Raw genomic sequence first — 126,113 nt, 5'->3', positions numbered from 1 at the left:
GGTTTATCAAATGGCAGCAGAATTAGATCATTTCTCAGTTATAGGTCTTCATCTGTGGGTGGCATATTACAAGACTTTTGGCCTCCATAAACAGAAAGGCCAGTTCCCATAATAAATTTCTATCTATCTAATCTATCTATCTATCTATCTATCTATCTATCTATCATCTATCTATCATCTATCTATCTATCTATCTATAGATACATCTACTGCGCTATTAGTAATAGAGCATGGAATGTGGAGCTGCCATGATAAGTTGGAAAGGTAAAAAGAAAAGGCATAAATGAGCCTTTGAAGACAAGTAGAAAATAAAATTGGGTCTGGTAGGACAGGGTAGTAAAGCAGGCAGGAGATAGACAATGTGATAGCAGCAATTGGAGTAAAAGGAGAATTCAGACAAATAGTTGCTTGAAAAAGATAGTAAAGCCCTTCAAAGCTCTCATGAGACATTGTGGGAAGTTCTCTTCCCTTTTTTTCTGCTGCTGTTGTGATTTTCTCTCTCAGACCTGCTTTAGGTAACAGTTTCACTTATTTAAAGCCAAGTTCTATTCAGGCTGAAGTTGTAACACTAAAATGCAAATAGTAGGAGCATGTATAGTTAGTTTTGAGAACAAATGAATGAGGTGATTTTTATTCACTTATCACCTTCAATTATTCTTTATGTTTAGGATCTTCTCTCTTTTCCTTGTCCTTTGTTATCATCAGAATGATGAAAGGGATTCCTATCATATCCTATCATAGCTGTTGACAACAAGCAAACCTTCAGCTTCAGAAAAGAAAGTTCCAGTCTGAAGAGAGACAAATGTTTGCAAAAGCAGCATAGATATCACACTGATAGAACAGTCCAATGCTCTGGAGCCTGCATTCAGAACATTTGATATAAAGAATGGCTTCCATTCTAATTTCAAAGATAACATTAATTATTTTATTTATTTGTTGTTGTTGTTGTTGTTGTTGTTGTTGTTGTTGTTTCTGCATTGTATCTAGTGCTACAGGACAAACCTGGCTCCCTTAATTGGATCTCAGAGACAGAAAGCGTCCACTCCTGATCTGAATTGTTTCCCTTGGTGATATTATTAGGTTTCATTTTAGCAACCTGGAGGTGAAAATCATCAACCAATCAGTGAGTTCACAAGCATCCCTCCTATGAGGCCTGCTTTGTCTCAAAGCCCGCTAGGAAGCTACAATTGAATCAAGGAGGCAAAAATGGCACATATGGAATGGTAGGAGAATAATAAGGGCCAAAAGGAGTCAAACTGCCTCTCAGTACAATAGAGAAAGGACAGATCAGTGTGCGCTAAATAGCCAAAGGTTTTTAAATTATTATTATCAACTACTATCATTATAAAACAATGGCTAGCCACTATTGAGTGTTAAGTGCTCACTGCATGCATGGTACTGTGCAAAGCCTTCTCTGTCTTAATCCTCATAATAACCCTCTTATTATTTCTACTTATAAAGAAAAAACAGCATACTTTTATTATCCCCATTTTGTAACTGAAGACATTGAGTCTTAGCAGCAAGCAAAGCTAAAATTCATACTATAAGTTTGTCAAAACATAAATAACCACACATAGACACATATGTGTGCCTATGAAAAGCGCAGATATTTATACACAAGCACACATTATCATTTCTTTGGCTCTGTAGGAGGTTGTAATATGTGGAAATAGTCTTTAAAATGTATGTAAATCCAATAGGCAGGAGAAAAGGGGAGGGTATTTCAAGAAGAAAAACAACATATCCATACACCTGGAAGAGGGAAAAAACATGACATGGTAAAGAAGTAATTGGAAAAGACCTGTGAAGAGCAGGGAGTTTGTGCCTTGAAGGAGTGTACAGACTGGATAGGTCCACTTTGGGTAGATTCAGTAGCTGTAAGCTGTGAATCTGCACAAATCACCATGGGTCAGGAAGCTGAATTAGATATGTAATATATAATATGGGGTACTATTCAAGAATTTAAAATCATATTAGGCAGCAAAAACTTTGCATTGCATTAAGTGGCTAAGAGTCTGAGGGACACATAAGTCAGAGTAATGAAATAAGACTAGGCAGGGTAGATCCTGTGTTCACTCATGCCCTCCCTTCATTCATTCATGGTGATATTTTTGAGAATATACTACATTCAAAACAATACACCAGGAGTTGTGGGAATTAAAAAAAAACTACAGAATTTCTTTCCTTAAGCAATCTGCAGTATAGGCAGTGGTGACTTAAGCTGGGGTTGTTAGAATATATGAGAATTGAAAAAAAGATGTAAAAAGAGAATTCTTTGAACACATATTCTTAGTGGACTGGAAGATCAAGAACATAATTTCTTTATTTATCGATTTAATAACTATTTTTTGAACCCATATATTGTGTTGAGTGTTGAGGGAAAATGAAGATTGCTTATTCAAGCTTAGATGTGAGTGAATGACAGACCGTAATAAGACAAATGAATTGAGATTGTGGAATCAATAGAAATTAATCAGATATAAAAGTAAGGGATTCTCATTACAAATAAAAAGCATATGTGGATGTTGTGCTTGGGGTGAAAGCAAGGTACCTATAAAAACCTGCACCACTGAAGCACATGGACTGACAGGGACCATGACATGTGAGGAGGTTGGAGAAGGGATTGGGGAAAAAAACCTAGCAAACACTTGAAGGTTGTTACACAGCTGCATCTTAACATTACAGGTGAATGTAAGCCGGTGTGTTCCTTGCCCCGACTTCACTAAGAAGTCTAGTAGGGGCCTCAAGTTCTCTCAAGTAGGGATCCATTTTTGAAAATGTACTATTTAAGACTCTAATAAAAGTTATATTCTATCTTCTTGAGAAAAAGCATATGCCACACAATTATGAATTTAAAAGGTTTGCAGGGCCCTATCTTAAAATATAAAAAAATTCCTATTTTCATAAGAAAGAGTACACCCCTAAAATTGAACTTTTTTGTACTTTTTCCAAAAGCTCCCAATGTTAAAAGCAGTGTAGTTCTTGACAGATGATTTTTAGGGGAAATTTCACATTACTAATTTTTCCCCCAGGCACTATCTTGTTCTGCTGCTTTACATTTAGTGCTAAAAAGAAAACATGATGATTATTCTACTGACATATGTTTGCCTGTTTTTTGTAAAACTCTTACATGTGTCAGCTTCAATTCATAATAGCTCTCAATCCAATTAGTGTCTTTCAACCAAAGACTTGTGGGAAAGCTCTCTATATGTTATATTATCCAAGAGGGAAAAAAACACCATGGATTTTGTCAATAATATATAAGTATAAAATATTTTTCTCCATAGAAAATTCTTTGGTGTAATTGTTGGAAATCATGGTCTTCATTAAGGCATTGCCTTATCACCTCTATCTGAGGGAAAATTGTCTGCTATTGACATGCTCAAACATTCATCTAGCCAGTCATTTGAAAACATTTTGTAAAAGTTCACCAACATGTCCAGTTCTATCCAGAGGACTGGATAAAGAATTTTAAAAAAGGTCTTTCTCTTAAAAAGTTGAATCCCCTGGCAGAGAGAGACCTGTAAATGATGTTGAAGAAATAGTATATATAATTAGTGGTTCTTAACCCTGGATCTATAATAAAATAACCAGAGAGATTGTTTTTAAGGTATTATATTCTGGGGTACAACCAAGAGATTATAGTTTATTTGTCCTGCTATAGTTCTCGTATTTCTTATTTTCTTTTTCCCCCTTTCCATTTCCTATTTATTTATTTATTTATTTATTTATTTATTATTCATTTTTGGTACTGGAGATTGAACCCAGTAGCATTCCACTTTTGAGCTACACCTCAGCATTTTATCTTTTATCTGAAACAGGGTCTTACTAAGTTGCTGAGGGCCTTGCTAAGTTGCTGAGGCTGGCTGAGAACCTTTGATCCTCTTGTTTCAGCCTCCCAAGTACTGGGATTACATGTGTGCACCACTAGGCTCAGGTTAAAGTTCTGATATTTCTTAACCAAACCCAGGTAAGTCTGGGTAGCCTTTGTAGTGGAGGAAAGTACAAGACACTTTGAGGGCATTTAGCAGTTACCAAGGAAGTAGAATGAATGTCTAGTGGAAGTGAAGCAGAGATAAGGTTCTTTCAAATGCCATTAGTATGTGCAAAAATAGAAAATATAAGAAAAATATGATTTCTTTACTTCACAAATACCTATCGAATGACTTATCTATCCCAGGCACTTTCTAAAGACCTATGAGCTAGATAGTAATCAGACAAAAATCACTGCTGCTCTTGTAGAAATTATAATAGTAAATATTGACACTACACCACTGATTGTAGAAATGGTTGTTAAATTGCAGTTCTAAAAACTGCGATAAAGCAGAAGTACCAGAACTATGAGAGTTGACTTGGATCAGACCCAACTCATGCTGCTGAGTTGGAAGGGTTTTCTCAAAGAACTGCTATTTGTCCTGAAATTTGAAAGATTCATAGAATGTGGTCAGCAGAAGTGGGAATTGAATGCAGAGAGTTGCTGGCAAAGGTAACAGTCTTGTGAAGCCTTGGTGTGGAGCAAATAGTCAGTGGCAGCCATAACATGGTGAGAGGAGGTAAGGGTATTTCCTTAAGGTAGAAAGTTTACCTAGAACTTTGGAGGCTGGCTGGGCCTGAGCATGTCACATCCCTTCTATTTTGTGTGATATCTATGACACATTTGTCTGTACACCTCTTGGAAGTTGAAACATTATTTCTGCAAATATCTCAATGCCCTTAGTACTATCCTGTCTTCTAGATAATGTTCAACAGTGCTGACTCACTCCATTCAGAGTTTAAAATAAATCTACAGAGTGAAGGTTGGAACTCAAGATTAATGACTTCTCTTTCCATTGCATCACAGCTACTATTTTTGCTCATTAGATTACATGAAGCATATGCAGTTAAATAAAGATTGTTCTGATAAAACTAGAGTCACTCCTCTGTTTTATGACAGTACAAAGATGTCTGGAGCGGTTTATGGTTTTTCATTTGTTTTCATAAGAGTGACATAATCAAAAGCTGAAGGGCAGATTTTAAGGCCATATATCACCAGCTAGACAGACCTGTTTAAATGAAAGGAATCTACTAAGATGAATCTTAGTAGATTCTTCTGAGCTGGAAGAACTTTATTTACTCAGCAACTGCTTCAGAGGATACAAATATCTACACTCCCTAGACCCAACTGTAAAGAAAAGAAAGGCTCTTCATTGCCCATATTCCACTGACAACAGAGTTTGTTCGCATCCAACTAAAGTCCTATGAAACCTTTGAGAGATTTGTGGAGGTAGCCATCAAATAGGAGTATCTTTATAGTGCTCCAGGGCCTTGCTCCATCAGTGTATCTGACCAGGAGAAGAATAGACCTGCCAATCAAAGCTGAAGGTATGTTTAGTGGTCAGATTTCTGGTGCAGACATTATCATTCCCACAATGTGCCCCTTTGACATCTTCAAGAAATTTATATAGTACCTGCCTACATGGGAAAGAGTCAAGATAGAGATGGGATGAATAGAAATTCATTTTTATTGTAATTTTTAGCATGCAGTTCAGATTGGTGTAATTCTAGTAGCTTGCACCATAAAACAATACAGAGAAAAATGTTCCCTATAGATACTACACAGGAACACAAACTATGTATTTAAATAAGTAAGCCATTAACTATTCAGTCAATCATTCCCTAGATATACCTAACTGCCAGGAGAAGTAACAGCTGATGGCTTGTTGAAAATGTCAATTCTTTAATATTTTTCTCTATGTTTAAAATAAATCCGAGCAGCTATAATGCATATCCATTTCAAAGACTAGCAATCAAGTTTGGAGTTTCAGTGAACATCTCAATTCCTTGAACACAATTGAGGACTTTATAAATGCATGATTATTTTACTCATTTTGTGTTTTTAAAAGACAAACTATCACTGGGCGTGGTGGCGCACGCTTGTAATCCCCGCACTTGGGAGGCAGAGACAGGAGGATCGCGCAGGTTCGAAGCCAGCTACACGCACTGGCTTAGGAGACCCTATTTCCAAATAAAAATGTAAAAATAGGTCTGGGAGTGTAGCCCGGAGGTAGAAGGGCTTCGAGAAACCCCAGTACCACCAATAAAATAAAATAAAATAAAATAAAATAAAATAAAATAAAAGACAAACTATCCAAGAAGCAAATTTCTAGACCACTGAAAGCAACTCTTTAAAAGAATGTCAAAATGTGTATTTCCCCATTATCTATTGTCCTCCTTTAATATAATCACTTCTTTTTACCATGTTCAGGTAAGATCAGCATTCTCCCAGTCCCTCAAGATGGATCCCATGATCCCATTTTCTGACAAGAATTCTTACCAGTCATGTCTTCTGTTTCATAGATTGCACCTCCTGAACGTTCACGTTTGGTTTTTATTTCTCTTTTCCATTCCATTGCTGGCATTAAAGTTCACATATCACCTGAACTATTGAGAATGTTTTGAATTCTTCTTTGCTTGTTTCCAACTTACCATTAGCTCTGTTGCTAGGTGAGGTGGAGATCTGCCGTGACAACCCAGCACCTTTGGACCATGCTTACTAATGTTTGGGGAAATACCATTACAGACTCTGCCCTTCTAGGATAGAACCCAGAAATCTACCTTTTCTGGCTTCTCAGTAACAAGGATTAATGCATGAGATCTGGGCTCTGTTGGTGAGGTTTCCTTGTGTGACATTTAGACTTAAAAGAGAGCAGGTGGCAGAAACAGGCTCTCTGTGGATTGCATTTTGCTGGTGAGCGTTGTGGAAGGGTTCTGGTGACAGTCATTGCAGCATTCCAGTGGCAAAAACATCTCAGTTGGTCATCATTTTGCAGCCAGCTCTTAGTGGGAATTTGGGCATCATTTCTCCACTTAGTTTTGAGTCCAGGGGAGGAGGTTCATGGATCACTCAGTAACTTTTATGGAAAGTTAGCTGTGATTTCTTGAAAATAATAGCCCAAGAGTAGTCTTCATGGAAGATGAAATGGTTATCTCACTCCTTCAGTATTCCCTATTGCCTGTCTGCCTCTCTGCCCATTTGCCTTTGGAATAAATTTTACTCTTTTTTTTTCTTTCATTCTTTCTTTATTCTTTTCTTTTCCTTTGTGGTAATGAAGGATTAAACCCAGAGACATCCTACTTCTAAACTGTACTCTCAGCCCTATTTTATTGATTGATTGATTGATTGATTGATTTTAAAATGGAGCTCAGTAAGTAGCTGAGGCTGGCTTTGAAACTGTGATCGTCTGTCTCAGCCTCCCAAATGCTAGGATTACAATGTGCTGTCATGCCTGACTGAAAAGTACATCATTTCACAATATGACATGTATGGTCTTTCATAATTTAGGTTTCATCAATTTTGACAGTCTCTGGCCTCACTATTTATACATAAATATTAAGATCCAAACACAAAGAACAACATGTGAGACTTGTATATGTTTATTTTTAAACTGGCAATAAAACCTAAGGGCATTCTACCTCTGAGCTACACCCTCACCACTATTTTATTTTTATTTTGAAACATGGTCTTGCTAAGTTGCTAAAGGTCTCACTAATTTGCCAAAGCTGGCCTTGAATCTATACTCCTGTCTCAGCCTTCCAAGTACTCAGGTATGCAACACTGTGCCTAGATCTGTATCTATTATATTTTAGTGTTGTGTCTTTTGCCTGGATTACCTCTATCTCTACTTGTAACTACTTCTTCACATATTAGCTTATGTCTGAACTTTATTCTCTCATGCCCCTTGATAGAGTTATGCATTTTTTTTCCTGTGAGTTACCACAATCTTTCCTGCAAATCTTTATTTTATTACCCATTGCATTGCAGAAATTACTGGTTTATACTAGATTTACCTACTAGGTTGTGAATTTCTTAAAAGTAAGAACTATGTGCTCTTCACTATTGTAGCCCCATTTCTAACCTCAAATACTTTATGTAAACTTTATACATCATAAACAGATGGCTTTACCTCTTTCTTACAATTCATCCAGCCTCATTTTGTTCAGAGTTTTCCAGAAACACACCACCTGTCTCCCACATTCTATTTAGACAAAAAATACCCCCCAAAAGAGACTGGCTTGAGAAATAACTCCAGCCCTTCTGACTTTTTTCTTAATTGGAGCCTGAACTTTGTGTCTTCCTCACTAGTTGGCACCCAGTTATGGTGTTCATGTGAAGTCAGTGCTAGCTGTGGAGTCCAACAGATCTGATGCTTACTTGAGTGAATGAGCTCAAGCAAGTACTTAACTTCCAACTCCCTCATACATAACAATGACATTGTTGGCATAAAACACTGATATGATAGGTGCAAAATGCTGACCATTAGTAATTTGAATTTTCCCTCCTTAACTCTTTATAACTTCAGATGATGTTTCTTTCTGCTGAGAAAGGAGGTCAGAGTTCAGTTCACTTGCTCAGGCTTTGTCCCATTCCAGACTCTCTCTCTCTCTTACTCGGTGGCTGCTACTAAGACTACTGAGTGGCTTTTTCTGAGTCTTCCCAGGCCATTCCATTAATGTTGTAGGAGAAGAGAACAAAGAGTGGCCAAGAAGGATATATATATATATATATATATATATATATATATATATATATATATATATTTCCAGTACTTCTTTTTTTCTTTCTTTCTTTTTTTGGTGGTATTGTGGTGCCTGAAAACCCTTCTACCTGCAGAATACACTCCCTGACTTATTCTTATATGTTTTATTTTGGAAACAGGGTCTCTTAAGCCAGCACAGATAGCTTTGAACCTCCACGATCCTCCATGCCTGGTCAGTACTTATTTTTTCTTTTATTAGTTCATTGTAATCATGCATTATGATAAAATTGAGGGTGATAGAGGCATACATGCAAACATTACTCATTGAGTCCTCCCCCAATTTCCAACTCACTTCCTCTCCCTCCCTACCTCTGGTGCTCAACACATTGATTAGCTTTGACAAGTTCCCATATGTAAATCATGTTCACTGAGGTATTTCCTTCTTTATGTATTTCTTCCACTCCCTTCTCCCTTAGTTAAGTCCCTTTCATTAGTTATTACATGGGATGAGTAGGTCTTTCTTTGATATGGTCTTAATGGTGTTCTGAATGTCTCCTGTATATGGATATTTGAGTCTTTTTCAATGTTTGGAAAATTCTCTGCAGTTATGTCTCTGAAGAGGTTTCTAATACCCTTGGTTTGTGCTTCTAGACCTTCCTCAATGTTTTTCATCCATAAGTTAGGATGTTTCATATTGCTTCATATTTCTTGGATATGAATGTTGTGTTATTGTATTGTCTTCTGTATATTGTTGACTATGTTTTCAGTTTTGAATGAACTATTTTCCAAGAGTGATACCTTGTTTTTCATGTGGTATAGCCTGCCAGAGTTGGTTTCTATTGTGATCTTTAATTCATTTATTGACTTCTTCATTTCATTCAGAAGCTTTTTGGTTTTTTCTTAGAGCCTCGTTTTTTCCCTTCATTTTATGTACACTTTCTTTGAGACTTTTCATCATAATGAAGGTCAAAATTCAAAATTTCCTTCATTTTCTGCAAATCAGTATTGGTGATCTCCCTTGTTGAGTTCGGGAGTTTATTGTTTTCTTGCTGTTCCTCATTATCATATTCTCAGAGTTCTCAGGTTTGCATTTCTGTTGTCTTGGAATCTTCTCTTCCCTGTATATTAAGGTCTATGCTGGGGGTATATATTTGCCTCTACCAATCTGAATAAGTTGAAGTTTGTACCCCAGAGCCTCGTTAACTAGATAAAATTCTTAGTGCAGACAAACAGGAGTCTCCGATTAGCTGCAGGCCACAGTGCTCTCCAGGCCCAAACTCTGCAGAACCAGAGTCTGGCAGTCTGATGGTAGGGATTTAGTATCCCATAGACAACACCACTGCTCTGCTGATTGGGAGCCTGTGATACTGCAGAATGCTGACCTTTGGCCTTTGTGGCCAGTGGGCTTAGGCTCAGCAAGGCCAGAAATTGCTTTGCTTCATGCTGTGGCCTGGCACACTGAGCCTTGAAGGCCTCTGGGACACCACCCCTGATCCACTTGCTATGATCACGTGGAGTACTGTCATGCACTAGCATAAATGCCTGCCAGGCACAAACCATGCTGGCAAAGAGAGTGTTGAGTTCCAAGCCTGTAGCTTTGATCAGGCAAAAAACTTCTGGGCCCCTGGCCTGCTGGCCTCCAGGTACAGTCTGGTCATGATGGCACCATTGCCACTTCCACTCTCCACTCAAGGCCCAAGCTTTGGCAGGGAGAATTGTACAGTTCTCAATCTGAGGCTTCAGTGGCTCAGTTATTTCGCCCTAGGAACATCATGACTTTTCTGGGCAGCTGCAATCATGTGAACCCTTTTTGGCCTCTGGTGTGGGTGCTTGTATCTCCCAAACACAGCCAGATATAAGTTTACTGCCTTCCAATCCTGAATCTTGGCAGGCTAGATTATTTCTTCCCACAGAAGACCATGATTGGGTGTCCTGTGGTGATCCCCGAAGATCCTACAGGGGCTTGGAGAACTGTAAACTGTAGGGACCTCCCACCTGAATATATCTAGGTGCTGTCTGCTAATTTACATTCTGTTGTGTCCAACAGTAGCCCCCACCCTCAACTCCACAGAGGTGATTTGCAAAATCTCAGACCCTGCCAGTCTATTTGCTTGCTACACAAGTCCCTGTGTCTGTGCAGGGCAGTCTCTCAATGAGATGGCTTGTTAATCTATAGTGTTGGTGAGCACTTCTCCAGGTTTCTGCAGGAAGAGATGGGTTCAGCTGCAGCCTTAGGATCCACCTGGGTCATTTAGGTAGCTGAGTTTTTGTCAAGTATGGAGAGAAATGTTTTTGATGATGTTTTGTAATTGATAGCTTCACAATACTCAATTGCTTCTTTCCTGGAGAGCTCTGGGAGCCATGGTGCTAGCAGCATTCAGGCCCAGCATAGCCTGGCCAAGATTGTACCACAATTGCTGATCTCCATTCACTAGGTGAGATGCAGAGAGCTCTTTATAGCCCCCTGCTCTCTTTTCTGATTCTGATTCCACTGCTTTTCAACTTTTATTGTTTTGTTGATTTTTTTTTTTTTGCTCCTTTTCTTCCCTTTCCAAGAAGCAGTCTTCCCAGTGGTTGAGTTCTGAGTTTCAGAGTGGCTGAAACATGCTCTTCCTCTATGTTGCCAGCTTGGATTCTCCCTGTAGGTCTACTCCATTACTCCATCACTTTATTAAGGATTCTCATTACTTCTAAGGCCACACTAATTCTGCATGTTTTTCTGGGTATCTGTTTATAAAATTACACATGGGCACTCACATGCATATAATATGGGTAACATTTTCTTTCTCAAAATATGAATACTTTGTAATTTTTAAATATTTATTAGATGACCGTCTCTTTTGGGAAATCAATGATATAACAAGGACAATTACTATTTTATTTAGGCAAATGTATATTTCAAAGTATGGGAAAAAAAACTTAATTGGTAAAACCAAATATAACGTATACCATAGAGGGATAAAATAACTCGGTAGGTCCATTTTACATTTTGATGAATGACAGAAATCTTGGCAATTAAAATATGTGAACAAACCTAAGAAGGTAAAAATAAGAGAAGATTTGCTAGTTCTATGAAAAATTACAGATTACTTAGGTGAGGGACATAGAGAAAATGTCAAATGTTTATTTGAGAGTAAGCTAAAAGTGTTTCCTCAATGTAGGCAGAAATGTAAAAAGGTTGTGCAATTTAGCCTGCTTTGCTAGTAGAGCCACATCCAGAGCCTGGGGATGAGTCTAGTCCTTTCCTCACTGACAAACAGAATTGAAAATAGTACGGTTGACTAAAGAACCAGGCTGGAGAAGTAGAAACACAAGTGTATGTTCTTCAGAGATGAGTACTCAGGATAGTGAAGAGACTCAAAATCTGAGAAATTAGGAGTAATTAAAGCAAATGGATAAGGGAAGATTTGATGCATCTATTGATTTTGTACTAAAGACTAAACCTAGGGGCATTCTACTGCTGAGCTATAACCTCAGTCTTATTTTATTTTTTATTTTTAAACAGGGTCTTGGTAGGTTGCTGAAACTCTTGCTATGTTGCTGAGGCTGGCCTTGAAACTGTGATCCTTTCTTTTTTTTTTTTTTTTTTTTTTTTTGGTGATACTGGGGTTGGAACCCAGAGGTTTTCTACCTCTGGGCTATACTCCCAGGCCTATTTTATATTTTTATATTTGGAAACAGGGTCTCACTAAGTTGCTGAGAGCCTCACTAAGTAGCTGAGACTGGCTTTGAACCTGTGTGATCCTCCTGTCTCAGCCTCCCAAGCGCGGGGATTACAAGTGTGTGCCACCATGCCTGATGAAACTGTGATCCTTTCAAGTACTGATATTCCAATCATGCACCACCATGTCCAGCAGAGAAGACTAAGACTTCTGTCACATGGAAGAAGAGCTCAGGTCTTTTCCCCCAGTCATCCTAAGAATCAGAATTAAAACAGGAGATAAAGGTATTGGAAGGCAAATTTGTCCCAGTGTTAGGAGAAATGTATGTCTACAGAGAGGAGAGGAGATGTTTTAATCTGCAAGAAGGAATGAGTCATTACCATTAATGGTTTTCAAGAATGGTCTGGGTAAAAGAAGAGTCTCTTTGGCATGGATATTTCACAGGGGCCTAGACCAGTTGTCCAAGCCATAGGTACAAAAAGAAAACAAAAAGAAGAAAACTATATTATAAGACTCTTGTCATGAGAATTTATAATTAATTGCTTTGGACACTATAAAAATAAAGATTTTTATGCAAAACATCATAGCAGTCAGAATTAATTGCCTTTTTATAATAACACTTGTCTTATGCTCTTACCAAGGTGCTCAGAGTTCTTTGTCATGAACAGCCTGTCTTCTCTTGTGAAGGCACAGTGTATTCATGTTCATTCACTCATGAAAATAACTCTTATTTGTGTCTGTTTTATTGCCCCCTGTCTTAGATTGTTTTCTACTCCTGTAACAAAATACCTATAGCTGGGTACTTTATTTTTAAAAAGAGGTTTGCTGGGCGTGGTGGCGCATGCTTGTAATCCCCGCGCTTGGGAGGCAGAGACAGGAGGATCGCGCCGGTTCGAAGCCAGCTGCGCACGCTGGCTTAGGAGACCCTGTTTCCAAATAAAAATGTAAAAATAGGTCTGGGAGTGTAGCCCGGAGGTAGAAGGGCTTCCAGGAACCCCAGTACCACCAAAAAAAAAAAAATAATAATAATAAAAAATAAAATAAAATAAAAAGTGGTTTGATTCATGGTTTTGAAGGTGGGAAACCTTAAGCATGTTGCTGGCATCTGCTGGGTTTCTGATGAAGCTCTCATGGTGGAAGAATAGCAGACATGTACAGAATAAAAGTCACATGGCAAGAGAGGAACAGGGGAGGCTGATCTGCTTGATAACAGAGCACTCTTATGTAACTAAGCCTTTACTCAGATATCTAACCCCCAAAAGACCTAATGCAGTCTCAAGAGTAGTAACCTAGTCTTTTGAAGAAGACTGTTAATCCATTTAAAAGAGTAGGGCTCCCGACTTAATCATCTTACACTAGCCAATGTCCTGCCTCTCAAAACTTTGTGATAGGGACTTAGTTTGCAGCACTTGGACTTTTCAAAGACAAACTATGTCTAAGCCACAAAAGGCTCATTTTTCTTAAAACTTTATGAGTTCAGACTACTCACCATTATCATCTGTTCATCTAGGCCCAAAGTATAAATTAATTTATGCCCTCACAAGCTGTGAATTAATGTGGGTTTGGCTGTATGAAGATACAGTAGAGAAGAAAATATTGTTCTGAAAATATACCTCTGTGCATCCATGATAAAGAAAGTGGAATTTGCCATCAATCTCAATAATAAAAGAAGCCAAGTAGTGGAAAGCAGAAAATGCTGTAGCTATGCCAACAGAAAATTATTGTGAGAGGGCAGCCTGGCTGACTCCCTGTATTCATGCTAATGACACACTGTGAAATATTCTACTCTTAGGTAAAAAATAATTTCTGAAGGAGATAGGTCAGCTTGACAGTACCCTGGATTGTGTCAATACCGGCTACTACACTTAAAATAAAATCACCATCCACAGCTCTGTTGGCATACTACTTCTTCATTGTTATCAGAGCAGGGGTGTTTTTTGGGTGATAAAATATGGTGGAAGAAATACCAAGGCTATTTCTCCTCACTCCCTTCCATTGAAATAAAAAAGGGACACATTTGGCTGTGAGCAACAATGACTTTATAGACAACCTGAGGCCATCAGACAAAAGTGTGGACCTAACAGTTTCTTAATACTAGTCTCTCTATCTGTACTCAAAAGCCATTTCTGATTAACTAAATTTAACTACATATAGAAACATTTCAACTTTCCAGGAGGAGTGAAATTGGGATCAGCTGGAATTATGTGATTCTTCCCTGGACACCTTGCTATGAGTCCTTGATTAAATTCCTGAGATTCTTGGAATCACAGTTATTAGAGCACCTAATCTCAGTCCACTTTCATACCCAGGTGCTGAACTTACTTAATAAATGCTACATCAGTCCGGGCTATGCATCTTAATTCCCTAAAAGCATCCACAAGGACTACAATACTTCTGCATGTATTAAGACTGCTGGACTCTGACTATCGTGCATGGTGGCCCTGCACAAAAAGGGAGGCCAAGAAGTAAAAAGGCAGTAGTAATCAGTGCTCCAGATATTTAGGGTACCTTACTCAACGTACTTTTACTTTCTTTTCTTTCTTTTTTAAATTCTTTTTATATTCTCTCTCTCTCTCTCTCTCTCTCTCTCTCTCTCTCTCTCTCTCTCTCTCTCTCCACTATGGACCTCTTTTATTTACTCATTACTCATTAATTTATCTGTTCATTCATTCACTCATATGCCAAATGTTTATTTAACTCTTCACTATATAAAAACTACAACTCAAAAGTGTTCACAGGAAATTTTCCCCACATCCTTTCCCACAAAAAGCAAATTAAACTGCGTAATAAAAAATTCGCAAAAAGCCAATTGAAAAACACGAAGTAGATAAGTGTTTTCTATATTAGTAAATAGATACAAGTACACCACAAACTATTCTTTCTCAGATTTATAAAAAAAATTAATATTTATTATAATAGAGATCATTTGACCTCATAGTATATACTTTTACTTTAGAAGAAAATGGCCTTTTGTAACCTAAATACATTAGTGAATAAATGGCACCTTCTGCTTTATGTCATTTCAGTTCTATAGGCGGCATTAATTCTTCAAAGATTAAATACGACCCATTGGCATTATTAACTAGCCATACTACAGACTCATTTACTTAGGTACGTAATAGTTAATTATGTTCATCAGCAAGTCCTAATACCAGAGACCTTGGAGAAAAAAGTCCTCTATAAATTATGCATAGATTTAATTTTACCTAATCTTTAATTCAATGAGCCTATTAACTAGCATAGTATTTATTCCCCCCTTCTAACAGCATGCTAGTGTTTCAGAATGACTTGTCTCCTCTTACTTTCCTCCCCACATTTCTACTTTCTTCTTCCCATCCCTGAATAATTTCTCCCTTCCATCTTCCAGAGAACCAAAGGTAAATGTGTGATAATATTTGGCCCAAAGGAAACTCTCTTCCCCACGCTGTTGACAAGTAGTGTCTTGATTCAATCGCTGAGATGGTCTGGCAGGCTGTTTTCACTAGAGCTAGACCCTCCTCTTTTGGAATTTGCTTTGCTTCTCGGTCCACAGATCGGGTACTCACATCTCAGGACACAGTTCAATCTTTATCTATTCAGTCACTCATTTACTTTATGACACGGGAGGAATGATTATTGAAGCTGTGGTTAATAAATGCCATTTAAGTATTTGGGGACTTGTGTCTGAATCTAGTCTCTAGGGTAGATTATCCTACGCTAAATACTCATTTTAGTATATGAAAATAAAAACTGACAGCTAATTGACGTGGGCCTGAAAATTCCACAACACATATTATCTGTAAGTTTTGGCTTTGTCATGAAGGTCTATCATCTTTGTGAATAGAGAAACGAGCATGAAGACACTAAAAATTTACAAAGTGTCAGAACCTATTTCAAAAATAAAGAATCTAAAATAGGGCTGGGATGTAGCTCGGCAGTAGAATGCTCCAGTACCGAAAAACAAACAAACAAACAAACAAACAAACAAACAAACAAGAAACAGACAACTGAAGCCAATCTATTGTATTTTAATATACCAATGCACCTTACGGTTTCTATGCAAAAGAATTTGACTTGTTTTTTTAACCTAGCAAAAGGGTAAACTGAGTACACACAATTTTTTCATCTAAGTATATATGGAGATACTTACAACAAAACAAATATTCCCCATTAAAAAGCCAGATCTCTTTACAAATCTAAACTCTATTTTTTTTTTTTTTTTGCAGTACTGGGAATGGAACCCAGGGGCATTCTACCTTTCAGCTATACCCCCAGTCATATTTTTTTTATTATTTATTTTAAATAGAGTCTCACTCAGTTGCAAAGAGCCTCACTAAGTAGCTGAAGCTGTCCACAAACCTCGATCCTCCTGTTTCAGCCTTCCAAATGCTGAGATTACAAGCATGAGCCACCACGCCTGGCTTCCTAAATTCTATTGATATCTTGCTCTTGTAGAACATACTATATAAACAATACAGCTAATTGGTTTTCACCTATTTATAATCATAGGCAAACTTAAAAGAAATTGTCCACCAACTGTTTACTTTCACCCAACATATTGCTAGGGACAAAGGAAGGCAAAAGAAGTAAATGAATGGCCTGCTACTCAAAGAATTAACAAACTTATTAAGGATAGAAGATTTACATTGGCCATAAAAATAGTAAATAATGTTGTCATTCTGCTTCCAGGCAAAAGTGTATCTTACAGAAACTAAGTAAATAATTCTCAAAGTTAGTATGTACATAAATTATGTAGGGAGCCAATTAAACCTGAAGATTCTCCAGGCTGATTTACCTCCTACTGGGCAGGGTATCTGCACTTTTGTCATTGCCCCTGGTTACTGGAATACAGTTGGCACAAGGAGCCCTGTGGCTCAATTGCAAGGTCAGGGATCAGGGGTCAGGAACTTGAGCAATGTCTGGAATTGTCAAGATGTACTTACAGAGAGCAGAAGATTTGAGATGAATCTGGAAATTCAAACTTCAAGGATGGATGGGATTTAAAGAGAAGAGTAGCATATTTTTGGAAGGTGGAAATGCTTGAAAAGGACAGATTTGGGAGTAAATATGGCATAAGAAAGGGACAACCAAAAACAACTTTGTAAAAATTGAACTCGACGGAGGATGTGGGATGATTGCTGAAAAACTAGCTTACCTGGCCCTTGTGTTGATTTTCTGTACAGCTCAAATATCTTGGACAATTGGACTTCTCTAATAGAGATAAGAGACCCATTTTATCCTCTGCACTTTTGCCTGATTTTCACATGGTTCATGCCTTTTCATAAAGCTCAATGGCAAACTCCAGAGCTACCATTCCTACAGTTATCAAACCTGGTGCCTACATTAGAATTCTAGATTTGATGATTAGTGTTTATGTCAGATGAATAGTAGTTATTGTAGACACTTTACACAGTACAAAAAAAAAACATTGCCTTAGAAAGAATTGGATTCAAATTATTGTTATGCCCTTTTTATTACCTAGAATATTTTACCTGGCCTCTATGAGTTTTAGTCCCTAAATTTACATATTACAAATGGACTAATACATGTGATGTGATTAAATTTTGATTAAACATAACATAATTATGCTATACTAAGAGAGATTCACATTTTTTTGTATAAAAAGGGTTTACAACTGTAGCTGGTTGGCCTTTGGACTGCAGGGGACAGTTTAAGGAGGGCATGAAGACAAGAGCCCTAGGAGCCCAAAGCCTCCTAAGACTTTGTTTAGTGATAACTGTTGTGGAGATATTTATCAGTCATGTTTAATGGTAATTATTTTGTTAGATCTTTTCTCTGTGACAGCAGAGAGAAAACTACTGAAGAAGAGAGAATGGCTAGACATAGAGAAGGTAGATCATCTTCTAACTATGGACACGCATGGAAGACTGAGCTGGCTTCAGCCTCAGCCACAACAGGAGGGTCCTGGGAGCCTTCCTCTGGTGAGATAAGGGCACAGGAAGAGAGAAGACAGGACCAGCAAAGAAGCGCTGACAAATGTCAAGTGCCTTTCCTCTAGTTCTGTCCAGCATAAGTGCCACGGTTCCCTGTATGCATGTATAGCCCCTCGTTTCCCTTAAATGTCACACAAATGTCTTTTCATTTCTTGGTGTCATCTCACAAAGTAAAATCCTCTAAGATGAGAGAGTGAGATTCAAAGGGTCTCACCAGCTGGGCGTGGTGGCGCACGCTTGTAATCCCCGCGCTTGGGAGGCAGAGACAGGAGGATCGCGCAGGTTCGAAGCCAGCCACGTGCGCTGGCTTAGGAGACCCTGTTTCCAAGTAAAAATGTAAAAATAGGTATGGGAGTGTAGCCCGGAGGTAGAAGGGCTTCCAGGAACCCCAGTACCACCAAAAAAAAAAAAAAAAAAAATGGTCTCACCAGGTGGCTTAAGGAAGTCAGAGAAGAGAAATGGTTTCCTCAAAAATAGGAAAAAAATCATTCAGTGAATTGTACAGAGTGCGAATGGAAAAAATAAGTGTCGCAACTCATTTTGAAGGACTCAGTTTTTTTCACGTGCTTTAACACTACCATTGTTACTCATTACTGCTGCTTGCTATTACTAGTAATTACTTATTGCTCACTATTATTACTAGTGATTCTTTCATCTGAGAATTTTGTGATATGCTTTTCTGATTTGGACATTTTTTCTAAATAATATATTTAGAAAATTGATTATTAAATTATTAAAGTTATTATTAAATTATTAAAATTATAGTTAAATTATTATTAAAAATTGATAAATATGATTCTCCTGAATCACTGTATGTAATTTTTTAGAATTTTTTATTTTTAAGAGGATAAACTGCTTTCTTCTTTATAATTGGTGAATGAATTTTTTCCTTAACAGAAAGGAAATCAAGTTACATTGGTATAAAATTAGAACGAGGTCTAGCGGTGTGAGGAGGGGGGAGAAAGAAATATAGCCTAAATGTTAACCACATATTACATAAGAGTAAGGTTATTTGTGTCAAGAGAAATTGACTATGAATTATAGGAGGGCACAGTCTTTGCTTATTTGAAGTTTATTGGGTAATTAATTCACAACACAAAGAAAAACAAACCAACGAGTTCCTAGCTCTGACAAGTTTCAAAATACATTCTCTATATCTCTGTAGGAATGGCTCCCATCTTTACTCATGTTTGTATGCTCACAGATATGCATCATATGTACACCCCCCCCCCACACACACACACACACCTTGGGTGGTCCTAGTGACTTCTTTTGCAGATTTCCTGGTAATTTGTAGTTAGTGCCAGCCCAATAGTATCAACTTAAACGTGCAAATATCTTAAAGAAAAGGGTCTATATAAAGCTATAGACTTACTTTTCGTTTTCTATGAAAATTGACAATGGGGTCTAAGAGGTACATAGAACTTTGCTTTATACCTATTGGGAAAAAATTTGCCATCCACTTTTTATCAATCCATATTAATTATACATAATAGTAGATTTCATTGTGTCATATTTGTTTATGCATTTAACATAGTTTGAGAATTTCTGTCCTCCACTAGGCTACCCACCTTTATCCTCCCCTCCTCCTGCCCCCTTCCTTTTCGCATATCTACCCAATGGAGCAGTGACCTACCATCTTTTTGGCAAAAAATACGTCAGCATACCATCTGAGAAGCTGTTGAAAAATACATCAGCACCAAAAACTTTCTTTTTTCCCATGGACACACACTAAAATCCCTATTCTTGGGGTTTCTATTTCAGTTTAGACACTGCTGGGAGATTTCCTTAGGAAGGACACTGGAGACAAGCATGTGGGGATATGCTCCATGTGCTACTACCATGTTGTGACAACTCCAGTTAGGGGAAGCCAGAGGACCTCCGAAGGGGCCGAGTGGACGCTGCGTGGGCAAACCCAACCAACATCACTATCTGACTGTCTCCTAGACTTTCCAATCTATAGTCCAATTACTGTGTACAAAGAAAGGAACAGTTTTACTTTTCAAAAACCACATGAGCAAATGGTCTTTGATTTCTTGCAAACACGCTTGGGCTTATCTCTCTATTTTAATTGTGATGGTAAAACAATAAAAACGAGATTTAATTTTAACTAATGCTGGTCTGTCTAGGGCAGCGAGTGAAGATGAGGTGCTGGGAAAATATTAATCTGGGTTGGTTATTTAACATCGGCCTTATTTTGAGGAAGACACTATTGAAGACACCTGCTTTGGACAATGACGCTCCTCAGTTACATATTGGTCTACCGCCGATTTCTCCTGGTAGTTTTCAGTTTGTTGTTTTTATTGCCTCTTCCTCTCATCTTCCACACTAAGGTAGGTGACCCTGGAGAAGAAATTGGTGGATTTCCTGATCTCTTTTAATTGTCCGTTATTACTGCTGTTTAATTTTCTGGCTTAGGACTGAATGGGAGTGATACTTTGTGCTTCAAGTCAAGATGGTTGTACATTATGTTTGTCTGTTTTCCTCCTTCTTTAATCATTAATGATGGTTGATTCTAAGTATAGTTAACTAGAATAATCAAATGCTATGGTCGAGCAGAATTATCCTCTCATGTTAATTAGATGAAAGGAATAACAAAAGAATCAAGACATTGAGATCTTGTGAATCCAGTCATCAATCTTTGGGGAACATCTTGAGTTAGCACACTCCCTTCTGGTGAGAAATAGCAGCAATGGGGCTCAGAAATAAAGAGCTGGAGGAAGAATCAGGAGTCTGAGAGTTCAGCCTGGACTCATTTACTTGTCAGCTGTGTGACTTGGAGTAGGTCACAGAACTTTCTGGAAATTTAGTTTCCTTGTGAGATAAGGCCATATTGAGAGCATAAAGTAGTGTTCTTTGGTTAAACTGAAGTCTAATGAATCATCGCGCCATGTTAAGATTATTTCAGATTTTATTTCATTGGACCTGATATTGTTTTAGTGGACTTGTAAGCATTTTTCTGTTGACTTTTACAAGTAGTCAGCCTATTAAGTCCAAAATAATAAACTTGGTGTGTTTTTAATCTCTTGGGGAAATGACTTGAATCCGCAGTGAGCAGCTTCTCAGTGCCAGCCACAGTGTCACTTGATAGTTAGAAAACAGGTGATGGAGCCAGCCTTTCTGCTTCAGGTCTCAGGTTTAGCATATCAGGTACTGGGCAGCCTGGATAAGTTATGTAACTTATCTGTCCTTCTGTTTTCTTATATGTAAGATAGTGACGGTAGCAGGCTGTTGTGAGAATTGAATGAGTAAGCACTCATCCGGCACTTACCCAGAGTATGCCTGGCATGTGGTACATGTAGCAGAGCAGGTGTCCCAGGCAGACTCCACCAATGTACCTCCTAGCAGCCATGGTGCACAACTCCTTCTTTTAGTGAGAGAGAACCTTGCTCATGTTCTTCTCTGACAAATATTACTCCAGGTTAATAAAATAGAATCACACTAATTCTAGTAGGATGGGCTCTCCCATCTCCCACCTCCCTCTGGAGTCTTTGCAACTTACCTGAGAATCTCTAAAATAAATTCATGTGAAGTGATAGAAAAATATTTTGGACTCTGCCAAGGTCTACGCCATCTGCAATGCTGGCAAAGGCACGGGGTTCTGCTGGTGCCACCTTCCAGCTGCTGCATCACAGGGTAGATTCCTTCCCTGGGAGTAGGCGGCAGTGTGATACTAGCAGCCAGGTCAGATGACAGAATCAAGTAGCAGATATGAGGTTCTAATCTGAGTCCCCACTTCATCTCACTCGGAGGGCTTGTTCCTCCATCTGTTGTACACCATGATCCCCCTCATTCTACCCTGATTGGCCCCACTGGCTCTGGCTGAATTCTATCATGAGCACATCTTGGATCATACCTGGAGCCCTGACACATTTTAATATTTCTGCATTGTTCTCAGCATAGATTTCTTTACTTATGGAAGAGAAAACAGGAAATTAAACAAGCTGAGGCCAATTTAGGCCAGGACTACCAATCATCTGTACTGTTCTTTTGCCATATGAATGCATGACACTCTAATTACTCCCATAATTTTCAAAGAAAATGAATCCAAAGTATTTTAAAAGGAAAACAAGTAAATAAATAAAAAGTGATGTTTCAGCGAATGATCTGTTAACTGAAGAGTACATTATTGCTAAGAAATAGCCACTGATTTCTTTCTTTTTTCAAGATGCTATGACAAAAATACATTGGGTCTGTGCAAAACCAGGAGCCTGGTGTCAGGTTGCAATGATGAATGTATTCCTATTTTCTTTCCTTCTAATCAACTCATTTGTTAAAAACTCAATCAATGTTAATGGGAGAAATTTTTCCTAGTACAATAACACGATTTCTCTTTTGGACCACTTTAAATACATATTTAATCATTCAATCAACTGCTCATTAAACTTAAAAATTACTTTAACTCTTACTTACAATGAAAGCAGGACTTCTTTTGCAGAGTATAAGGGGCTTTGGAAGGTATAAATTTTAACTAGAGGCTCACTGTGACATGGTTGCAAATCAATTTACTGTTAACTTCTAGGTTACTTAACTGGAGAACCCCAGTGCTTGTGAGACACGGTAACAAGTTAACTAAGGAATCTACACAAAACAAAAAGCCAAGGTTTTCTTCTTAAAAACATGCTAAATATACATGACACAGGGCCAACAAATAATAAATTGTTTGTTGACTGATATTTCCATTTTCCTATTGATTAATGAACTATTTTCATAGACTTTAACTCCTATCTAAAGTCCACCTCGAGGCAAAACAAAAACAAAACAAAACAAAAAATATCTTCGATAAAGAGAGTCAGTGGAGTGTTTTCAAAGTGATTAAAAGGAGAAAGGATGCCGGGCGTGGTGGCGCACGCTTGTAATCCCCGTGCTTGGGAGGCAGAGACAGGAGGATCACACAGGTTTGAAGCCAGCTGCGCTGGCTTAAGAGACCCTGTTTCCAAATCAAAAGTATAAAATAGGTCTGGGAGTGTAGCCTGGAGGTAGAAGGGTTTCCAGGAACCCCGGTACCACCACCACCACCAAAAAAGAAGAAGAAGAAGAAGAAGAAGAAGAAGAAGAAGAAGAAGAAGAAGAAGAAGAAGAAGAAGAAGAAGAAGAAGAAGAAGAAGAAGAAGAAAGGACTGGCTTTGCTTAGCCCCCTTCTGTTTTAATTGTTCTGTCAATCACTTAATCACTTTGGCCAGATTATTTTATTTAACCTATTTTTTTTTTTAACAAACTAACAGGGATTTACCTATGAGTGATCATTCCCATTTTACATTTGAAGGAGCCGATGCTCAGGCTGGATTTGTAAGTAGATCACAAGGGTGATCTAGATGTATCTGTAGAAACTTGTTTTGACCTTGGATTTTGTCAGAACTCAGAATTTATGTTTTAATAGTGGTTGCATTTTAGGCTCTTCTGTGTTTAGATTTTTGAAGCTTTACTTTCTGTGGCTTGGTAATCAATCACTTGTCAGCAAGTCAGGTCGTTTCCCTTCACAAAAATGCTTTAGACAGGTCAAACAGCAGAAGAGGTCTACCTCAGCCATTTCCACCACTGCCGTTACACTACTCAGAGTCTTTATGGTGGAAAATGTGATGATTTTAAACTCTGGAGATAGGTCTTTGAGAACCGATGGACTATTCTGAAGTGTGCCATTTGCTGCGTCCCCAAGTCCCAGCGTGTGCAAGCTGGTCATGTCAGCTTCACAGGATACCAGCCCCTTACCTACATGCCTGTGTCCAAGTGCTTGCCAGGAATCATGACATTAGGCTGGTATCTTAATGCTTTCTAGTGGGAAGAGGCCTGGGAACTGTTTTAAAATGTCTTCATGGGAGTGATATTTTCTAGCAAAGGAGAATAGGACTCTCATTGGAAGCTTATGGGCATACGTCAAATAAAAACCCAAATTCAATTTCTATGAGCTGGCTATTTTTTATTATTGTTGTTGTTGTTGTTGTTGTTTTTCAAATTTTCCTGATTTGAAATAGAGACAAAAACAAGGAGTTTGCCAAAATCTGGCTATGCAGATGTTTCCAACTGACATCTGTCTGACTGGAGCTGGTGATCCTAATACAACTAAATCTGTGTCTTAGCTCACATGGTGGTAATAGTGACACTCCTACTATATTGGTGTGGATGTCCCTTTGCTAAGAAAACAATGTTTTCTTATTGATACATTTACAAATCCTTTTAAATTCTAAATTAAACATAAAGGTACTTTTAACTCTCCCAAATTTCATGAGCAATAATAAACAAACAAGCTTATAACATAACTGCTACTTACCAAAATGAAATGATTACACTGAACTCTTCTCATTTGAAGAGGAAATTCCTTAGATATTTCACAAAAACTTGTGAAAACTAGCTTTGGCCTCCAGCCACGGTTCCAGTGGTAAGTGTCTTCTCCTAGAACTGTACTACCATTTTGTTAATTTTTGCTCTTTTCCGCACATAATCAGTACTATTTCCCTTATCTATTTTTTCCGGGGCTTGGCTTTTCTTGGTATAGCTCTTTCTGAAGCAAAAAGATGAAAAGAAGGACAGGTTTGTGTGGTAAGTGGTCAGAGAAAAGAACTGAACTTCACGTTGTATTTGTAGACTGCATTTCTCCCAATCATGCCTTGCTCTGGCTAGTTTAATCATCAATTAGGACTCTTTTCCACAAACCACACAGATACTGAGCAGCATTCTCCTGTTGTTGGGTTATGGATTATCATACTCAGATCGGAGTTTAGTTTTTCTCTCAGGTCTTTCTTTCTTTCCTTTCTTTTTTGTTCTAGGAACTGAATTCAGGGGCATTTTATCTGTGAGCTACACCTCTACCCCTTTTTATATTTTGTTTTGAAGCTAGGCTGCTGACAGTCTCGCTGACGCTGTCCTTAGACCTGCAGTCCTCTTGCCGCAGCCCCCCAAGTACTGGGATGATAAACATTAGGGCACCCCCACGTACTGGGATGATAAACATTAGGGCACCATGCCTAGTTCTTTGGGCTTTCTGCAGAAAACATTTTGCACCAAGAGAGACTCAAAAGAAGAAGAGGGTGGGAGGGTTGAGACATAAGAACACCCGTGTGCTGGGACAGTATGAGTTAGGGAGGAGGAAGAAGCTGAAAGGGCCAGCTCTGCTTCTCTGGCCACTGTGCACTGTTCGTGTATCTATCTCTCGCCATTGTCACTTGAAGCGCTATGAGTTTCCAATTTAGAAGTGAAAGTAGAATTAAAATTAATAATGCATAGCAAGAGAGTTATAGCGCTAAATTAAAAATAATAGGGGAGAAATATAATGATTGCAGGGAAATATAAACTTTTAAGAGAAAAGGATCTGCTATCAGGGGGAAGGCAGTAGGTTGAGAAGTCTGCCAAAGCAAATCAAAATGAGTGGGAGTGAAGTTCAAAAAGACTGTAAGGGAAAGAAGAGAGAAGGGAAAAATTCCAAGAAATCTATGAACAACTTTTAAAGGGCTTAATTAAATAGCAAAACATATGAAAAGAAACAACTGATGTTGTTTTATTATTTATTTATTTATTTAATTTATTTGGTGGTACTGGGGTTCCTGGAAGCCCTTTTACCTTCAGGCTACACTCCCAGACCTACTTTAAACTTTTTTATTTTTGGAAACAGGGTCTCCTAAGCCAGCGCGGCTGGCTTCAAACCTACGCGATTCTCCTGTCTCCGCCTCCCAAGCGCGGGGATTACAAGCGTGTGCCACCAAGCCCGGCAACTGATGTTGTTTTAAATGTCCATGTAAAAATATTATAGGGATGTAAGATAAAAGAGGATATAGCTGGGCATGGTGTCACATATTTGTAATCCTAGTACTTGGGAAGCGGAGTCAGAAGGATCACAGGTTCAGGGACAGCCTCAGCAACTTAGTGAACATTTAGCCACCAATTTGTGTAGAAATGATGGAGAGCAAGAAAAGGGAGGGGGCTGGAAATCATGCAAATAATTATGTGGTAGATGAACAAAACCAGACAATCTAAATTTGAAATATATTTAATTCATAAAATATTTGATAAAAACTTTGAGCCCAAACCTTGGGTCAGGGAATTGTGTGATGTAAGCAAAATTTAAGTTAATATTCCTGCCTTCAAGTAAGTAGCTTGCAGAATGCAGAAAAATCAATTTATTTGATGATAGACATTACTCACAAAATAGGGTTGTATGTAAATACATGCCAAATGATTAAACCTAATCATCATGTATAATTAAAAGGTGAGACTAAGGCACTAAGAGCTCCCCATCCCTCACCCCTCCCTCAACCACACACATCTCAGCTGGGCTTTTTACCTGCTATTCTTCCTGTTTTCTTTTCCTTCTTTCTTCTCTCTCTCTCTCTCTCTCTCTCTCTCTCTCTCTCTCTCTCTCTCTCTGTGTGTGTGTGTGTGTGTGTGTGTGTGTGTGTTACTGAGGATTTAACCCAGGGGTATTCTACCTCTGAACTATACCCCTAACCTTTTATTTATTTATTTATTTATTTATTTATTTGTTTATTTACTGAAACATGGTCTTTCTGGGTTGCTGAGAGGCTCACTAAGCTTCTGAGACTGGGCTTTAACAGGTGATCCTTTTGTCTGGGCCTCCAAGTGCAGGGATTACAGGCATGCACCCCCATACCTGGCTTCCTGTTATTATTATTATTATTATTATTATTATTATTAATCTCAGAGAAGGCTCTTCACCTTATCCACAAGCCTAAAACCTGTGTTTCATCTTAGATGCTTCCATATCCATCAGCTGTGTTTTATCTCTTGCATCTAAATCCTCCCTTCTCCACCCCATCTGAATCCCCTTCTACATTCTGACTGACCTTGCCTTTCTTGGGGCTATTTTCATGCAGATCTTCCTGCCAGGGTACTATTTTATTTTATTTTATTTTATTTTATTTATTTTTTTTATTTTTTTAACAATTTTTTTTATTGAACATAAATAGTATACATTTACACTATATTTGGTGCCCTCTCCCCCCCGCCCCCGTTTTCTCCCCCCCCCACCAATGGTTGGCCAGGTTAACCATGTCATATTCATAATTTTACACATGTTCAGGTGAAGATGCTCCTTAATCAAGATCGGCCTTTCTCCTCTCCTATCTTTCCATTAAAACTTAGCTAGTATTTCCCCTCTAATATCTGGGGTCCTACTGGTATCCTTTGTGTTTTCTAGTTTGGGCATATTAGAGGAAACATGTGTATCTTCTCCTGTGCTTGGCTGATCTCACTTAACATGATGCTTTCCAGGGCTTTCCATCTTCTTGCAAATGATATAATTTTGTTCTTCTTTATGGCTGAATAGAATTCCATTGTGTGTATTTCCCACAGTTTTGCTATCCATTCATCTGTTGATGGTGATCTGGGTTGGATCCATATTTTGGCTATTACAAATTGTGCTGCTATGAACATAGGTATGCATATGTTGCTGTATTCTCTGAATTCAACCCTTTTGGAAAGATACCCAGGAGTGGTATAGCTGGATCATATGGTGGATCTATTCCCACCTTTCTTAGGAATCTCCACACAGATCTCCATAGTGGCTGAACTAGTTTGCACTCCCACCAACAGTGTAAAAGAGTTCCTCTTTCCCCACATCCTCGCCAGCATTTGTTGTTGTTTGATTTCTTTATGCTTGCTACTCTCACTGGGGTTAGATGGAATCTCAGTGTAGTTTTGATTTGCATCTCCCTGATGGCCAGTGATGAAGAACATCTTTTCATGTATCTATTAGCCCTTTGTATCTCTTCTTTTGTGAAGTGTCTATTTAGTTCATTTGCCCATTTCTTGATTGGGTTGTTTGTTTTGTTGGTGTAGAGCCTTTTGAGCTCTTTGTATACTCTGGATATTAGCCCCCTATCAGAATGGTGGCTGGTAAAGATCCTTTCCCATTCTGTAGGCTTCCTCTTTAGGTTATTGATAGTTTCCTTTGATGAGAAGAAACTTTTTAGTTTAATGTTATCCCACTTGTTTATTCTTGCTTTAATTTCCTGAGCTTTGGAGGTTTTGTTGAGAAAGTTACTGCCTGTGCCAATATGTTGTAGTGTTGAACCTATGTTCTCCTCTACTAACTTCACCGTCTCAGGTCTAATTTCTAAGTCTTTGATCCATCTTGAGTTGATTCCTGTGTTAGGTGAGATATAGGGGTTTAGATTCATCTTTTTACAAATGGTTAGCCAGTTCTCCCAGCACCACTTGTTGAAAAGGCTGTCTTTTCTCCAGCGTATGTGTTTGGCCCCTTTGTCAAAGATTAATTGACTAAAGATGTGTGGGTTTGTTTCTGTATCTTCTATTCTAATCCACTGGTCAGTATATCTGTTTTTGTGCCAGTACCATGCTGTTTTTACTACTATTGCTCTATAGTATAGTTTGAAGTCTGGGATTGTAATGCCTCCTGCGTGTTTCTTGTTATTGAGAATTGCTTTGGCTATTCTAGGTCTTTTCTTTCTCCATATGAAGTTCATGATTGATTTTTCTAGGTCTCTGAAGAATGTCACTGGTATTTTAATGGGAATTGCATTGAACCTATAGATCAGTTTTGGCAGAATGGCCATTTTGATGATATTTATTCTGCCTATCCATGAGCACGGGAGATCTTTCCATCTTCCAAGGTCTTCTTCTATTTCTTTCTTTAATGTTTTATAGTTTTTGTTGTAGAGGTCTTTTACATCTTGGGTTAGGTTTATTCCTAGGTATTTTATTGGTTTTGAGGTTATAGTGAATGGAATTGTTGTTTTTGTTTCCTTCATTGTGGATTCGTTGTTGGCATAAAGAAAGGCCACTGATTTCTTTAGGTTGATTTTGTAACCTGCGACTTTGCCGAATTTGTCGATCAGCTCCAGAAGTCTTTTGGTTGAGTTCTTTGGGTCTTAGAGATAAAGAATCATGTCATCTGCGAATAAGGATAATTTCACTTCCTCTCTTCCTATGTGGATTCCTTTGATTTCCTTCTCTTGTCTGATTGCTGCAGCAAGAGTCTCAAGGACTATATTGAAAAGGAGAGGTGAAAGTGGGCATCCTTGTCTTGTTCCTGACTGTAGCGGAAATTCTTGCAGTTTTTCCCCATTCAATATAATGTTGGCTTTGGGTTTGCAGTATATTGCCTTGATGATGTTGAAGTACTTTCCTTCTATCCCAATTTTTTGCAGTGTTTTTAACATAAATGGGTGTTGGATTTTGTCGAATGCTTTTTCAGCATCTATTGCTATGATGATGTGATTTTTGTTCTTGGTTCTATTTATGTGGTGAATAACATGTATTGATTTGCGTATGTTGAACCAGCCTTGTTTTTCTGGGATGAAACCGACTTGGTCGTGATGAATTATTCTCTTGATATAGTTTTGAATGCGTATAGCTAGTATTTTGTTTAGAATTTTTGCATCTATGTTCATTAAGGATATTGGTCTGTAGTTTTCCTTTCTTGAGGTATCTTTATTTGGTTTGGGGATTAATGTGATACTGGCCTCATAGAAGGAATTTGGAAGAGTTCCATCTCTTTCAATTTCCCGGAACGTGTTATGAAGTATTGGTATTAGTTGTTCACTGAAGGTTTTGTAGAATTCAGCTGGGAACCCATCTGGGCCTGGGTTTTTCTTTGGTGGAAGAATTTTTATTGCCGTTTCTATTTCTTTGGTTGTTATTGGTTGGTTTAGGCTTGCTATGTCCTCTTGGTTGAGTGTAGGAAGGTTAACTGTGTTTAGAAATCTGTCAATTTCATCCAGGTTTTCAAATCTATTGGAGTATAAATTTTTAAAGTAGTTTCTGATAATGTTTTGAATTTCTTCACTATCAGTGGTGATATCTCCTTTTTCATTTCTAATTTTGGTAATTTGAGTTGATTCTCTTTTTCTTTTGGTTAGGTTGGCCAGGGGTTTATCAATTCTATTAATCTTTTCAAAGAACCAACTTTTTGTTTTATTGATTCTTTGAATTGTTTTTTTGTTCTCTATTTCATTTATTTCTGCTCTAATTTTGATGATTTCTCGTCTTCTGCTGGCTTTGGGAATGGATTGTTGCAGAATTTCTAGATCCTTGAGTTGTGTCATTAGGTTCTTTACTTGGTGGTTCTCCATCCTTTTTATGTGGGCACTCAATGCGATAAACTTTCCTCTTAGTACTGCCTTCATGGTGTCCCATAGGTTTTGGTAGGTTGTGTCTCTGTTTTCGTTTGTTTCCATAAATTTCTTTATTTCTTCCCTAATTTCTGCTCTTACCCATTCGTCATTTAGTAGTGTATCATTCATTCTCCATGAATTTGAATACTTTCTTTCGAGTTTCCTGTTGTTGATTTCTACTTTTATTCCATTGTGGTCTGAAAAGATGCATGGGATTATATTACATTTTTTGAATTTGCTGGTATTTTCTTTGTGTCCCAGGATGTGATCTATTTTGGAGAAGGTTCCATGGGCTGCTGAGAAGAAAGTGTATTCTGTAGTTCCTGGTTGAAATACTCTGAAAACGTCTATTAGGTCCATTTGGTTTATGGTTTCCTTTAGTTCTAAAGCATCTTTACTCATCTTTTGCCTCGAAGATCGATCCAGTGGTGTGAGAGGCGTATTAAAGTCTCCCAGAATTATTGTATTTGGGTCTACTTGGGATCTTATGTCCAGAAGGGTTTGTTTTACGAATGTGGTTGCAACCACATTTGGGGCATAAATATTTACTATCATTATATCTTCTTGGTGTATTATTCCTTTTAATAAAAGGAAGTGCCCTGATTTGTCTCTTTTGATGTGTTTTATTTTAAAGTCTGTTTTGTTGGATATCAGGGTTGCTACCCCTGCTCTTTTTCGGTCACTGGTGGCATGGTATATCTTTTTCCATCCTTTCACCTTCAGCCTGTGAATGTCTTTGGCTGTGAGGTGAGTTTCTTGCAGACAGCTTATGTTTGGATTATGTTTCCTAATCCACATTGCCAGTCTATGTCTTTTGATTGGTGAGTTAAGTCCTTTGACATTAAGTGATATTATTGAAATATGCTTTTTGTTTTCTGCCATTTTGTGTTCTGTCTACTCTTGGGTGTTGTGATCTTTCTTCTTTACTTAAATGGCCCACTTATTAACTTCCTCTCTTCTCTGATTCTGGAGTCTGCTTCTTTTTTCTTCCTTATGATTTATTTCTTTAAGAATTTTCTCTAGTGTTGGCTTTGAATTCATGAATTTTTTGAGATTCTGTTTATCCTGAAAGACTTTGACTTCCCCATTGATCTTGAATAGTAGTTTTGCTGGATAGATTAATTTGGGCTGGAAGTTATGTTCTTCCAGGGTCTGAATCACGTCGTACCAGTCTCTCCTAGAATTCCTGACCTGGGTTGTATAGTCTGGGGTGATTCTTATTGTTTTGCCTCTATATGTCACCTGTCCTTTTGTTCTCACTGCTTTTAAGATTCCTTCCTTGGCCTCTATGCTGGTCAATTTGGTTATTATGTGGCGTGGAGTGGTTTTTCTTTGGTCCTGTCTCAGTGGAGTTCTGTATGCCTCCTGTACTTGAAGATTCAAGTCTCTTTCCATATTTGGAAAATTCTCTGAGATTATTTCCTTGAAGATATTACAGATGCCCTTGGTCTGTACCTCTATCCCTTCCTCAATGCCTATTATCCGTAAATTAGGGCGCTTCATATTATCCCATAATTGCTGGATGTTTAGGTTTTGTTGCTGTAAAGATTTCTGTATATCACTGACTGTGTTTTCGGTTTGGGATGTACTGTCTTCTAATATTGATATTCTGTTTTCCATTTCATCTAATCTTCCAGAGTTTCTTTCTATTGCTGTCTTCATTTCACTTATTGCCTCTTTCATTTCATTCCAGACCTCTTTCTGATTCTTTTTTAGTGTTTCTATTTCACCTTTAACCTCCTCTATACTTGTTTTAAAACCTTTCATCATATTGAACAACAAGATTCTGAACTCCCCTTCTTGCATTTCTAGTAGGTCAGTATTCGTGATTTCTGCTGTCTCTTCATAACTCCTGGTTCTCATATTTATAGTGTTCTCTGTCCTGTTTTTCTGATTTCTACCCATCGTTCGTGAGTAATGTGTTTAGTCAAATCTTAATATTAGGAGTTTAGGGGTATCGGCAAGTCAGCAGAGCCTTTCCAGTGTTGAGGGTGGGTGATGTGGGAGGAGCTGGGGTGATGGGTCAGATTAGGTGGAGGATATGTTAGGTTGAGAAGGACTTTAAGTATGATAAGGTAATAACTTGCTAGGAATGAGAGAGAGTTAACTACTAGGACTCTTGTTGTTAGTAGAGTAGTTATGGATATAAAAAATACTTTGAGTTTTAAACCATGAGGTATATTATGGGGAAAAGTTTTGGGGGAGAAATGTATGTAGGTTAGTGTGGGAAGGTTTGTAAATAGGGATGCTGGTAGGAGCAGACAGACATAAAAAAAAAAAAAAAAAAAGAATCCCCACAAGATACCAAGACTATTATGTAATCCAAGAAAAAGGAAGGTAAACCAATCAAAGGAGGAGAATGAAAGAAAAGGAAGGAAAGAGGAAGAAAGAGGAAAAAGGAAGAGGAATAAAATAAAAGGAACTAGCAGCCGTGTGAAATAAAAAAATAAGGCAAACTATCCAATGTATATATATATATATATATAAAACAACAAGTTAAAGTAAGAGAAGTTTGGATTAAAAGAAGAAAAAAAAATAAAAAAAATAAAACAGCAATAACCATACTAAAACAAAAGCACTTTAAAAGCAAAATAAAACATAACATCCACATTAAAAGTAAAACAAACAGTCCTCCTTATTTACGCATATGGGGTCAGGTCCATATAATATGTGCGTATCTGATTGCTTGGTAGCTTTCAGGATACCATCCAATGTCTCTTAGTTTTCTTTGTACTCTCTTTTTATCTTCTTAAGTCACTCTGGGTGTTTGGACACCTTTTTCTCCTTTAGCTGCTTTAGGTTTATGTGTCCGGGTGTCTGGTTTCACTGTTATTTGATTCTGTACAGTTCACAGATTCTGCGAAATTCTAACCTGTGGTCAGCACATCTGCACTCACCACCCTCGCCTTCAGCCTGTGCTTCCCTACAGCAGGGGTGGAGAGTGACTAAAGTGTAATTGGAACTTCCCCCTGAGGTCCTGAGCAGATTTTGTGGCCCGATGGATTTTCTTGTGTCTCTGGAAATTCCAGCTGGGCTAGCCGGTGTGGTCCCAAGATGTGCCCTGGGCAAATGAATGCTGGTTCCTGGGTGGCCACACTTACTGCCAGAGCTCTGCCTATTCCAAGAGTGCAGGCTGGATGCACTGTTAATACTGGACCCTAGTGAGAGTGGGTGCAGCTATCTATTGCTGCTGGTATGTTCTTCCAAGGTGTATTGAGCTGTGTTCTCACTTAGAACTAAGCATCTGGCTACCAGGAGGTTGGGAATACCCAGTGGTGGGCCAGGGGTGCAGGGTAGGTGCTCAAGGGTCCAGTGTGCAGTGTCCAGCAATGGTCTCTGCCTCCCGCGGGACGTAGAGGCTGGGGGTGCCCCAAGGAGATTTCTGGGTCTCCCAGTGCTTTTGCAGCCTGGAGGGTAGGCTCTGGCAAGGTGGCAGGGGTTAGCCACAGAAGCAGGCTCCAATTTAGGGGGGCAGTGTACAGTCACTGATTACTAGTAGGGGACAGGCAGGATGTGCGAGGAGAGTGCTCTGAGGCTTGAGCCCGTGGTGGGGGGTTGAGACTGCGCACACGCTAGGACCCCAGTTTACTAGGGCGCCCTCAGGTACCTGTCTTGGTGCAGGAATCCGTGTGAGTCTCTGTGCCGATGTGATCCGGTCGCTGGTGGGCAGACAGAGTTCTGGTGGGTGCTGCTCGCTGCTTAGGATGCGGTCCTAAGTCCGTTTTTATTCCCGGATTATCTTGCCGTGGTAATATCGGGCAGGCAGCTCCTTGGACAGCTGCTAAAGCAGCCCGCGGCTCAGCGTTCCGATCCGCGGTCAGATTGTATCTGCAGCAGGTCCCGTGTCCGATCTTTGTTCTTCTTGTTCAAGTTCAGGGTTCCGCCGAGGTACCAGGATGTGTTTTGGTTCCTGGTATGTATTTATTTTGTTGATTTAGACACTGCTTTCTCAGTATTTAAACTTTATTTACTTCAGCTACTGAGAGGTGCTGTGTCCCTCAGTCGCCATTTTGAAAAAAAAAAAAAAAGGGTACTATTTTAAATATGCCAATCTGGTCCTTTTGTGACCCTAGTGTTCTTCAGTGACTCTTTTTTTTCCCAGAGAAGGAAAACTGTCTACAGAAAACGCTTTCACACTGATAGGTATTTAGAGTTTTGTCATTTGTTTTACCTGCTCTCCCAAAGCCCCATATCCATCTCCCACATTCCCATTGTCTGCCTCAGTAACACTTCACTATTTGTGATTCCCAGCATTCCTCTGGCCACCCCTACCCTCTGCATTTGCTCCTGCTGTGATCTCTTCCCAGGATCCAATCTTCTTTTCCTCAGCCTTCCTGGGAAAGGAGGCTTATGCTGTGATTGTGCCTAGTTTGCCCTACTCTGTATTTCCTGCATGGTAATCACAGAAGCATGTTGTGTTGAAGCCTCTAGTTTGGATTACAGAGTAATCTTAACCCATGATGGACAAATAGTGTGTCCAGAAATAAACCTTGGTTGTTTATAGCTGCTGAGATTTGGGGAATCTTGCTGCTGCACAGCCTAGCTCATCTTGACTTATCCACCGTATTTTGAAAAATTTCCCAAGTGTTTCTAATACATTATCCCTCACCCATTTCCTTGTCCTTAAAATGAATAAAATAATCCAGGCGTGGTGGCGCACACTTGTAATCCCCACGCTTGGGAGGCTGAGACAGGAGGATCGCACAGATTCAAAGCCAGCCTCAGCTACATAGGGAGGCTCTCAGCAACTTAGTAAGACCCTATTTCCAAATAACGTATAAAATAGGTCTGGGAGTATATAGCCTGGAGGTAGAAAGCCCCTGGGTCCACCCCCCAGTACCACACACACAACAAAAGAATAAGATTTTTTATCAGTACATTGTAATATGCAGGTTAGTGAGATTCAAAGTAACACAAACACACACTCACACAGCACTCGGTGTATTTTCTTTCACATCCCCATATATTTTAGTGCAATTGGTAGGGGTGCCTTCATATATAGCCATAGCATTATTTGAACTGTATCCTTCATCAATCTCCTTTTTCCCTACATGCCTTCCTTCTCTACCCTTTCAACTATTCTACTGGCCTCTCTGCTTTTTTATCTGATGTTTCCTATTTTCTCTCTAGTTTTCACATGTGAGAGAAAACATTTGACCCTTGACTTGAGACTGGTTGATCTCACCTGGCATAACAGTCTCTCATTCCATCCATTTTCCTGCAAATGACACGATTTTGTTCTTTTTTACGGCCGAGTAAAATTCCATGATGTGCATTTACCACATAATTTTACATTAGTTTCAAATGGTTTCTGTAGTTCAGCTACCCCAGACTTACCCGAAGTGTGTGTGTAAAATCCTTCCTTTGGGCCGGGAAGCCCAGGTGGAGGCTGCTTAGCTGAGCCGTCAGGTGATTTGGAAGTTACTTCATGGGCTGCCTTTGGGTTACACCCGAATGCATATTCAGGTTGGAGAGCTAGATGGTATTTCTAGTTATTTCTAGTTCCACTGGGTGAGGGGGTGTCAACACCATACATCTCAGGTGTTGGTTACTGTAAGGGTTTGGGGAGATTACGAAGGAGACAAACAGCCAGCGAGGTACCAGAATCTGCTTGTAATCAGCACCTCAGCACCGTCGGGTTCCGTCGGGTTCAGGTGAGGTGCGGGTTGGAGGACTGATGAGCCACTCGCCTGGAGAGTGCAGTGTAGTCCGGATTGGCCTGCTGAGTCGCCCACAAGGCAGGCCAGAAGTAGTCCTGCTTTTAAGCTGGTATTTTGGGGGGTTGGACTAAACCTGGGAAGCTGATTCTCTCCTTACATCTGTAGTCTGGCGATGTTTGGAGTCTCAAGGCACCTGGACTCAGAATATCTCCTCTGCTTCCAGGGTTCCGTCTCCTGTTTCCATCATGGTCACTTCCATAGGACCCGACTAATCAGTTAGGTGCAGAGATAAAATGCAAAACAGGAGTTAAAGAAATTGGTAATTGTCGTTCCTTGGGCCACCCATTGCCTTTTTATGCTCCACATTTTGTCTAAACATACAATGCAAAATATTTTCCTTGACTTTGTAGCAGAGCTCTTTTAGATCCTTTATCTTCTGAGATGAAGACATTTTAAAATATTTTAAGCCTTGCAATTAATATGGATTGAATCTTGAGAAATCGCTAAGCACAGTAGGGGCAGGTATATCACCAACCATGCAAAGCCTTTTACAGGCTCTGCCAGATAATAATAGTGTTTTCTTGTAGCACACAGACTTAGAATGCATGATTTTCTTATTTCTTAATTGCTTTGTGTTCCTTTTGAAAAATCATTGCAATGAGAAGACCTGGGATTGGTCCTGCTTTTCTCTCACTGTGTTGAGAAGAGATCAGACCCACATACCTACCAATTCATAGCCAAATAGCTCCTTAACACCAGTCAGGGCATTATTAAAAACAGGGGGAAAGGATTTAAAAACTATATTTTAAAACAAAATTTATATTTCAATTCCATCTGGAGCTATAATTTAAAAGAGAATCAAGGTGGTTTTTAAATATAATCAGCCACAGTTCCCAAGATAATTTGACAGTCAGAATTTTGTGAGAGGGGAGAAAAAAAAGTAATTGCACAAATTGCCTAGTCCTATAGCTCTATTTACCTTTTCTATGTCTTCAGTCCTGGTTGTACTTAACTGACGTGGTTAAGACAAGATGCGACTACAGTACAGTTCACTGGAAGCTGGGGAAGTGGGAGAACTTCCGGTATGGGGATTTCGACTCTGCAGGTGACCATTCCAACTGTGTTTGCTGGCAAGAGAGATGAGGGCCCTGGCATAAATGTAAAGACATTCACCTACCAGGTGAGGGTCAAGATAGCTGTTGCCAGGCAAGTAGGAGAGAGAAAAAGAAGGAATGAAGGAAAAAGGATGAGGTTTCTTGTGCAGAGGATGGAGGCTGAGTGTTTTATAGGCGGATCAAGATATACAGAAGAGCACAGATGCCAAAGTGGGAACCTGTGCTATAAAGTTTTCTTGAGTCATTCTGGAGTCAAAACTGGTTCAGTGTCAGAAACTAGAGGCCAGAGAATGGTTTTCTGAAAGTCAAAATGAGCTAGACTAACCACTGCCTACTGTAGTCTATAGGAAACACATAGCTCAGCCTTCTAGCCAGGAAGGATGACCCAGCCAGATGACCATGCCTGGGGGGTTTTGGCAGGAATAGAACCCAGTTGCCAAGGTAACACTCCACCTGAACTGAGAACTAAGGACTAGCTGGAGGCAACTGTAAATCTGTTAGGTGAGGAAGAATGTTTGTAGAAAGAAAAAGCCCCCAAATCAAACAACTATCACGTGGGGTACACCTGTAAATAAAATATTAAAATACAATAGGACAATTAAGAAAGACTGAGATAGTCAATACAGACAAAAATACATCCAATTGGAATGAAAATAATAGGAGAATCAGCGAGTGAGGAAAGGGAAAAAGCTATAAAAATATTATTTATAAAACAGAAACGTAAAACAAGAATGGGTCTATATAAAAAAAAACCATTTAAAAATAAAAAAGATAATCATGAAGTTAAAAAAAAAAACCCTGAAGTGCTGTGTTTGGGGTTTTGGGTGGTCCTAGTTAACCAACTTCTCCAGGGGTGATTTTTTTTTCCTTTGGTTCAGTTCTCATCAAAGATGAGTCTTAGCCAGGTGCACTAGTTCATACTTTTAATCCCAGTATTTGGAAGACTGAGACAGGAGAATTATAGGCTTGAGGCAAGCCTCAGCAACTTAGTGAGACCCCACTTCAAAATAAAACATGAAAACAGCTGGAGTTATAGCTCAGAAGTTGAATGCCCTTGAGTTCAATGCCTAGTCTGGGGAGAAAAAAAATTCAACCAATGTTCATGCAGTTTATTCTGACAGAATTCATGTATAAGCAAGATGAATAACAGGAGCAAGCCAGATGACCACTAGACAGAATGGATTGCCCAGACCATCCTGAGTCTGGGCAGTGCTTCTCTCTCCTCATATTCAGCCTGGTTGTTTCTTTCATAAGGGAAGTTTAAGTCATTCTTATATGGATAAGCATTATTCTACTCTGTGCTGAGATGGCCTTGTCTCCTGAAAATCTCCAGGTTAAGTCCAGTGGTTTCTGGGCCAGGCTGTATCACTCTGCTGTGTAACACTTAATATCAGCTCTGGAAGATGCTTGAGTTGGCTTTATGTTTACCATTAATTGTGGTGATGATATGTTACATTCAATACCCTGATCCCAAAGTGGTCAATAATCTAGAGACTTTCAGAGCTGAAAGTGCACACCATGGTCAAATATTAAGAAGTAGATGTTCTGGAGGAGGAGGATGATAAGGAGGAATTGCATCAAAAACAATGTTAGAGGGGATCCCAAGCACCAGAGTACTAAGTGTCCTAAAGCTTTTGGGGGCTGAGCAGGAGAATAATCAAAGGAGCACAGAGGCATTTCTTGGATGTGAGTAATAATCTGAGTGATATTGGTCTAGGTTTTTGTTTGATTTCTACTTTTATTGGTACAGTGTAACTATACATCATAGTAAAGTTCAAAAGAATACAAACACACTTGCTGTTTTTCTCTCAGCATCCCACCCTGCTCTCCCATTTCCATCCAGGCAAGTAAGATTGGTAGTTATGCCTTCATATACAGACATAGCATTATTTCAGCCATTTCCTTCCTTGATCCTCCTTTTCATCCTTCCCACCTCCTTCTCCCTCCTCCTACTATTTGACTTGCCTCTCTTTCATGTTTTTCTGAAGTCCCTTTAATCTCCTATATTCTCTCTAGCTTCCACATTTGAGGAAAAACATATGACCCTTGACTTCCTGAGACTTTCTTATCTCACTTAGCACATGGGTTTGTTTGATGTCACAGACTACCTGAGATATCTGCTGCATATCATCTACCCATCAATAGTAGGAGGCATCAGACAAGGAACAAACTCTTCCTTGGGAAGTCAAAAGAGATTTGAAAGCAATTTAATTGTGTAATACCTTTTCCCCAACAGCCAATGAGAGGCAAAAGGCCTAAAGACCCTTTGGGTCTGAATTGAAGCGGATTTCCTTGGCCATGGCTAGTTGGGCTTCCTATAGCTATTGTTGGCTTTTTCTGAAATAAGAAAGAGCTAAAGATTATAATATCCAAAATATTATAGTGTCCAAAATGGCTGCTACAATTGCCCAATCCCACACTTGTGACATTGAGAGAAGGGGGACGGAATCTGAAAGATCTATGGGATTCTTAGCCACACTAAAGAGCTTGTAAAGTGATCAAAGAAGGAGTTTGGTAAAAGGGGATTGCTAGAACAGGCTCCCCGGGAGTAGTCAGGTAAGAGGTGTCTAGTCCAGATGCTCCAGACAGCAATAAGTTATTTTTAAGAAGGACACATTCAAGACAGTGGTATAGGAATTGGTGCCATCCTCAGAACAAACTTGGGGGAATTGAGCTATGTGGTAAGCAGAGTGGGTCCAGTAGGTCTGCTGTACAGCCAAGCAATTTTGGGAGATGAAGAGAGTGCACCTCAGCTGTGGATCTATGTAAGACCCACCTATTTTGAGGGAAGATTGGCTAACAGGTAGTATCCAGTGTTATGATTTGGATATGCTTTGAATGAGTCCCCCAGGGATCATGTGTTGGAGGTTTGGTCCTCAGTGTGATGAAAACTTTAAGAGATGGGACTTAGTAAGAGGTAATTAGGTCATTGGAGATGTTGTCATCTGAAAGGATTAATGTATTATTGTGAGATTCCAGTTAATTCTCATGAGAGTGGGTTGTTATAAAAAGAGCAAGATCGGCCCCTCCCTAACCTTTGGCTGCCTGTTTGCGCAAACCCTTCTTGCTCAAACTCCCATATTATGAAGCCACCCACCATGAAGTCCTAACTAGAAGTGAAACAAAAGTGCCTATTCGATCTTGAGCTTTCAGTCTTTAAAACTGTGGGGGTTTTGAGGTTTTCTTTTCTTTTAATTTTTTTCTTTTCTTTTTGAATGGGGATCGAACCCAGGGTGGTGCACTTGCCAGGAAAGCGCTTTGCCACTGAGCTACATCCCAGCCTGAAAACTGGGTTATTATAACTGTTCTTCATATGTCACCAGCCTCAGGTATTTTATTATAGCAGTGTAAATTAGATTAATACATGAACTTGACTGTAAGAAGTGGACCAGTGATAGAATGTCAAGAAAGTACTCCCAGCCCAAAATTTTGATTCTAAGTTTTTTATTTTTTATTACTTAATATAATATTGTATTGTTTATTTATTTATTTATTTATTTATTTATTTATTTATTTTGGTGGTACTGGGGTTCCTGGAAGCCCTTCTACCTCTGGGCTACACTCCCAGACCTATTTTTTTTTTATTGGTGCATTGTAATCATATATCACATTGGAATACAAGACTTGAGAGGATATATAAGCACACATCATCCAATTAGCCCTCATCCAGTCTCCATCCCATTCCCTCACCCTCCCTCCATCCCATGCTTGTTTGGTGATGAACTTTGATACATTTGTTTATGTACCTCCTGCGTTTTAAAGAGGCTCCATCCTCCCCTATTCCATACCCTCTGATTGGTCACCTTAGTTGCTTCAATATAGGGCCCTTTCTCTAGCTGGACCTCTTCCTGTTGCCCCTTTCCTCCTAGTTTTTGCTGATTAGGGGAAGCATCTGATTTTTATTTTCTGTGATATTTCTCTGTGCATGCCACATTGCAAGTACTGATCCCATTCTTGACGGCCCCAGTAGTGGCCTGGCTACCCGGTGGACTGATCCAGACCTCACTGGCCTTGCCTCATGGGAGGCCCCGATTCTGGTTTCGCTGGCCCCGACACCAGTCTAACCCCTCAGCTGGCTCCGATCCCAGCCTTGGAGGCCCCAGTAGTGGCCTTGCCTCATGGCAGGCTCCGATGCCGGCCATTGGCCCTGGCACCGGCCTAATCCCTCGGCAGGCTCTGATCCTGGCCTCGGAGGCCACAGCACTGGCCTAGCCTCATGGCAGGTTCCGATCCCAGCCTCAAAGGCCCCAGTATTGGCCTTGCTTCCTGTCAGGCTCCAATGCCGGCCGTTGGCCCCGGCATCTACCTAACCCCTCGGCAGGCTCCAATCCCAGCCTCAGAGGCTCCAGCACTGGCCTTGCCTCACAGCAGGCTCCAATCCCAGCTTTTCTGTGTCCGTCGCCAGCCTTACCACCTCTGCAGGCTCCAATCTGAGCACCCTCTTCATCCAACCAATTGTCCCACGTTCTTGAGGGTGCATGGTGGTAGCGTTCTGCCTCTTGAGTTATTATTTCAAAGGTTCCAGGTGTAATGCATCAGATCTCTGCCTCCCCTGAGTACTGTCCACTTCCATTGCCACTGCCTCCACCATTTCAAATCTTTCCCAAGCTCTTTTCCACTCTGAATGTTGTCCAGTGTTCCTAAGCATGCGTGACAGTAGCATTCGACATTTGGTGTAATTTCTCCAAAAAACAACGTTGGTAGGATCTGATTTCTGCTTCTCCTGAATACAAGTTTCCACCGCCATCGCAGAGACTGCTTTCAACATCGCCTTTCTCCTTGGTCTCCGCTAAACTCTCTCCTTACAGGTGTTGTCCAAGATTCTTAACAATGTAGAGAAACAGCAGTCCTCCTTTATGGGGAATTTTTCCATAAGTTCCAGTGCATTTGGATAAGTTTTGTCTGCATCTCCAGTATACTGGCATCTGCCACGGCCTTCTTAACCCCTCTCCAATATTTTTCTTTTTTCTTTTTCTTTTCCTTTTTTTAAATTTTTCAGTAAGAGAAGACAGTATGTGTGGTTTGAGGAGGTAGTGGGATCAGGCACTCAGTAGCACTGTGACCCGGCTGAGACAGAATTGCAGATTAAAACCAGCCTCAGCAACTTAGTAAGACCCAAAAGGACTGGGTATCCATTTAGTAAGTAGAATGTCCCTGGGTTTCTTCCTAGTACCAAAAAAAATGGAAAGAAAAAAGAAATGAAAAATTTGGGAACAGTGGCAAAATTAGTTATCAGTGGAAACATGGACAAATAAATGCTAGTGTATGAATAAGAAGCAATACTATACTTAATGTAAACTGACTATAGTTATGCATTTATCAACATGAATGCATTTGAATTATATAAAATATTGAATTAAAAGTTTTAACATTATACATAGAGAGAACCTCATTTATTTTTAGGAACACGTGTTGTTTATTATATGGTATTAATGTCTACAAGTATCAAAATTAAAAAAATATGGCTGGAAAGGTTATAAACCACATTCTAGACCATTATTAATTTTGAAGGCAAACACAGGGAAAGATTATAAGGGGCAGGAAGCATCAATCTTTCACTGAAAAGTTTTATTTATTTAAGAAATTCAAGCTGGATGCAGTGGTGTATACCTGTAATATTAGTACTTGTAAGGCTGAGACAAGAGGATTGCAGGTTCAAAGTTAGCTTCAGCATTTAGTGAGACCCTATTACAAAATTAAAAAATATAAACTTCAAATATAGCAAAATGCCAATATTTGTTAAATATAAGTACACACATATGTATTATGTCATTTTATGTCCTTAATGTTTTATAATTTTTTTGCATGTGTATGAGGATTGAACCTAGGGTCATTCTATCTCTTATCTATATACCCAGTCCTATTTTATTTTGACTTGAAACAACGTCTCACTAAGTTGAAGGCAGCTTTGCTAAGTTGTTGAGGCTGGCTGTGAACCTGCTATCTTCTTGTCTTAACCTCCAAAATACTGGGATTACATGTATTTGTCACCATACCTGGCTAATGTTTCATAATTTTGAAATCTCTTGTAACATATATATGCTAAAAAGCCTTTAATGCTTTGATTTTTTTTAATGTAAAGGAACAGAATATTTCCATAGTATTATCCGCATTATTCAGTTGGTATGAGAGAAGCTTCTTGCAGTAGGAAGGATGGAGCTGTCTGTGACAAAGAGGGACATGCAGGTTGATGGGAGTCCTGCCCGCAGTCAGTTGTGTGGGGCTGAACAGGAAGGTAGAGCACTGACGGCTCGAACACACACACACGAGCCGGGAGTCAAGTCAAGCAAGATCTCGTTTATTTCTCTCCAAGCAATCATATATATAGCACAAAACCACGAGGGGAATTCCCATGGGAAACAGCCAAGCCTATCAGAATAAAGATCAATAGCATGTAGTTCACAGCCAATCCCAGGCCAGTATATGAGCCATTCATGTGTGCAGAGGCTCCTTTAAAGGTAAAAACTGCTCAGTCTCCCCACCCATAATGAATGGGGAAACCATGCCTTCATAGCTTCCTCCAGGCGCCACCTTAGCCCCTTTTTTGCTGAATCATTTTACTGTGTAAATTCTTAAACTTTAAAGTTTTGCCTTAGGCTGCAGGCCACTCAGGCTGAGGGAGGCTGTATCTCATTAGGCGCTGTATGGACACACCCCATCAGCAGGTCACACACACAGAGCAGGCATTGGGAGTTAAGTGACATCGCAACTCCTTAATCTAACAAAATTCATGACGTCTCTATTCATGACATGTGCCTCTGCCTGGCTGAAGGTGGTTTGTTTGCTGAACCTCTTGATGTAAAATTTCGGAAGAGGTAAGGAGTACAAAGATTTTGAGCAACCAGAAAATGGGTATTTCTATTTTTCAAGAATTTTTTCAGTCACAAAAAGTAAAAAATCAGACATTCTTCCTAATATGTGGATGCTAGGGGAAAAAAAGGATCATAGGAGGAACTCTAGACAAAGAAGGAAAAACCATAGAGGAGCAAATAAGGCGACTTAACTGAGGAAAAGTGGAGAGAGAAAGAGGGAAATTCCCTAATGTACATGATGTACATTCACAGACACATCAAAGTCAAGCCAAACATGAGGTGGAGGGAAGGGTGAGGGAATGGGAGGGAATTGTGAAAAGGCTAAATGAATGATGTGTGCATGTATGCCTCTACCATCTTGTATCACATTAAGATGTATGACTACAATGCATCAATTTAAAAAAAAGATTTTAAAGCTTTTTCCTCTTTCTTCTTTTCCTTTTGTTCTCCTTCCTCCTCCTTCTCCTTATTTCACGTATAGTATTTTGAAAAGGAATCATGAGTTTTAAGAGTTTGGTGTAAGATCTGTGTTAGTCATAATTTCAAGTCATTTTTTCTTTCTGCGTCTTCCTTCACAATAGATAAACAAGTTAAAAATAAACATCACTTGTTTCTTTAATTCAAGAATTTACAATACTAAAGTACTTCACTGTCTCTGGAACAGAATTTGATTACGTTGTGTACTTGCTTTGGCTGTGAAGTTAGTTGTGATAATGATATCACATATATCTGTGACTACTCCCAGATCTGAGGGCTGTGTTGAGAGGGGGCATTGCCCTACTTGGCAGTTGGCCGCCTAATGGTGCTGTTGTGGTTTTGTAATTATTCTCCTGGGGTAGTTGTGCTGCTGTTTCTGCACAATGGTGGTGAGTAAGGGGACTCTTAACAAAGGTAGAGAAAGAGAGACAACTTTATTTTTTTTTAACAAAAATGGCAGTGAGATATTACTTCACTCTTACTAGATTAGCTACTATCAAAAAGAGAAAAAATAGCCAGGCATGGTGGCACATGCTTGTAATCCCCACGCTTGGGAGGCTGAGGCAGGAGGATCACACAGGTTCAAAGCCAGCCTCAGCTGCTTAGTGAAGCTCTCAGTAACTTAGTGAGACTCTGTTTCCAAATAAAATATAAAATAGGTCTAGGAGTATAGCCTGGAAGTAGAAAGCCCCTGGGTTCTACCCTCAGTACTACCAGAGAGAGATAGAGAGAGAGAGAGAGAGAGAGAGAGAGAGAGAGAGAGAGAATGAATAAGGGGGGGGGTGGCATACTCCTGTAACTGTACTACTTGGGAGGTTGAGAAAGGAGGATTGCAGTTTCAGTCAGCCTCTGCAATTTCATGAGGCCCTCTACAACTTAGTGAAGGCTTGTTTCAAAATAAACAAATATGGCTAGGGGGTAGCTGGGAGATGTAATGACCCTGGGCTCAAATCCCTAGTACCACATAAATAAGTAAATAAATAAATAAATAAATAAATAAATAAATAAATAAATAAATAAAAGATAATAAGTACTGGTGAGGATGAGGAGAAAAGGGAGCCTTGGTGAAAATGTAAATTACTATAGCTAATATGGGAAACAGTAGGCAGGCTACTCAAAAAATTATAAATACAATTACAACGTGATCCAGCAATCTCATGACTGGATATATACAAACAAAATGAAATTATTTTGTAGACAAGATATCTGCATTCCCAAATTTATTGCAATGCAGATCACAATAGCCAAGATATGGAATCAACCTAAGTGTCCTCGGTGGAGGAAATGATACTGTGTGTGTGTGTGTGTGTGTGTGTGTGTGTGTGTGTGTGTATAAACAGAGTACTTTTCTGAGTGTGTATAAAACAGAATCGTCTCATCCAGAGAAAGGATGAAATCTCATTTGTGACAGTAGAGATGAACCTAGAGGACATTATGTTAAGTGAACTGAGTCAGGTGCAAAAAGACAAACACTATAGGATCTCATTCTTTTGCGAACTTAACAAGTTGATATCATGGAAGTTGAAAGTAGACTAGTGCTTACCAGAAGCTGGATAGTTCGGTTTTGGGGGTTGGGGAGATATTGTTCAAAAGATTGAAGTACTGCGTTCAAGAGATCTATCATACAATATGGTGACTTCAGTTAAAAATAAGTTGCAGTTTTTGAAAACTGCCATGGCAGTGCATGCAAAGTGTTCCTACTGCAAAACTTGTATAATGTGAGGTAATGAAAATGTTAATTGGCTCTATTTAGCCATTCTAATTTGTATATTTTAAAATATGTTGTGCTACTTTATATATGGTACTTTATGTGTTCATTTAATATTTTAAAGTAAAAAATAAAAAACACTCATAGGTATCTCTGTTGCCAACATTTTTATTTTTTATTTATTTATTTTTATTTATTTTTGTAATCATACATCACTTTGGAATATAAGACTTGTGAGGATATACAAGCAGATATCATCCAACAAGCCCTCATCCAATCCCTATCCCATTCCCTCCCCCTCCTCCGATCCCATGCTTAATCGGTGATTATCTTTGATATAATTGTTTATGCACCTCATGAGTTTTAAAGAGATTCCATCCTCCCCCATCACTTCCCCACTGATTGGTCACCTTAATTGCTTTTCAATAAGGCCTTTTCTACTACTCGACCTCCTCCTGTTACCCCTTTCCTCTTACTTCTTTCTAATTAGGGGAAGCATCTGGATTTTATTTTCTGTGCTATTTCTCTGTGCATGCCGCATTGCAAGTTTCGATCCCATTCTTGACGGCCCCAGTAGTGGCCTGGCCACCCAGAGGACTCTGATCCCGACCTTGATGGCTCTAGCACTGGCCTTGCCTCATGGGAGGCCCTGATCCTGGCCTTGCTGGCTCCTGCACTGAACTAAAACCCTCGGCTGGCTCCTCTCCTGGCCTCAGAGGACCCAGTACTGGCCTAGCCTCACTACAAGCTCCGATCCCGGCCTTGCTGACCCTGGCACCAGCCTAACCCCTCAGCAGGCTCCTATCCTGGTCTCGTAAGTCCCAGCTCCATCCTTGCCTCACAGCAGTTTCCAATCCCAGCCTCACTGGCCCCGGCACTGGCCTTACCCCTCGGCAGAGTCTGATCCCAGCCTCGTAGGTCCCAGTATCAGTCTTGCCTCATGGTAGGCTCCAATCCCAACCTTGCTTGCCCCTGCATCAGCCTAACCCCTCGGCTGGCGCTGATCCCTGCCTCAGAGGCCTCAGTAGCGGCCTTGCCTCACGGCAGCCTCCGATCCCAGCCTCGTTGGCCCCGGCACTGACCTCACCCCTCAGCAGGCTTCGATTCCAGCCTTGGAGGCCCCAGCACTGGCCATACCTCAAGGCAGGCTCTGATCTCAGCCTCGCTGGCCCCAGCACTGGCCTAACCCCTTGGCAGACTCCTATCCAGGCCTTGGAGGCCCCAGCACAAGCCTTGCCTCACAGCAGGCTCCGTTCCCGGCCTCGTTGGCCCAAGCCCTGGCCTAACCCCTCGGCAGGCTCCAATCCTGGCCTCGGAGGCCCCAGCATCAGCCTTGTCTCATGGCAGGCTTCAATCCCAGCCTCGCTGGCCCCAGCACTGGCCTCACCCCTTGGCAGGTTCCGATCCGAGCACCCTCTTCACCCAGAAGGTTGTCCCACTTTCCCAAGGGTGCGTTGTGGTAGTATTCTGCCTCTGAGGTAATTTCTTCGAAAGTTCCAGATGTATTACATCAGATCTCTGCCTCCCCTGAGTACTTGGCACTGCCAATGCGACTGCCTCCACCATTTCAAATCTTTCCCAAGCTTTTTTCCCATACCACATAATGTCCAGTGTTCCTAAGCATGTGCAACAATAGCATTCGACCTTTGGGGTAATTTCTTCAGAGGATCAGGGTGGGTTGGATCAGATGTCTGCCTCTCCCAAATCCAAGTCTCCACCGCCATCTTGGCCACTGCTGCCACCACTGCCTTCCTCTTAGGTCTCCACTAGACTCTCTTCTTACAGGTGATGTCCTGGATTCTTAATGATGTAGAGAAGCAGCAGTCCTCCTTCGCAGGAAATTTTTCCAAAAGTTCCAGTTCAGATAGATATGTTTTGTCTGAATCTCCAATATTCTAGCTGCCGCTGGGGCCATCTTAACCCCTCTCAAATATTTTTCTTTTTTCGTTTCCCTTTAAAAAAAATAATAATAATAAGAGAAGAGACTATGTGTGGTTTGGGGAGGATGTGGCCAGGTAGTGATAAAATTGTTTTTTTATTTCCGGGTGTGGGGGGTCATCTAAGGGTGCCCAACACGTGCCCGCCCACCTTCCCGGGGTTGGGGCCATGTGGCTCAGACCTCCAGGGTCTTCCGTGTGGGGGGTTCGCGTAAGGGTGCCCAACACGTGTCCGCCCACCCTCCCAGGGTCGGGACCAAGCGGCCCTAACCTCCGGGGCCTTCTGGATGGGGGGGGGGTTACCTAAGGGTTCCCCGCTGTGCCTGCCCATTGTCCCGGGGTTGGGGCCAAATGGCCCGGACCTTGGAGGCCTTCCGGGTGTGTGTGGGGGTCGTCTAAGGATGCCCCCGCCAACATTTTTAGATCTTTGTTTTCTTCTAAAATGGATTAATTCTCACAATTCTTGGAAATTAGCTATCATGGATGATGCAGGGATGGTGCTTTAGTATAATCCCTTGGAACTGATATGCAAAAAAAAATGTATATCTGAGCTGCACATGGTGGCCCAAACCTGTAAAATCCAGTACTTGGGAGGCTGAGAAAGAAAGACTGTAGGTTCAAAGCCAGTCACAGCATCTTAGCAAGACCCTGTTTAAAAAATTAAAAAGGCAGGGGGTATAACTCAGAAGTAGAATGCCCTAGGTTCAATCCCCAATGCCAAAGAAAAAAGCAAACAAATGAAATGCACACCTGTGTTAAAGGGGAGTTCTACGGGCATGACATAAACCTGAACTGCACATTGGAAGATGGACAAGATTTCAAACTCTGTTATAAATTCAGGGACCCGGTTTGAACAGAAGGCTACTACCTGGAAGATTCTTGACCTAGAGTTAAAAATGAGAGGGATGATCTTGATAATCATGTAGCACAGTGCTTCTCAAACTCTCACACAGATGAGAATTAGTCAGGGAGCTTGAAAATGCTGATCCTGATTCAGTGTGTCTAGAGTATGACCTGAGAAGCTGCATTTCTCAAAGCTCCTGGATCCTGGGGATGTTGACGGTCCATAAAACACAGACATAGATAGACCCAGTGAACATTAGTGTCTATTATGGGATGGCAAAGCCAGGTTAAAAGGCAGCAGGTAAAATAACAAATGTTGGCAAAGATGTGGGGAAATTGGAACTCTTCTGCATGGTTGGCGGGATTGTGAATTAGTTTAGCTGTTATAGAGATCATTATGGAGATTCCTCAGCTGGGAATGGATCCACCATGTAATCCAGCTATACCACTCCTGGGTATCTTTCCAAAGGGGCTGAAATCAGAGAACTACAGTAATATATGCATACCCATGTTCATAGCAGCACAATTCACAATAACCAAAGTATGGAACCAACCTAGATGTCCATAAACATATGAATGAATTACAAAATTATGGAACATACACACAATGAAATTCTACTCAGCAATAAGGAAGAGCAAATTATGTCATTTGCAAGAAAATGGAAGGACACGGAGAACATTATTGTAAGTAAGATTAGACATCACAAAAAGTGAAGGATCATACATTTTCTCTAATATGTGCAAATTAGGGAGTAATTGAGATACTAGAGGAATTACAGATAATGGAGGGAAAACCTCAGTGGAGCCAAAGAGGTAGTTTAAGGGACGGGGGGCTGAGACTGAAACTCATTAATGGAAATACTATCATGGACTATGTATGTGTAAATATGTGAGTATACCAACAGCAATCTCAGTACTCTGTATTGGGAGAGAGGGAAATGGGGAGGTAGGAGGGGCCAGCTACTGCTTGTCATCGTCAACATGATTTACATTATGATGCAAGACTATAATGCACCAATAAAAGGCATATTAAAAATAAACAATAGGCAGCATTTTGTCACCAGAGACTTCACTCAAATGATAACAAAAGCCAAAAAAGTAAGAGAAGAGTGAAGGGGTGTGGAGCTGCTCTGTAGAACTGGGTAGTATGTATCTATGTCTAAGGAGTAAGCTCTTCTCCAGTTTGGAGAATTGTTGCCATGAGGAAAAAGATCTCAATGGTACCAAATCTCTCAGTTTTTAAACAGAAGCCAGAAAATCACTTAGTGTTCTAATATGAAATTTACTGGTTTAAAATATACACATAGTGTGCAATAAAACATTGTGAGTCTAACAAATCAAATTTTCTTGTTATCTGAGACTACTTCATGTAAATAATTAAATAAGGTCAAGGGGTTCACAGTATGGGCATAAACAGGCAGAAACTAGTACTTAACGGAATTAAGAGGTTTTCTGGCATACCACCTGGCTGAAAGTTTAAAGTGGAGTTCAGTAAAAGAGTATAGGACAAGGATCAGGGATCAGAACTCAAATATAAATCAGGTGTGTACAAAAGACTCTCTGGAAATAGTTGATTCTCTCTGTTGGGAAGTATTGATGGACGTCTTATTACAATAAGTATCTGAATGCAAGAAGGGAATTTAAAAAACCAAATGAAAGCGACTGCTTCTTAAATGATTTAAGTCAGGGCTGGCCTGGTTTGAGAACAACTTTGCCAGTAGTACAGAAGTTCGGTGCAGGAGGAGGGGCAGATTTGAGGGATAACATGGCAAGGCAATAAACAGGACCAGCAGACGGTTGATGTAAATGAAAAGCAAGATAGTAAAGGTGACCATTTTATCTTTGAAACATATGTTCTTTCAATATAATAGGAAGCAAAAAGTTGTAAGAAAAAAATGTTGGATTATTGATAAGTTCTCATTACAAGAAAATACGCAGCCTTTCTTTTACACTGGCATTTTAAATTAAACTAGTTTTCACAAATTCTCTCTAGAGCAGTTTAGAAAGACACAGTCAAGGATCAGCTTTGTTTTGCTGTTTTATTGTTTGTCAAGACTATAGAAGCAGACTCTGTAAAAATCTGTCAACATCAAAACACCTTTATTCATTTTCCTTTAAAAAGATAACACAATAAAGATATGACACAATTCTGGCTCATTAAGGATCTCTTAGAAACCCAGTGGAATTGTAGGGATGCTGGGGGAGTAAGCACCAAGCCCAGAAGACAGATGGAGGTAGGTGAATCAGAGGGCATCAGAGCTAGAAATTGCAGAAGGCCTTATTGTGCCAAGGAGTAGCTTGTGTAAATTTTACAAAGGCAATTCAGTATTCAAGAGATTAATCATTGTGTGAGCAAACAAAGGTATATAATAGTTGCCAGCTTTTATTGGTCACTTAGTACATTCCAAGTGATTGCATATATAAAAAGTATGTAAATCAAACATGATGGTGAATTTTAACCACTTCTAATCAGTGTTCTAAATAAGAAACAACTAGTTTTATACTAAGGAGAGAGCAAAAGATCCAATTAAAGGCCACATTTTTGCTGAGTCTCCCTGTGTCTTTCTAGTCACCCAGCTGTCTTTGTTAAGAAGCAAGGTAGATAGCTCTTTACCTATAAGTCCAGGTCACTTAGAAGCTGATTTCAGGCTGATCCATACTACCAAACTTATCATTGTCCTTCCTCTGAGGTAAAGCATAACACAAATCTTTCCCTCGGTTGCTTTTCCCTTTTAGCTAGAAAGAGAGGACGGTAGGTATAGAAAGAAAGGAAGGCTGGACCCACCCACACAAGCAAGCACCAAGGAATGCAATTAAAAGCAGGTATCCTACCTGGGAGGAAATGCTCAACCAGGCTATTTCTACAGTCCAGTACATTGTAGAGGTCAAATTCAGGTAGATACAAACACCCCTGTGAATAAATACCCAATATGAACACAGATTTGTCTCCTATTTTTAAGGAAATATGAGGATATTTTTCTGTCTTTGAGTTTCATGTTTACTAAATGTTGACTCTTGTAACCCCTAAAGGTTATTTTCTGGCAATTTAAAGATGCAGAGATCTTCAGAGCTTCTTACCTTTTCTGTGTGATATGGCTCCATTCAGGAAATGCGGTTGTGATTTGAATGATGATCCTCTCCAGTCTTGTTACTTCACTTTCTGTTTCACCTTTATTCTTCCAGGAAGCAGAATGCGCCTATGTACTCTTTGTTGTAGCCATATTTTGGATCACAGAAGCTCTGCCTCTGTCGGTGACAGCTCTGCTGCCTGGTTTAATGTTCCCCATGTTTGGGATCATGCCTTCCACTCAGGTAAGTTCTCCTCAAATGTCATCACCCTTCAATTATTTCTTTTGTCCTGTGATTTCCTTCAAGAAATGTTCTTTTTTTTAAAAAATATTTTATTGGTGCATTGTAATCTCATTTCATTATGTAGTTCAGAGAGATAGGGGCAAATAAAAGTCCCTTTTAAAGGAAACAGTACTCCTGTTGATACGGCTTCCACATAAACCTCCCAAAGTTCTGGTTGTCCCTTCTCTATGGGATTATGTGTGCGTATGTCCATCTGCAAGGAACACACTCAAGTAGCACCTCGCATGTACCTATAGGAAAAATGTACGTCCCATATACTCTTACTGACATCTATGGCTGGAGCCTCCCTCTCCCCCAATGGAGCAGTTCCTTCACATCAACATAAGCTTTTTCAGTTCACTAGAATTCAGTTTTTTAATGTTGGGAATAAAGACTTTGTTTTTAATGAAGAAAAAGTTTCCCTGTTTTCCAGATACCTGCCATTTCAGAAGATAAAGCCAAATTAACTTTCATGTGTATTTTTCTATTTTGTTCTTGCTGAGAGTAGCTTACTCACGCCGAGAGCTGTTTCTTAACTTTATACAATCTAAGGGTGCCCATCTGAAGAAAATGGATTCAGTTTCCCGTTAAAAACATGACATGCACCGAAACCAGAATATCTCTCTCCATGCCATCTTCAGCCACCCAGCAGACAACAGCTGCCTGAGCCACAGGTGAACCATTCTCAGGAAAGATGTCAAGTTCAAGCTGCCAGTCAGCACAACTGATCATCTTTGGGCTTCTGTCTTGTGTCCGGGTCCCATACTGCTCTGTTGAGACTCGCCCATCTTTAATGCGAGTGGAGATAATGTTCTTTTTAAGTAATTTTTGATTACAGTTTTTTTCTGAGGAGAGCTGTTCCCTTCTTCGTTGTTATGTTGTTCTTTCCCATTTTGGTCCCCACATCTTTCTCCATATTTGATCTTCCCTACTCCTATTTTCTTACTGCATTTCTCCCTCCCTCATAGTCAGAACTCTTTTCTTTCCACTTACCATACAACAGGCAGAGAGCATGACAGGAATGTACTTCAGTTCCTCTCACCCCAGGATGACATTCTACTGCCATGACATTTGACTAAAAAGCAAAGTCTCTTAAATGCTCCAACAGACTGCCTTTTTGTGACATGTGGGGGCTTGACTAGAAGCAGCAAATCTATAGGTATCAATAACAGTTATATCAAAGGTGTCTGGAGATGCATGCCCAAGAATCCTCTGTCCCCTAAGGAACCAGCCTCGTACTAATTTAACAGTCACAGAATCTTGGAATTAGAAAAAGTTCTTCTGGGTCAGTTCTCACCTGTGGCCTGGATGCCATCCACCATTTCTCTTACAGATCATTCAGTATTTAAAGGCTTAACTCATAAGAAAAGAAAATTACACCATTTTTTAATAGTGTTAACTTGTAAGTGATTGAGCTCTATTAGGCCTAAATTAAAAATTTAGTCACTTTCATCCATTAAATTTTTATCTAGCATCTCAGAGTCTACAAATAAACCTTATCTTTCTTTTGCATGCTCGTGCTGCTTGGATTTTAAAATTAATATAATTTCCTGCTCATGTCTTCCCACCTCCTGTTTTTGTGATTTCTGGGCCTCAGTTCCCATCTTCAGACCCACCACGTACAACTCCATCACCACCCCCTTTATTTTCTCTTCCCAGAACTAATCCTTGTTTGTTAACAATACTTGAGAATTTAGTTCACTAATAAACATGATGTCTGTTACATAGTTACATAGTATGCACTCAATATATGTTAGTTTGCATTATTAGCAGTTGTGTTTTGATAACAGTGAATAAATTACTCCCCAAACAACAGTGTTGCAAAGGTAAATTAATCTACAATCTCCACTCTGGTATTTCAGCCTAAATGCCTTAAACTTTATGTGACTTTCTTCATCCTGAAAGTTTAGCTGAAAAGCAAAGAACTTAAGATTTCTAGTGGAGAAGGCTGTCCTTCAATCTGTGATCCTTTTTCTAGTCAGGGCAATTGAGCTTTAACTCTTTAATAGCAGACCAAAGTTACAGGGTATGATGGAAAAAGCTAGAGATTTTGTCAGAAAGCCAGAGCTTAAAACTTGATATTTACTCTAAGTATTTGTGCAATCTTTAGCATGTCACTTATTAACTCCTTTCTTACCATCTATAAGTGTGACATGATAAAGCTACGCAAGTCCAGGATTGTAACACTAAAACTAAATAATGAATCTGAAACAAGATATAGACAATGCTGCAAGTATTCTATTTTTTTTTTGTTGTTGTTGTTGTACTGAGGGTGAAACCCAGGGGCTTTTACCTCCAGGCTATAGTCCCAGACCTATTTTTTACTTTATTTGGAAATAGGGTCTTAAGTAAGTTGCTGAGAGCCTCACTAAATTAGCTGAGGCTGGCTTCAAACCTGTGCGATCCTCCTGTCTCAGTCTCCCAATCTCTGGGATTACAAGCGTTTGCCACCATGCCTGGCTTCCAAGCATTCTTATGAGTTTTAATAGTCACAGTTCGGAGAGTATTCAATTACTGTTCCACCCTACTGCAACACCTTTGAATACCAAATTTGTCATTGAGTAGGACAGTGTGTCATTAATGTCCTCATCTAAGTTCACAGCCCTAAACACTTCTCTCTTGGGCTACCATAGTTCTAATTTTACTTTACATATTTAGTAAGCCAAAGCTAAATACCTATATCTTGCTGAACATATTACTGAACTTGAATAATATTAACAAGTATTGAACTTTTTTTCATATCTGTTGGATTAAACTTAAAGTGTTAAAGATTTAGAGTGTACCCAGTTTAATATTACACAACAGGTATCATAACTCTAATTATTATTGTTATTGAAAATATGTTTGCATATATTATATATACATATTAACACTACATATTTACTCAATTATTCAATACATATTTATGTAATAGAGTCTTCTAGGCACTTAACAAAACATCAGTGAAAGAAATAGACAAAATCTGGTTTTCCTAGGGAAAAGAGAAAGAAAGCAATATATCTAATAAACAGATGAATTAAATAGTGAATTATAAAGGTAATTAGTGTTATAGAAAAATGAAAAAGGTTACTGGGGATGAGAGAGGAAACAGTTTTAACTATGTTGGCCAGGGTAGACCTCGTTGACATGATGACACTGAACCAAGATTTACTGGAGATGAGAAAGTTAGCCACCTGCTATGACCACTGCAGAAGGAGACACCCAGAGAAAAGGCTTTACTGAAGCAGAGTTAGTAAAGGGGAGAATGACAGCAGATAATGTCAGGAAGTTATGTGAGGAGGGACTGAACCATAAGGGTCCAAAGAGGCCATTGTTAAGTTCTGACCCTTGATGAAGAGGAACTTGGAGAGTTTGGAGCAGAAGAGTGTCATGATTGATTTGACTTTGATTTTGAAAGGATAGCTTGAGCTTCTGTATTGAGAAGAGAGGTGGAAAGAACAGACAGGTAGTAGACCACTGCTATCCAGGTGAGAGTCTAGAGTAGTAGACAGGAGTAGTATAGACAGGAGTAGTAAAAATATCATTGATAATTTTTGAAGGTAAAACCAACAAACTTTTTTGAGTGATTGGATATGGTATCTGATTAAAAGAAGAGATTCGAGGATATTTCCTAGGTTTTTGGCTTGCTAACTAGAAAAATGGAGTTGTACTAATTGAGTTAGAAAGGATTATGGGCAGAACAGGATTACTTCTGGAAAAGGGCTGGATCCTGGAGTTCAGTGCAGTACTTTTAAATTTGAATAACTATTGGACACCTACGTGAAGATGTTGGGTAGGCTGGTATATATAGTTTATCAACAGTCCAGAGTCCGTGAAAGATAACTGACCTATAGATATTACATTTGACAGTCATTCACATGTAGAAGGTATTTAAAGCCCTAAGACTTGAGGTCACTTAGGGAGTGAACACAGATATAAAAGCAATGAGGAAAAAGCACAGAACTCTGTATAATTGCAACATTATGAAGTAGTGATAGAGAAAGTACTAGCCAAGGAAGAGGAAAACCAGAAAGATGTGAGGCCCTAGAATCCCAGTGAAGTAAATGTTTTCAGGATAAAGCATGATTTTGCCTGTGAAAAGCATTGAGAAGTTGGTTAATGTGAAAACTAGAAATCTGATCATTGGATTTAGCAAAGCAACGTGAGTAAATACTTTCAAAAAATCTTTATAACCCTGTGCATTATAACTAAGCACCTTTAAAGAAACATTATCTTAATTCACAAACTTGATGTGAGTTACTATTTGATTTTCACAACTTATTGATTTGTACAAAGGTTTCTCCACTGGAAAATTGTATTATTAAGAGAGAACCCAGGGGCTCTGATTTCAAAGTTCCTATTTTTTTTTTATGAAACCTTTGGTATAGAAATAAAACTACCTTGATCTTGCAAATGGATTTCAAATTTCATTACATATTTTACTGGTCATATTAGTTTTTCCTAGAAAGTAGTTTTATTTATCAATGTCATTTAGAAACCAATAGCACCTTCTTCTATTACCTTCTGGACAAAGAGGTTGTCAACAAACACATCTGCCCAAGGCTAATGTTCTTCCTCAAACAGCTTCTCTCTGATGAAAATTAAAGAATGGGCAATACAATAGAAATAAAAAACTGTAAACTTTCTTAAGTTTAACCACTAATTTCACTTAGACCAAAGAATATAGTTTGTACAGTGTATTAAGCAGTTGGCAAATATATATGCCTGAGGGGAAATTCATCCTGCTGCCTACATTTTACAATAAAGTTTTATTGACATTTTTCATTTATTTATTTATTTTATTTGTGCCACAATGACAGCGTTATTGCAGTACAGATCATATGGCACTCAGAGTCTAGAATATTTACTATCAGGTCTTTTAATGAAGTCTGATAATCCTTGTATTAACTAAGTACATTACAACAGAAAAAGCGTGTCATCCTGCATTTATTTCTGTATCTAATCACCTCCTGAAAGTTTTCACTTTTCTATGTAGGATACACTCCAAGATTCCCAGTAAATGTCTGAAACTGCAGAAAGTGCTGAACTCTAACTGAACTATATTTTTTCCATTGTGCCCTGCAATGTTGCCTTATAGATAGATCCAGAATTAATCTGTATTTCCATATTTCATGCCCGGGTGCCTTCAGTACCCTTGTCCTTTGGGGCAATACTAGAATAAAACAAGGATTATTGGACACAAGGACTGTGACACAATAGCTGATCTTACAACTGAGAAAGCTTAATGGCAAAGTGCAGGTGTTATATATAACATGAATACACCGGACAAAAAAATGATCCACATCCCAGGCTAAACAGAGTGGGCCAGAGTGTGATTGAATCACATATCTCAGAGTGGCATGCACCTTTAAAAATATGAATTAATTTTTGAGATTCTCCATTTAATACGTCTGGGCTACAGTTGTCTGTGAGTAACTAAAACTATAGAAAGTGAAACTGTGGTCCAAGAGGGACTACTGTGTTGGCTTGCTTCTAAACGTTTCTTGAATTTTTAAAGTAAATTTGTCTTTCTTTTCTCATTTAGTTATCAGACTGTCAAATAAGGTCAGTCAGTGTCTTAGTCCATTCAGACAGATTAAATAAAATGCCTTAAACTGAGTAATTTATAAACAATAAAAATGTACTGCTCATAGTTCTTGAGGCTGAGAAGTCCAAGAATAAGATACCACTAGGTTTGGTGTCTAGTAAGATTTTTTTCTGTTCCCTCGTTGTACATTCTCATGTGAGAAAAAAAAAAAAAGAAAGAAAAGAAAACCAAGCAAGTTCCCTCAAGCTTAGAAGAAAGTAGAGCCAATAGGCTACAGCATATAAATCTTAGGGCACACTAATAAAAAATATTCAGAATATAGCAGTCAGTGAGACTTATTTTTATGAGTAAAATTGCAAAAGAGATAAAGGAAGAGAAAAAAATCAAATATCTGTTCATTTTTCTTTCTGTGTGTGTGTGCATGTGTGTGTGTGTGGTACTGGGGATGGAACCCAAGGGCTTTCTACCTCTGGGCTACACTCCCAGACCTATTTTATATTTTATTTGGAAACAGGGTCTTTTAAGCCAGCTGAGGCTAGTTTCGAACCTGCGCGATCCTCCTGTCTCAGCCTCCCAAGCACGGGGATTACAAGCGTGTGCCACCATGCCTGATTCATCTGTTCATTTTTCAAAAGTCAACTTGAGTATCAGATCTTATAAAAAGACTTTCTAATTCCCTAGGACAAGATGGTCACTTACTCCACTTACTCTTTGAACCTCAACTATGCCTCCCAGCGTTACCTCTCATGCACCAGTGGTACTTTATTATCATGTTCATTAACTTAAATTTCCTTTCTGATAACTTGAAAGCATTGTATGTCTAGGGACTTATTAATGAAACATCTATTGAGTGACAGCAAGGGCTAAGCATGTGCTAGGTCCACAAGTACAGTGATCAATAAGACTCTTCCTGCCTTTGAAACACACCTAGTTTAATAAAGGAGATAGTTAAGTGAAGAAATCACTATATAGATTAAGGTGTGCTATAAAAAAGAGAAATGTCATGTATCCCAGGTTAGAGTCTCCAGGTTAGAGTTTTAGAAGAAATGACACCTGATTTTAATCTATGAAGGAAGATTAGAAGTAGCCACAGCAGGGGAAAAGGAAATTCCAGGTTAAATTAAAAAAAGATGGTAAGCCATTTCTGTGTTTGGAGGACTACAGACAAGAAGAGGAATAGCATGGTAAGGGTCTAAGCAGAAGAAAGAAAATAGGACCAGATTTTTATGGGTTTATATGACATGTTGAGAATATTAGACTTGGTAAGAAAAAGGTTGGGCTTCATTGTAGGAATGTAATGAAGTCGATCACATCATTATATTTACACTCTAAAAGAGTGGCTATGGAAAATGGGTGCTTAAAACATCTGAACACTTTGTTAATCTCTGAATGATATAAACTTTCAGTGGCCTAAGTGTTGGCCTTCATGTAAGCATATTTGTTTTATAATAGATGATTTGAAGATAAAAAGTTTTACAGCTAGAAGAAAGGAAATTCAGTTATGGCTTAATAGATGGGAATAAAAATGTCTGCAGTTTGGTAGTGATAAAGGTATTGGCAGGTTGAAGCTTGATTCAGGACTTCCCCAAATCTCAGTCATTGCCACTTCACCATATTGGGGCATAAAAAGTTTACCCAAGTTTATAGTTAGAGAAAATAAAGAATAGGAGCCTGACTTGAAGTGATTGTGATATTTAAACATACAGTAACCAGAGTACTGTTTATTTTTTTCTGTATACATTTTTAACAGTACTATTTCTAGGTAAGACTATAGAACATATTTATATTTGTGTTCAAACATATGTACTTGTCTCTCAACAAAATAGAAGAATATGGAGTCAAAGTTAGGTGCCATCCAACAATGTCTTTCTTGTGTAAAGTTATCCTCCCCCCAACAATTTGAATAAGCATGGGTTCAATTGTAATTTCAGGTGGCATCTGCTTATTTCAGAGATTTTCACCTGCTGCTAATTGGAGTCATATGCTTAGCAACATCCATAGAAAAATGGAATTTGCACAAGAGGATTGCTCTGAGGATGGTGATGATGGTGGGTGTGAACCCAGCATGGTACGTGCTATGTCTATTGTGGTCTATGTTTTCAATAGACCTTTATAGTGCAGAGCAAATAACCAGATATGTAATGCACATCCTGAGCATTGCTTGTATAGCAGTATAATTCATGACTTTTTTTCTTTGCCTCTGCAAATGTGAAAGTGATTTAAGCGTGCTTGAATTGTAGGAGGGAAAAAACAACTTTCCTCTCACTGCAGGTCTAATTACAGAGAGATTAGAATAAGTGCATACAGCCCTCTCACCTGTAATGCACCACTGGAGTCAAAGATGAGAGAAGTCTTGAACCTCGACAAACAAGATTGATAGACTTCAGAGTAGATTTTATTTCTATCTTCTTTATTTGGCTGATTACACATTCAACATTTGTTTAAGAGCATCCTTTATCAACAGGGAGGATGTTATGAACCAAAGACAAAGACATTTCTGACAAAGTACTAATGTGTGCTGAAAAATTCCAAGGTGAACATTCTTCTTTTTAAATCGAGATGCAAAGTAAAACAATTTTTATCTGTAGAATATAAAATCACTCATTTGACTGATTTTCCCCTCACTGAAATGAATGTTTTTTTTTCATTAAATTAATTGGCTATTTTGGTTTTATTCCACCTCTTGTTAAGAACATAAATATAAGCTAAAGAAAATTTCCAGTGTCATCATCATTTGCATAATGATATCTTGCTTTAAAACCCTAGGTGCTTTTTCCTTCTCATCTTTCTTTGAAAAATAAGAACATTTTATTGACTTCTGCTGCATAATTCCTTCTAGAGCATAACTGCATCTGTGTTTATAATTTACAGAGCATTTTTTGGCTAAATACCATATACATGTACATTTGTGTGCATATATACACACATATACATAATATATGTATATGTACACATATGTGTATACATATATGACTCTTACCAGAAAAATTTTGAAAAAAGTTATAACATACATGCATATCATGTACTCACTCTTAAAATGGTGCTCCATGCCCTTTGTGCTATAGAATTTGATCTTTTCCTTAACATGTGTTCATTGCCCCAGACGAAGGATAATGTAATGCACAGTAGGGAGGAGTCCTTTCCATTTTGCCACTAAGTGGCTTTTCATTTTAAGGCACTGTCACCAAACAGCAGATTATACCTGTTCCTGGCCCTTTTTAATAGGAAGATTTCACATCTTACAGACACTATAAGTTAATATAGTTTTGAGTTTTCATCTTATTAAGAACCATTTCCTGTTCAAGCAGATTCTTAAGAAGTTTATTTTGCCTTGTGCATAGAAAATATTCACCATATCTGAGTCCCAAATATGGTGTGAAATATTTATAGACCTATTTTAAAAGAGTCAGAAGCAGAGGGAGGGAGTGGAATCTTCAGGGAAACGCACCAAGTGCTGTGTGCATGCATGTTCCTATCACTGTATGGCTCACTATGATGTGTAATTACAATGCATCAATAAAAGTCTATTAAGAAAAGAGAGAGCTGGGCGTGGTGGCGCACACTTGTAATCCCAGCATTTGAGAGGCTGATACTGGAGGATTGCGGTCATGGACAGCCACAGCTACTTAGTGAGGGCCTTTGCAACTCAGTGAGACCCGGTTTCAAAATGAATAATAAATTAAAAAAAATAGGGAAGGGGGTGTAGCTTGGTGGTCAAAGGCCCCTGGGTTTCATCCCCAGACCTGGAAGAGAGAGAGGGGGGGGGAGGGAGGGAGGGAGGGAGGGAGAATGAAAATGAATCAGGGAGTTTTACAAATGACTTCAGAATGATCTTCTAAGGCTTTGTATTCAAAAGGGATCATGCTTTACCCTGAGTTTAATTTTGAAAGTTTATTGACATGTTTAAAAATCTGAAGTCATAGGTATATTATTTTTAAGGATGAACTACTCCATAAGAGAAGACAATGGAACAAATAGAGTCCTTGACAAGAGAAAGGAATTTCAGATTCAGGAGAGCATAAATGATAGAATCTATTCAAATTCCAAAACCTTATTTTTATATGCTTTGGTGCAGTATAGTCTCACATCATAATATAGGTCATATTGACAGTGACAAACATGTACACAGCATCACAAGCAATTTTAACCATTTTCTCCATCCACCATACACTGAACCAGAAGAGGGAACAAGTAAAACGATTACAACTATTAACTTCTCTTCTTGAATGTCTCCCTTAGCCCATATACCAACCAACCAACAAACAAACAGAAATATGCCCCAAAGATAAAATAAAAAGTAAGGGACCCTAAATTCAAAAGTGGGTTGCACTTTCTTGTCACTTGGATCTGTAGGTAGGCATCATGAGTGAAGAGTATTCAAGCATTCGTGTAATGTTACAAGCTGTTATGCATATACAAATTTCAGTTTGCATATCATGTCTATCAAGTTTAGTCATGCTTTCTGCTTTTGGAGAGAAGGTTCTTATGGTTCCCTAGGAGATAAATCCCTGATGAATCTCACGCATACATGTGTGGCTTTTGGTATCTACTTGGCTATAGCTGTACCTAGAGTGCACATTCTGGGAGGAACCATAACTTTTAATGTCTTGAAAAATTTAATTCTCAACTGAAAAACAATATCCTTTTTAAAATATATTTTTATTGGTGCTTTATAGTCAAAATCACAATGGAATACAATACTTCTTAGGATATCCAAGTACACATCGTCCAATCAACCTTTATCCAATCCCCATCCCACTCCCTCTCCCTCCCTCAATACCATGCTTGATTTAGTGTTTAACACTGATATATTTATTTACGTACATCATGTGCTTTAAAGAGATTCCATCATCCTCCATCCTATCCCCTCAGATTGGTCTCCTTAATTGCTCCTCCATAGGGCCCCTTCTTCCATTAGATTCCCTCTTATTACCCATTTCTTCCTAGTTTTGCATATTAGGAAGAGCTTCCGATTTTTTTTGTTTTTTGTTTTTTGTGATTTTTTTTTTGTGTGTGTATGCCACTTTGCAAGTTCCAATCCCACTCTTGAAGGCCCCAGCACTGGCCTGGCCACCCGGTAGATCTGCTCCCGGCCTCGCTGGCTCCAGTACCAGCCTTGTCTTTAGGCTAGCTCTTATCTCAGCCTCGCTGACTCCAGCTACAGCCTCACCAAATAAATGGCAGACACTGGTTCCAGCCTCACTAACCCTGCCACCAACCTCACCCCTCGGCAGGCTCTGATCTTTGCCTCTGAGGCCCCAGCAAAGGTCCTGCCTCACGGCAGGGTCTGATCCCGGCCTTGCTGGCCCCAACACCAGCCTCACCCCTCTGCAGGCTCCAATCTCTGCCTCCTAGGCCCCAGCAATGGTCCTGGCCTGTTCCTGGCCTCACTGGCCCCGACACTGGCCTCATCCCTTGGCAGGCTCCTATCCTGGCCTCAGAGGCCGCAGCACTGGCCTTACAGTTAACTAGCACAGCACTATTTAAGACAGAGAACTCGGCTCCACATTAAAGCCTCTCTTCTTGCAGGCTGACACTGGGGTTCATGAGCAGCACTGCCTTCTTATCCATGTGGCTTAGCAACACCTCTACCGCCGCCATGGTCATGCCCATTGTGGAGGCTGTCGCGCAGCAGATCATCAGTGCTGAAGCAGAGGCCGAGGCCACACAGATGACTTATTTTAATGAATCTTCCAACCACGGACTGGAAGTTGATGGTATCATGTGTTGATATGTCCACAGTGGGGTAGAGTCATTTGGGCCACTGGGATAACCTTAAGAATTATGAGTTATAGCTGGGCATGGTGGCACATGCTTGTAATCCCCATGCTTGGGAGGCGGAGACAGGAGGATTGCGCAGGTTCGAAGCCAGCCATGCTGGTTTAAGAAACCCTGTTTTCAAATTAAAAAAAAAAAAAAAAGTCTGGGAGTATGTCCTGGAGGTAGAAGAGCTTCCAGGAACCCCAGTACCACCAAAACCAAAAAAAAAAAAAAAAGAATTATGAGTTATATATTGAATTACTTTTCCATGCCTGTATGAGATGAATTTGATCTGCCTCTCTGTAATCCCCAGTGGTCATTAAAGGAACTTAGATGGTACAAATATCTTTCTTTAAATTGCTTGCTGAATTTATATTCTTTGGCAAAAGGAGGAAGCATGTCTTTTCTACCTTTCAGTCAATCAGATGGAACTCTCAGTCATGTTTATCAGTAGACCTCCACGTTACATTTTTCTGTCCTAAAATGACTTTTTTTGTTTAATACTGGGAATCTTTAATTCTTACATTCTGTTTGGATACAGTATCAAATTTCACTGTGGTTATTTCTGACTATTGTTTTTTTTGTGTGTGGGCCTGGGAATGGAACCCAGGGACATTCTACCTCTGAGCTACACCCCCTGCCTTTTTTTTTTTTTTGAAACAAAGTCTTACTAAGTTGTGGAGGGCCTCACTAAGTAGCTGAGGCTGTCCACGAACTGCAATCCTCCAGTCTCAGCCTCCCGAATGCTGGGATTACAAGTGTGTGCCACAACGCCCAGCTTATTTCTGAATTTGATTAACTGCTCTGGTGCAATTTAAAAAAAGTGTAGGGAGGATATTTTTGTTTATAAAATACTTTGTTGAGATGAATGCTATGTTTACAAAGTGAATTTATTTATTTTTACTCTCTAGTAATTCTTCTATATTCTAATAATTACATATACATACACATGCAGACCCAATAGTAACCCCTTATTTAAGTTGTTTTTCTTTTATTTAATGTTTCACAGAAACTGCTACTGGACAAGAAAATAAGATAGAGAAAATGAAGCCAGTTCCAAGGTAAAGATATTTTGATTACAATTTTCCAAATTGCATTTTAATAAAAATATAAATGAGGTCAAATTATTTTTCAGACACAGTAATGATGCAGAGAAAATTTCAAGCAAGATGGAGATGGAAAAGGTATATTAAATTTGATTTTTCTAAATAATTATACATGAAATTACATTAGAGTCACACAGTTGGTAACATATGCAGTTTAAATGTGTTACTTGCTTTCTTTTCTAAAAATTACTTTGCTTCACTAACTCAAAGCATGGTCTGATGTTTTGATAAGCCTTAGTGGATAGACTGAAACCAACATCCAGATAAGAATCATATGAGGCTCTGAAAAATAGAACTCTTCTTTTCTTATTTCACTAGGATTGTGGTGATAGCATTTGGCCAATGTAGTTTAAAGAAATATAATTCTGAACTCAGAATACTGATTCACTTTATTATTAAAATCTTGCTGACTTAATGGCCTGATTTTCTGTAGGAGCATCCTCCTTTCTTTCAGGTTATGGACTTAGAACAACTTCTATTCATATAATTAGATCCTGTAATTTTAGTGTTTTTATTGCCACTAAAACAAAAAGAAATTTAATACAGAACTCATGATTTGTTTCTGCCAAATACAGGTGAAGGAATTGCAGCCATGATAAATATTAAAGGAAAGAAGGGGATCTTTGTAAACTATTTCATATAATTCATTTCCTCAGAATAAATCAATATAAATATTATGCTAGGTTGTACTGGGATCAATATATCTTTAGATCACTGAAAAATAATCCTGCATAGAAATGGTCCTACAGTAACCATGGCAGTAAGAACAGGCGAATGGGGTATGTGTTCCTTCCTCAGGCTGTAATGCATTAGCATGAAACTCGATGGGAGGGGAAAAACACTCTGGATGTTTACAGAAATCTTCAAGGAAAGAGCAATTCAGAGAAAATAAATACAAAGACAAGTTTTAAGCCATTAGCTACATACACATGAAGGATTTTTAAGGAGAAATTGAATATATATTCATGAAAACACTGTTATGTTTAGGGATGGGGTAATATTCTTAAAATATTAATAAGCAACAGTGAGCCAAGTATGTTACAGAATAATGCATTAGAAATGAATTTTCTAAACTGTTCTGAAAATTGGCAAGCCTAAACAGAAAGTACATTCATGTACTCAGTAACTTTCTTGTGGCTGTCTTCAGAAAGCTAGTTTTCTGGCACAATGCCTAAGTTTTGAGTCAAGGCCTTTCAAATTAATTTGATATCTAATTCTGTCATAGTGTTGGAAGGGCTATGGATGGTAAGGCCTGCTCTTTATATAAGTAACACAGAGTCTACTGGCAAACATGGGCTTACTGAAAAAGTAAGCCTGACATAAATGCCACAGGAAAGGCATGCAGAGTCAAGCCTTTCAGAGGCAGGAACAACTGGGCATCCTAGGAACTAAACACACTTTAGTTTGGAAAGGTGGTCACATGTGCAAGCAGAGAAGTGCAAATCCCATGAGTACAGGGATGTGGCTCCTTTGCACTGTTTAGACCCTAGCACATTGCATTGCCGGATGTAGACAAGGTATTCAATAGACATTTAGCAATTAATCGATGAGCAAATGAATGCAAAGAGTGAAAAATGAAATAAACATTATAGTTTGAGAGTACGACTCATTCAAAAACCCAGTTCTAAATACCAAGGTTTCAGCCAGGCATGGTGACACATGTTTGTAATCCCAGTGCTTGGGAGGCTGAGACAGGAGGACCACACAGGTTCAAAGCCAGCCTTAGCTACTTAGTGAGGCTCTCAGCAACTTAGTGGGATCCTGTTCCAAATAAAATATAAAATAGGTCTGTGAGTATAGCCGGGAGGTAATGTAATAAATACATACATACATACATACATACATACATACATACATACATACATAACAAGGGTTTCAGGAATCCCCTTCAGGGCAGGTGAGCTTCCATGGTAAGTGAAATGGTTACATATATTAAACCAAGTTAGGGACAGCTCTTCATGCAATGCAAAGGCCTTTGCAGCTTATTTTATAGGAAATAGGAATCCTTGAAGCTGATGGGCAGCATAGTGACTTCTGCCTTCAGGAAGGTATCCCAGGTAACAATGTAAAGGGCAAAGAGATATGGACCTACATGAGCTTTTTGATTAATCAGATATTGAGGAGGAATGGACAGAAAAGTTTAGGAGATGCCTCCATTGCTCTGACCTAGGTGAAGGCAGGTGGGTATGGAGGAGATTGGGATACAGAATGCAGTGGGGAGAATAACTTTTTAATGGAGAAAAGTGAGGTCATCTGGGTCCATCTTAGGTAATAAGAATTAATATCTGTGTCTAAGAAAGGAGACCAAGACTTCAAATGCTTATTGTATGGTCTTTTCTAGAGCCCAATGCTCAAAACTTCAGCTTTTTATATAGAACTTGAAGAACATCTTTTTGGGATTAAAAGTGTTTTTATAAGGCTGCACAAAGCATTATTTTATATATTGTGCATTTAAGATATGTTTTGACTTTTATCAGTGATAGCACTCTCTTCAGAAATAAATATATGTGGTATATATTGTAATTAAAATGAACTGTGCCTGTTCCTTGACAGGCTTACACTAGATAAATTTAACAATAACTCGTTAGAAGGAGGAATGTATACCTCATTTAGCTATAAAACATAAGGTCGCCGGGCGTGGTGGCGCACACTTGTAATCCCCACGCTTGGGAGGCTGAGACAGGAGGATCGCGCAGGTTCGAAGCCAGCCGCGCGCGCTGGCTTAGGAGACCCTGTTTCCAAATAAAAATGTAAAAATAGGTCTGGGAGTGTAGCCCGGAGGTAGAAGGGCTTCCAGGAACCCCAGTACCACCACAAACAAACAAACAAACAAACAAACAAACAAACAAAAAATAAGGTCTATTTGATTCATGTCTTTGGTGTTCTGTCTTCTTCTTGAAGTAAGCAAAGTATTGTATTGAATTAAATCCTGTGCAGTTTTATTTTGAATTCAGGTAAAATATGATCAAATTAAGAGAGAATGATTTAAAGTAAATTTCAAATATTAGAAACAAAATGAAGGACTTGGATTTTTTAATAACTTCTATCATTTTACCATGTTCTTGCAAAAATAATTAATTTGATTTCTCCTAAAAATTACTGCAATTATTCATTGAATCAGCATTTTTTTAGTACAAAATTAAGGATTTTCTTAAATCTAATTAAAATTCCTGTACTAATACTATCAAATCAACCCTAGATGATCAATAATCTTATTTCATATTTTAGAGTTTTATTTCCTGCCAAGGGCAATAATAAGCACCCTGATCCACGTTAAGTTCATTGTGTAGTAAGCAGAAAGTTCTCAATAGGTAGAAGAAAATCACAAACTTGTCACCCCAAAATCAATAATAACAATATTATATGAGTTATATAATAATTATATGTTAATAACAAATGTACAATAATCTTAAGTAATTAATATACATTTAACATTTACTCACATACTGTCTTGGCAATGCGCCTGCCCTAATGTCCCTGTTACTTTGCAGTCACCATGTCCCGTGTCCCTCCTCCTAATCCTTACTCTGCCCTACTTTTTCTAAAGCAGAGTTTGCCTTCTTATAAACTATATAATTTACTTAATTCTCATTTACTTTATTGTTTTTTTTTTCACTAACATGTCAGGCCTATAAGGGCAGAGATTTTTATTCATTTCTTATTTATCTTGAATCTGGAGCAGCGCCTGCCTCTAACAAGCATCTATATATGTGCTAAGTGAATCAATAATTTTAGATATTTTCTCAATTAAAATTAGATTTAAATAATTTCAATATATACAAACTATAAGAAAAAAGCAAATAAGCAAAGGATTAAAGACAAAGCTATTGGTCCGATTAATTTCATTTTGGGTGGAAAGATAAAAAATGGTTTGGAGCTAAAATTAGACAACTATAAAATTATTGATAATAGAACTTGAAAAGTTCTCTTATAGATAATAAGAATGATCCTTTCTTGCTTTTGCTGCTGCTGAAGGTAATAATGGTCATATATTAGAGTTAAAGATGATGAATATTAAGCTGGGCATGGTGGCTCACGTTTGTAATCCCAGCATTTGGGAGGCTGAGACAAGAGGATCATGGTTCACGCATCAGTTACCTAGTGAGGCCCTCTGTAACTCAGTGAGACCCTGTTTCAAAATAAAGAATAAAAAATAGGGCTGAGGGTATAGCTCAGAGGTAGAATGCCCCTGGGTTCAATCCCCAGTACCCCCCCCCCAAAAGATGAATATGCAGTAATTTTTCAGATTAAGGAGTATTTATATCTAAGAAAAATATTATGCTTAGTAACGAGAGAGAGAGAGAGATAGAGAAAGAGAGAGAGAGAGAGAGAGAGAGAGAGAGAGAGAGAGAGAGAGAGAAGAAGAAGAAGAAGAAGAAGAAGAAGGAGGAGGAGGAGGAGGAGGAGGAGGAGGAGGAGGAAGAAGAAGAAGAAGAAGAAGAAGAAGAAGAAGAAGAAGAAGAAGAAGAAGAAGAAGAAGAAAAAGGGAGAGGAGAGGAGAGGAGAGGAGAGGAGAGGAGAGAAGAGAAGAGAAGAGAAGAGAAGAGAAGAGAAGAGAAGAGAAGAGAAGAGAAGAGAAGAGAGACCAGGACTCAACATGACTGAATAAGTTCTCCTCTTACTAAAAGGCATTGCCTTTCTAGGGCTCTCCACTGGTACCTAGAAAAAAAGTGGTGTGTAGATACATAGCCCATCAATCCTATGCTACTGTATAAACATCGCTGAATTGTTATTAGAAAAGAAGAACTGGGAAAGGAAAGGATGACCCTAAGAAAAATCACTGACAGCACATGGGGGAATATATTTGTCAAGTTCCAATAAGGCGACTAGGAGACCAATCATCATTCATATAGTACCATGACAAATGAGTTCTAGATATTCATAAATCAAGTTTTAGAAACCAAAGGAAAACACCAAGTTGCTAGTTCTTTCCTTTCCCTATAAGCATTGGTATTATTCAAAGAGACACCCCAGAATTTTTTTTTATTAGTTCAATGTTTAAACCTCCGGGCATCTTCAAATGAAAGAAACGAGAAAATCAGTATTCTTTTAATGAAAAATCTGAGATAAGTATTTTTCATTTATCTAATATAATTTGTTGTTCCTCAAAGGGAAAAGTTAAAAGAAAAAATACCCTTGAACAAATTGTACCTAGTTTTTAATTGATGTTGTTTATTCAGGGGATAAAATTTCTTATTGTTGAAAATCTGATTGTCTAAGACAACACTTTTTAATAATCTCGAAGAATTCAAAGTGCCTGGTAAGTATAGTCGTAAACATGGCTCTTAATATTAGGAACTAGGAGGATAACTTCTATCAAATAAGGAGATAGAAATTCTAGAACCCTGGCCCCTAGACCAAATATGCAAAAGTATATTTAGCCTGGCCCATAGCAAAAATTTCTTGTCCTTTATTACTCGTTCCTTTTCTTATATTGGGTGAAATTTGATGACAAAATCAATCTTAGTGCTACTCAGTCTTCAATTAATACAGCTTAAATATCTCCTTTTACCCATCTAAATCTAGTCATTTAGAGATGACTCTCACAGCAGGGAGTGGGAGAGAGAGAACTATACTCAATATACCCACATACCACCCAAGAATCCCAGCAGCAACCCAGGAATGAGACCTCACTTCCAATTTGATTTTGATTTCCATTGAAGTCAAAGTTCTAGCCTCACTGATTGTAGTGCTTCTTTGTGTTTTCCACAAATATTTTTATTAGAGAAATTACTGACTATTGATAATGGCTTTCCTCCCATATATCTTTCATTTTTAATTGTGAAAGTGTTCTTCACATTCTATGCTATTAAAATATCATCTACAACATAGCATAAGCTCACCCATGTTGGAAGCATCCATACATTAATCAGACTATACAATCACTTCCCATTCTTTATAACTTATTTAAATATTATATTTTGTTATTGAAAACTCAGCAATGGTTTTCTTTGCATGTTTCAGTGGCATTTCCCAAAAATGAAATGCATTTATATTATTCTCCAATTTTTAATATATTTTGATCATAAAATATTTTATACAGATACATATTTCAAAATGTAACTGAACATTTTAAAGGATAACAAAATAAATAAATGGTATATATGATACCCCAGCTTAATAAAAAGAGCATAATTTCTAGAAAACTCTATGAACTTTTATTTGATCCTATTTTCTTTCCTCACACAGTTACCCCAATTCCTTGTAAAGATAATCACTGTCTAATATTTTGTGTTAATTATACTCTTATTTTTGGTTTTTACCATCTGTACTAGTTAAGATGTGGGTTTGACCACTATGACAAAGATACAAAACATCAAAAGTTTCAACAAGATAGAATTAGGTTGGTATGGTGACTCCACAATCAAGTTGACCCTGACTCAATCTTTTCTGCTTTACAATCCTCACCATTGAACCAAGATGGTTGTTGTCCCCCCCATTCATTCAGAATTCCAACCAGCAGTACCAGGAAAGAAGGATGTAAAAGGGATATATTCTTGTAATTTATTTGATTACTCTCTTTGTTTTAGGAATATTCAGGTTTTTCTATTTCCTTTTAAATTAGTTGTAATTATCTAGAAGTTTATGCCAAACGTATGTTGTTATTTATAACATCTAGTTATTATCTATTTAATTTCTATAGTAGTCACGGTCTTTTCATTTCTAAAATTTTACTTGAACTTCTAAAATTTTTATTCAAGTAATCTCTCCAAAATATATATGTATTGTGGTACTGGGGATGGAACCCAGGGCCATTCTACCCCCAAGAGGCACCTCCAGCCCCATTTTTTAGTCTTTATTTTGTTAAAAGGTCTCATTTTGTTGCAAAGAGCCTCACTAAGTAGCTGAGGCTGTCCAGGTCAGCCTCTCACACAAATACTGGGATTACAAGTGTGTGCCACCATGCCTGGCTCAAAAATATATTTCTTTTATGCATCTTGCAAGTCTGGTCAAAAAACCAGAATATACCTCAGAGAGATATATTTGGTGTTAAACTCTCAGTTTTTGCTTAATAGAGAGGTCTTTATAATTCTTAAAATATATTTTTGTGGTTAAATAGTGTTAGATTGACTATAATTATTTTGCATATTGAGATATATTTCTAATATATTTTGGCTTTCTTTCTTCCAGTGAGAAGTCAGCTAGATATTGGTCAAATTATCATTCCTTTGTAGGCAATCTTTTCATGTCACCTACTTTAAAGATATGTGTGTGGGGAGTGTGCCTGAGTGTCAGTGTAGGTGTTCTAAAGTTTTACTCTGATAGACCTAAGAGTGTATTCCTTCCTTGTGACTGTGTCTTAGTCTTTTCCATCAGTTCTTGAGAATTCTCAGATGTTATTCCTCAATATTCTATTGTCTCATCTTCTATTAATTCTCTCACTCTAGGTCTTCAATTAAACTTATGTTAAACTTTCCACTTTAAAACCTAAGATTACTAACATCTCTTTATTTTCCTTCTCTTTGTCTTGTTGGGTCACAATATAAATAATAACTTACGTCTATCTTTCAGTTCAGTAATTCTCCTTTAAACTATTTCTCTTTTTTTGTTTGACTTTTCATTAAATATTTAATTTCTATTTGTGTCCTTTTAGGATTTACTTTATAATTTTTACAATTACTTTTTCCAACTATTTTCCAAGCCCCTATCTAAATTTGTTCATCATAAGTAAATTTCTTTATATCCTGTCCTCATTGGTCTCCCTCTTCCAGCATTCTTGTTTTATGTTGGTTCTCATTTTGTTGCCTTATTTTCTAGTATGTTATATACTTTTAAAAATTGAACTGATAATTTTCCTTGAAATTTCTATGGTAGTTATTTTATTCCTGGGTTGCATCTAACCAAAAGAGTTTTCATTTATATTATTGTTTTCTTTTTAACCCACAAGTAATGCTACAAAATACTCACATTTAATAATTTTCAAGGGGCATTATGTTTTTCTCTTAAGTTGGCTTAACATTTTCCTGATTTCTACTTCTACAAAGGATATAAACATTACTTTTTCCTTTATAATTCTCCACATACAGTTGGCTTTGGGCATTGTATTCCATCCCAAACTCTCCTTGCAACAAAATAAATTGAAGTCCTCACATCAAAACCTGACATGTCATTCCCTTATCTTAAAATGTCCACTTGCACTTTATTTGGTGAATCAGATTCTTTACTTTTGTATCAGTTGAATGGTGCATTGTAAGAAGTGCTTTTTAATATTTTAAATGTTATTTAGTTTAACAAGAATTTGATTAATTATGATAGTAAATTGATAAATCTGCTAGATTATCTATAAATTATTTCAGTCATTTTTACCACTATAGAAAAATTTCAGTAGTGTGTGTGTGTGTGTGTGTGTGTGTGTGTGTGTGTGTATGTTACCAATAAAATTGCAAAGGAAACTTCTAAATAGTTAACATTTAGAGTAATACAAGTTTGTCAGTAAATCTTGGATTTAATCATAATTTTTTCAACATTGCTGAATACTAAAATTTAAATATCTATCAATTCATTTTCCTCTTATTATATAAGCTGATATTGCAGTTAACAATATGTAGCATAGTCATTTAATAACTACAGTGGATATATATCCTATCCCAAGAGCCTCCCTGATCATTTCAATTTCAGTGCAACTCCTCTGACTTGTTTTGATTAGCTTTTCACCAGATCTTCATGAAGAGTTCATACCAAGAGTAAGAAAAACTTCTCTTACATTTTCTTGCTATTCATTTATTGTATTAGTTTTATTGCATGATTTCCTCATAGAGATTATATATCCTACTAGAAATAATTTAAAACCATTTGCACATTGCAAAAAAGCTGGTTTAATGAAAGGTAAAAAACACAATCTGGCATCCACTAACTGAGCACTTAGAAACTCAATACTGCAGACAAGGAAGACAGGGCCATCATTTCTCAATACCTCTGTGCACTACGGAGCACCCGCTCTCCCCTCCCTTTTTCACTTGCACCATCTATCAACATGTGGGCATCAGGATCAATCTGCATTAATTATTAGTAAATATTCATTCACTTACTTTTAATATAAAAAGATACATATCACATCTTCTATTAAGATGGCAGCTCAGATAGGCATATTTACCTCTACTTTGCTCTGAATCACCATTAGAACAAGTAGACTTTTTAAGTCACAGTCACAGTTTTATAAATATCAAGAGAAGACATGGCAACAAAATCATTTTGGAAATCGGAAAGTAAAAAGATGGGTGGAGAATGACTTAGCTATCTATGGATGTGAATTATTAATCCAGAGGGAGAAACGCCAATAAATAATCCAATTTACATAGCAGCAGCATTCAAAGTTTTTAAAATGTTGAAGAGTGGGAACAAGACATAAAATGCTTATAAGCAGTTAAATCCATACACATCTGCCCCATTTACAGATGGATTCAACTGTTCCTCCTCCATCAGACATAAATATAATCTTTGGACATGACAGAAAAGAGGGTAAGGAGAACCAGACAGTTTTGTGTCCAGGGAGAATGGCATAGTGAATAGAGGGACACCAAGTGAAAGTACCCAGGCTGAATGATGAGAAACCTGTTTCCAGCCAACCAGTCCCAGTGGCCAGGTTTATGTACTGCAGATGGCAGCAGGCAGGAGACTAGAAGATTCTTGGAGAATACAATCAACACAAGAAAAATATTGAAAACATATTGACATTAGAGTTTTCTCAACACAAGCCAGTCCAATGATGCCACAGTGAAGCTCAGGCCGACAACAAATCGCAGAGGACATGTGCAGAGCTTAAGCAGCTTTTCACTGCCTGAAATATGAACAGACAACCCAAACCGCCCAGAATCCAAAGGAAGCCTCAGGCATGAAAGACGGAGTACCAAACAAACAAAAGGAAAATAGCCCCTGGCAGGAAAGAGCAGCTATACAAGAAGATGAAAACATAAGGAAAGAAAATCCTTAATATTCAGAGAAGTAAACAAAACTATTGTATTCATAAAATCCATACTGCATTGTGAAAAAGAGAAACAAAGAAAAATAGATAATATAGTAAAAATACAAAATTTAAATGTAAAAACTCAAGATATAAAATATATATAAATGGAAAATTGAGTAGACAGAATAGGAAGAAACAAGATAAAAAATAATAGTTTAAAAAAAGATGAAAGAAAACAGAGAAAAAGAATATATTAATAATGCATAAAATTTTCCATAATGAAAAATTATTTTGTCATTAAGGAAATGGTTTTCAGCACAATAGAAGAAACAGACCCACACAGGGCAAGTGCATTTGAAATCCTTGAGATTTCAGAATACTCTGGGTAGAGAGAGGACCATCAAACCTACCAAAAAGGGGAAAAATAAACTGATTCCTTTAAGAAGATAGAAAATATGAATGGCTGAACACCTCTCTAGAGCAACAATGGAAACTCAGAAACAGTAGAAAAAAAGCCTTTTAAGTAACTTTCATTTCCAACCTCTAATCAATATGTAGCTATATAGGCAATGAAATAAGAGAATGCACTCACATCAATTCAGGTTTTTTTTTTTTCTTTTCTTGCAATTATAGATGGAAAAAAAAAAAACCTACTAGATTTAGGACAGGCATGTTGGCCCTGAGAGAAAGGTTTACCAGACAATGAAACTGTAAAATATTTGATATGTTAATTTATCCTATTACTTGATTGTTCTGAAAGAAGATTTAAGCAACTAGGGAATATTTGGGGCTGATTTAGTGGTATGCAATTAAAAAAATACTAGACACGTGAAAAGGACAACAAGAAAATTTTAAAAAATTAATGAGTGTATACCATATTACTCATCTGTTTAAATGGAGCGCTAGACAACACAGTGAAACATCAAACTCTGCTGTAAGCAAAATTGTGGTACTGTCATAATATCAGAATGATGGATATATAAAAAGTATGGGTGCATTCAATGAAGGAAGCTATGAAGAAATGCTAAAATACTCATCATCTAGCATAGTGGAAATTTAAATGAAATACGCACAACTGCCGGGCGTGGTGGCGCACGCTTGTAATCCCCACGCTTGGGAGGCAGAGACAGGGGGATCGCGCAGGTTCGAAGCCAGCTGCGCGCGCTGGCTTAGGAGACCCTGTTTCCAAATAAAAAATGGAAAAATAGGTCTGGGAGTGTAGCCCGAAGGTAGAAGGGCTTCCAGGAACCCCAGTACCACCAAATAAATAAATAAATAAATAAATAAATAAATAAATAAATAAAATACCCACAACTGATAAATCAATATATGGCATGTATGAATATTATTAAATAAATGCAAATAAATATTTCTAAACACCAAGACGTTTTAAACAAGCTGTTTTTTGCAAGGAGAAAAAGGTTAGCAGGAACTAACATATTTTTCAATTATCCTTTCATAATTATTTAAACATAACTAACAACCTTAATATTTTCATACTACACTTAACCCAGCAAATTATCGTTTATAGCCCTATGGAGACTAGCGGTACTGACCATGTTGATTTATGTGTGCTTTATTAGCACCAATGTCGGAAATAGGCTACTTGCCCCTGAAATCTGCAATGATTGCCACCAGGTGGCAGTAGTGAGTTATATCTGGGGAGGCAAAATTTCTGTTCTGACACTTCTGTGGGATGATGTAGGATTCTACATTTGATCATGTCCTCCTTGAAGTGTTTTCGGTTACTTAGAAGAGGTAGAAGGCATATTCGCAAGGTGATAGATTTCATGTATGTATGTATGTAGTATAAATAATGTATTAGAGTTAGAATTGAATAAAAATGCAATAGGATAGATCATTGTAAAAGCAGTATGAAATTAATTAAATTCAAAATTGTAGATGTAGGGTTAAAAAGTTACATAAGTAAAAAGTTTTCTGGAAGGCAAGGTGATAGAGGGGAAATCCCTGAGAGGAAATGTGGCTAAAAACATGGATTCTAACTTTAATTTTGTGGTGACCAACTATGTCACAGTTGGAACTCATTTTACTCTTTTTAAAAGTTAGGTATTTTGACCAGGCTATCTCTAAATACCTGTCTTCTCTAATAGTTTGCAATTCTTTTAAGTGTTAAAATAATTTTTTATTATTGTAGAATATGCAAAAGGTATCAAGAGGGTATCAGATAACCCTCATTCTATGATCAAGAAATAACCATTGATACTATCTTGAAATGTGTCTTTGATTTCAGCCTTATCTCTAAGTATATATGTATAAAGGTATATTCTTTGTTTTTTTAAATATATCATTCTGTATATTTAATTTCATAGAAGTCTTCTTATACATTACGACATGAGCACTTTCCCATTCATAACATACCCATGACAATGTTCTTTTAGGACAAAATTTACACACACTCTCAAGGAACACACACACATATACAAGGACACGATGAACTCCTCTTTCACTTATGAGATGTCCTGGAATTTGAAAACATCTGTCTTCAGGATCAGAGTCTTAGATTCTACTCCAAATGACTCATTCCAACTCAGTCTCCAGCAAACCCTTGGTCTTAGGTCGAATCTCTTGTCTGGACAGAAGACTAGTGATTAATTTGTTGTGACACCACACTTCTTTATAATTTCTTTGTCACTAGTTGTCTCAAGTAGTAGCTCATCTTGGGCTTTTCTAAAAAGGCCTGTACTTTTCTGCTCAAAGTCCTCTCCTGCTGTCTATAGTATTTACACCTTGCTTCAATATCAGCTCTTGAACTAAATAGAGCGCTAGAAAACACAGTGAAACATCAGAGTCTGCTGTAAGCAAAATTGTGGTACTGTCATAATATCAGAATGATGGAGATATAAAAAGTGTCGGTGTATTCAATGAAGGAAGCTATGAATAAATGCTAAAATACTCATCATCTAGCATAGTTGATTTTTTTTGTGTGTGTGTGGTACTGGGGTTCCTGGAAGCCCTTCTACCTCCGGGCTATACTCCCAGACCTATTTTTACATTTTTAAAAAATTTGGAAACAGGGTCTCCTAAGGCAGCGCGCGTGGCTGGCTTCGAACCTGCAGGATCCTCCTGTCTCCGCCTCCCACGCGCGGGGATTACAAGTGTGCACCACCATGCCCAGCGCATAGTGGAAGTTTAAGTGAAATACTCACAACTGATAAATCAATATATGGCATGTATTAATATTATTAAATAAATGCAAATAAATATTTCTAAACACCAAGACATTTTAAACAAGCTGTTTTTTGCAAGGAAAAAAATGGTTAGCAGGAACTAACATATTTTTCAATCACATGCCCTTAGCAAAAATAATAAAAGGCTAAAAGTATGGAATCCCTGGTTACTGGTTGCAGAACATATTGAACATCTCCCATTCTACCTCAAAAATACCTCCAGTGAACTTTTAATTTGCATTATGATCCATTAGTGTCACCATTTACTGTAAAATACAAATTTACCCAAATTTTGAATGCCTATCTAAATGGCTCATATTTGCATAAACATCACTTTATGATCAATAGCTTTAATGTGTATTAATAGATGTTTCAAAGGCCTTTGTACAGAAAAATAATTAAGGAATTAATTAGTTGATAAGGGATTAATTATTTTCAGTTTTGATTTTTATTCTATATCTGCCAAGGCACTTTTATCATTGTATATACATACATATGCCAAAGTTTGCAATTATGATTTTATATGAAATTCAATTTTTATTTGTATATTTGTAAGTTTTGATATGTCAATAAGAAATTATGGATAAAATGAATTTTAAAATTTCCACTTTTATTAATTTAATAATGCCAAAATTATGCATGCTGCTTTGTGCCTAACACTTTTCTTGTAGTAAAATATTTAATATGTAAGTGCTAAATTTCAGTTGCCATTTATATTACTCATAAAAAATTTCAAATTTATTTTGTCAGATTACTTACATACCAGTTTTGCAAGTTTTCAATGGAAATTTTCATGACACAGAAAATACAAATAATTTTCATGCATAAATTATAAGACCAATGAAGACATTTGTAAATTTATTTCTTTTGGGTAAAGAATAGTTACCTCTGGGGGATGACCTTTAAGTTAATTAAAAAGTAAAAATAAGTTACAATCCAAAGTACCTTACCCTGCCAAACTAAATGCCATTCCCACAACCATGATGACTTTTAGGGCATAGTAATTTTTTTCTAATCATGATTTTGCCAAAAAGATCATACTGTGTCAATATCACAGACTGAATGCTTAGCTATACCAACAGAACAATGCTACTATTGGTCTTCAAGAACAAGAATCCTTGTACACTGTTGGTAGGTATGAAAATTGGTGTAGTCACTACGGAAAACACTATGAAGATTCATCAGAAGTATTAAAAATAGAATTACCATATGATACAGCAATACCATTTGTGGGTGTTCAAAAGAAATAATATCAATATTTCAAAGAAATACCTGAACCTCCCATGTTTGTTGTAGCACTATTCACAATATCTGAGATATAGAAACAACCTGTTTATTGGTAGATGGATGGCTACAGAGGATACAGACTATATTATTGTCATTGTAATTACTTCCTCATGGGTTCTCCTGGCACCAATTTTGCCTATTTCAGCCCTTTCCTACATATTGGACCCTTAAAAATAATAAAATATATTTAAAATACATATGAAGGCAAAAAAAAAGACAAAAAGAACAAGCATCCATATATTCCTTAAATACATTTAGATTTTGTGTGGCTGCAGCGAGTAGAACAGCTAGGCAAGAATTGATGCAAGGAGTCTCGTAAAGCTGTTATTGGAGTAGCTGAGGCCAGAGATCATATGGATATAGAACAAGGTGACAGCAGTGGAAAAGGAGAAATCCAGACAGACTACAAGCATATTTATCCAGATAAATCGGCAAAATTCGATGAGAGGAGGAGAGAAATGTGTTTAAGGATGACAAGCAATAAAGCACACTTGCTGAGTGTGGCCATCAAAGCAAGACCATGCAGTTTCAGAATTCAAGTCTGTCATTTTTAGGCTCTGTGTTTCATTTCTTCATTTGTACCAGGGTATAAAATATTACCCACCTTGTGTCCTAAGAATTGCCTGAGTTAAGACTGCATCAATTTTAATTGAGACCCATGGTTATTGCATAAGAAGTGCATTCTACCTGCTTGTTAGGGTGATGGTGGCACAATTAGCTTATACTGGTAACATTTGAAGAATCAGCCTTGAAGAAGAAACTCATGAGTTTGATTTTGAACATTTTGTTCTGGTATATTTATCGTTATTAAGTCAATGAAAATATGAGATTTTAAAGAAAGAAATATTGGAGCTAGAACAGTCTTAGAGAGTTTTTTAAAACTCAGGTTTAAGGAAGCATAAAGAAAAAGGAAGTGGCCAGGTAACACAAGAACAATCAGAGCTGAAAAAATATCAGAAGAGTGAGATACCATAGAAACCCCGCGTTTTCAATTGGAAGCAGTAATTAGCTCTTTTATATGCCACTGAGAGGTCTACAGAATTCAGTCTGAAAAGTTCCTGTGTGGTTTACAATGTGGAGGTTATCTATAAGCATAGGAAGTCTATTTCAGGTGGAATGGCAAGACAGAAGTCAGGTTGAAGTGGTTACAGAAATGGAGGCAGTGAGGGTAGACTTAAATAGTTTGGTTTTGAAAATACATATGCAAAAGGCAGAAGTTCATTGAGAATAAAGATAAGAAGGCATTCTTTCTTTTTCCTTTATCACTATGGCTTAACATGATTTAATGTTGATGACAATTGCAATAATCTGTAGTGGAAGGTTTCTTCAAAGGCCCAAGAGACTGAGGTTCAGAAAGAAGAAGAAGAAGAAGAAGAAGAAGAAGAAGAAGAAGAAGAAGAAGAAGAAGGAGAAGGAGAAGGAGAAGGAGAAGGAGAAGGAGAAGGAGAAGGAGAAGGAGAAGGAGAAGGAGAAGGAGAAGGAGAAGGAGAAGGAGAAGGAGAAGGAGAAGAAGAAGAAGAGACATTGATTCCTTATTTCTGTAGAGAAGGAAGCAATGGTGAGGCAGATGTTAAGTAGGTCTCTATACTTCAGGCTGATACCATTTTCTGCTGGTTTCTATCTACTCTGTGAATTAGGAGGCAAAGCTAACTATATAGAGCAAGACAGAGCCTAGTGGGGAGAGAGGGAGAGAAAGAGAGAAGAGAGAGACAGAGGAATGGAGAGAGAGAGAGAGAGAGAGAGAGAGAGAGAGAGAGAGAGAGAGAGAGAGATTTCAAGAAAATAAAGGAGGTTTTAAATTTCTAGTAGAGAATGAGTAACTTGGTAAGAGAAAGACAGTATGGTAGAGGGCATCATGTTATAGCAGTTGATGTCAGTAATCATGAGTGTAGGCAATTCTGTTTTCTCTACTCTCTGCATACTCTTTCACCAATGATGGTTGGCTCTTCAGTGGCAACATGATTTGGAGAGAGAAGATGGTTGGGTTTAGCAATAGTTGGAATATTTATAAGTAACCACCATTCAAAGAAAGTCAAGAGAGTTTTGAATATTAAGATTATTTTAAATGGCTCACCATGGACTCTGAACTGGACAAGGGAGAAAATTTACAAACAAGAGGATCAATTAAGTAGGAATTACTAGATACTTCAGTGACTAGATTAGCCAATGTGGTTAGAAGATAGTAGGCATAGTAGTAATTTGATAACAAAAGTGGAAGAAGAAATTAGTATATCAGTCAATTTCTTCTTGAGTAGGATGGGAAAATGAGATTGTTTTCTATCCATGATTAACTATAATACCAAGCACATGGCATAAATATTCCTACATTAAGACTGATAAAAACTTGAAAATGAAGTAAAAAAAGCAGTTTCATACTCTTAAACTTAGTGCTAAAAATAAAGAAGTCTTTATTTCTCTATACCCTCACCCCTATGCCATCAAGAAAGAGGGAAGGGAAGAGTCTCCCACTTGGCCTGGTGAGATGGATGTTGAGAAACCACCAAGAGAACCTGGTATCTCCTCCTTAGACTTGTAGTGTTGGACACACTCTTGAAAAATTAGAAAGTGAAAGGACATAGTTGAGTCTCATTAGCCAATGAAATTTTAGCTCTACTTTCACTAACAAGAGATCAGAGGCACCTATTTTTCTTGGATCAATATAGGAAAAATATAGAAAAATAGAAAATATAGAAAATATAGAAAAATATAGAAAAATATAGAAAAATATAGAAAAAGTAGGAAAATATAGAAAAAGTGGTATTTGATGTTGCTTAAAATGAAACTTCCTCCAAAAGTGCCTGGTAGCAGGGTAAATTGACCTTAGCAGAAAAAAAAAAAAAAAAAAAACAGATGGACCATCACACACAGAAACCATGAATGTTTCCATAAGAAACATGGTGGAAAAAATCCTTTAGCTACACAAAAGAAACAACAATCTAATGTTCTTAATCTGCAATAAAAGCCTCTGAAAAGCCTATAATAGCCATTAACCAGAGGGAGTCATTGTGAACATTCCTCAAGCTTGGAGAGCATTAATATCCTATCTAATTAATATGCCAGTTAAGATCTCTTCAAATCCTTGATGCCTTCTCCTGATCCCATTTATTCCCGCCTCTCCAAGTACAGATGATTTAGAAACAAAGTCCAGCAAGTAGTGGGATAAATTAGAGTTTAGGAGAACAAAGAAAAAGCTGAGCTCACAAACCATCTTCCAATTGTGGGATGTCAAGCAAGTCTGACCTAAGAAAATAGAGAAGGTTAACCTTTTGGGGACTTTTGTTATTAAATAAGACATTGTTCATTTCAGTGTCTGAAATGAAGCTTCTTTTTGGAGTGGATATAACTGGAAGATTATTATTAAATAAAATGACCAGAAAAGTTATTGATTCTGCTCTGGATTTCACCAGAGGAACACCAAGAATCAACCAACAGAGTGTTTTTATATGGGCTATGGGTGAGAATAAGAATAGAGTTGCTTTTGCAGTCCTATTCTTTAAAAAATACACTTACTTATGGAATAGGATTTCACAGGTAAAAGCATTTGAAGATTTGCCTGACCCAAGGTGTGGGTGACTGGGGTGAAGTAGAATTGAAGGTACTTGGAAATGAGGTGTAAAATAATCTGTGATGTTAGAATATTTCAGATGCTGACCAGATTTGAAGTAGAGAAGATGATTGTGTGCCATGTGTAAATTTTATCTCAAATTAAACATTGAGTGACCAGGAGATCAGAATATCATGATAAAAATAATGGGGAAAAAGAGATTAAAATTATATAAGCCTTATGGAAAAATGGATGCTTCCTTATGTTAGTAGAAGATACGTGTTTTGGAAGAGATAGTGGGAAGCAAGGGTGATACTGATTACATCATGTCTCAATTCTGAGAAAAAAGAGATTGAAAACATTCATTTTCCAGACTGATATATCTTCTCAGGGTCAGCTTCTAAGAAACCAAGGTGGAGAAACTCTCCAAAAGAGGTTGAAAATCTTATTGACTACATACTACCAATAACAGTAGAAAAATGGTGGAAAACTATAACTCATAATGAGAAAGGAAGAGATAAGGAAATAGTGGTGTCAGAACCAAGAATGAAGGAATGGGTGTAAATTAAATTATGTCTGTAAAATATTTTAAGGTTTTAGCTTAAATTATATTTGTTGTTACATTTCTATGGATGAAAAGATGAATTAATTCTTGGTCACTTTAATTTGCCATAAGAAAATACTGTAGACTGGGTGGCTTAAAGAGGAAAACGTCATTTCTAAAGTTTTGGATACTAAAAATTTAAGATTGAATTCTGGCAGAGTGAGTGGTAAGGACTTTCTTCTGGGATTGCAAATGACAACATCTCATTGTATCTTTACATGACAGAGAGAACAACAATCAAGCTTTTTATTGTCTCCTCTTATAAGGGCATTAATTCTATCAGACCAGGACTCTTCCTCATGATTTCATTTAACTTCACCTCCCAAAAGTTTCATCTTCAAATGCTATCACAGACATGAATTAGTGGGATCAGCACACATTTATTCCATAGGAATGTTTATGCTTGTTTTGACTACAAAGTTGGTCTGATAGTACATTTTCTTATTGAACAGAATTCAGTCACAGGAGCAAGATATCGGTCAAAGAAAGACCATATGATGTGTAAACTGATGTGCTTGAGTATTACTTATGCTTCTACCATTGGTGGACTGACAACAACCACTGGCACCTCCACCAACTTGATCTTCACTGAGCATTTCAATACGTAAGTAATATCATTGGATTGGTAATTTAAAAATGAAGAGCACACAAGTGATAGAAATCATTTTTTAACTGATTCAGAAAAAAAAGGACAAAAAAACTATGTTGAATTAACTTGCCTTTGTTTTCTATCAAGACACCTGTAGGTACAGAGATTTTTGCCTGCACGTTCCTTAGTTCAAAAGAGAAAAGATAACTCTTGAATGTGTATACTAATCGGATAGGGGATACAGTTTTTCATTGCAAATGGTTATGTACATCACAGTAATCTAAAATGAAAATGTATTTGCATAGGATAATGTATTTAGGGGTTGAAGACCGGCATTTGAACATAAATGAATGTAAACAGGACCTAGCTTTGGAATTCAACAAAAATTGAAGTATTTAGAAGTTACAAAAAATAGCAGTAATAAACTGCAGACTTATGTAATACCCTGAGTTTGGAACTACCATGCCAATCCACTAAAGAAAATGGGAACTGTATTATTAGTTATGGCATTTGGCTAAAATTTTTACAATATATAGTTACCTTGTGCATTTGAACCCCATCAAAATGTACATTGTTCTGCCGGGCATGGTGGTGCATGCTTGTAATCCCGTGTTTGGGAGGTGGAGACAGGAGGATTACACAGGTTTGAAGCCAGCTTCATTGATTTAAGAGACCCTGTTTCCAAATAAAAATATAAAATAGGTCTGGAAGTGAAGCCCAGAGGTAGAAGGGAAACCACATATGTGTGTGTGTGTGTGTGTGTGTGTGTGTGTGTGTGTGTGTGTGTATGTATATATAAACATTGTTCTCCCAATACTTTTTATATGTAAAATAGTTATAGATTGTAGGATTATTATGAGTATTAGATGCATAAACTATGGAAAAAGATTTTGCATAGTATAAGACTAATGGAACAATACTTTGAAAGTCCATGTTTCACTTGACAGCTCAAATCTTTCTGTGTTCAAGGCATATTTCACATACTAAGAAGACATAATTGTCAGAGTTCTCAGAAGGAAAATAGTATTGAGTAAGCTCAGGAACTGGGTTTAGTCTTTTATTAAAAAAAATAGGGTTCAGAAGCAGGAAAACTAACTCTAGGAAACATCCACAGACATTATAAACTTTCTAAAATTAAATGCAAAATGTTATGCATGCATTGTTTCTTCAAGAAATAAATCCATGATACAGAGAATATCAATCTCCACTCCATAAAAAATTGGGATCCTGTGTAACAAGAATGCTGGTATGGAAGTTTAGATTCAGTTATGCAAAGAACTCTTTATATATTTATTATTTCTATGAATATACAACCAACGGAGGAAGGATCATTTGAAAATCATCTGGTTTATAAGTGAAAGACTTCTGAAATTCAGTTTCAGAGAGAATATATTCAATGCATACTCTAATCCAAGATAGAAAATGTACCTGGCCTTTTTCTGGAAGCTAGATTTATAACCTTGAGTGGATTCCCAAGGCAAAAAGTTTCCATATCTCAATCCTCTCTGAAACATCCTTACCAAATTCACATTGATTAGTCCTTCTTGGATTGAGAGATATGCTGATTTAGACCATTCCTGTGACATTACTTGATACAATAGAAAGTAATCCATATTGAATTTGCCCTTAGTCTTTATATTCCTGCACAGTGAATCAACCAATTTTTTCTTTTAATTTTTTCTCTTGACTCTATGAATGTATTAATTCACTGGTATTAACAGATTGAGAGCATTAGAACACTTTGGACAAAATGTTTCAGTATCTTCTCTAATTGTTTAATTTAATTTGTCTGATTATGAAGATTTGACCAAACTTTAAGTTTAGAAAATACTTGCTGGGTGTGGTGGCGCACGCTTGTAGTCCCCGAGCTTGCGAGATAGAGAGAAAGCCAGCCACGCTGGGTTAAGAGACCCTGTTTCCAAATAAAATAGGTCTGGGAGTGTCGCCTGGTGATAGAAAGGCTTCCAGGAACCCCAGTACAAACAAAAAATAAAAAATAATAATAAATAAAAAAAATACTTATAGTATATTTTAAAGTTTAAAGTCTTTTTTTTTCCTTCAAAAGTTGTCTAGGAATTATATGTAAATAATATTTGGGAAAAAACTCAGTGAATTAGAAGAACTAAAAAAAATTTTTTGATAGCAAATACTAATTAGAAGGGCAAATAGCCATATGTAAAATATGTAATAAATGTTATTTAAAAATTAAATACATAATAAAATTTTTATAAAATGATTAGCTTAAAAATGCAATGATGTTCCAGAGCAACAGTGGAACAGTATACATTCAATTTCATAGGAAATGATGCAGACATTTAAAACTGCCCAAAGTGTTATAGTCTTTGCTCACATTGACCTTTACTCACAAATCTACTATGATAATGCCACCTTTTCTTCTTGACATTGCTTGCTATTTTTGAGCAATGCCAATGAAGCATTTTTATACAATTTCATTTTGGATCTTTTCCAGCTCCAAAGGCTACATGAAACCTGTGTGTCAATGGCTTCCTACCACTGACAGTTAAAGAAATGTGCCATTTTACAAAAATACTTTTGAAAAAAGACATTGGATAACATATTTGTAAATCTTGTCTATCTATCTATTCATTCATATGTTCATTTGTTGGATAAGTAGATAATAGATAAGTAGATAGATGGATAATAGATAGCCTTTATTAATAATGTCTTCATGTGATCATGGATAAATCCCTTTTTTCCTTTTTACATACATCAGACAAAAACCTACAAATTCTGAGAAATATGACATTTATTTAGAAAAAGTTCAATCATTGACTTAGTCAATAAACAATTTTTTGGAGACTGGCAATATGTAGTGCACTGTTTCTAGTTCTATTGGATAATGCAAAAAGTAAAAACCTGCCGGGAAGAAGATGCCATTGGGTTGTATGGATATAACATATGTAAATAAAAATCACTGAAATTTTAAAAGCAATATTTGGGCATTTTGGAGTTTTACATATATACATCATAGTGTACACATATATTTCCTTGCTGTAGAAGAAACATATAATAGTGATTAAAAGCATAGAATGTAGGATTAAACTGAGTTCAAATTTCATCTTTTTTATTTACCAACTAGGTATCCTTGTACAAATTACTTAAGCCCTCTAAACTTATTGCCTTTCCCAAAATATGGGAAAATAATTTGATCTAGCTCTTGGAGGGCTTTAATATAAAATAACTAGTGTTTTGAGTTTTACATAACTAACTAGCACCTAGAACAGTGTTAGAACATACTATGTTCTGCACTCAATAAATGTTGGTTGCTGTTATCATTACTAGAATTGAGAAAGGTGAGGTTCAGATTAGTGGTTTAAAGACCAAGAAGAGGTAAGCCAGACCCCCCAAACTCCTTTAAAAGTTTCCGTCTCCCCCAGAAACATAGATGCAGATGTACCCTAAGAAAGGGGTCCACTGTATACAACACCCGTGATCACTAGAGAAAATCTGTTCACATAACCTTAAAAGAGAAAAACACCATGTTGATGAAGAAAATGAGTGCAAATAATTCAAAATTAAAAGTACAAAAAGTATGTGACTGTTTTTATAGGAAAGGAATGGAACAGTTTGTCCCTGTCTTCTACAGTTTAGAGTACCAGTACACAGATTGATTGGAATCCTAAGAGGCTGGAGACAGGAAACTAATTAAGAGTCTATTACCAATGTGCTGACAAATGATGGCAGGTGTGGTGACAGGAAGATTTAAACTAAAGACACTGCACAGTCACAAGGTCATTAGGAAGTAAGGGTGAGGGTTTCAGAGCAAGGAGGGAGTCAGGCAGCTCTGAAGATATTTATCCTGATGGTTGTCTAGAACAGTAATGCCATGAACTTATAGAAAAGACATGCAGATGGGGTGGATTCTCTGGAGAGTAATGCATTTAATTTGGACACACCAACATGGCCTATCCACAAGAAGACTTTTATCAAGTATTTGCAAATGTATTATTTGAGTTAGTTACAAATCTTTTCAAGTGGTATATCTATAACAGAAAACACTAAATCACTATGTGGGAATGGTTACCAAGAGGCAAAACATTAAAAAAAAAAAAAGTCAGACTCTTAAGAAATGCTGAAAAGAAAAAAAAAGAAGAGAAAAGTTAATGATGATAGAAGGAACAACAGGATTAGGTGACATTCCGAAAACCAAGAAAAAAAAAAAAAAACATTTCAAAATGGAAGACAAGTTAGGTATAGAATGTGATAGAAGAGAGTCATGTATCATGAAGGATGAAAAAGGTCTTTGGTTCTTTATGGTATACTCCTCAAAGAGGGAAGGCTCAGTAAGTCAGCAGGGAGTGAAGTACTATTAAAACTGAACAGGACTAATAAGTGAGTATGTAGTAGAGAGAGGAAGAAAACAAGAAAAGAACAAGCAGGGTATGACTACCTGAGACAATGTTCTTTAAGAACAAGCCTGAAATGTCAGTTTGGTTTTATGTTTAGGAGGAAAAAATGAGAGAGTGAGAAAAGAGAGAGAGAGAGAGAGAGAGAGAGAGAGAGAGAGAGAGAGAGAGAGAGAGAGAGAGAGAGAGAGAGAGAGAATTGATAAGATTCTGGTGGAAATTTTTTTTTTCAGTACTGGGGATTGAACCCAGGGGCATTCTACTCCAAGTAATACCCACCAGTTCTAATTATTATTCTTTATTTTTAAAAAGGGTTTTGCTAAGTTGCAGAGGGCCTCACTAAGTAGCCGAGGGTGGCTGTGAACCTGCGATCCTCTTGTCTCAGCCTCCCAAGTACTGGGATTACAATCGTGCACCACCATGCCCAACTTGGAAATATCTTAATGACCTGTATTAGTCATGAATTCTTTCATGAAATTCTTATCATGAAAAGTTTTTATTTCTCTATCTTCAAAGGTAGCATTGCTGGATAACACAGTCTTGATTGGAAATTGTTTTCTTTTAGGACTGGGAATACATCATTACAAGCCCTCCTTCTTTTAGAGTTTGGGTTGAAAAATATGGATTAATTTTTATTGATTTGAGTGTGACCTTGCCTTTTTCTCTGGAAGTTTTCAAGATTCTCTTCTTGGCCTCTCTTAGTCATTTTGAGTATGATGTGTCATAGAAAAGTTCTTTTGGGTCTTGTATATTGAACCTGTCTGCAGGTCTTAAAAAAAATAGTCAGGTGGGAATTTCATGGAATTAGAAACAAGAATGAAAATGGAAATGTAAGCTTTGATAAAGAACATTTCCTTCTTCATGATAACAAGAGGGAATAAAACAGGAGAAGACAAATTTCAAATCAAATACATTGCCCTGATTTTACATATGAAGAAGTTAAATGGTGGTTACTAGTCATCCAGGGATTTATCTGTGCTGGCAAAATTTTCTTAAAAAGCAAGTTTCCTGCCAGCAATAAGGAATTATTATATGTACATCTTCTTGTTGTATTTTATACATATAAAATATAAGCCTCTTTGTATAAATATTATTTGGAAAAATTTGCAAATCTGTATTTGTGGCTAGTTCAACTAAATCATTGCCTTATTGTCATTCTCATCATGAATGATATGTGCCTTACATAGTGGCATTTCAGAGTAACACTAACAAACCATAGCTAATTACCTTTCTCAATTACAAAATATGTCTCTTTTATTGTTTTTTAATTGATATGTAAAAACTGTGCACATTTATGGAGTACCATGTGATGTAGACCTTTCTACATTAGTGTAATGTTCAAATGAGGGTAAATATCTCTTCAAATGTTTATTATTTCTTTTTTGAAAACATTAAAATACTCTTTTTGTTTTCTTTTTTGTGATATATACTACATTTTTATTATCTATAGTCAATCTTTTTGTGTGCATTTGTGGTACTAGGGATATAATCCAGAGGCCTTCTACCTCTGGGCTATACCCCCAGACCTATTTTTTATATTTTATTTGGAAACAGGGTTTCACTAAGTTGCCGAGAGCCTCACTAAGCTGTTGAGGCTGACCTCTAACCTGGATCCTCCTATCTCAGCCTTCCAAATTCTGGGATTACAAGCGTGTGCCACTATGCCCAGTCTTCTTAATCTTAATTCTTAATCTTAGAATCTAGTACCTATGGCGCCTAAATTCTTGTGATTAGCCTGGAAAAAAATCCTTTGGAATGGGACATTCTGGAAATAATCTGTTCCAACAACTCTTTTGCAATTTTAAAGAAATATACTTTTATTAATGTATTATAACCATACCTTATAGTGAGATTCAAAGTGTTACAAATCCATGCATATATCACCTGCTGTATTCCCTCCACACCCTTCCCATTCCCCCCTCTCCCTCCCATACCTGTTAGTGAGATTGGTAGTGAGACCTTTATAAATGGACATAACATTATTTGAATTTTCTCCTCAATTCTCCTTTTGCCTCTCCCAACCTTCCAACCCCACTATGACTTTCCACTATTCTACTGGTCTCTCTCTTCATTTATCTGAAGTTCTATTGCAATCTTAAAGACTCTTAGGATTTTATTTTTTTTTAATTAGGAAAGCGCTATGTGCTCAGTCTTATTCTCTTCTGCTCCACTGACATACTCATGCATTAACTCTCTATTTCCCTCCTTTCCTACCATTATGTGTATCAAGTGCTACCCTGTAATTAGCTCATCGCTTCTTGCTCTAGTTCTAGAAAGACCAACCTATTCTATCATTATGTTTCTCTACTGTGTGACTACTACAGCTTGAATGTCTGTGCAGTTACTATTTAACATCATTCCCATCTCTTCTTATCATAACCTCTGTTACACTTCTATAAATTCATCTTATCCTCACATAGCACAACCACCACCCTTGAGAACAGCAAGCTGATAAAGGCTGAATGAATCATTGTCTTCTTTTAGCCAATAAAGAGTGCAAGTAGGCAATCAATGAACACTGGTTGAGAAGAACAGTATCAAGACATGCATTCATTGCATGAAATGTAACTGTTCTTGGGAATTATCCAAGCAACTAAATAACTTTTTTCTATCAAAATGAATTTATGAAGGGAAATATATTAGGGACAATTACTACTTTCATAGTAGAATAGTTTTGATGTGTCAATATTCTCTAATAAATACAGCAGCTATTAGTGAAAGGCACACAAATAAAGGTTTACTGGATAAAGGATGGGAGATTATCACAAGTAAAATTTTATAACTTGCTGATTATCAAAGTATTCAATTTATATGTATCTGCTGTGGAATCATGGGTATAGAATGCAACTTGGAAAAAAGTTGTATTATCCATGATAATCACAGTCACTGTTACCAATTGAGTGCTAAATAGCACTAGTCTATTTTATCCACTTGGGATATGTTCCAAGACCCCATGGATTTCTAAAACAGTGCATAGTACCAAATCATACAAATAACGTTCTTCTATTTTTACTTATAATAAAGTTAAATTAGGCACTAAAAGAGATTAATAACAGTAATAATAAAATAGGATAAATATATCATAAAGTTAGAAGAATGCGGTTTATTTTTTGAAAGAGTCAAGGCAAATAATATTTTCAGATCATGGTTGGCTATGAGTAACTCAAACTGGAAAGTAGAGCCATAGGCAAGTGGGAGAACTCTTGTCTTATAGGTTCTCAAACCAAGAATGGTAAAAGAAATGTGTTTATATTTGCCCTAAATTCAAAAACATCTGCTTTCCCTCTCCTCTTTGCTGAGCAAATAAATTAACTAGAAATAGAGGTACCCTAACTGAAATGCTACCATGATTTTTCTTTCGCACATGATGAATATATATTTCCCATAAATTATTTTTTTGACCACCATTATAGAAGGCATTTAGACATTGCAGTTTGTCCACAGACCTTGCCTCAGATTTCAGACCTGAAATAAAATAAATTAAATATTGTGAACATAATTTTCTTCATCTATAAAATGGGGGGCAATTCTAGAACCCCTCATTGTAAGGGTTAAAAGGAGTGGTACACAGGAGTCAAGAGCTGAAGCCAAGAGCCTGGCCCACAGTAACATCTGAACAGTGTTATTGCTGCTGCTTCTACTTTTGCCATTGTTAGAAACCTAAGCTTGGCTTATAAATAACAAGTGGTTAATATTTTTGAAAAGAGACCTCTGAAAGTACACAAATTCAAAACTGAAAAGTGGCTTTGTCTCAGCAATCATCAAAACAGTCATTAATCAAAAGTACTATAATCAGGCTGAACACTGGCTTATTATGACTCTTAATGGCCAAAATCCATTATGAGGTTGTAAATTTCCATGACTACATCCATTCTTTTCCAGCCGTTTCTGTGTACCTCGTTGGTATTAAGGCTATTTGTCTTTTTGTCATTGATTGAAAGAATTGCTATCATGATGTTATCTGCCCAGGTGTCAACATTTAAGCCCACATACACGTTAGATAAAAGTGTGCTTTAAGCTATGGTACGATCCTTTCGTCAGTTGTTTTAAAATATCCTGAAAACCTAAAGGTTGTCTCTTAGCTTATGGATATTTCATAATATATATGAAATTTCCTGTTTTCGGCTGGGAGCTGGAGTAGAGGAAAGAGTCCTTTAAATGAAAAGAGGCTGTGATTTAAACTGAAACTTCTCCCAGGTTGAAAGTTTCAGCTTCATGGCATAATCCATGACCTTGAGCAATTCACTTCATCCCTGGAGACTCAGTTTCTTCCTGTTTAAAATGAAAGTGTAATGTTGTCCTCATAAGGTCTTCCTTAGATTTAAATGTGCTTAGCTCACCTACCTGCAAATTCCTACACCTCCATCTGACCTCTAAAACTTAAGAGCGCACCCCAGCACATTGCCAGGCCCTCTTTATATCAAATTCTCCACTTACTCCCTGAATGATCACACCCGTTTTCATGGCTTACAACACCACCTATGCACTGGCAATCACTAATGTCTGTCCTTGCCCTTTCCTGACATTCTACTCACTTGCCTAACTGCCTATTCAATATGGCCACTTGTAAACTAAGGGGTGTCTCAAGTTAACACAACCACAGGAGCATTCTTGACCTGCCATCATTGGTTCCCTATACCCCTGCCAACTAATACCCCCAGATCTCATAATTTCAATAAATGACATAGTTTCCACATGTCTCACATTTTACCCCAAATATGTCTGAAAATTGCTTCCTTCTCTACATTTTCACAACTAACAAAGACAACTTTCAGTTGACAAATACAATTTGTACATTTTTATTGGGTACTCGGGGCATGTTTCAAACATGTATATAGAGCAGTAGCGCACGCTTATAATCCCAGTACTTGGAAGGCTGAGACAGGAGGATCATAGTTTCAGGGACAGCCTCTGCAACTTAGTGAGACCCTGTTTTAAAATAAACACAAAAAGGGCTGGGAGTATAGCTAAGAGGTAGAATGCCCTTGGGTTCAATGCCCAGTAAAAAAAAAAAAAAAAAAAAAAAAAAGGAGAAGCACGTATTCATTGTGTAATGCTCAAGTAAGGGTGAACATCTCTACTTCCTCAAATAGTTATTTGCAGTAAAACATTCAACACTTTTGTGTTTTTAAAATATATAGTATATATCACTAACTATAGTAGTCCTATTTTAAGATAATTCCAGAATTCGTTTTTCCAGTCTAACTGTAGTTTTGTATCCCCTGCTCAACACATCACTTCCTACCTCCCACAACTGACCCAGCCTCTGGTAACCACTTTTGCTCTCAACTTCAGTGAAATCAATTATTTTAGTTTCCACCTATGAGCGAAATTATATGATGTTTGTTTTTATATGCCTGGCTTATTCACTTAGCACAATGTTTCCCAGTTCCTTTTGTGTTGTCACAAATGAGTGTACTTCATTCACTTTTTGTAATTGAATACTATTTCACTGTCTGAGTATATATACCACATTGTCTTGATCGATTCCTCAGCCGATGGGCATTTGGGTTGTTTCCATGTTGCAATAAACATGGCAATGCACATATCATTTTAAAATACTGATTTCATTTTCTTTTTTAAAATTTTTTATTGGTGCATTATATTCATACATCATATTGGGGTAAAAAACTTGTGTGTACAGACATGTACACATCGCTGATTTAACCCCTATCCAATTGCCACCCCATTCCCTCCCTGTCCCTCCCTCCCTTGCTCGACTTAGTGATTGACTTCGATATGTTTAAGTACATTGTGTGTTTTAGAGATTTTCCTCTTCCCCCCTCCTTTCTCTTCCTTTAGGGTGCCTTGTTTGCTCCTCTATAGGATTTCCTTTTTCTTTCTTTTTTTTAAACAAATTTTTATTGAACATAAAGGGTATACATTTAAACTATACTTGGTGCCCTCTCCCCCTGCCCCCATTTTCCCTTCCCCCCTCCCACCAATGGTTGTCCAGGGTAACCATGCCATATTAATAATTTTGCACATATTCGGATGTAGGCTCTCATTAATCAAGTTCAGCCTTCCTCCTCTCCTATCTTTCCATTCAAACTTTGCTGATATTTCCCCTCCATTATCTGTAGTCCCACTGGAAGGATTTCCTTTTTCATCTAGAGTTCCTCCTATGACCCATTTCTCCCTAACTCTCACATATTAGGGAAAGCATCTAATTTCTTATTTTGGGGGACTGACTAATCTCACTTAGCATAATGTCCTCCAGTTCCATCCATTTCCCTGAAAATGATGTAGTTGAGTTTTTTTTTATGGCTGAGTAAAATTCCATTGTTTACATATCCCACAGTTTTGTAATGCATTCATCTGTTGATGGACATCTTGGCTGGTCCCATAGTTTGGCTATGGTGAATTGTGCAGCTATGAACATAGATACGCATGCATTAGTTTGGTAGTTTGGTTTCTTTTCTTTTGGGTAGATACCCAGAAGTGGTATTGCTGGATCAAATGGTAGGTTTGTTCCCATTCTTCTGAGGATTATCCATACTGTTTTCCAAAGTGATTGCACTAATTTGCAATCCCACCAACAATGTCTTAGAGTTCACACTTCACATCCTCACCAGCATCTGTTATTGTTTGTGTTTTGAATGTTTGCCATTCTAGTTGGCATTAGGTGGAATCTCAGTGTAGTTTTGATTTGCATCTCTCTGATTGCCAGTGATGTATGTTGAGCATTTTTTCATGCATTTATTGGCCATTTGAATTTCTTCTTTTGTGAAGTGTTTATTTAGTTCATTTGCCCATTTTGTTATTGGATGCTTTGTTTTCTTAGTGTTGAGTTTCTTGAGTTCTCTGTATATTCTAGATATTAGTCCTCTATTGGAAGGGTAGGTGGCATAAATCTCCCATTCTGTTGGCTCTCGATTGAGGTTCTTGATAGTTCCCTTTGCTGAACAGAAGCTCTTCAGTTTCATGCAATCCCATGTATTGATTTTTAATTTGTTGTGCCTTTGGGGTCTTGTTGAGAAAGTGTTTATCTGGGCCTATGTGTTGCAGTATTGGACCTATGCCCTCTTCAAGGAGCTTCAAGGTCTCTGGTTTGATTTCCAAGTCTTTGATCCATCTTGAGTTGACTTTTGTACAGGGTGAGAAAGTGGGATTAATTTCCAATTTTCTGCATATGGTTAGCCAGTTTTGCCAACACCATTTGTTGAAGAGGTTTTTTTTTCCAGTATATGTTTTTGGCCCCTCTGTCAAAAATCAATTGGCTGAAAGTGTGTGGACTTGTTTCTGGGTCTCATTTTCTTTGGGTATATATTCAGAAGTAGGATTGATGGAACATATGAAATTTTTATTTTCTTTAATTTTTAGAAACCTTTACATTGTTTCCCATAAGGGATGTGCTAATTTACATGCCTACCAATAGTGCAAAAGGATTCCTTTTCTCTACATTATTGCCAATATAATATACTTGTTATATTTTTTTTCCTTTTGGCTATTTAGATCCCATCTTAAATATCATTCCCTCCTCACTACACCTGGTTGTTGCCTGTGTGCCCTATCTTAGTAGATCCTGGACTACATCTATCTCATTTACTATTGTTCCCCTAAGAGTTGAAAGACTCCCTGTTTTTTTTTAATTTATTTTTATTGGTGCATTGTAATCATACATCACATTGGAATACAAGACTTGAGAGGATATACAAGCACACATCATCCAATTGGCTCTCATCCAGTCCTCATCCCATTCCCTCCCCATTCCTCGATCCCATGCTTGTTTGGTGATTAACTTTGATACATATGTTTATGTACCTCCTGCTTTTTAAAGAGGCTCCATCCTCCCCTATTCCATACCCTCTGATTGGTCACCTTAATTGCTTCACTATAGGGCCCTTTCTCTAGCTCGACCACTTCCTGTTGCCCCTTTCCTCCTAGTTATTGCTGATTAGGGGAAGCATCTGGTTTTAATTTTCTGCGATTTCTGTGCATGCCGTGTTGCAAATACCGATCCCACTCTTGACGGCCCCAGTGATTGGAGCCTGCCGAGGGGTTAGGCCGATGCCGAGGCCATCGGCTAGCATCAGAGCCTGCCATGAGGAAGGCCAGTGCTGGGGCCTCCAAAGCTGGTATCGGAGCCAGCTGAGGGGTTAGGCCAATGTCGGGGCTAGCGAGACCAGAATTGGGGCCTCCCATGAGGCAAGGCCGCTGCTTGAGCCAGCGAGGTCTGAATCCCTAGTTTTAATATTCCTTCTGGGTTACATGAGAGAGAACATCCAAAATAAATTTGGGTGAATAGAATTTTGTTAAAACTAAGATTCTTGGATAGTTCATGATAGAAAAAAGTGATAGTTGTTAGGCAGATGTTAGCAGCCACTTCACATGTAAGACATAAAGAAAATTGGGGAAGGGACATCAAAGAAAAATTAATGTCATTCAAAATATTCACTCTAGGCATGTGAACAAAGGCAACAATTCCTTTGTGGTTGTTCATATACTGCCCTACTCCTCAAGAAAAACAAAAGCAAATAAAAAACAGTTTGGTTTTTTCAAGTTTTAATTTTTTTTATTTTATTTTTATTTTAATATGTTTTTATTGGTGCATTATAATCTCACATCATACTGTAAGTCATGTTGACAATGACATACAGGCACACAGCACCTGCCCCCCACCTCCCCATTCCCTCCCTCCCCAACAAAGAGTACTGAGATTGATGTTGGTATATTCACATATACACATAGTCGGCGGTAGTATTTTCATTAATGAACCTCAGTTTTCCTCCTCCCCTTTGACCTTTCTCTTCATTATTTGCAGCCCCTGTTTTATCCCAATTACTCTCTAGTTTGTGCATATTAAAGGAAACATATGACCCTTCACTTTCTGTGACTGGCTACTCTCACTTAACATAATGAAAATATGAAATGTTTCATAAATCTGCGTGTCATCCATGCTCAGGGGCTATGCTAGTATTCTTTGTATCTTCCTAATTTTAGTATATGTTCTGCTGAAAAGATCACAAGTTTTTATTTATCTAAACTAACTATTCTTCCAGTCCAAATTTCTGCAAAGCCCCTCCTTAGTCAAACATATTTCATAGAGCCCTACCCAGCAGATCAGGAGAGTAAGCAGTCTGATTGCAAAGTATGAACTCCAGACAGTGGAAAACTAAATTGGGCTTGGAGGCATTGTTTTGAATCTCATCTATGTAACATTTCCAAGTGTCTTTACCTGAATAGAATCACAAAGGTCATTTTATAATCCAAGTTTAATAAAATTGATGGAGAATCAATTTAAACCTTTCCTCCCATAATTTATTTTCCAACTAAAAGCAACATACATCATTTCAAAAATAAGCAATTTTCAACTGAGCCTCATGAACATGATAAAGTATCTTTACATTTATCCAATTCTATGTATTTCTAATATTTCTTATTATTACTTCCAGTTTCTAGTTGCATAAATAAGTAATCATTGAATCTCCTCAGGATAGATAAAAAAGTATCCTCATGTTATAGTAATAACTCAGGGGTCCAGAGAGAGTAGTAACTTTTTATAAAATCAATGAAAATTATAGAAAATAGTAGAAATCTAGAGTTTTAAGCATTTATTATTGTTGTTGTTGTTGTTGTTGTTGTTGTTGTTGTTGTTTTATTTTGTAGTGCTAGAGATTGAAACTCGGGGAGTTCTACTTATGAGCTGTATCTCCAATCCTATTTTATTCTTTATTTATTGATATAGGATCTCACTATGTCACTACACTTTGCTGGCATTGATCCTGTGAGCCTCCTTCCTCAGTTGTCAGGATTATAGGTGTACACCACTGCAACCAGCTCTTGTATGATTTTTTAAAGTTCTTATATGACTTAGAAACCCTCTTAAATAGAAGAACTCTCTAGAGTAACAAATGCAAGACATTATTATTATTATTATTATTATTATTATTATTATTTATTATTATTATTTTGAAGTACTGGGGATGGAACCCAGGGAATTCTACCTATGAGCTACAATCCCAGCCCAATTTTTGCTCTTTATTTTGAAACAGAGTCTCACTAGTTGTGGAAGGCCTCACTAAGTAGCTGAGGCTGGCCACAAAACCAGATCCTCCTGTGTCAGCCGCCCAAATGCTGGGATTACAAGTGTGTGCCACCATGCCCAGCTCTCAAGACATTATTTAAATAGAACAAGAATTGAAATATATATTTCTATAAAGTTCACTATGTTTTGTGATTTCAAAAATATTAATATTTAATGATATTTATTATATTTTTATATTTCTTTCTCTTTTTTTTTTGGTGGTACTGGGGTTCCTGGAAACCCTTCTACCTCTGGGCTATACTCCCAGACCTATTTTTTGTACTTTTTTATTTGGAAACAGGCTCTCTTAAGCCAGCGCGGCTGGCTTCAAACCTGAGTGATCCTCCTGTCTCCGCCTCCCAAGCGCAGGGATTACAAGCGTGCACCACCACGCCTGGCTATATTTTTATATTTCTAAATCTGTATCTGTGTTACTGCTTGAAGACCAAAATATTAAAAAACCACCATTTCTCAAATTTTTAGTAGTTATAAAATAGATATCTATAGAAGATTTACTTGGTCTTCAGATAACATTTTAAAATAGTGAATGTAAGGTCACCAAAGAAACTGCCTGACCATATTTTGTTGCTCTTGCTCTGTTTATCATGAGAGCTTTAAAGCTGACATTAACTAGAAAAGACAAAGAAGTTGTTGATGCTTTACATAGGCGTTTTTCCTGTTTTCATCTGGTCCAGAGTTGTTCCATTTGACTGAACCTAAAGCATCCTCTAAATCTAAGAAGAAGACGTTCCAATGTGGCTGCTACGATGGTAGCAGTGAGTTGGAGCAGACGGAACAAAAAGTCAGCTCTGAGAGAAATTATGGGCTGGATCAGAGTTCATGCATAGGTGTCCAGGAAGCCCACTACCTATCTGAAATGGCAACACTTAGTTTTGTTAGTTTTCACCTGGCCCCAAGCCTGCTTGTCTGTCTGTCTTTCTTCCTAGTCTGATGATTTGAGTAGCAGTGATGAAATGCACCCTCACCATGAACACCCACTTCTCATGCATTTAATAAAAATCAGGTACACTGCTAGATTCTTTCACAGGGCCTTCCTTAGGAATTGACTAAGAATACAGAGATCAAAACGCACCCTCTCTTGCTTTCACTGGAGGCAGCAATAATTACACAATGACAGAACCAAGAAAGAGACAAGGAGTCCAGCTAACTACTCTACTTGATGGTAAGTTCACACCGGGACTTTCTTCTAGGCCAGTGGCACAGGAGAGATATGGACCGTGGCTTCCCAATGATGGCCAGGATGGATTCCACTTGCACCACCTCTCTGAACACTTTTCTGTATTTTCACACAGACGCTACCCTAATTGCCGTTGCATCAACTTTGGATCATGGTTTATGCTTTCTTTCCCGATTACTATTCTTCTTCTACTTTTGTCCTGGATCTGGCTTCAGTGGCTTTTCCTGGGATTCAAGTAAGTAAACATTTCATGTTAATAAGATGAATAAAGGTGTCTGGATTTCAAGTTCTTAGCTCCTTATCTAGAGCACATGTGATAGGCCTATTTTTTTCTTATAAAACGGATACCGATAAACACATTCTAAGGATAAGTTAGAATGCCCCTCAAGCAATGTTGAGTGTGGAAGAGTGTGTACACAGCAAGTCCATCCAGGTGTCCATTACTCCTAAGCCAATAAGACATTAACAAGCCAGGAGAATATAAGCAACTCATTACGAGGAGCTTTTTTCCCCCTCCACTTGATTTAATGTAGGGATTTCCTTGGGTTGTCAGGTTACTTTCAACTGTTACATGCGGGACTTTCTGCTTATGTTGGCACCAAAACTGAAATCACCTTGAGCATACAAAGTAAAACAAAGATGTTCTAATAGTCTCTATTGGTTAAGAAATGGGAGATCAGAAATAGCATGTCGGCCTCTCCCCGAATGGTTGAGTGATCTTTGCAAGTCCTGACCCATTCTCACTCTCAGTATCTTTATCTGTAAGACCCTAGGATTTACAGAGATCAGTAAGATCCCTTCCAACACTACATAATTCTAACATGTATGAGTTTGAGTTGACCACAACCCAAGGTAAGAAACACTGATTATTAAAGAATTCCCGATGCCACTAAAATGCCAAACGTATGTATTCAAAGAGAATTTCAGTATAGTACTTGGCTAAAACTCAAGCTAGTGGTTTATAAGCACCAATGAGGCATGCGATTTCTATGACAGCCAGCCCTGAGAATTAGGAGGGGCTCTTCAGCAAAAGCTAATAATACACAGCCTGTACTTTCAACTCATTTAATAATATTCCAAAAAGAAAAGACATTTTTTTCTATAGCAAACCTCGAGGATTTTTTCCCTGAAATAAAATAAAGCAATTCAAATTCATTTTTATAGAGTTTTATGTAAATAATTTCAAGACCTATGAATAAAAGAGTTTATTATTCACCAAGACAGTGAAGATGAAGTCAGCTATTTATACTTTTGAAAAGCCAAATAGTATGGTCAGGTGTAGTTCCCTACCTGTTCCCAGGTTTTCTAAGCCTAGTAACATAAAGACTGATAACTCTCCCCTCTCAATTCTTCTTCCTGATTTTTCTCCATAACTGCCAAATTATGTTAGTTGTGAGAAAACAGTACTGATAATTTAAAAAAAATTCTATCCAGATTGTGGGAGCAGCATGTGACAGTCCCCCCGCTGAAGCAAATGTGTGGAATGTCACTGGCTTCAGCAGGTGGGCCCTAGCAGGGAAAGACTAGCTGCATACTAAGTGCCCCTCCCAGGAAATCCAAGCCTTTGGGGGCCTCTTCAGTTGTACAAGTAGCAGAAGACAGGAATCCCAAGTCAACAAGGAAAGCATCCAGTCACGAGCCCACAGTTATTTTGCTTCCTTTATTGCTATATGTAATGGCTTTATAAAAAAATATATGCAAGCATCATCATTAATTTAAGACAATATATCACTTACAAAAGAGAAATTAAGAAGATAAAGGGCAAATATATTAAAATGTGTTCCCTTGAGGGGAAAAAAAATCCTGTGATGTGCATACATGAGGCAAAAAGTCCATAAACTCTAATCGGCAGCATGTTTGAACAGTCCACTTGCCATCCTTGTTGGGTATACGATGCACAGTTTTGTGCTCCCACTCATTCTTCAATGTCTTTGCAGTCTGCTAGGGTGGTCACCTCCAGAGGTTTTAGATTGACAAACAGAAATTGTAAGCCCCTCCCCTGGCAGGCCACCATATATTCTGATTAGTGTGTTGGCTGTTAACACAGTTAACTCACCCATTTATAATGACCCAAACAAGCTTGGGGGAAAGCAGCCCATTGATCAGGGTCATAAAACTTAAATAAATAGAGAGGTTGGTGCATTGTCATCTGCTTCCTCAGTTCCTCAGTGAAGTCATTAACCTTCATTTGTAGTAAAGCCACTTTGGCTTTGACTTAACTCTTTATGGTCTACAACCAAACTGGCAAAATACAAGTGCAGCATCCTGGCCAAACAACAACAACAACAACAACAACAACAACAACAACAACAACAAAAACGAGTCGGGCTTGGTGGTACACGCTTGTAATCCCAACATTTGGGAGGCTGAGACCTGGAGGATCACGGTTTGCGGACAGCCTCAGCTACTTAGTGAGGTCCTCTGCAACTCAGTGAGACCTGGTTTCAAAATAAAGAATAAAAAATAGGGCAGGGGGTGTAGCTCGGAGGTCAAATGCCCCTGGGTTCCATCCCAGACCCGCAATAAATAAATAAATAAATAAATAAATAAATAAATAAATAAATAACAACATCATCTGTACTTCTCTAGATCATTCTCAAGGAGCAAGACATGTTGATGTTGCAGCAAGGGTTAAGACTTGGAGATTATCATGAGCCAGCAATTCAATTGAAACACTCGCTCATTGATTATAAAAGCAATAATATGTATTGAATCATGTGCAGTGGCTGGGATAGATGTATGAGGGTGATTATTAGTGTATTGATGAGTGGCTTAAGAATTGAGGCAATTGTGCTTCTTCAAAGAAATTTGTACTCTGAACAAAGTTGAATAGCATAGTTATAGGAAAAAATAAAAATGGAACACAGCATAAAATGTATCTTTGAGCCAGGTGTAGTGGTGTACACTTGAAATCTCAATTCTTGGGAGGCTGAGACAGGAGGATCACAGGTTTGTGGCCAGCCCCAACTTAGAGAGGCCCTCTACAACTTAGTGAGAACCTGTTTCAAAATAAAGAATGAAAAATAGCGCTGAGGGTGTAGCTTAGAGGTAGAATCCCTCTGGGTTCAATCCCCAGTATGGCAATAATAAATAAAATAAAATAAAATAAAATAAAATTAAAACAAAACAAAATAAAACGTGTCTTTGTGTGATAACTAGATTCTTACCACTGCAGTCCTTCTACTTAATATCTCATCAGTAAACATGTTTACCAAAAAATCTTACCAAAAATGTCTCTGTTTTCTGGACTTATACATAATGTAAACTGAGCTACTCAAAACATTCAAAGAAATAATCCCTAATGATCTACCCATTTCCTTATATTTTTCTGCTTCTGGAAAAATTTTAAAAATATATATATGTTGAGAGCAGTACCCTATAAAAACCCTGGAATTCAGGTTAGAAAAAATATATCACAGGAACAGTGACCAGTAAAGCAAGCTGCTAACAGCAATAAAGAATGACAGTTACTATTGGAAATAAACTGGAAACTTATCTACTGGGTGCTAGCAGGACATAGGGGTGCAGAAACTTACAGGAAAAAAACTGTAATAGAGTTGGTTTTACATCTCAGAAGAGACCTTGTTTAGACTCTATGTGTAACTTCCCTGACCTAGTGTACAACTCAGATTTAGCACTGTGAAAATAGATGACTGACATCAATTTTCTCCTAAATTTGTTAAAGTATCAAATTGCAAAGTCAAGTATTTACTGTGTATGCCAGTGTTAGAAGATACTGGGCCAAAAACAACACCCACGGTACTGTCACTAACCCTCTCCTTCAATAATTTATCTGACTAGTGGCATAAAACTTACACATGTACAACAATCAGCAACCAAGATGTATAGTAAATATTTTAAATATAGTGATAAACTATATAATAAAGTGTTAATTAGACATGAGTGGCAGATGACAACATTCCAGTGGTACAAAAGGACTTGGGAAAGAAAGAGATTGGTGAGAGGTGTCATAGAAATATACAACAAAAATGAAGAATTGAAAAATATTTAGCCAAACAGACAAAAACAGAGAAGAGGATAGAATAAATTCAAGGAAAAGAATGGAGGGATAGCTGGAGGACAGAGATTTCTAGTCTTAACAGGGAGATTCATATTCTTCAAAGATTATATATATATATATATGTATATGTATATGTATATATATGTATATATATGTATATATATGTATATATACATATAGACATATATTTATATATATTTTTTACAAAAAATGTCTTCTATATAAGAGGGTGGTGGTTAAAAGAATCCTTTGCTTAACAGAACTTTTTTTTTTTTTAGTGTAAAGGAGATGTTCAATTGTGGCAAAACCAAAACAATCAAAGAAAAAGCTTGTGCTGAAGTGATTAGAAAAGAATACCAAAAACTTGGCCCAATGAGGTAAGATACAGAGCAGAAAGGAGGAAGAGAGAGAGAGAGAGAGAGAGAGAGAGAGAGAGAGAGAGAGAGAGAGAGAGAATGAAGAGGAAAAGGAGGAGGAGAGAGAAGGGGAATACCAAGTGTTCAGTTGTAGAGAAAGAGAAGGAGGACAGGGACAAGAGGAGGGAGGGAGGAGCTCAAGCAGTCATTCAAAAACAAGCACTTAAATAATGTGCAAATAAGCACATAATTGTCCACAAGGTATTAAAACACTTGGTTAGTAACCCAAATTGCTAAACATTGGCAAAACACATACCACTGTCTAACTAAAAACTTTCAGGTAGAATGAGAGGATGCTACAAGACCTCACAAAGGATCATGGTCCTTTTCTATACCTCCTGATGCTTTCAAATTACTGACATATCCAGTTCTTACAGTGTTTAGTGCTCTGCTAAGATCACCTTTGGTAATAGCTCAGAGATTTCACAAATACCTTGATGGAGAAAATAAATAACAGCATTGGAATTTTCCCACAGGTATCAGGAAATTGTGACCTTGATCCTCTTCATTGTAATGGCCCTGCTGTGGTTCAGCAGAGATCCTGGTTTTGTTTCTGGTTGGTCTGCACTTTTTTCAGAGTAAGTGCTGTATGTTACGTTTGTCAGAACTTCCTGCTTTATACTAATCTTTTCTCCTGCACAATTCCTGTAACGCTGAAAGTTTGTATGAGGTTTTTATTCTTCCGTTCATTTGAAAAGTTATTTTTATTTGTAGTATTTTCTGGAAACAATAATTACAAAGAGTGAAATCTAAGGTTAGATTTCACTAACCTTATAGAAAGAATACCCATATTCTACTGCAACTAAAAGCCATGGTCCTTTAGACAAGACTATTACCAAACTTACAAAATTGAAAACACGGGGCTTGGGTTTCATGCGTGGCTTCCACTTACTTTGGGAAATTTGATAATCTCTATTTTTATATCTGTAAAATGGAGATAATAGTAGCACTTGGAAGAGTGCTGCTTTTTTCAATATAAAAAATACTATGTAAATGTTTGTCATAGACCAGCATGATGGTGTACATGTGAAATCCCAGTATTTGGGAGACTGAGACAGAAAAATTGCAGGTTAAAGGCCAGCCTCAACAACTAAGTGAGATCCTATTTTAAAAAATAATAATAATAAATAGAAAGATCTAGGTGTTTGGCTTGGAGGTAAAATGCTCCTGGGTTCAATCCTCATTACCAAAAAGAAAAAAAAAAGGGGGGGGTTTGTTATGTGTTATAACAAATATATGCAAATAATGTCATCCAGTGCCTCTTAATAATCTGACATAAATTCATGTTCTAATTTTTTACAAACTTATTTTTTAATTCTATAAAGGCCTATTTATTATGTTCAATTTCTTGTCTTTCTTTCCCTTTATGTACATTTTCTTCAGGTAGAATAAATTCACTAAAAATTCAGCCCAGCCACCATTTCATAGATAAGAAGTTCCTAAATAAGACTGATTTTAGATGTTAATGCTGGAAGGCAACTAGAGTTAATTTTAAATCTCGATGTCTTCTGTGCCAGCAGTCATTGCTGAGTCATATCAAGCAAGAGGGAAGATCGCAGCAAAATTTTCTAAATTAAGAGCCATCCTACATGTCAATATAAATAATTTGGTTTTGAGCTTTGTGCTCCCGATCTTTCACTGAAATATTCTAATTCCTAAATTCAACAGACTTCTGCCTTGGACTTCCTGCCTTACATTCTCTAGCAAGAATCTTTATAGTTTGGAACAGAAACCAAAATTGTTAGAGTCAGATGGATTCTGGCCACAAAAGCTAAAGAAACTCTTCCCTCCCTGAATTGGAGCTTCTGTTTTTAGTCACTGTCAATATTTTAGGAGGTGCAAAGTCCGAATCAAAATTTCTAATCACTGTACAAGCTAAGCTATGCAATGTGATAGCAATTTTTAAAAGATTGGCTTCAAAATTATGGAACCAACCTAGGTGTCCATCAGCAGATGAATGTATTACAAATTTATGGGATATAAGCACAATGGAATTCTGCTCAGCAACAAAGAACAAAATTATGTCATCTGTAGAAAAATAGATAGACCTGGAGAACATTCTTTTAAGAGCGATTAGCCAGTCCCAGAAAGTGAAGAGTCATATATTTTCTCTCATATTCAGAAGCTAGGAAGTAGTTAGGATACCATAAGGACAATAGATAATGGAGGAGAAACTCCAGCGGCAGAGGTGGTCTAGGGGAGCAGGGGGAGGAAAATTGATGAAGGAGACACTTACATTGACATTGTGTATATATGTGAGAATATCAATGCCAATCTTAATATCTGGAAGAGAAGGGAGTGGGGAGGGAGCCAGAGGGAAGCTCACCAAGTTCTATCTGGCCGTAGGTCCATATCACTCTAAACTACATCATGACGTGAGACTACAACGCACAAATAGAAATATATTTAAAAAGAGAATCTGCTTCAACTTTATAAATGTTTTGCTTCCCTTAGGAGTAAAAACTTCATCTTGAGAGATCTAAACAAACAGTATCATCTAATTATTCAAAGCAGGTTACTATCTATTAGTTGATCAGTGCTTTACAGTTTTACAATAGAATCTAGATCAACAAAAATAATAATTCTCCCTTTTATAACCCAACTCCTACCATCCAAGACATGAAAAATCTTTTTCTAAGCACGAGTATGTAGGGACTAAACAAAATCAGACAACAGATAATAATAATAAAAAAAAAACAGGCAAAAACTCCAACATGGAATTCAATATAATCTGGAGAAACCATATGGGAAGATCACATAATTCAGGAGATGCTTTGTTTGTAACTGGAAATCAGTGTATTTGTTATGGGCAGGTGCTCATGTCACCTGGCATTGAGAGAGAAAACAATGGAAATGGGAACAAAGGTTTTGAGGGGCTGTGAAACATAAACCTAATTGACGGACCCACAACAAATAAAATCTGCATAAGCCTAATGTTTTAAAATACTAAAACATTCTTCTTCAAAGTTAGCTAAAAATAAGTTATAATAATAGCTTTAAGTCTTTAAAAAATACATCATTCAATATTTACGCCTTTGTTTTATTTAAAGTAGATAATTTGCAGAAAATACTTGTTACATAGAGGTTTTAAGCATTTAGAATTTCTAGAGCTAGTATGATGTATTAAGATTTATAGCTACCGCCTAATGGTTTCATTCCATCTGCTGAAATCTGGACTGAATTCAATGTGTCTTTTCATATAAAACAAAATACAGTTACATGATGCCTTGCCCAAGCTGGCAATAATTCAACCAATATAAAATAATAAAGAAAAAGAAAAATTTTAATTATTGGTCAAGTTGGTAGAATAAATTATGCTATTGCAGGTTTTTAGGCAATAAGGAAAGGAAACAAGTCCCTATTTAAGCAAAGTAAACTGCTTTTTTGTTGTTGTTGTTGTTGTTGGTATTGGGGTTCCTGGAAGCCCTTCTGCCTCCGGGCTACACTCCCAGACCTATTTTTACATTTTTATTTGGAAACAGGGTCTCCTAAGCCAGCGCGCATGGCTGGCTTCGAACCTGCGCGATCCTCCTGTCTCTGCCTCCCAAGTGCGGGGATTACAAGCGTGCGCCACCACACCTGGCAAGTAAACTGCTTTTAAAAATTGTTGGGTTGAGAAAGATAATGCATTTCTCTGATTATTCAGATTTTTCGAGTAAATTACAAAAGCTGAGAAATTCCTGTATCAAGAAACATTACTGAGTTACAAGACAGACTAATAATCCATTCAACATATGTACTTCTTTGCAGGCTACAAAACTGCACTTAGTTAATACTGCTATCTCCTAAAACTGTTTTCTAATTATTTACGCCTTTTCCATTTATATCTGGTCTCCAGGTAATTCTTAACTGTTGAGGCTTCTGGGAACCCTTTGCTGGAATGGCTTGGTGATTCTAGGACCCCATCTGTTCCTGAATCACTCTTAATTTGTATAGTGATCACTTATGAGCATCTCATAAGCCATCCCCAAAATTAATATTCTTGATTGATTTTCACAGACTGCAAGGCATTAAATGGGTTGATTTCATTTCTATGACATGGCGAGGACTTATACCTGCAGAAGCAGGTGTTATATCTTAGAAAACAGATCAATTCCTTTTCACAGTTTATGGAAGAGTTTGGCAGGGCTCTAGCAACATCATCCCTTGCCACAATTCAATAGGAGGATGTTAAAAATCAGTTATACGAGGTTTAACTACTACAACAATTGTTTCAGCCTCAATTCCCTGCCATTATCATTAAAAGAAATAATTCAAAGAAGAAATTGTTTAACAAATATGCAAGCTTACCTAAAAGGGAAATTGGTCTTGTTGAACCAGTATGCCAGTACCTGTGTATGTGTTATTAAAAATGAGGAAAATATATGAGAACAACAGGAATGTGGTTTGAGAGAATTGATTCTAGTAAATTATGTCTTTTAACTGAAAATCCAAAGATTTTTAGAGGATATTATCCAAAGTAAATAACTATACTCCCACTATCACTGACATGCTATTAGCTTAACCAATTGGTGTTTTAACTCATGTACAGCCTTAATGCCACTTTTTGTTTCTTTTTTAATTTTTAATTGGTGCATCGTAGTCATACATCTTAATGGGATGCAAGATGGTGGAGACATATATGCACACATCACGCAATTAGTTCCTACACAATTTCTACCCCATTCCCTTCCCATCCTCCTTCTCATGTTTGGCTTGGTGATTGACATTAATATGTTTGTTAAAGTACATCATGTGCATTAGAGAATTTCCCTCTTCCCCCTCCCATCCATTCAGTTAGGTCGCCTTATTTGCTCATCTATAGTATCTCCTTCTTCATCTAGAGTTCCTCCTATGACCCATTTTCTCCCTAGCTTTCACATATTAGGGAAAGCATCCAATTTCTTATTTTTGTAACTGACTAAGTTCACTTAGCATAATGTCCTCCAGTTCCATCCATTTTCCTTCCTCACAGACAGAAAAATCAGTCCTTAAGTTCATTTTGAACAACAAAAATACCAGAATAACCAAAGACATTCTCAGGAACAAAAACCATGCAGGAGGAATCACATCACCTGACTTTAAACTATACTACAAAGCCTTAGTAATAAAAACATCACGATACTGGCACAAAAACAGATATATAGACCAACGGAGCAGAATAGAAGACTCAGAAATAAATCCACACACTTACAGCCAATTTATTTTTGACAAAAAGACAAAAAAGATACACTGGAAAAAAATATAACCTGTTCAACAAATTGTGTTGGCAAAACTGGCTAACCATAGGCAGAAAAATGGAAATAAATCTTACTTCCTCACCCTGTACAAGAGTCAATTCAAGATGGATCAAAGACTTGGACATTAGACCAGAGACCTTAGTTTCATTTTTAATGTACATATTTTTTTTTCTTTTTTTCAGGTACCCTGGTTTTGCTACAGATTCCACTGTTGCCTTACTGATAGGACTCCTTTTCTTTCTAATACCAGCAAAGATATTAAATAAAACTACACCTACAGGAGAAACTGGTAGAGTATCATTTATAACTCTGATTGAATGTGATCAAAAAGAAAATAAATCTCATCAGTTTCATTTAGTACTTAGAACAGGAGGAATGCCCATGCTGACAAAACCCTGGCTTAACACACCCTGTTTGCACATTATACCCCATATTCAGCCAGCACGTATCCTTTACCTTCAAGATGGATCACCTTACTTTGCAAAAGGTAGATGTACTGCACAATGGTTACGACTCCGCTACTGACCTGTGATAAACCTGCTTCCCCTGCCATAATCAGAGTTAAACTTACTATGAGCAAGCAGAGAAACAAGACCTTGGAAGTCACTGCTTCCTAATGAGCTCTTGGTAGTAAATGTTGAACATCTAAAAAGGTGATGTGACTTTTAAGAGAAAGAACATTTACTGCCTGCTCACAGTTCTGGAGGAAAGGAACATCAGTACCACATGCCCATAACCCAGGGTCACAACTGAAAGAAAAAAAATTCAGCGGGAGACTTCATTCTATTTATAAACATGGACGGAGAAGCGTGCGTATTTGCATGAGCACATTACTCCCCCACATACGTACGCCTACTTCAACCTTAAAATAAGGTTCATTCATGTCATTGTTTCATACCGACACAGCATGCTTTCTGTAGTGTGAAACAGATAGTTTTTAGTAGTCAAGAACTAGTAGGGTTGTGGAATTTGGGTTTAATTTTGGTTTTCCTTTGTTGTTTTTTTCCTGGGATGGGACTGGGATTTGTGCACTGGGGTTGGCCTTCCTTAATCCTATAATCACCATTCATAAGTGATGAATGCATCAGAGGTAGAATGAAATGCCTTTTGTCCTTCACTTGAGATTAGAATATCTCCATATATGTTAAAGAGATTTATTACTATAAGACCATGAAGACTCAACTGTTGCAGTCAAAGCCCCAAACCCAGCATTGATAAGTTCCAAGGAACCAATGGTTAAGTTTAGCTTTTCTGGTTTCTACTTCTGAGTTCTTCTCTGAGATGGAGACTTGGCCCTATCCACCTTTCTCTCTTCCCTCATTCTTTAACTCCTTTCCTTCTTCATTCAGACTTTATTTTAAGATGATCAAATAAAAGCTGGGCACGATGGCACACACCTGTAATCCCAGTACTTGGGGGACTGAGACAGGAGGATCACAGGTTTGAACAATTCAAAAATAATAAAATATAAGTGACTAATAATTAAAATGTTACATTGATATCATTAGATTTAATGAAATGCTACAAATATTTTATATAAGAAAGAAATATTTGTTTCAATGTGCTTCGTTACTGGCAGGAGTGGAATGAAAGAATAACACTATAAATGACAGTGTTAGAACTTGTATACATACATTTCAAAATATGATCTAAAAGATTTTTCCAAGATATAGAATTGTCTTTTTTATATAATAGCATGCACTATCCAGGATATGTGGACCAAGTCCAAATCAAATCTTTTCTTTCAAAACAACATAGCTGAATGTGGTAGAACACACCTCTAAGTCTAGTATTTGGGAGGCTGAGACAGGAGTATCACAGATCTGCCTCAGCAACTTAGTGAGACCCGGTTTCCAAATTAAAAATAAAAATAAAAACAAGGCTATGGGCATAACTGGGAAGTAGAATGCCTCTGTGTTTGATCCACAGCACACATACACACACACACACAATATAAGAATATTACAAACTTCCTATGAGATGACTATTAGGATATTGATTAATGTTCATATATTTGTGGCTATTTAAGATATTGATTTGTTATATTGTCATATTTTAGATTGATATTTAACTGAAGGACTTTCATTTTGCAGTTGCTTTTGATTACTCTGCAATGATTACTTGGAAAGAATTCCAGTCATTCATGCCCTGGGATATAGCCATTCTTGTTGGTGGAGGGTTTGCCCTGGCAGATGGCTGTGAGGTAATGCACTGTATGTAAGATACTTAGCAATTAACAAGATTGCTTAAAAGAAGAAGGCAGAGACATTTAAACCTTTGGCATATTCAATGGTTCAGTCACTTAATGATGCAGATTTTAATAGGTGTGCAGTGAGTATACCACAAGGATAAGACAAGGTCAGAGTTCAGGAATTTGTACAGGCTGAAAGCATAGAACACTTTTATGGTTTTCTGGCTTGTCAAAAGAAATCAAGCAAAGAAAATTAAAAAATTCAACCCACAAATTAGTATTAGAAAACTAGCATAGTAAGAAAAAAAACATAAGATAGTATGTAAAGTGATTCCTAAAAGAATAGATTTTTTGTTTGTACTTTTACCTCATTTCATGATGGATTCGAAAGGCTCTTGTATTTCAATATATCATTGTCCTACTGTTGTCAAAAAAAGAGAATGAGAGGTAGGTCTGGTGGCGTACATCTGTCATCCCAGTACTGGAGAAGCTGAGACAGGAAGATCGTAGGTTCGAGGACAGTCTCAGAAAGTAGTAAGACTCTCGTTAACCTAGCAAGACCCTGTTTCAAAATAAAAATAATAAAATAGGGGTGTGGGTGTAGCTCAGAGGTAGACTGCCACTGGGTTCAATTACCAGCACCATAAAAATAAAAACAAAAAGAGGAAAATAAGAAATAATGTTAGTGTTAAATGTACTTGATAAATTTCTACTGACTAAAGTCTGGATAGAATTTCAAGTAACCCTGTCTAATATTATAATATGTCCTATCTTAGGAAGAAATAAAAACATCATGAGGAAGGTAGACTGTAGTTATGTATTCAGCTAACATAACATAGTGGGTTAGGGAGGCCCTAATCATGCCGGTTACTGCAGTTTATTTGTAAGAGAAGCATCAAGCATCGTCTCTGAATGTGCCATGAAAATCTTTTACAATAATTAAAAAGCTCTCATTGGTGATGTAAACCTGGATTTCCAGTACTTGATATTCTGAGACAGAAAGATCACAGTTTTGCGGCCACCTTTAGAAACAGTGAGCCTCTCTGAAACCTATTGAGATCCTGTTTTGAAATAAAAAATAAAATAGAGCTTGGGATGTAGCATGGAAGTAGAATGCCTTTGTCTCAATATTACCTTCTGCAAAAAGAAAAAAAAAACTCTACAAACAAAAACACATATCTTAATTTTTTTTTATTTTCATGTGGAACATATTTAAAATGGCAATGGTAGCCCTTTCCCCCCTACAATGAATGTCCAGGTTAACAATACTATATTCATACTTTTACACATATTCGAATGAAGCTCCTCCATTGATCAGCATCAGCCTTCTTCCTCTCCTATCCTTCCATTATAGCTTTGCTGAGGTTTCCCTTCCATTTTTTTTTATTTCAAAGACTTTTGTGTAATACTCAAAGGTTATAGCTGCTCCATCATCAGATTGACAAGAACAGAGAGAGAGGTGTTGTGTCAAGACCTTTGGCTTCTAGGTTACATTTTTATACTTCCTCCCCAAAATGGTTTTCTCTTCTCTCTCTCTCTTCCTAAGAGACTTAGAGACTACTCTTTGCTTCTAAGATTCTTTTTGCCAATTTTTGCATAGTATTTTTTTTTTTTTTTTGGTGGTATTGGGGTTCCTGGAAGCCCTTCTACCTCCAGGCTACACTGTCAGACCTATTTTTACATTTTAATTTGGAAACAGGGTCTCCTAAGCCAGCGCGCGTGGCTGGCTTCGAACCTGCGGGATCCTCCTGTCTCTGCCTCCCAAGAGCGGGGATTACAAGCATGCACCACCACGCCCGGCTACAATTTTTGCATATTATTTTGATACTGATCTTTTAACAAGAGGATATAGTTACTGAAAGTCTTGGAAACTGGCTCAATTCTGAATATCTTTTATGAAAGTATTTTAGGCCTAGATATGGCTTGCCTGATAGATTACTCATTTAGAAATGATAGATAAGACAATTATATGTTTCCAATTTTCCACTACCTCAGCAGTAATAAGATCTGAATTCTGAGAATAATTTCCATTCCTATGTCTGTTTATTTTAACTGCGAGGAAGTCAGGATCAGAAGGCTCGCACTGAAGGAAGCCGGCCCATCTCGCCTTCTTAGAATATCTGTCTAGACTGGAACCTAGAAACTCAAAATTACTTTGAAAGCATAGACCAGACTCTCAAACAAAAAAATAGGAGAAAGGAAAAAGGTGTGGATTTAGTCTGATGCACCAAGATCTCTTCAGGGAGGAATTAGGGAAACCATGGGTGAAGGTTTAGTTTATTATAAAAAATCCTAACATCCAGAATCCAATCTCTGCAAGAATACTCAGAATAATCCTATGCTGATATGGATGGACAGACTTTAGCTATAGACTTAATAAGTCTGTGGCCAATATGCCCCTAGAGGCTGATCTTACACAAGATTTGGAGATAATTCATTTTTATATTTTGTGCAATTATTGGTATATTATAGTCTCACATCATAAAGTAAATCATACATTTGTTTCTAATGGTAACTAGTCTGTCAAATATCCTGAGCCAGATAACACTTCTAGGTGTAAATCGTGAGACAGCAGTTATTGCAATTACTACTTTTAAATGCTGCTAGATTTGTTTTAACATAATTTATTTCTCACAAGCTCCAATTTATTTATTTATTTATTTATTTATTTATTTATTTATTTATTTATTTATTTTTATCCTGGTGATTGAACCCAGGAAATTCTACCTTCAGAAATTAATACTTAAATATTTTAGACTGAGGGAGGTACTGAGAATCCAATACCAAAGCACTGCATGTAGAACTTTGGAATCCTGGGAATGAAGACATGATCCCCATGGTCTTTAGTGAAGGGAGCAACATGTGGTATAACCTTTTTCACATCTAATCAGACATAAATAAAAACATATACATTCTTAAAGCATATACATTCTAGGGTGAATTTATGTTAATGTGACTCAAATAGTATGCTTTCCCCATCTGAAAGTCCTAAACAAATATATATATATATATATATATATATATATATATATATATATGCACACAAATGATACATAGTCCCCATATCTGTGATGGTTGTGCCAACTTTTGAATTGAGGGTTTACTGCTTATAAATAAAGCTTTTTTGATGCCAATCCTAGCTGGTCAAAAGCATATGATTTTATATATGCTGTAATTCATTGAAATTATCTCAGAAAAGGTGGCCTTTATCTTCCATTTAGTGGAGAAACACAGAAAAACACACTTGCTAGTCTGAATGCAACTCATTTTTCAGATTATGTAACAATGAATCAATGATCAGCATGTGATCCAGTTGACTAAAACAAAAGGAAGCCACAAGAAATGGATTAATAACTTAAAACTGCTGAGTGACAACTGAGTGACAATTATTTCAAATATAAAATTTTACAAATGCTGAATCAAAATATCAAAATGATATAAATATAAACTAATACCAAAACAATATCAAAAGAAAATAGCATGGTTTTCAGATATACAACCCTTCCATATACCAATTCTCAGGAAGTTATAGAAGGATGCGTTTTCCCAACAAAGAGAGTAAATAAAAAAAGAATCTCATAAAAAGGAGAGGAGAATATAATTCACAGGAACAGAGGTTTCAATACAATAGTTGACTAAATTTAAAGAACATTTAGTCCAGATGGATCAGGAGGAGGGAATATTACAGAATAAATATCTCTATGAGGGAACATGAGAAAAAAATCCCTATTACCAGATAAATTTGTTTATTTGTGGGGAAGTTTTCCATTTTTATTGGGGAGTGAGTGATAAATTAATGACAGGTACTTAGAAAACTAAGCAAACAAAAGAATTAAGCATTTATTTCCTGGGAAAACAAAAAAAAGTAAAATAAAGAAAATAACTATATTCATAGACTGTTATGTAGCTCAACTAGGAATAATATTTATATAATCATATTGGTAAACATTAAATATAAATTTAACCAAAATTGTTGATATGTGGAGTGTAGGGAAATGAAAGACAGTAAATGAGGATATGGTAGATAGTGTAAGAAAATTAAATCCTCATGTAACCTATTAGAAAGCCAGTAAATAATGTCTGTGTGTGAAAATTGAAAATAACACATAAAATTAGAATATTATTTTATAAGATAACTATAGTAATACCTAGATGTAGCTATTAATAGTTAATAATAGTTGAAAATTATTACCTCTATGTAACACAACTTAGCAGTAGGGAGAATTATACCAGGAAGGCTGATTTTTTTTCTCTTAATGCCTCATAATATCACAGAAGTTATTAAATATTCACTTATATTAATTATATAAAATTAAAGTTTAAATGAAAGTAATGCAAAGACAGTTTAATTTTTCTATGGCATACTGATAATATTTAAATGAGACTGGTAACTCCTCCATATTGAAACCATATACATCTACCATACCAGAAAAAAAGGAAAATTGATATTTTAGAAACTGAGTTCTCAGAGCAGATAAAGCTTTTATATGTTTAAATTGTCTCTAATTACAATAAATTCTCAATGAATAACAAATATTGCAAATTTGTTTTCTAGGTGTCAGGACTATCTAGGTGGATAGGAAATAAATTATCTCCTCTAGGTTCATTGCCAGTTTGGCTAATAATTCTGATATCTTCTTTGATGGTCACATCTTTAACAGAGGTAGCCAGCAACCCAGCCACCATTACCATCATGTTTCCAATATTAGCTCCACTGGTGAGTATTTCATTACCCCATCAATGTTCTCTTCATCCAAAAAGTAGTATTTTTGGACTTTGAATGGGTATCCTGTAAATACTTCACAGAGTACCAATACTTTCTTATGACCTTGACACAACAGTAATATTTTCCTCATCAAAGGATCATAATCTTAAGTAAACTATTAATTTTCTCTGACCACATTTGTTTTGTTTTTATTTGGTTTGATGTTTTTCATCTTCAAATAAATGAGTCATTCTAGATCCATTCCAGCTGGAAGACTTGGGACTCAATGTTTCTTGGAAACTTTCATATTTAGATCTCGAGCACTGATGCTTTGCCCTCCAGAGTATCATTTCTATATTTCTTAGAAGTTCCATATAAGTGATTTTAAGATGAATGAGAAGCTTAGCTTACTGCTGATGTGTAGATATCTTCGACACAGTTCATTAATATGTAGAGGAGAATTAAAACAAGAAGTGATTTTGCTAGGAAAGAAAAGGAAAGACTATCTTCTTCCAATTTAACTAGCAATTACAAGAAACAGCTTTAAATAAAATGTTTTTCTATTGTCATGGACAAATTTGGTGAAAGAAAGACACTTTAAGAAGGATTGTCTTTTTTTTAAAGAAAAAGGAAAGAATGTTGTCTTTCTAGAATTGTTCTGCTACCACTTCAAAGGACATATGATGTGAGGATCTTGAGTTGCTGCTTCAAAACAGAAAATGTAAACTGTTGGCAAACAATTTTTAGCAAGATATTTTGGTATTTTTCTTTTTAATTTCTCAAGATAGAGCAGTTAGAAATTATATGATGGATTAATAATAGTAATAACTTATCTTCTGTAATGATCCCTAAGCAAATTTTAAGTTACTTTGTCATAGAAGCAATGAAGTGGTATAATTAGAAGCTCTGGAGCCAGGGGGACCTGAAAGTTTAACTAAGTTCTCTGGCACACCAGCTGCTTGCTTGTTTGGACAAATTCCTTTAGCCTCTCTGGGCCTTAGTGTTTTCATCTGTTGAGGTTATAGTAGCCATCTAATAAACATCATCATAAAAATGCAGCCTATATGTTACATTTTGTATTGTATAATATATTATGTGTAAATACATGTATATATAAATAATTAGCACAGCACCTAACACTAAATGGTAATAAGATATTGCTGTTTTTATTTAGTTTCTGGTATAAATGATACTTTATTTTTCTAAATGAACCAGAATATAATATTTAAGTAGGTGACAGTAACCATGGAAACAAAAATGGGAAGAGATGCTTTATAAATTTCAATAATGTGTATAATTTTATGTCATAGGTTTCAACCTGCTTATGGGAAAGTTTATTATAATTAGTTGGTTCATTTCGATGTTTGATGCCTACCCTTCAAATTTTACTTTGACTCTTTCTTATTGTTTACTATAGGCTGAAGCCATTCATGTGAACCCTCTTCATATTTTGCTGCCTTCTACTCTGTGTACCTCATTTGCATTCCTTCTACCAGTATCAAATCCACCCAATGCTATTGTTTTTTCATATGGACACCTAAAAGTCACAGATATGGTGAGTTAGCTAAAAGATTATGGTCTCATCCAATATACATTGTGTGTGTGTGTGTGTGTGTGTGTGTGGTTTCTTGAATAAGCTCTACATTTACACACTACTCAGCCATCAGGAAAAGAGTGACCAGAGTTCTGTTTTTAAAAGTGTGTGTGCATGACTGGTCATAGAATTATGATCATTTACAATAGTGACAGCCAGATAACCAGAAGTGAACACATCCTTAGAACTTAGAGTCCCAAATACTGAGATAGCTAATGCATTAATACTGGTCTAGAGAAAAGAGATAAACATAACGTTGCTCAACATAGCAGCCTCAACTTCACATGTCAAGGCAGGATTCACCCCGACTCAGATAAAAAGAAGAAATAGAGCTAATGAAATTCACCAGTGAAATAGTGCTGTGGTTTGCCATCACAAATATCTATGCTATACCATTTGTTCTTGAATAAGACTTAGGGCTCAGATCCTGACTGGTGAAAAGGCACCTTACTTATTCAGATCTTAATACTGGCACCCAAATCATAAACAAGTAATAATGGAAAATTTAAGTGATAGCACATGCACATTTTTGCCAAATGGAAAAGTAGTGGGAGTTAAGGACTTACTTGGGAATATTCTAGTCGTAATCCAGTTTTCAATATCAACTTTCAAACAAATACAAGCAAGGCTATAACCCAAGTCAGTTTGGTGAGCTTACTTTGTAAATGTATTTCCAAGATAAGTCCCAGCTTCCTTCCTTCCACCCTGATTGCTCTCCCTGATTCCCTAACACATAAAAATTCTGGAAATCTTTCTATGCAGAAGTCATGTAATATCCTTTGGTAAATAAGATGTGTTAATATAATATATGCAATGCCCTATGTGTGTGCTGAAATGAATAAAACTAGGATTTTGGAATAAATGTCTTGCATGGACAGATAGGAAGACCTCTATAATAATCATTGTTTTGTGGCATTATGTTTTATGCAGGGAATTCAGTAGTCAGCAAACATAATATAAAGGTCCAGGTAGTTAATATTTAAGCATCCAAGAATCAGATGGTCTCTTTTAGAAAAGCTCCATTCCACTATTATATCATGAAAGGAGCTAAAGACAATATGTAAACAAATGTGCATAGTCGTTGTTCAATGAAAGTGTGCTAACAAAAACAGATCAGAAGCGGAAGTTTGGCAGCCCTTATTTTAATGGAGATTATTGAAATTGTTTAATAGACTCCAAAATTATGATGTAAGAGCTAGTCACTAAAAATGGATACAGGTAGCATTACAAAATTTCAGCTTGAGAATATTAAAGATTTAACTAATAATAATAAGAGAATATGAAGGATACAGTTACCATCTGGTATCCTAAACCTTATTAACTGAAATATAAAATCACAAAACTACAATTTCAATTTATCACGCAAGGTCAGATTTTTAAGGGGATTTTTCCCTAATCAGTATGATTTAGGAATATTTCTAAGAAAAAGCTACCTGACACTCTCTACCAAAATAATGTTTAGTTGTGGACAGATTTTCTTTTGACACAAATGGAAAAAGACCCCTTTGTTTAAAGAAATAGCAATTGGTATTAATCATTCAGAATGCATGTGAATCTATAAGGCTTTCAGCAGCAGTGTCTTAAATCTCCTGTAGGTTTTCTGTCTGGGAGACTGACATCTGTCCCCTTCTTGTCCTAGGTGAAAGCTGGACTCGGTATTAATATTTTGGGTGTGGCTGTGGTGATGCTGGGCATGTTCACCTGGATTGAACCCATGTTTGATCTCTACAACTATCCTTCTTGGGCTCCTACAGTTGGTAATGAAACCATGCCATGACAAGCACAAAAGTTCTGGCTTTTTCACAGTGACTTTGGGAAGCCATCAAGAATTCACTGTAAGGACAGCATGGGCCTAGTAACACATTAAAATCAAGCATAGTACAGCCTCTGCAGTTCCAGAGAGAGAACATTCACATCCTGCTGTCAGAATGTGGAATGCATATTTCTTTTGTGATGGAACCAAAGAGTGTAGACATGTCTTCATCAAGAAGCTCAATGAGGAAACTTTCATATGGATGGTCTGCATCTTGCTTCATCAGAGGAATAATTTATAGTTTAACTTCAAAGAGATCATTAGGCCATTTACATTATCTTACAGGTGGAGTTCAGTGTAAGGTTTCAAACATCAATTTATTATTTCAGGAACTTCCTATGAAACTAAAATTTATACAAGTCAAAGGGGTATTTGGATAAATCATCTCTATAGTATTTTTCAAAGGAATTTGCTGAAAACCAAAAAACCAGTCATCTGGTATGCAGAGAAAAGTTTACTCCAAATGGAATGTGCATTTCCTCACCTTAAAAATCCAGGATTATGCTTAATATATGTTTCATAAAAACGAGATTGAAATAGTACACCATTCTAAAATTATAGGCTAAATCCATTGATAACAGAAAACTCACATATAAGAATTAATTTCTACTTAACTCCATCAGTAGATTAATATTTTAATACTTTTATTGTCTCGATACTGAAAATGCATTTTGGATAACTATGGATATGCCCATTATGACTTGTAGTATTGGCACAGTAGAGTAGAAAAGGAAGATAAGCATTATAAAACTATTAACACATTTATGCACATAAACTACAACTTTGCTTAAGGTTTATCTTATTTTAGAAACATATCATATGTAAAGAAAAGAAACATAGGAATTTAAATGAGTTATCACTGTGTATATAGAAATAGAAAACAGTTATATAGCTCTATTATATCAAAATTGAAATGAAATACCGGAAGGAAAATAAAGAATAAAAATGAAGCTTGACATATTTGATAATGTGAGAAGTAAATCATTTACAAACTGAAAGAAACAAAAGAAAGCCTAAACATGTAAACAAACAACAAAAGAGAACTTGAAAAAGATTGTGGTCTTATTGGCATTAAACTAATTAAACTAAAAACATAAAACCAAATTTTAATTTGTTTAAATAAATCAAATTAAATTAAAACAAAATAGCCGGGCGTGGTGGCGCAAGCTTGTAATCCCCGTGTTTGGGAGGCGGAGACAGGAGGATTCCGCAGGTTCCAAGCCAGCCCCGCGCTCTGGCTTCGGAGACCCTCTTTCCAAATAAAAATGTAAAAATAGGTCTGGGAGTGTAGCCTGGAGATAAAAGGGCTTCCAGGAACCCCAGTACCACCCCCCAAAAAAAAATTAAAACAAAATATAATAAAAAAATGTTGTACAGCTAGGAAAAGTGGAGATGTTAGGCCACAGAATTCTCATGCTAAAAATAAAATATAAGACAAGGTAAAATAAAGCTTTTCTAAATTTTTCATATTTATAAGCACCTCTATGAATGTTAAAGATATGGTTTAATTTTTTGCAAATAAAATTATTTATTAAATTATTCTTGAAATTAAATGTAAAGTGAGTTTTTAAATTAAAAAATTTAAAATAATATATTATTCGTTGTTCATGCTTATTTATGTTTTATCATCAATGCAAAATTAATAATTTTAAAGAAAAATTGTCCACTAAAATCTTAGCATACAGTACTGCTGCTTTGTAAAAATTGTCCAAATTCATTCCATTTACTTGTTCTCTATGTGTTACATATGTAGTTATGATCCACAGTATTGATCACATTCTGGTCATTCAGTGTATTCCTGCCAAATTTTATTACATGGTGGATACATTTTTATTGTGAAAAGTGACTTTTCAAATTATAATGAGTAACTTTTGGAATGGGTAGGAATTGGGGAAAGGGTAAATGATGTGGGCATGGATGCCTCTACCATCTACTACCCCATTAAGAAAAATACAATGCACCAATAAAATTTTTTTAAAAATAAGAGTGAAATAAGCATTTCAGCACACACACACACACACACACACACACACACACACACACACACACATATATATATAGTCATATTGGGATGAACCCCAGGGGCATTCTACCTTCAAGTTACACCTCAAGCCCTATTTTTATTCTTTTATTTTGAAACAAGGTCTCACTAAGTTTCAGAGGGCCTCACTAAGTAGCTGACGCTGGCCACAAACCCTCAAGTCTCAGCCTCTCAAGTACTGGGTTTACAAGCATGTACCATCACACCTGGCTCAACTTTAATAATTTTAATGAATTTTATTTTTAGTAGCTATCAGCTGAATATATGAAAGGTAATACTTGGTTAAAATTTGTTTAGTTGAATCCTACAGTTTTCTTGTCACATCTTTATATTTGGCTGATATGTCAAAAATTATACTTTTTGCAGCCGGGTGTGGTGGTGCATGCTCATAATCCCAGTACTTGAGAGGTTGAGACAGGAGGATGCACAGGCTTGAAGCCAGCCTCAGCTACTTAGTGAGGCTCTCAACAGCTTAGTTAAACCCTGTTTCTAAATAAAATAGGTTTGGGAATGTAGCTAAGAGGTAGAAAGCCCCTGGGGTTCCATCACCAGTATCACACCAAAAAAATTATATATATATATATATATATGTATATATATATATATATATATATGTATATATATATACACACACACACATATATATATGTATATATATATATATATATAATTTTTTGTGTTTCTTCCATTCTCATTACATTTCTCAAGTTCTTTTACTTTGTGGATTATGTAGTATTGCCAAAAATTTTTATAAGGTAATCCTAAACAGATGATAAAACAAATCTTTGCCCTCTCATTTTGTGGTAAATAGCCTTTGTTATTATCTTGAACATTGCTTAGAGGTTAACTAGAAATCTTTGTCACTTTAAATTATGAAGTCTTACCTAGGATGGATCTTGTCTAGATAATAGCAGCAGTTTCACTAACTGCCTGTTTGCTGTCTGTTTGCTGGAGCTCCTGGAAGCCTCTGCCACATGTGCCCTCCTCTCACCAGCTGCTGCTTTGCACATGGCGCCTCTAGACTGCAGACTTCCCCTCTCAAATATATGCAGTGTTTTCACCTTTGTTTTCACCTTTGCAGCCTGGGAAGGAGGAAAGTACATTTTAATCCAATACAACAAATTAACATGATCAGCAACAATTGATGTAAGAGTCAAACAATTGAAAAAGTACATAAATTGTGTCTTGATATGTGCACCATGTGTTATTACATACTATTAGAGATGTTTCTATATATGTCACAGGTAAATATTTGATAAAAAGCTTTGCGATAAAAATTTGGTCTAAATTGTAATTTTTTTCATGAATGACCCTTACCTTTATTTGATAGCTAGATTTTACCAAATTATTATTATTTTCTTATTATTAGTAGGGAATGGGCTGTACTCAGATGAAACAGTAAAATCACACTGACTCTTCCAGTTTTATTATTCTAACATGATCTTAAAAACAAAACAAAACAGTTGAAATTGTTACTCCAGGGCAGCATTAGCCATGTTGTTTCCAAATGAAGCACTTCAATTCAGTAAAAATTTGCAAACTAAGTTCTGGACATACAAATATCAAAATCATCATAGCAACAGGCAAGATTAGTCCAGGAGTCAATAATGAAAAGCATGTAACTGAGGCATAAATGAAAAGAATTTAACAAATATACAGATGCCTTCACTAGACTAGAAACAAACAAACAAAAAACATAGGAAGGAAAGAAGAAATGCAGGAAGGGAGGGAGGGAAACTCTTCTGTTTATAATACCAGAGGGGGAAGAGTCTTCTTGAAGCCAAATAGCAACTAACCATTATTGTATAATATACATCACTGTGCAAGAAAATAACGCAAGTCCTCAAAAATAAAAAGCATAAACGAGAACACAGAGATTTAAGCAAGAGTTGAAATGCTTGAGATACCAAAATACACTCCTATAAGAACGCAAGGAATAAGGGTTGGAATCCGAAACAATGACCCAATCAAATGAGGTTATAACCCCAAAAGACTATATGCTCAAAGAGAGTGTGAACTAGGCAAAGACTCGCCCCTCAGAAAGGAACGTTAGTGTTTTGGCCAATACACCAAGTAAGGAGGATAAAATCTCCCTTGAAAATATACAACCATACAGACCCAAATACTAGTCTTGCTACCAAGGTGTGAGGGAAAGCTAAATCTGAAGTTTTACTTTAAAACTACTCAAATAACTGGCAAAAAATGAAACACTTCCTTTAACCTGCCATTCAAAAGCAACTAAGCTTAAGCCAGGAGTGGTGGCTCATGCTTGTATTTATATGAGATATACCTAATGCAAAGATAGAGAAACTTTGAAAGAAAGTGCATTAAAAATATTCCAAGTAGCTGGGTGTGGTGGTGCACGCTTGTAATTCCAGTGCTTGGGGGGCTGAGACAGGAGGATCACACAGGTTCGAAGCCAGCCTCAGTTACTTAGTGAGGCTCTCATCAACTTAGCGAGACCTGTTTCCAACAACAATTGCTGGCGAGGATGTAGGGAAAGAGGAACTCTTTTACACTGTTGGTGGGAGTGCAAGTAATTCAGTCACTATGGAGATCAGTATGGAGATTCCTTAGAAAACTGGGACTAGATCCACATTTGATCCAGCTATACCACTCCTGGGTATCTTTCCAAAGGGCTTGAAATCAGAGAACTACAGTAACATATGCATACCCATGTTCATAGCAGCACCATTTATAATAGCCAAAATATGGAAGCAACCTAAGTCTCCATCAACAGATGAATGGATTGCAAAATTATTGGAAATGCACACAATGGAATTCTATTCAGCTATTAAGAAGAATAAAATAATAGCATTTGCAAGAAGATGGAAGGAACTGGAGAACATTATGTTAAGTGAGATTAATAAAGCATAGAAAGAGAAGGGATATATGTTTTCTCTAATATGCCCAAGCTGGGGAGTAGTGGTAATATCAGAGGGACTCCAGATGATGGAGGGGAAATCTCAGCAAAGCTTGACTGGAAAGATAGGAGAGGAAGAAAGCTGAGGTTGTTCAATGGAGGAGTTACATACGAATATGTATAATAGTATAAATATAGCATGGTTAACCTGGACACTCTTTGTCGGGAGGGGGGAAGGGAAATGGAGGGAGAAGGGCATGAAACACAATCTAAATGTACACCACTTTCAATATGTTCTACTTATAAAAAAATAAAAATAAAAAAGGAAAATCCCCTGTGTTCCACCCCCAATACCACCAAAAAAAAAAAAAATCCAAGTAAATATTTGCCAATAGGAACTTTTAATGGATTATATTAACTTGATGTGGTTATATTAAAATGAGCCAGAAAAAGAATTTGGGGCAAACTTTAATGCAAATAATGCAAGTTACTAAATAATATTACAAAGAAAAAATCACCAGGGAGCTGTAAGAGTTTTAAAGTACATATAAGGTGAGAGAGGCTGGAAGATGGCAGCAGCTGCGGTCGCAGTGACAACCAAAAAGGACATGCATTCATCTGAGAAGCCCTGGACACAAGATTTTGGTTTAATATCTGATTGGGACAACTTAAGGAGGTATTTCCAGCCGTGCCTTCCTATCTAGAATACAGGAGAGAGAGTGGATAATGGCGGAATTAGAAGCCAGATGACAAGGCACCTGCCATGCAAGAAAAGTGATTTTTGGAAGAACATCCCAGAAGAGATTAGAGAAAAGACCACTTCAGCCACACATGCTGGGGACTCTTAACACACCTTGTAAGAAAAATGATCCAGATGTGGTAGAGGAGCCTAGCAGTGCCAGGCGGGAAGCCCGGCCACGCATCCCGGGGAACTCAGTGCGCCTGGCCACCATCCTCCTCTATGCTGTGCTGGGGGCCATGATGTGCTTGGAATAGCAGCTCCTGCTCTATCTACACGGTGAGGCTATGGATCTCTACTCTTGAAGGGGAGATAAAACCCATTGCTGCTGAGTGCTCGATCTCACAACTATTCAAAATACACATACTGTCTTCTTTTATTAAAAATATTGGAAAGGGGTCACGATGATGGCGGCAGCAGCCAGTATTCAGGAAATGCAGACAAACCCTATCCAATCCACCTTGAACTTTTTGAAAAATATCTCCACAAAGAGGGGCTGCTCCTGCCACACCTGATTAGGAATTTTGGACATCATGCCATGTAAGAAAGGTGCTCAGAGGAGAACCAGGAGGACAGCGATGGTGGCAGGGGTGGCAGCAGTGGCCAGTATTTGGGAGAGGCAGAGATCCAATCCAATCAACCTTGAACTTTTGAAGAAATCGCACCAAAGATAGACTGCTACCACTGCACATGCTCGGGAATTCTGGACAATATGCTGTGTGGGAAAGTTGTTTGGGAGAAGAACTGAGATGGGGGCAGAGACCTGTAGTTGGGAGAGGCAGAGATCTGATCCAATTCATTTTGAACTTTGGAAGAAATCTCCCCAAAGGTAGGCTGCTACCGCCACACATGCTCAGGAATTAAGGACAACATGTTGTGTGGGAAAAGTGTTTGGGAGACAACTGAGGTGGTGATAGTGGCAGCGGCAGCCGCCCATAATTGGAAGAGGCATAGATCTAATCTAATCCACCTTGGTCTTTTGAAGAAATCTCCCCAAAGGTAGACTGCTACTGCTGCACAACCTTGGGAATTCTGGACAATATGCTGTGTGGGAAAGTTGTTTGGGAGACAACCAAGATGGCAGCGGCTGCCAGTAGTTGGGAGAGGCAGATATCTGATTCAATCCACCTTGAACTTTGGAATAAATCTCCAAAAGGTAGGCTGCTACTGCCGCTCATGCTCAGGAATTCTGGACAACATGCTGTGTGGGAAAAGTGTTTGGAAGAGAACTGAGATGGTGGTGGCAGCGGCAGTGGTGGTGGCCAGTATTCGGGAGAGGCAGAGATCTGATCCAATCCACCTGGATTTTT

General features: G+C 37.4%; 1 protein-coding gene across 1 annotated transcript; it reads left to right on the top strand.

Moving 5' to 3' along the window:
• Nucleotides 1-20,345: 20,345 nt before the first annotated feature.
• On the top strand, nucleotides 20,346-119,124 carry SLC13A1 (solute carrier family 13 member 1; the record flags this gene model as incomplete). The annotated part of the gene is made up of 15 exons (XM_080701336.1): nucleotides 20,346-20,444; nucleotides 51,933-52,061; nucleotides 59,559-59,695; nucleotides 63,157-63,344; nucleotides 64,397-64,448; nucleotides 64,529-64,571; nucleotides 83,473-83,624; nucleotides 99,317-99,436; nucleotides 103,501-103,599; nucleotides 104,115-104,216; nucleotides 109,040-109,146; nucleotides 110,951-111,060; nucleotides 115,604-115,765; nucleotides 117,171-117,308; nucleotides 118,987-119,124. The coding sequence occupies 15 exons, from the start codon at nucleotides 20,346-20,348 to the stop codon at nucleotides 119,122-119,124; spliced, it is 1,776 nt and encodes a 591-aa protein (XP_080557462.1).
• Between the last annotated feature and the right edge of the window lie 6,989 nt (nucleotides 119,125-126,113).

The sequence above is a fragment of the Muscardinus avellanarius genome, assembly GCF_963383645.1.
Source record: "Muscardinus avellanarius genome assembly, chromosome: 9".
Lineage (NCBI taxonomy): Eukaryota > Metazoa > Chordata > Mammalia > Rodentia > Gliridae > Muscardinus > Muscardinus avellanarius.
The sequence above is the reverse complement of the archived record's forward strand: the minus strand, read 5'-3'. Positions and strand labels throughout refer to the sequence as shown.